We start from the raw sequence: 144,179 nt of genomic DNA, 5'->3' as shown, positions 1-144,179 counted from the left end.
ATAACCATGTCATAATATGTCATAACAGCGTCATAATATGTTATAACAGCTGATATATCTTGTCATAACCTGTCATAATATGGTCATAACACTGTCATGACCCATGTATTTACACCTGTTGCGACATATATTGTGTTAAATCTGTTGTTGTAATTAATAATTTACAATCATGTTCTTTCATGATTTTAAATAACTTGTAGAAAATACACTTTATGACACTGTCATGAAGCGCTATGACCATCATAATCAGACCTATCACGTACAGGCCCTTATACCAGTCAAAGAGGGTGTTTTGTCCTGCTCCTGGAATCTGCTCCTGCATTCATCCCAGTCATCAGCAGCAGTGCAATGGGGTAGGTGCATGTCTAACATCCATGTGTGCACAATTACAATGCTAATTTAATATGGCCAATATATTTTTTTATTATACTATGGTATTTTATTAAGGCTATTGTTGTGTCTTTGGCTATGCCTGGTTAAGTGATATGACATGCTATTCTATAAAATAATTTATATATATAAATATATTATTACCTGATTGAGCTAATCATGTAAATGTAATTAACTAGAGAGTCGGGGCACCACAAAATAATATTTATAGAGCTGTTATCTTCCGAATAAACTCTTAAAGACCTAGTAATATTTTACATCAATAGCAGTCAATATTAATCGTCACCTTAATTCAGTCTCATCTGAAAGTTGTAAATTCTTGGTTATCTGCACGAACCCTGGCTAACAAGTTGAATCAGCAATACGAAATTGGGTTTAATTATTTATTTACTAAATACCTAACTAATCACACAGAATTACATATACACAAAATTAATCAACTTGATTACAAATTACGTCATAAAGGAAAACGACCCTCGCGGGCGGAACAGATATGACAGCTTGTTACACAAAAGAAAAGTGGCTGGGCTTGAGTGAAAGAGCGGGAAGACTGAGGAACAAAGGGTGAAGCTGTGCTATTGTAAATACAGTATCTTAATGCAATCTAAATTACTTCCCATTTGGAAAAGGAAAATGCAATAAATATTTACTCTGAGCTGCGCTTCGGTAGGTTGGTGGTAGATGGAAGGCCGTGTTACCCAACTGAGTCCTTTGAAAAATGTCTCTGCTGGTAAATTGAATACGCTGTAGTAACGTCGTTGTGTGGTAGACTGGATACTTCCTAACCTGCGTTTGCAGCTGCTGTTGCTAACTCAACGGCTAGGAGGTATCACTTCTGTAGTGAATAAGAGTTCAAAGTTCATAACATTCGCAACCGAAGCTCACGCTGATGTTGGCTTCGTTCTGTAGTTATTATCTGAACCATTCTGACATCGGACCGTCGTCCTCACATCCTCATCCTCATATTGTCGTCAAGACTTTATATAGGAAGGGTGAGGAGGGCGTGTTTGAAAAGTTTTATAGCCCGTGTCCCTTCACAGGGGCGGGCACTGATTGAGAAGAGCCCTACCTTATGAAAACCCAAATCTCACATTTTAGAAGCTAAAATCACATTTCATCCCATCTCGAATAATTTAATATTCAAACATTTAAATTGAACAAAAATCCCATGTGAATCTGATAACTCTGATGTGTAGACTTTCCAATGTAGAGTTTGTCATCTTATCATTGATGAGAATGTCTCAGATGACATCATATTCATTAAGTACCACCGCATATGTTCCATCGGTCGGATTACCAGAATATAGTTAATTTCCCCCCATCTTCTGATGTTCCCAGAATCTCTATGTTAACCAAGGGTTCTGCAAATGTAACATCAGTAGGGTAGAGTGAGGAAAAGGGGGGAAGATGTATTTATGACTGTCATAAACCTACCACCAGGCCAATGTCATGACAGTCCCCCCCCCATGTTGGGTTCAATCTTGTGAATAACCTGCATCTTGCAAACCAACATAAAAATGATCGTGGGTTGTCCTGGTTGTGGACCACCGTTGTGGTCCCCATCTGGTGGTCGACCTGGGTAGGGTTTCTGCAAATGAAGAAGTCCGCTCCATGGCTGGGCAGCAGATATCCAGTTGGTGATCGCTGTTGCAGTCCCCCCTCTAGTGTGGTTGACCCGGGTAGGGTGTCTGCAAATGAAGAAGTCCGCTCCATGGCTCGGCAGCGGATGTCCAGATTGGGATCGCCGTTGCAGTCCCCCCTCTGGTGGTCGACCCGGGTAGGGTGTCTGCAAATGAAGAAGTCCGCTCCATGGCTGGGCAGCGATGTTTGGATTGGGTTCGCCGTTCTGGACCCGTCGTCTGGTCGTCCAGACTGGAAGATCTGGGCAGTAACTTAGGCAGATGTTAACAACGCACACACACTCGTGAAATATATCATTGGTGGTCCTTCTGTGGCTCAGTTGGTAGAGCATGGCGCTTGTAACGCCAGGATAGTGGGTTCGATTCCCGGGACCACCCATACGTAGAATGTATGCACACATGACTGTAAGTCGCTTTGGATAAAAGCGTCTGCTAAATGGCATATATTATTACATTTCCTCCCAAATGAGCGGCGTTGTGGCACTATCTGATGGTTGTATGGGGAAGTTGTTTATGGCTCTATCACTTTCTACGTGCTGAAGAAAATGAAACAAAATTAATGAAAACATAAACAAAACAAATATAGTTATGCCCCCTTAATCATCTAATGGGACTGTATTCTATCTACATCCATGGTCTTGGCAAAATGACCCTATCCTGGCATTGTCTGATGTCATATCTATGGCTTTCTTAATTTGCGGGGTGTTGCTTAGGTTACTATCCTAAGTTGATAACTATATCATAAGTCTACAGCTGTAAGGCACTAGTTTTGGGCAGTCTACAGGGATGACCTATGGACTTCTGGGAAGAAAACTGGTGAGTTCTATAGCTGTAGATTTATAGGCCTCAAAATAAATGTTCAACTTTACTAAGGCTGGAATTTTGCTTTGACTCTTAAGTGATCCTAGCATAAATCCTAATTGGATGTTCCATTGAGCATGTGCGTTTATGCTTACGCAAGCTCACATGACAAGGGAAGGAAACCAAGTATCCTGGCAGATTACAACTCGTTCAGAATGAGTCTGACGTCGTCAGGTAATTTTCAGGTCAATGCCTGGAGGTCATTCAGAATTGGTGTTGAGAGAGTCTGTAGTGGTTTTACCACCAGTTACTGTTTTCCACTATTGTAGTGGTGGTAGGTATTCAGAAGTCTACTTCATAGCTATGTGATCCACGGAGGAGCTAACCGCAAGATGGAAGTCGTCTTTAAGTATTAGACCAGTCGTGCGTGGTGTGATCGTGGTTCATGACTTGTAATAACTTTTCTCCTGAACGGAGAGTTCTATTTATTAGTGGCGTGTGTTAACCATTGGAAGAATGTAATGGAGATTCCCTTCCCCATGTTGCACTCTGAGTGACTCCTATGTTGCTATTATCAATAGCAATTTAACTTGTGGGGTTACTAATCCTCTTACTGAGTGTTGCTGGACTGACTGTGGTACTGGTACTCAAGGGGTCCAGTTGTCCTACTGATTTATTCTGAAATGTTATCCTACAGGAATACATGATTAGAGCATTTTACTAGTTGTCTTGTAGTGACTACTACACATGACAAGGAATGATTATTGTTGCCATTTGTTTTGGAGGTGGACAAGTCCACTGGACTTCCTTTATGACCAGTACTACCTTAGATGTGTTCTAAGATAATCCCCGTCTAGGGGCCTGTCTGCTTCTCATTGTTCTTAAATGGGAGTTTACAACTAGATTTGATTTATGTTCTGGTGGCCTCTTACGGTGTTGTCCGTAGTCTCGACCCCCCCACCGGCCTCGATAAGGCTCATCATGGGTCTGGGCTACTATTCCCCCCTTTGTGTCTCGGGACCCCTCCACCAGTGGGTGGTGTTTGTATCCGAGGCCCAAGCGAAAAGTTCTGACCCTATGTACGAGTTGTACATACCTTTCAAACAAATCTCCTGGTGTTTGTGCTTCAACACCCTCAGTGGCTGTAAAGGTCTGTCAGTCACCACCGCGTCCGCGTGTGGCAACCACTTCAGTACCTCCGAACTGAGACGAGGATATCGCTCTGTGATATCGCAAAGTGTTTCACCAGTGGGAGTCATCAGGTCAGTTGCTGGACTGACTCCATTAGTGTCATTGTCAGGGTTGACAGTCCCTCACAGAGCGTGTGTCATCGGAAGCAGAGTATACTCTGCACATCGATGTTTTTCTTGCTGAGACGGCCGCAGTGCTTGCGGAAGTGTCCGAAGGGCAAGAGAAGTCCATCTCAACTACCGTATTGCACGACTGCAAGGAGGAGGGAAGTTGCTCATTCACAGAGACAGCTGGCTCGAAATCATGACAAGGATGGTCAATCAGGTTGGCTGATGGAATGTGTCGAGATATCGTAATATCTCCTTGGATCGGATTAGGCCCCAAGAGGTTTCTAAACGTCTTTTTCCCAAGGGTGCATTCGACAGATACCCCTCGTGAATGACTGCGTTGCAGCTAGCGTTAGGGGAAGACAGTGTGGTCGGTGGAGAAAGAACGGTGGCCTGTGACCATAACTGGATGGTTTTCCAATCCATCAATAGGCGTAACCGATCCATCAAGTCTGCTTCAAGTAGCAGGGGTACAGTTTTGAGGCTGGTAACATACACAGGGTAGATGAGCGATATGTCCTTGAAGTGTAGTTTCAGCATGACTCTCAATGTGAGAGGCGAGGTAGTCTGAGTGACCCCTCGAAGTGTAGTGTCGCATCGTTCCACTTTTGACCTCTTAAGACTCTAGGGGCAGTATTTCATTTTTGGATAAAAAGACGTGCCCGTTTTAAGCTCAATATTTTGTCAGGAAAAGATGCTCGACTATGCATGGAATTGATAGCTTTGGAAAGAAAACACTCTGACGTTTCCAGAACTGCAAAGATTTTCACTGTGAGTGCCCTAGAACAAAAGCTTCAGGCAAAACCAAGATGTTTCTGCAACCAGGAAATGAACAGGATTTCTGAGGCTACGTTTTGCATTATCTCCTTATATGGCTGTGAATGCGACAGGAATGAGCCTACCCTTTCTATCGTTTCCCAAAGGGGTCTGGAGCATTGTGACGTATTTGCAGGCATATCATTGGAAGATTGACCATAAGAGACTACATTTGCCAAGTGTCCGCACGGTGTCCTGCGTGGAAATTGGTGCGCAAAACTCAGCTGCTGGTATGTTTCCATGGGATTCTGAGAAAAACCATGCTTCCACGAACGGCATATCAATGAAGAGATATTTGACAAAACACCTTGAGGATTGATTCAAACAACATTTGCCATGTTTCGGTCGATATTATGGAGTTAATTCGGAAAAAAGTTAGACGTTTAGGTGACTGATCTTTCGGTTCGTTTCGGTAGCCAAATGTGTAGTAACAAAACGGAGCGATTTGTCCTACACAAAGAATCTTTCAGGAAACTGGACATCTGCTATGTAACTGAGAGTCTCCTCATTGAAACATCTGAAGTTCTTCAAAGGTAAATTATTTTATTTGATTCCTTTGCTGTTTTTTGTGAATATGTTGCGTGCTAAATGCTACGCTAAATGCTAAGCTAGCCATCAACACTCTTACACAAATGATTGATTTTCTATGGTTCAAAAGCATATTTTGAAAATCTGAGATGACAGTGTTGTTAAGAAAAGGCTAAGCTTGAGAGCAGGCATATTTATTTCATTTCATTTGCGATTTTTAGAAATCGTTAATGTTGCGTTATGGTAATGAGCTTGAGGCTGTCACGATACCGGATCCGGGATGGCTCGGCGCAAGAGGTTAATTAAACAACGTTTAGTTGGCTTCAAAGCCCTTTTTAGATCATCAAACAATGTTTGAGAGATGAGTGATATTGTCGCACATGACAAGTTAACCTGTTACTCCTACCCCCTACTTTTTCGAACATTCTGTTAAAAATCGCGCAACATTTCAGCGCCCTGCTGCTCATGCCAGGAATATAGTATATGTATATGATTAGTATGTGTGGATAGAAAACACTCAGACGTTTATAAAACTGGTTAAATCACGGCTGTGACTATAACAGAACGTGCGTTTCATCGAAAAGCGCAGGAAAATCTGATCACTGAAAATGGAAATATATATCCATCCGCCACTTCAACCCATTGATAAAGGCGAACCACAATAAATGGGGCTGAGGTTGCAATACCTACAGCTTCCACACGATGTCAACATTCTTGTCATTTGCCTAGGCTTTGTTTCTTGGTCAAACGAAGAAGAGACAAGCCATTTGTTCAAGTCTCCGACCGGATATTTTGGTTGAGATTTACCCGGACATTATTTCCAGACGGACAGCTAAAGAATATACATCGCCTCGTGATCAATTTGGTCGCTTATTAACGTGTACTAATACCTAAAGTTGCATTACAAAAGTATTTCGAAGTGTTTTGTGAAAGTTTATTGTCGACTTTTTTAATTTTAAAAAATGACGTTACGTTATAAGACGCTATTTTTTTCGTTTATCACACAGTCTTCATAGATCGATATCTAGGCTATATATGGACCGATTTAATCGGAAAAAAAAGACCCAATAGTGATTATGGGACATCTAGGAGTGCCAACAAAGAAGATGGTCAAAGGTAATGAATGTTTTATATTTTATTTGTGCGGTTTGTGTAGCGACGACTATGCTAATTATTTTGTTTACGTCCCCTGCGGGTCTTTTGGGGTGTTACATGCTATCAGATAATAGCTTCTCATGCTTTCGCCGAAAAGCATTTTAAAAATCTGACTTGTTGCCTGGATTCACAACGAGTGTAGCTTTAATTCAATACCCTGCATGTGTATTTTAATGAACGTTTGAGTTTTAACTAGTACTATTAGCATTTAGCATAGCGCATTTGCATTTCCAGATGTCTAGATGGGACGCCTGCGTGTCAGGTAGGAGCAAGAGGTTAAGCAGTCCTCCAGGACTGTTTCCAGGTATGGTCGTTTCGATTCGTGTTTAGTGGACATATGGAGTGATCGTTCGCAACAACGTGATGTGTCAATTCTGTTCAAGGTGGAAGCAGATCGACTTTTCAGAATTTGAGTGGGCTTGGCTTTAACGCAGCATTTGACCTTTTTCTTCGTAACCTTTGTATCAGAGTCTATAGACAAAGCCTGTGGGCTTGTTTCTTGATCAATCGGACCCTGGATAGGGTCTTGAATGAGAGCGGGAGAGAGTTTTAACGTCCTTGCTATGGGTGTCCTGCGGACCTGGTGTCCGGTAATTCCCCGTCTAGTCCTTGTGACTTATCTTTTACCCTTTTCTCAAATGTTTCTCACTTTAGTTCTTCATGTAGTGGAACTTCCGGAGAACATTGGTCTAAGTTTGATCATCCTTCAACCCTTTGTTACTCTTGTGCTCTGACACTTTGTGTGGGTTGGGTGCAGGAAAGTAGTGAACAGGTCGATTGTAGCGGTAGTCGTTTTGATGGCGACGTACTTTACAGTTATTTTGACCGTGGAGGTTATTGGAATCATGGTTTCCTGGTAGAGAAACTGTTGTTGTGCGATAATGCACCCTCTAACTGGAGTGAGTGCTCCTGGTCAAACTTCAAAACCGAGTGGTCAGGGCTCTTAGCGTTGCGAGCTTTTGATGCCTCAAAAGCTGTGCTTGCAAACTCTCTGAGTTGTAAGATAGGCAAGCCAACGTGGGCTGCAGGGCCCAAGTAGGTAATGAAGGTGGAATACATGTTTGACAGGAACATTTGTTTAAATGGTAACAGGTCTTCCATACCTGTTTCAGTGAGTAGGCCAAAGTAAGCTGAACGAAGCCAATGATAGTAAGCTTGTGGGTGTTCATTCCGAGCTTGTTTGACCGTGTTATCCAGTGAGCTATCGTGTTTACGAGTTGCAGAACCACTGAATTCTAATTTCAAAGCTGTGGCAAGTTTAGCATAGTCATTTAGCACGTGTAGCTGTTGTAGGCGAATGAACCTTGTCACGTGTCTATTCGGCGTTCGCTTCAACAGGTAAACACTGTCAGAACCCATAGCGTTCAGGTAGCCATCCAACACGTCCTCTATGTCAGCTAGGAACGTCTCAGTATCGTTTGGCTGACCTGGAACGGGGTCAAAGGTGGGGAAATTCTTGACGAGTTTGTCAAGGTATTCCGCGTCAAGCGGGCGGAGAGGGTTGGCTTCATCCTGTGGGGAAAGTGGGGCCGAAAGGCCAAGAGGAGAAGCCAAGCTTTTGCTTTGTTGGCCAAGAGGCGCCATATTACTCAGTGCCGAATGGCCGAGAGGAGAAGACTGAGGGACACTTAATTGTGACTCCCAAACCCGCATGCGGGAGCATAATCATCGGCTGAAACTAATTAGCATAACGCAACGGACATAAATATCCCTAGAAAATATTCCTATTCATGAAAATCACAAATAACATATATTGAGACACAGCTTAGCCTTTTATTAATCACCCTGTCATCTCAGATTTTCTAAATATGCTTTACAGCCAAAGCTAGACAAGCATTTGTTTACGTTTATCGATAGCCTAGCATAGCATTATACCTTGCTAGCAGCAGGCAACCTTGTCACGAAAATCAGAAAAGCAATCAAATTAAATTGTTTACCTTTGATGAACTTCGGATGTTTTCACTCACGAGACTCCCAGGTAGATAGCCAAAGTATTATTTTTGTAGCCAAAATAGCTCTGTTTGTTCTTCACTTTTGGCTGAGGAATCGCCCGGAAATAGCAGTCACGAAAACGGCGAAAAATATTCACAATTAGCTCCATACTATCGACAGAAACATGGCAAACGTTGTTTATAATCAATCCTCGGGACAATTCGTTTTTCAGTAGGACCGATTGGAGTAATGGCTACCTCTGTATTTTACGCGACAATCTCTCTCGGAGCCACCCTGTGACCACTTACGCAATGTAGCCGCCTACGGCTATTCTTCAACATAAATGCGTAAAACTATGTCACAATGCTGTAGACACCTTGGGGAATACGTAGAAAGCGTAAGCTCGTTGATGGCACATTCACAGCTCAACAGGGACTCATTGGAACGCAGCGCTTTCAAAACCTGGGGCACTTCCGGATTGGATTTTTCTCAGGCTTTCGCCTGCAACATCAGTTCTGTTATAGTCACAGACAATATATTTACAGTTTTGGAAACGTTGTTTTCTATCCAAAGCTGTCAATTATATGCATATTCTAGCATCTTGTCCTGACAAAATATCCCGTTTAAAACGGGAACATTTTTTTTCCAGAAATGAAAATACTGCCCCTAGAGTCGCAACAGGTTAATGGAGGCAATGTCTGAAACCTATCATCTTCACTCCTTTGAGTGCAGGGCTCCGGTTGCTTGAATGGGTAGTCACGCTCCCGGATTTCCTCCAGATGGTACCTAAGGGTGGTATTCTGCTGCATTGCAGAGTCCACTTGAGCGCTTAGAGCACTGATTTTGGACACCTGAGTTTTTCGGTCTCAAACTTATCTGTCATGGTTTGCAGATAGAGGTCTTGAGTACGGAGTGAGAGATTCAGTGATAAGATTTCTTCCTCTTGCTTAGAAATCAAGATTTCCATCTTCATCACCCGAGTTCTCTCATCATTCATTTGGTCAGCGACTTCAATGAGTTCTGCTGATTTGTCATCCAACTTAGTCATTGTGTTCATCAATTGATTGTCTTTGGTCTGCAGAATTTTGAGTAGAACCGTGTTACTCTGAGTAACGTTCAACAAAACTGCCTGCACTTTATCAAATTACGCGCACCTGTATTTATCTAGTTTGGAGTGGACTACATCGTATTTAGTTTTGGCTAAATCGAGTTGTTCCTGGAGAGTTTGTGCTCGTTCATCGTCATAAGTATTTGCAATTACTTTTAATTGGTCAGATTTCAAACGCAGTTCCAAAAGCAGAATGTTTTCATTTCCTGCTTTTGTCAATAGTTGCTCTCCACCTGTCCCTTCATGTTAGCCATGTCTGGCATGTGCTTCAGCTGTGCACTGTGGTATTGGACCGATGTCACATTTGTATGGCGATACGTCAATGCAAAAGTGGGGAGAACCGTCACAAAGCCTGTGTTTGATGGTTGATTTTGGAGAGCGTTCGCAATTTCGGCTGTTTTTCGCTAATGGCATAATTAGGGTTGGTATTGCTGCTGAGGTCAGAGATCAATCATTTTATGGGTGGAGGTTCACTCATTAGCGGAGGAGTGGTGACCACCTCCTTTGATTGCTTGCACATTATTAGAAAAATTTACAGAAATTTTTCCTATTTTTCTTTTCAAAGTTTGGGTTTGGAATTCATTGGAAGCTACAAAGACAAGTTTAATCTATTTATAGACGTTGACAAACGATCAGTACCGTACCAGTGATGTGGAAGTTGGACGTGAATTAATTTGCAAAAGCAAATTGAATTAATTAATCAATGCCAATGATTAATCCTACCTGGGTAGACTATCTGGGTATTAAACTTTAATTAACCTGAGAAGTTCCTTCATCTAGGTTAATATGAGAAGCTTAAAAGTGTCTCATTTGATTGGAAGAACATTAAGTTATGTTCAACAATTTAACTTATTAAATTGAATGAGACGATAATCCATACAATCTCCATTGATTGGATATTATAAGTGTAAACAGTAGATCAAATGTTGGGAACATTCAACACTGTGGTACACTTCACCCTAAAACCGAAACCACATGGGATTCCCGCTGGGGCGGGGCTTCTGTCAGTACTGGATTACTGAATGGTTTTGCAAAAAAACAAATCTTACTGATTGATCCATTTAATGATAAATCAGATCTGTATAGGCTATTTTGGAATTAAACTTGAATTAACCTGAGAAGTTGCTTCATCTAGGTTAGTTTGGAAAAAGTTTACAACGTCTTATTTAGAAAACTCATCAATTTGGATATAATTTAAAATATCTATTTCAGAATGTAAATTGCCAGATTTACACTTATTAGTTCAATTGGATAAGACATTGATATCCATCTGGATATCATAAGGAATGACTTGAGTGTGACCTGAATAATTCTTCATAAACGAATATACTGGGCACAGCGGTCAATGATTTCACACACTGAATTCAAACGGAACTACCCGGGGCGGGACTTCCGTTCCGCAAGGCGGGGGAATTTCAACGTAGCACAAGAAAACAAAATGGCTATTTTCCCTCGTTAGTTTTAGCATGCAAGCAAAACCCTCATTTGTGGCTGAAAATGCAGCACATGGGATTCCCTTGGCAAGGGAAAGGTTGTACTTAACGTATTATGTACAAACCCTTTTCGGCGTTTTATGACGATGTTTTAACCGGAACACGCGGCAACAACGCAATGTGCTGTGGTCTACTCGCGAGGAAGCGCAAGAGAGATATATATATATTGCTGGTCAAGCTTATATCTCCTGAATTTCAATCGGCTTGTTCTTTGTCCTCACTCGAGAAATGAATAATGACCGAGCCAACCCGCGTCTGAAACGCGCCAGGCCCTGCGTTTGGCCAAACGCTCTATTTCTCAGATTTCTGTAATTGGCTTTCTCAGCCCTCATACAGAAATGTATTCGTTTACGTTACTCACTGATTACGTCAGCGAACAACACGGAGGAGGGGAATTTTCAGCACCCACACACCCAAAAATGCTTGTCATTAACACTCCAAAAATGTATACCATAACTTGGTATATTATGTAATCTGTTTTTCAATTTTATACAGGCTGAATCAATCAATGTCACACATTTATCTTCATTCAGGCAATGAATACAGTAGCGTAGTGGGAGAGTTATGATTGGATATTGCAAGTGATGGTTGAACACATTGTTAGAAATCCACCTCTTGAACTGTGTTTCAAAACATTTCAGAACATTACAATCCCACTAATACTAGGATAAAAGTGAAGGAGCATTATCCCGTTTCTTCTGCCCAATATGACAAATGAGCATGTTTGTGGTGGTGTGCTGTAAGTAACCCATGCCATCTGCCATCCCCACAGTCTCCTGTGGAGAGATCATTAATTACCCCCTCCTCTCAGTAGGGAGGTGGGAGGTAAACACTTACTTAAATAGCTTAAATGCTCGCCAAGATATCAAGAGTTATTTAATTAATTCACTCATTAATTATTATCAAAAGTATTGTTACAGTACTGAATTAAGTCCACATCCAAAATAAGGCTATGCCCCATACTTAAATGTCATTTACATACTGAATGAGACATTTACAATGTCTTGTCTTCTTTCATAATGCATTACAACTATTGCATTATAAGGCACTGTCTGTCTCGCCCCAAAAAACACACAAGGTAAAACTGCCATACCATTCTGTCTGGTGGATCCTCTGTGACCCTGTTCTCCTCAGTAAAAAAGTAGGCTATGCATATACCATTAACTGGTTCATGTTGAACTGTGGAGACACAGTCCCAGTCAATGACAGCTACCAGTCTGTGGTTGAGTTCTACTCGGATCTGTTCCATGAGCATATTGTAATCTTATTGCCTGGAACGCTGGCTGAGGCTGATGGGAGTGTAATACATTGCATACCTCTGCACTCTGCAGTTCATTGTCTTAATTAGAGGCAGAGTTAGTGTCTCTATAACACAGCTCATCTTTCTTTCCAACACTTTTTTTTTTCTTCATCTCTTTCTCTCTTTTTCTCCCAGAGAGGGGGGCCGGGCAGTGATGTCAGAGCAGGGCTGTTTCCGTGGCAATGAGTTGTCAGGGATATGAAGCAGGGCGCTCTTTTTTTCCTCCACATATCCCTGCTTCCTAAATAAGAGCCGGAGACCAGAGAGAGCTTCTCTGGCACTAGTGTCTGGGGAGACAGTGCCCTGGGGACTCCGGAGTCACAGATCCAGTGTAAAACCCAGTGAGTGGAGAGGTTCTCCCTAACTGCAGGCTGGGGGACTGGCGTAATTAGCCCTTTAGATGTCGTCTGTTGAATAAGAATGGGGCTCCGATGCGCTCAGAAGGCACTGGTCTGAAGGGTTTATTTAATTTGCCAGGCACTAACGAGAAAAATAAATGCTCAACTCTCTGCTTTTGTGGGTGTGCCGATTTGTTTCCCTCTGATTGCTGTGTGCAGTTTAATACCCTCTTTCATCATGCATTTCAGCAGGCCACAAAGCGGCTCTCTCTTTCTCCAGTAATGTGCAACGCTATTGAGCTTTTCCTACCAAGATCTCCCAGTTGTTTTACCTCTAATCAAATACATTTTCTAAAAACAAGAGTAGATATAAGTCATAATTAGCCTTTCTGATGCTTTTTTTCTCTCTCTCTCTCTCTCTCTCTCTCTCTCTCTTTCTCTCTCTCTCTCTCACCCACGCACACTTACTTTCTGTCAGGCGTACACACCTCTTTGCTGCCCATGCTTTATGAACTCTATGAAGGTTTGTCTGCTGTTCTTTGTGCGGAATTGAAGAGTAGTTCAAAGTAGCTCTCCATGGTGCTGAACTAACTGCTTGTATTGACCAAGGAGCTATTTTAGTGTTCATTAAATTATGGTTGCTACTTGTATGTTAAAGAAACATCGCAATGCATCCATTGTGCATCAACAAAACATCCATAATCTAACATTGGTGAAAGAGACTTCTACTTCTGTATTTTTGCCTGAACTACAGTAATACCAATTAAATGAATTTAAATAGCTAATGTTATCTATTGTCCCTGAATTTGTAAAAAAGGACAAAGCTGAGATATTTGTCATTTTGTTCCCCTGCTGTTAATTATGAACTGAAAATGTCACATTTTGTTTCTATTGATTTACGAAGAGTTTAATTGGTTTCTGTTCTAATTATCTGCTTCCATGTTGTGTTATTTCAGAAGCTAATTTACAGATAAGCCTAGGTTTGGGTGGGGAAAGGAGAATGTACCTGACTTAAGGAAAGAGAAGCTAATTACCAGTATTGTGTTAAGACTCTAACCCTTCTCCCACACAAGTCTTCCTAGCCGCCCTATCAGCCTGTCTCACAGCCCTTTCTCATTACCCCCAACCCCCCTTTCCCCCAGCCCTTACCTCCACCCCATCTCACTGCATTGTTTTCCCATTTAGACACCAAATCCGACTCATCAGACAGGTTTTTACTGCCCAGTGCTGTAAAAACAGCAAATCAGCTCTTCACAAAGGAACCCAACATGTTCCATTTGAGTTCTCTATCACTCTTAGCTAAAAAAAAATAAAACGGCAATATAATTATTAGGGGGGGTCAGCTATATTGCTTTTACTCTCCAAGGTTGACTGCATGATTTCCCTTTTGGAGCTCTGGAGATGCACCACTTGCCATTTCCTACATAATGGCTTTAAAAAAAAATCAAAATGCAGCTTAAACAACGGATTCTGTCATTGTGTCATGATTTCATGCCTCCTCTGACAGGAGAAATGGCTCTTTGATGGTGTCTGTGCTCTCATGTGAGCATAATTGTTGGGATTATAGAGGCCTGTATATGTCACATGCAAAGTACACTCTACAGCCTGGGAGACGTGCAGCCTTTTTTCAGCTGGGAAGCAATATTGATTGTGCCAGATATCTGGGTAAAGAAAATTATATTCAACCCACCTATGAATTACATAAGAAATGTGGCTAATAAACGTGCATGCGTGTTGACAGGCCTCATTTTGACATTCATGTGGAATGAAAACTAAAAGCTGAAAACCTTCATCCACAGACTGCGGAATACTATCAAAGACTTTAACATGTACACAACACAGGAATGAACTTTTCTCTCTGTTAATGTGTGTGTGTGTTTGTGTGTGTGGGTGTTGTCTCTCTTTCGTGCACACACATGCACGCAAACAAACAAAAGCACAGACACACAAGCACGATACAACAACCCACTCACCCACAAATTGTCATGAATCTCCATAGACACCCATGTTTGCAGATATTATACATTTAATTAAATGGCTCTTTTGCAGCGGAGATTAATTTAATGATCTGTTCATGTTTATTATAGGCGACTAATGGACCCTCATCCCACACACTTTAAATTAGATTCAATTGTTGGTTATACTTTCAAATGAATTCTGTGGTCAGTGTGGCTCTAATGATGTGTTTTTACAGCTCTCCATAGTGCCACAGTGTTTTGACAAAACTGCACTAGATAAAGGCGGCATACTCTGTAAGTGGGACTGTTCATCCCTACGGATACAGTCAATCTTTCCCGTATTGGTTAACAGTGAGTGCTGACAAACAACCCCGAATGGGCAGTCCTACATCAAACCTTACACAGGCAGCACAAACAGACAGATAAGGGAAGGTGTACCGTTTCATCCCAGAAATTGGGCAGTCCTGGCATTGCGATCATGAATATTGACAGAAAATACAGAAAATGTTCCTGCTGCTCATTTTACGATGTCCGTCTGCATTGGAAATCTAATTCATTCCTCCACCCTGGATGAACATCTCACCAGCCTGACAAGAGTGATGGATTGCACTTGATATTCATTTTCCCTCATGTTATGCAATCTTCTATTCCTTTGAAAATATATTTCTACTTTCTTTTTGGGCACATTCTGTCGACCTTATAGTGTCACCACAAGGTCAGAAACATACACTGAACAAAAATATAAACGCAACATCCAACAATTTCAAAAGTTTTACTGAGTTACAGTTCATAACGTGTAAGGTAATCAGTCAATTGAAATAAATAAATTAGGCCCTAATATATGGAAAAGGTGAAGAAGCCAGATATGGAGGTCCTGGGCTGGCATGGTTACACATGGTCTGTGGTTGTGAGGCCGGTTGGATGTACCCTGCACTCCTGCCCAGCCATGTAAAATGGCCAAATTCTCGAAACTACGTTGGAGGCATCTTATGGTAGAGAAATGAACACTCAATTATCTGGCAACAGCTCTGGTGGACATTCCTGCAGTCAGCATGCCAATTGCACACTCCCTCAAAACTTGAGACATCTGTGTCATTGTGTTGCGTTACACAACTGCACATTTTAGAGTGGCCTTTTATTGTCCCCAGCACAAGATGTAACAATCATGGTCTTTAATCAGCTATTGGATATCCCACACCTGTCAGGTGGCTAGATTATCTTGGCAAAGGACAAATGTTCACTAACAGGGATGTAAACAAATGTGTGCACAAAATTTGAGATAAATACAATTTTGTACATATGGAAAAATAATTTGATATTTAATTTCAGCTCATGAAACATGGGACCAATGCTTTACATGTTGCGTTTATATTTTTATTCAGTATAGTTATCAGTATAGTCAGTATAACCATTCTCATTTACACAGAGACTAGATGTCGTATGTCATTCCTTATATTTTATTATTGTAATTTTTAAAATCCTTTTTCTCCCCAATTTCATGAAATCAATTGGTAGTTACAGTCTTGTCACATCCCTGCAACTCCAATACAGACTTGGGAGAGGCGAATGTCGAGAGCCATGCGTCGTCCGAAACACGACCCTGTCACGACCTGAACTGTTTCACCTGTCCGTGTGCTTGTCTCCACCCCCCACCAGATGTCGCCCATCTTCCCCACTCTGGGTATTTATACCTGTGTTTTCTGACTGTCTGTGCCAGTTCGTCTTGTTTGTCAAGCTTAGCCGCGTTTGTCCTGTGAGCGCATGTCTTTTCCCTGCCTCTCTTTTCTCGTTCTCCTGGTTTTTGACCCTTGCCTGTCCTGACCCTGTACTCGCCCGCCTGACCACTCTGCCTGTCCCTGAGCCTGAGCCTGCCATCCTGTACCTTTGCTCCACCTCTGGATTACTGAACTCTGCCTGACCCTGACCCTGAGCCTGCCTGACGTCCTGTACCTTTGCTCCACCTCTGGATTATCAACCCCTGCCTGCCTTGACCTGTCATTTGCCTGCCTCTGGTGTTACAATAACCATTGTTACTTCACACAGTCTGCACTTGGGTCGTACCTTGATTCCTGATAGACCCTGCCAAGCTGCACTGCTTCTTGCCACTCTGCTCGCTTAACCCGGAAGCCAGCCGCACCAATGTGCGTCTGAAACAACGTCCAACTGGCGACTGTGTCAGCGTGCATGAGCCTGGCCCACCACAGGAGTCGCTAGAGCACGATCGGACAAGGACATCCCGGCCGGCCAAACCCTCCTTTAACCCGGATGACGCTGGGCCAATTACACGCCGCCTCATGGGTCTCCTGGTCGCGGCCGGCTACGACACAGCCCAGGATGAGTCCCCGTATCTGTAGTGATGCCTCTAGCACTGCGTTAGACCGCTGCCACACTCGGGAGGCCCTAACTTTTTTTAATGACTGGGAACCAAACTCATATATTTTATGTGATGATTTATTTGATGATAAATGTCTCTACATATTTAATTGACATTGATTTTAGTTGGAAGGAGAGAGAGAGAGCAAGAGAGAGGCAGACAGACATGTAGACAGACCCACGCACTCCTAGGTGAAGACGGGGTGTATTCTTCTGCAGGTGGAGTTTAGCAGGGTCAGGGCTACATTAAGCTAGCTAATATACCCTTGGCTGGCTGTTGGTGAGTGCTGTGTTTATGCTGACCAAACAAATTTCACCCCAGCCTGGAGAGAGGCAATCAGCAGTGAGGTCGACAGCACTAATCGATTACTAGACCCGAGTGGTTTGGGTGATTATATATAATTTGTATGTATTGTGTTTACTTACTTAAGTGTATGAGACTCTAATCAAAGCCATTCTACTGATACACAATGCAGATGCTGCTGAGCTGAATGCTATGCCTTTTTTCCCCGAGTCACTGATTTTATGATCACAGATAACACTTCATCATTATTCTGACAAAACACTGACAGAACCGAAATGACTGGAGTGGAAACTTGATTCAATCTTGATATCATTTAGACTAGTTGTCATATCAATCAAATGAAAGGGGTAATTTCATTCACTGTGCTCAGCTAACCGTCAGAAACATTATGAGTTCTAAGGGAAACAAAAGCAAATTCATTTCAGTTTAACTGAAAGCAGAATCCAATTCCAAACCCTGCAACTTTTTATTGATTTATAAACAATGTGATATACAAAAACATATTTTCCTATTTCCCATTCTCAGAGAGCATGAAAGACACGCCCACGTGTCCAGACAACAGTCTCACCCTGTAGGAGCTTTGTGTGAATGTTGGGGTCTGAGGTGTATCTGTTTGTGGGTAAGGGTGTGTGGATGTCGGGGTCTGAGGTGAGTCTGTATGTGGGTAAGGGTGTGTGGATGTTGGGGTCTGAGGTGAGTCTGTATGTGGGTAAGAGTGTGTGAGGGCATGGTGAAAAGATGGTGTAATGGTGGTAAATACACTGAGTGAATAAAACATTAAGAACATTGTTCTTTCCGTGACATACACTTTTGACACTTTGTAGAGTCCATGCCCTGATGAATTGAGGTTGTTCTGAGGGCAAAAAGTGTTGGGGTAGGGGGGTCTTCCTAATGTTTGGTATCCTCAGTGTGTATAGACATTCACACTTGTCTAACACTGTTTGAGGGCGTGAAGGATTAATGCTACCCATGTACCAACTCTGTTCTGGTGGTTTTTAGTTAAAGGATCATACATTTATTTACTTGGCTTGCTCAGCTAGATGAGTGCCATCCATTGATTCAACCATTAAGTCTTGGGGATATTCAAAGGGGATATTCAAAGGCATATATGGCTATCATGAGTTGATGCATGCATGCATGCTTATGTATAGAAATGAGGTACTCCGAGCGTCAGTAGTGTTATGGACGTTAACGGAAACTCCTTTCTGTGAATTCTATGTCTCGCTGTCGCTCATTGTCCCTGTGCCTTCATGCAGATTAATGTTAGGGTGAAATCAAGGTACAAAAGACTGAAAGAAGTGCGCTGCAGGCAGGTACTTGACTGTTCAACACTTGAGTCATTTTCCTCTAAAGTGGTGTTCCTGTTCATGGAGAGTCGCGGGGGAATGGAGATGGTCTTGTTTAGGATTATGGGAAAACGTGTAAATGAATTAAACAGCTGCCTAATGCATCTCTCATCTCTCTCCCTAATGGAGATGTATTGCATCTTAGTGGAGAGAATATCAGCGGGGCCGGGGCTCGGCGGTAGGAGACTGGGGTGTTTGGGCTGGTGTTGCTGTAAGGCATGTGGCTGTGAAGTGGGCAAGCAGAGCTGTCAGGTCAGCTGAGTTGGGATGTATGTACTGGGTGGATGAAATGTCAGGGAAGTGGCATCTAATGGGTGTTTCAACCTTAAGGCTGTGAAGTTTTCTCATGACGTGTTGGTGTGGAGGTGTTAGAGGTTTTGGATGATGTCCGTGTGTGAAGTGTTGCTGAAGGTCCAGGAAGGGGTACGAGATTGTGGCTGGTTGATTGGTATTCTTCACATGGATGATTAACTCAAGAGAACCTGCAAATAACAACAACAGCACCCTTGAAAAAGGACACTGTGTGTTGACTTCAGGAATTAGGCTGTCATGGACACAAATATGTGGCAAAACGAAGGCACAATATATCATTACCCTATTGTGGTAATTGAATGCAGTGTTGGTATCATATGTTGGTATCCCAATAAAAAAAATTGCCCACTGCAAATGTAGTCCATGCACTCATAAATAAATCTATGCATAATGTGGAAAAATAGCCTTGCTTTTCAGCCAATTCCTTTCTTAATTAGCTGTATTACACTACTGTTTCTCTGCTTGAGGGTGTCCTGTTGTTATCAAAGCATGGAATTATTTCTTCACACATAACTAACACCTCTGTTTATTTTTAAGCTCCTCACTGAGAGACTCTAATTATCAAAGGATAAACTCTCCTTTCCCAGAATGCCTCAAAAATGGGGATAAATAGTGGACCTATTATTTTGTGATGTATGGAAATAATTATTTTCTGGTAAGGTCAGAATCATCTTTGAGGTTTAACACTTCATAAAAAAAGGCTATATTTTGTGGTAAAAAGTAATGCAGTTACAAATTCGTTAGGATATAAAGGTTCAATGAGTTTTCTACATTTTGTTATTATAAGCTCCCCTGATATTCTGTGAGTTTTCTCCATACAAAATGTTGAATTCCTCTGTCTTTTAATAATTCCTGAAGATCTGATCATATTTTGTAAAATAGTCTGGTTTTGAAGAGACCACAGCTCTTCTGGCTGTGACACTGTTTGATGGGATATACATTATTACACATTATAAAACATTTTTAGTGACAAAGACAGCTCACTTCACTTCGATGTGGTAGGTGATTTTGTGGCTGCTTTACATGATCTGAGATGGAGATAGATGTCAATGAATATAGGAATGATAAATGCTGTGCTATACTTCATAGGTATGGCGTAGAGGAGAGTAAGTCATGGAGAGACTGGAGGAGAGGATGATTGATACATCTTTGAGCGAGCGAGGGACACACTGGCAGAGAAAGACAGTGATTAAGATAGTCTTTGAGTGTTAGAGCACGCAGTGGAAAGTGAAACGGAGTGATTTAAATTGAGTTAGAGTGTTGTTCCTAATGACGGCAAGACAAGTCAAGTGAGAGAGAGTGTACCAGAGAGATAGTATAGCTGCACCCCTAAACTAATCCTAACACTGGCCCTATCACCAGACTTAGTTCAGGTAGCGCCCTACCTCTTGTTGACGCTCTGACTGTAAGCCACGGGTAGGTAATCCTGAAAGGAGAGATACAGTATAATTAATGCTATTTAATTATGCATGCAAATCATTTTATTGGATGGATTCAAGGACCTGGGCACATTTGAAAGCTGTTTGCACTTTACATTACTGCATGCTTCATAAAAGTGCATTTGAGAGTAAAATAACTGCTGTTGAATATCTTAAATTATTCTCGTACAGTACTAAATCAAACATGGAAATATATGTACTGTATGACGAATATGTAAATAGCACCTCACTGTGCACTAGTCTTTCTCAAATAGGTTTACAACTTACTATGTACGAGAAGGAGGTTCCATTTGACAGAGGTTAATGGTCTGTAATGACCAGACGCTGGAATACTGTAGGTATGTCAGATCATTTGCGAATCCATCTGTCTTTACCTCGTGCGTCACGAGAAGAATGTTCCGTCATTAAGTTCGACAACTCTAATCAACGATGTGCTTGACAATAAACAGGGAGCCAAAGTGGAAAACATTCATGTGGTTGTTGATGCGATAGAGCCCGTTGATTAAGATGGAAACACACATCTCAGCAGTCAGACCGCTCAGTGTAGAACTTTCTTCTCACCTCCCTCGCATCTCCCCAAAGGCGCCCTCTCAGCACCAAGAGTAAGCCATCAACACACAGATCACTACAGACCTAGAGACTCTCTGTACTCTTAGTGAACACTAGACAGCCACATAACGACACATACGCTCGACAGTGCCATAACATCGAAATGCTTATAAACTCAATCTTTCATTTCCCATGTTCTTCAATTCCAAGTAACAGAAGTATACCCTGTGTGATGCAATGAAAGCAGCTCTGTTCACAGCCCGTGTCTCTACAGGCTGCTGCTTATTGTGAAGTCTGAGAGGTCAATAGCATGGAGAGGATGAATGGGCCTGTATGTTGACATAGCTTATGCAGAGGCATTGTCTTTTTCCCCAAGTAGAGTGTATCAGAATATCTGTTGGCTGAAAATGAAAGCAGGTTGTGTTGCTTTATTCTGCATCCAAATACATCTCTCACTGACTGAGAATCTTTAGGCTGCCAAGGGGGAGGCATTTGGGAAACGACACAGAGAAGGCAAAACATCTGGCCTCCACATTTTAATTAGAGCTGGCTCACCTTTGGGATCTCTTGTCCTTGAGGACCACCTGACAACAATGTGTTAAAATAACTGCTAATGTGTGCGTGTGTGTTTGAATATTTTGTGTAAAACTGCTTGACTCCTTTGCAAGAGTTTCATTCTGAAAGGTCAATTTGTGTTAAGTCATAAAAAATGCAAATCCCAGCCAGCAGCAAGCCTATTGACATTTTACACACTGAAGTTTGCTGATCAATTTAAACATTCTTTGAAATTTCAACCAACCAGTATGGTGTGAGTTGTCATTTCCGAGCTCCTCAGATCCAACAAATGTCTCAAGAATGCTGCATAGGGCTCATGTGATGATCGGCTCAGAGCAGCAAGCTGGTTTGGTAGACGACAGGAATGGGAAATGCCAACGCACATCCCAGGCAGGGAGAGCAAGTACTGTAGATGGCAAAGATGCACAATATATATTTTTTTCACTTAGTCCTGTCCGGTTCAAAGATGAGGCCTGAGATGTCTGTATCAGCACTGACATCAGCTGGCCCAAGTCAAGCCAACTTGCAACTTCTAGAAGACAAATCAAATCCAAGTGCCAGGCTATACTGCCAAGTGCCAGGCTATACTGCCAAGTACCAGACTACAGTGTTCTCCCTCAGTGTGCCGAACTGGTTCAACACTTCTATATGCTTCACAAGTTACAGAAAAGTGGAATTAGAGAGGCTTTATTGAGATTGGATGAGGATGATGGCACTTCACAATTTGACTGAAAGTGAATAATTGTGGATTTCAGAGCTGTCCTCAGTAAACCCTTGGGCTATAAACCAGCACTCCTTTGACTGCCAGTCTTTTGTGATTCACTGCTGGAGTCCCAGACCACCTATTGGGATATTTTGTTGGTGGATGTTGTACAGTTAGAGTTTAAAATGGTTGCTCCCAATCTAACGTTGCCTTGATTATACTGACAATGGGAGTCAAACTGTTAAATAGTTATAGCTAAATTCGTTTTTTTGATCAATTCACAACTCCATGTAGTCTTTGAGGCATGATAACATGCCTTGTTTGAGGGTGACTTTCAACGGTGCTCCAGTGAGAGCTGTCACTCAGTGCCGTTCTGAAGCAGACATAGACGTAGAGGGGGAATGAGGAACTTTTCATGTTTAATTAATAATGCTAATGAAACTTAATTAGCACAGCTTATGAAAAATGCATTCAAATGAGAGATGCGCTTTATCCTTAAATAACAAGCCTCCTGTGCTGGATTTGGTGTCCTATTTCATGCTAATTAGACTGCACTAGGGACCGTTAATTTAACGAGCGAAGATCATTTTAATCTCTGGCACAGTGGAGGGGCCTAAGACCTGTGATTGTGCTTGTGTGTCAATGTCTCTGTGCATGTGTGTGAATGTCGCTGTTCATGTGTGTATGTCTCTGTGCGTGTGTGTGAAGGTGTGGGTAAGTGGTCGTGTTTATGTATTATGTGTGAGTAGTTTGGCAGGGAGCTGTATTTGCAGATATCATGATTCACACGGCCACAATTCTGACACTAACTTGGCACAATTCCGGCTATTTCTAGAAGGTCTAGAATATTTTCAATGACAGCCAATGTCTTTTACTCCAGTTGATTATGGACTATTTATGAAGTCAACGAAAGAAGCATATATCAGAATCATTACAAAACAATCGTATATGTGTGCATAGATGTCTGGCATTTGCTTTACTCTACTAAGCATGTACAAGTGGAATCATCTGCAAAATTATTATTTTTGTTTCACACTCCAATTAGTATTTTCATTAGTGAGCTAGGTCATCGGAGAGCTCTTTCAATGTGTGAATGAGACAAAAGCTGTCTTGAGCTCAAGTGAATTGGAAAACTGCTAAAATGGACCCGGAAGGCATTATATGCCCTAATGCTGCATAAATACTGTGGCTGTATTCAATTGTTCATATTTAAAAAAAAATCTTTCTAGATGCAACTGCTACTACTGCCATCATCAGTCTAATTATGGCAAATTACTGTCACACATGAAAAACTTTATTTTGCAACTTAATCTACCCAGAAATTATAATTGATAGTCACCGACATTTTCACTTTCTAAGCATCCGTTGTGCAGAATCTTTATGCAGGGGCCATTTGAACATCTCCTAAGAAGTGGTTGGCAGGCAGGATGGCAGTTCACAATTTGTAGACCTACTGCAGAAGGTGGTAGACTGTCACATAGAGTGTGTCGTTGTCTCAAGTTTCCTAAAAGCGCAGCGACAGCCCAGTTCATCCGTGGAAAATGCCGTTACGCCCCGTAGGGAAGGGCTTGTGATCGGCTTCCTCTCTGTGTGATCCTACCCCCAAGGCCTGATTCTATCTCAACATAAAGCCATTAGCCAGATCTGCATCGCAAGATGTGCATTGCCTACGGCCATTTACGTCTCTAGAATTATTGCAAATTAGCCCTGGTTTATGAATATAGCAAATACTGGCTTTATTACAAATATATGACAAATCCCAAAGCTGATGTGCTATCACTAAAATAACTTCACATAAAACTGCACAATTAAAGACATCAACTATCGATCGACAACACGACTATATGAGGGTGTGTGTACATGTGTGGGTGTGTGCATGGTGCACGCAAGTGTGTGCGTGTGTACTTCTGTGTGTGTGTGTGGGTGGATGGGTTGGTGGGTGAATTGGTGTGTGTGCGCTCTCTGTTACATGGACTGTCAGTTTGGCAGACGCCTGCAGGGGTTGGTGTGTTGCCATGGTGACATGAGGAAGGCATGAAAGAGCAGCAAGGTTTGCCCAACAGGACCAATTTCTATTGGACTGAAGAAATGAGAGGCTTTTCATTTACATCTCCTCAACTTCTTTGTTAATAATAATCCTCAGCTTTAGAGAAACTCTGCAGGATTTAAAAACAAGCGGTAGACACGATACAGTACAATGGAATATAGCCTACCTTTGCTGGAAGAAGTCATTAAAATGGCTTTACGGACCAGGATAACACATTACTCTGTTGATGAATTATTCAATAACATCTTTATGTTACTGATGGACTTGCCCCTACCATGTTGCATAACATTGAGTAGATTCTCGCTCACGGGTGTAACAAATAGCCTCTTGCAAGGCACATACCATGCACCCACTAGTGGTCAAAACGTTTTTGGCGCTACAAAGATACGGCACTGTATTTTGTGGAGTGTAAATACTCTGTCCAGTGTCTGTGTTCTTTTGCCCATCTTAATCTTTTTTTTTTTAATCGGCCAGTCTGAGATATGGCTTTTTCTTTGCAACTCTGCCTAGAAGGGGACAGCATCCCGGAGTTGGCTCTTCACAGTTGACATTGAGACTGGTGTTTTGCAGCTACTATTTAATGAAGCTGCCAGTTGAGGACTTGTGAGGCATCTGTTTCTCAAACTAGACACTCTAATTGACTTGTCCTCTTGCTCAGTTGTGCACCGGGGCCTCCCATTCTTCTTTCTATCCTGGTTAGAGCCAGTTTTCGTACTGTGAAGGGAGTAGTACACAGCGTTGTATGAGATCTTAAGTTTCTTGGCAATTTCTCACATGGAATAGCCTTAAATTCTCAGAACAAGAATAGACTGATGAGTTTCAGAAGAAAGCTCTTTGTTTCTGGCCATTTTGAGCCTGTAATTGAACCCACAAATGCTGATGCTCCAGATACTCAACTAGTCTAAAGAAGGCCAGTTTCATTGCTTCTTTAATCAGAACAACAGTTTTCAGCTGGGCTAACATGATTGCAAAAGCGTTTTCTAATGATCAATTAGCCTTTTAAAATGATCAACTTAGATTAGCTAACACAACGTGCCATTGGAACACATTAGTAATGTTTGCAGATAATGGGCTCTGCCTCTGGCCTCCGTTTCCAGCTACAATAGTCATTTACAATGTCTACACTGTATTTCTGATCAATTTGATGTTATTTTAATGGAAAGAAATTGCTTTTCTTTCAAAAACAAGGACATTTCTAAGTGACCCCAAACTTTTGAATGGTTGTGTAAGTTTACTGTTGATGATACCTCAAATTACCATATACATTACAGTTTTCGGGTTACAGTGTATGTGAAAAATTGCATTTGACTTTTATTGTCATTTAGCAGATGCTCTTATGCAGAATGACTTACAGTAAATGCATCCATCTTAAGATAGCAAGGTGAGACAACCACATATCACAGTCAAATATACAGGATACAAACATTCCAGTCCAGCTAAACAATGTATATATAGCATTTTGCAAAAAAAATATGTTTTCATACACATCTAAAATCTATGAATAAAACATTTGAAGGTCCCGCACCCGCCCACTTAAGTAATTATTTCATATGAAAACAAATAGTCGATATATTGTTTTAGAATAATCTTTTTTTTTCATTTACAGGGAGAAGCCATCCTGTGTGACAAATTCAAAAATTGGTTTGCCATTTTGAATTTCTTGGGTAGGTGTCTGAAAGTGAGATTCATAATCAGGATGAATTAGGACGACAGGGAAAAAAGCAACACTTTTCTACCCTGTGTTGTTTTTTGTTCTTCCTGACAGGTCTCAGCTGTCTTTTCACAGCACCGCTGCACTTTTCTTTCTCTACCTAGCACTTACCCAGCAGGCAGTACCATGGCCCTCGGTCTGGGGGCCGCAATTCCACATGCTTTTTAATAGGTATTCTGATCTAAACTATGGAGAAAGTACAGTATCACAATGATGCTTCCGAGAAGTCCTACCATGCCATTACTTGGTCACCTTATTTAACTTATTTTTTTTTTCATGTAAGGATGGTGATGACAAGGTTTTACATTAACATTACATACGACATTTTAGTCATTTAGCAGACGCTCTTATCCGGAGCCACTTAAAATTAGTGCAGTTATGGGAGCGTCGTGAGAGTTATTTAAGATACTCCTATATTCTAGAGGTTATCATATGACTCCTCTGTGCCTCCTAATCAACAGGATATCCTTAAACGTGGCTTTTCAGGACTTGATAAGGATGCCCATTGTCTACAGGGCTTGGGTAAGGAGCAGGCACGGAGGAAGAAGAACAGTCAGGGTTATTTATAGTCTTCCAAGACGATACATGAATAAAGGCTGCATGGTCTGATATAAATAAGACATAAATACTTGCAAAACCGAGACTTTCTCTTAGTGGATGTGGATGTGATGTCTGCGACAAGTAAGCATTCATACTTTATAATGCTTTTATTGACATATGCATTTGGTCACAGTGTGATTGGCGGCTAAAACTCATTTTTAGTAAGCCGGTAGCCAGGTGCCGGTCTGTGGATGGTGCTTCGGCACAGATCCTTGTGCAATTGCATCATTTCCTTGTTGCGGCCCCTTGCGGCTATGCAGACACACACACACAGCACCCCTCCTCTCCCCACCTCTATCCCCACCACTCCATTGCTATAGGGCAGCCATGTGTGTCTGGACAGGGGGTAGCGAGGGCCCAGCACATCTGGCCATCTTCTCCATCAGCTGCCATGTTTACGGAAAAGTGAGAATAAGGACATTATCTCACATGACGTGACTACATTTATCACAATTACTGGAGTGGAATTTGATAGCTTTGACCCTTTTCTCATTTTACAGTGGAAATGAAGGCCTAAGAGACAACTTTGGATGTGTTTGTGTATTCATTGACCTGTACGTGTAAGGATGACTTTCTTTAGTCTGACAGGGGATTGCTTTTAGGTAAACAACCGTTTTTAAAATAGGAGTGGTCTTGTTTAGATTGATACTCTCTCTGTTAGTGTGTATGAGGTACATCCCTAAGCAGTAGGTAATACACTGACAGCCCGCTCCAGACTGTTCACATTATGAGATCAAAGCGGTATTGCGCAGAGCACACAACATCAAAGCAGTAGCTTCCATGTACTTTACCCCCGTTATCGCCAAGCACGCATTACCCTTCTGTGTTCACACCTCTTTATTTCACACACAAATATCTGGGTCTGCCGTACCAATCTTTCCAACGACACATTGTAAGTGAAGGGTTATCGGTCTGAAATTAGACATGGCAACATATTGGTATTCTCATAGGCAAAATCAACATGCACAGAGGGGTATATGTTATGAACCAGGGTACACCAGGGGTACACCAGGCAAGCTATTGTGTACCCCAAAAATGGGTTATTATGGCATTGTGATCTTGTTATTGTTGATGTGCCACAGAGACCACTTGACGGCCAGAAAAGTTTACAGTTGAACAAAGTTCTCCGTCCTGAGTCACTGCATTCAGGAGATTAACAGCGAAGCATAGAAGTTCATAGATGTATGTGGTGGCTGTAAAGCTTTCCGCAAGCTTAGGAGTGATAATGCAGAAGCAGGCTGGCATGATGCTATTTTGGAATCTGTCAGTGATAAGGTGTGGGATATGTCAGAGACAGGGATGTGTGGGAAAATGATAGACCCCTGCTGATGCGGAAATACACATAGGTGAGATATTAATTGTTAGACTTTCATCTGTGCCTAGCTTATGGTTGTTGTTTTTTTGCCAAGTTTATACTGCATGGAGTTTAGTTCACTTGTAAAACGCCACAAGAGGACATTTCCCAGTATTCAATACAGAGACCTATTTGTTTCTCTGCAGTTAGCCATCTACAGTATTTATCAATATATAACTACCAGCACCCAAGGATGATACATACTCCATAAATTAATAGGGTTTCCAGGGGGCAGTATTAATCCAAGGCAAAAAATAGGCTTAGTAAGACTAATGATATCCAGAACTACAAGAATGTTAGGAAAGACACTGTATTTACTAATCCATTCAAATCTGTGCTATTGATATAAGGCCTCTGCTGGCAAACCATTTTGAAAAGGAGGACCAAAACGTTAAGCGGCTTAATTTGCTGTTCCTTTTTCTCTGGGTTTGCGCAATGTTTGGCGTATGAGAGTAAATGAGTGCAGGAAACAAAAGAGCCCCCACTGGTTCACTATCAGTCATGTTTCTCCTTTCGCTGTGCATCAGTTGCTGTGGGGATCATGGAGATTTAATCCTACTAAACAGCCCGGTGGCAGATAGCCCGGCAGCTAAAGAACAAACGTCTGTGAGACGAGTAAACACATAGCAAAAAAAGGAAGGGGAGAATTAGCTTGCAGCATGTTCACACACTTACAATACATTATTGCACAACGCTAACCCGAAAAGAGAGTTATGTATGCATTATATATAGTAGGCAGCACAGAGGCCTTATAGACAAAATTAAAGTTGGTGAGAGCAGAGAAGAATACGAGAGGAGAGAGGAGAGGGGAGGCATCACACAAAGGTTTCAGGGGCTGTAAAGTGCGGCCTTAACATCTCCCATGTCTTTGGGTTTTAAGTAGCATTTTTCCGATCACTGAAGGACATACCTGATGGAAATGTGTCTTCTGCATTAATCCAATACACACACACACACTGAACTAAACGCTGTGCGTGTGTGTGTTTCCCCTCTTTGGGTGTTCTGTTTAGCATAAGGTCTCTGAAAAACCCACTGATCACAATAGGACTGCTGTTTTGTGTCTCTCAGAGATGCCTTGTGTTATGTCCTATGTACATATTTATTTTTTGGGCTCCCGAGTGACGCAGTCTAAGACACTGCGTCTCAGTGCAAGAGGCGTCACTGCAGTACCTGGTTCAAATCCAGGCTGCATCACATCCGGCCGTGATTGGGCGTCCTCCGGGTTTGGCCGGGGTAGGTCGTCATTGTAAGTAAGAATTTGTTCTTAAATATATTTTTTTATTTTTTACGTTCAGATCCTTTCCATAAGCCTCAGGACTTCATTCTCTGTGCCCCCCCCTCCAGTTTCTTATCGACATTCAACCCTGTTTAGTAATATGTGGTATTAGTGGTCTAATGCTCCTCTCACACCCTTTTAATGAGCTACTTATCTGACTACCCAAAGTGGCATTCCACCGAGCCTTTATAGGTGTCTTCGATTGGTCTACGATCTCCCCCTACTCTCCACCAACATGGTCCTATTAAACCACTCCTCTTCCTGTTCAAACTCCTTCCAACATCAAGTCCACATTAACTAGGCTATTTTTCATCAATTCTGATGTTCTTCCCAGATTCTCCAGATTCTCTCCTGTTCCTGGCAGAGGAAATGCCCAGTGCTCATTAAAGCTTAATACATTTTTAAATACTCAATCAGAGGTTGGGTGGAGGAGCGGCACAGTGTTTTATCCATTCCAGTGTCCTTGTGCCTATGTTAGTACCACAGCATCACACTCCTGATTAAAGTCCCGTAGATCACTGCATTGTTCCCTTTTTTGTTTTCAAAGCTCGACAACACAAGGTTCCACCTTACCTAACTGTTAACCCCCTAGAGTCAATGTCCGCGCCCCGCTGAACTCTAATCAGCATACTAATACAAATCCCTATAAACATCTGTCAGTTTAAGCAAGAGATATCTGCATTGGATGTGTCTCAATCCACCGCATCCACCGATGTCGCACCTCCGCATCTGCAGTGAAAGGTGACAGAGCTGGAGTGGTGTTTGGCAGACCATGAGACATCCAGACAATCGGTCTTCTCACAAAATCGCCTGTAGAAAAACATGAAAACTCGTTCACGAGGTTGGTTAACTCTTGAGGTTCCTCGGGTCTCCACCAAACTAGGTATCTCCGCTTTTAGTTTTGAAGTACCTCATTGCTGGAACAAATGACAAAAAAACATTACATTTGGATGTTATGGTGTTGCTCAGGCGATTTAAAAATATTGATTGGGGATCTACTTATTGAGGAAGGTAACAGTTTTTCTTGAATATTTGTGTTGTGCTGTATTTTACTGGTTTATATTGTATTACATTTTTTATGTTGTGTATGCAAGGCTCTCTTGTGAAAGAGATCCCTGGTCTCAATGGTGACTCCCTGCTTAAATAAAGGTGAAATATAAATAAATAAACTGGCCCCACCACGACAAGGCCAAAGCTGCCCCCCTGTTTTGATCAAGTTTATATTCTGGCCCCATAAAGGAAAGCAGCCGGAAGCAGAAGCCGTAAATAAAATAAATGGCTATAGGATGCCATAACACGAGGCCATTTGAAATAGAGGAGGACGTGACAGTCATTTAAAACCTCATCTGGCTGCCCTGACATGACATTTCTCAGCAAGAGTAATTGTCAGGGGATGCTGCCTGCTGGTAAAGGTATCACCCCTGTCTAGGGAAACCTGTTTCAGATATTAGAGGAAAAATCCCATACACATCTATCTCCCTGCTATAGACTAACACACGCTCATTGAGTCTGTTGGCGCCTCCTCCTTTTTGTTTTCCACCCCTGTCTTCTCCCATCCTTCCTCCATTCTTTGTCCAATTGTCTTTTATTCACTACCAAGCTTCTCTCACCAAGGCTCTGTGCTTTTCTCTGGAAAAAGGGAGGCACATGTGTGAGTGGGCAGGCGTATGTGAGGAAAGGTGATTACTGATCGACAGCTACTGAACAGATTAGAGGGTAGCCTAAATCCTTCAACCCTTGAAGCTGTCAATCAGGGATTTCCCTGCCAAGACCCCATCTGTAGCTCTGCCTAAGCTTGATCTGGCCAAAGAATCTCTGCATCTAATCAGATAATAAGGTGTCATATGAGGAAATAAATCTATAGAACATTTACACATTGCATTTGTTTCTTCATGACATCACAGGGTGTATGATTACCAGGGTGTATGATTACCTTGATAATCAACCTGGTATTGTCGTGCATGATCCAAAAGGAGGATTGGCATGCAAGACATTTAATCAGTGTGCTGAGTGCTGACAGCCCGCTCATGTAATGATGCTATTGATTTTTACAGACCCTCCATGGTTGGCTGCTTGTAAATCATCTCTTATAAATCATCTTGTACATTTGCACAAAAATGAAAGCAATATAATCATCACTAAGAAACATCTGCTGTTTCTGTTTCCTATTCTTATTATGCCGGATGACAATGAAGGGTTTGTTTTCTAATTGATCAGACTATAAACAATATAGCTTGTAGTCATCCAAACACAATGTAGTTGTTGTCTGATGTCTCTCCCTGCCAAAACCAATGAGCATTATAGACTGGCATGTGTACTAGATGTAATAAAGAGTGCCATTTTCAGTGATAATCAACGGGTGCCCTCTCTCCTCTTTCTCTCCTGTTTCAACAATAACGTTGTTTTCTTTTACCCGGGCTGTTCGACACTACTTGGAGCACAACAACATGATTGTTTGGACATGAGACATAACACAACATTACGCCAGTCGTCCTGAGGTTAACAGAAACGCCAACAATAACACAGAGCTCTACTGACTCCTACCATACGTACCTTGACACAAGACAACCCCTGCATCCCATCTCCAGGGCCTGTACAGATTATTTCCCTCTAACCAGGAAGCAGGAATCAAGGATAGTCTTTCTTTGCATTTAAACTACACAGGTATTTAAGCAAACAGATTTGTGAAGGCTATTCGTTGGCTTACATACAGTGCTTTTGGAAAGTATCCTGGCCCTTTGACCTTTTCCACATTTTGTTACAGCCTTATTCTAAAATTGATTAAAGAAAACATGTTCCTCGTCAACCTACACACAATACCGCATAATGACAAAGCAAAAACAGGTTTTTATAAATGTTTCCTAGAAGCGAACTACCTTGTTTGCATAAGTATTCAGACCCTTTGAAATGGAGCTCAAGTGGATCCTGTTTCCATTGATCATCCTTGAGTTATTACTACAATTTGATTGGAGTCCAGCTGTTGTAAATTCAATTGATTGGACATGATTTGGCAAGGCACACACCTGTCTATATAAGGTCCCACAGTTGACAGTGCATGTCAGAGCAAAAACCAAGCCATAAGGTTGAAGGAATTGTCCGTAGAGCTCAGAGACAGGATTGGATTGGATTGTGTAAATTATCTCTATCTAGATATGTATTTCTAGAACTACAACCCTAAACCTAAATGCTTGTTCTAAGGCAACTTATTACAATTCTCTTTCTCACAAACATGAGCAAGCTCACAAATGCATTTCAGGACAGGATTGTGCCACAGATCTGGGGAAGGGTACCAAAACATTTCTGCAGAATTGAAGGTCCCCAACACAGTGGCCTCCATCATTCTTAAATGGAAGAACCAAGACCACGACTTGTCTGCCTAGAGCTGGCCGGCGGCCAAACTGAGCAATAGGGGAGAAGGACCTTGGTCAGGGAGGTGACCAAGAACCCGATGGTCACTCTGACAGAGCTCCAGAGATTCTCTGTGGAGATGGGTGAACCTTCCAGAAGGACAACCATATCTGCAGCACTCCACCAATCAGGCCTTTATGGTAGAGTGTACAGACAGAAGCCACTGCTCAGTAAAAGGCATATGGCAGCCCACTTGGAATTTTCCAAAAGGCATCTAAAGGACTCTCAGACCATGAGACACACGATTCTCTGGTCTGATGAAACCAAGATTGAACTCTTTGGCCTGAATGCCAAACGCCACATCTGGAGGAAACCTGGGACCATCCCTACGGTGAAGCATGGTGGTGGTAGCATCATGCTGTTTTTTAGTGGCAGGGAATGGTAGACTAGTCAGGATCGAGGCAAAGATGAATGGTAAAGTACAGCGAGTTCCCAGATGAAAACCTGCTCCAGAGCGTTCAGGACCTCAGACTGGGGCAAAGCTTCACCTTCCAACAGGACAACGACCCTAAGAAGACAGTGCAGGAGTGGCTTCAGGACAAGACCCTGAATGTCATTGAGTGGCCCAGTCAGAGCCCGAACTTGAACCCAATCGAACATCTCTGGAGAGGCCTGAAAATAGCTGCAGCGACGCTCCCCATCGAACCTGACAGAGCTTGAGAGGATCTGCAGAGAAGAATGTGAAAAACTCTCCAAATACAGGTGTATTGTAGCGTCATTCCCAAGAACACTCGATGCTGTAATCACTGCCAAAGGTGCGTCAACAAAGTACTGAGTAAAGTGTCTGAATACTTATGTAAATGTGATATTTCAGTTATTTAAATAAAATACATTTGCAAAAAATTATAAAAACCCGGTTTTGCTGTTTAATTATGGTGTTTTGTGTTGTGTGTAGATTGATGAGGGGAAAATAACTATTTATCTGTTTGAGAATAAGGCTGTAGAAAATGTAGAAAAGGTCAATGGGTCTGAATCATTTCCGAATGCATCGTAGCTCTGGTGAGTGTATGCTGGTTGAATGCTGAGGGCAAACTCATCTGGAAAATCACAATTTCTGTTTTAATGTGTTGCCCTCTTCCTTTCCTTTGGGCCTTCTCTTATAATATGCAGATACTGTTTGGTCCGTCAGGAGAGCTGTGTGGAGAATCAAACAGCACTGTAGTCTTTCAGCTGGCTAATCAAGAGATCAAACCAGCCACTGTCTCATCCCACGTCCTGTCAGACCCAATTCTGCCTGGACCGTCGGCTTTGGTTTCCATTTCTGCACTCATCTCTCTCCACCTCCTTTTGTCAATCCAAAACAATATCTTAATTTCAGTTGTGATCCCTAATGCCAAGAGGGATTGCACAAATTGACGTTGAATGACTAGAATCAGCAAAAAGTACACTTTCAAATCAAATCCAATTTTATTTGTCACATACATGTGTTAAGCAGATTTGATTACAGGCATAGCATAATGCTTGTGTTTCTAGCTCTAGTAAAGGAATGGAATTAAGAATATATACATATTTGGGCGAGCTCAAAGGCGGTCAAAACATGCAGACGAATACATCCTAATAGTACCGGTAAGGTTTGTCAAAACATGTCAAAACATGTCAAACGATGTTTATAATTAATCCTCAGGTTGTCAATTGTCTAAATAATCAATAATATTTCAACCTGGACAATAGTGTATTCAATAGAAAGGAAAAACAATGAAGGGTGTGCACTCGGTCACACGCGCAAACCAGCACTGCATGATTCTACAGTCCACTGACAGAAAGGTCTCATTCTTCTTATTTTTTCAGAAAACAAGCCTGAAACAATGTAAAGACTGTTGACATCTAGCGGAAGCCATAGGAACTGCAATCTGGGTCCTAACCCATTAGATACTCTATAGGCATTCAATTAAAAATACATTTAAAAAAATCCCACTTCCTGGATGGATTTTCCTCAGGTTTTCGCCTGCCATATCAGTTCTGTTATGATCACAGACATTATTTTAACAGTTTTGGAATCTTTAGAATGCCTTCTATCCGGATCTACCAATTATATGCATATCCTAGCTTCTGGGACTGAGTAACAGGCAGTTTACTTTGGGCACGCTTCTCATCCAGACGTCGAAATACTGCCCCCAAGCCATAAGAAGTTAAACAAATCATGAAATAGCCCTTTGTGATAAAGACACATTGCAGAAGACCATCAGACATTTTGTCATGCAGAAAATCCATCCTCCTTTTCTATAGTACATTGTTAGTGTGCTGAAATGGCAAAGGCATAATCAAACACCTTTGTTTGTGATTTACAGAATACAATGTTCCCCTCCTCTCTTCCTCATGCACACGAGGAATGTTTCCCCTCCCCCATACACACCCACACATGCGTGCACACACACACGCAGACACACACACACGCAGACACACAGACACACACACTTTACAGTACATCATTAGAAAGTATTTTTAAGTAATAAGCCCCGAGGGGTTGTGGTATTTGGCCACGGCTAAGGGTTGTTCTTATGCACAACGTGGTATATTGGCCATATACCACGAATCCCTGAGGTGCCTTATTGCTATTATAAACTGGTTACCAACGTAATTAGAGCAGTAAAAATAAATGTTTTGTCATGCCAGTGGTATACGGTCTGATATGCCACTGCTTTAAGCCATTCAGTATTCAGATTTTGAACCACCCATTTTATAATTACATTTAAAGGCTTAACTATAGGTGATTGACAGTGGGGTTGGCTGCCATTACCACACATTGTACTGAGAATGAGTCACCAGTGAAGCACAATCAGGAAACAACAATTTCCTGATTCTTAGAAAGTGTCACGCGGTGGAGTAATTTGTGTTCAAACATTATCACAACCATTAATTCATCTGTTAAGTGGCTGCTCTAAACCAAAGAGACGTCCACTACAGTAGATCTTGAAAAAAAATCAACACCTGGCCAAAGAGTGGGATTGTATATTTTACATATGTAGGAGCTCAAAATCTTTGAACGTCTCGGGGCTGTAATCAGTGAGCATTGTCACTAAATGATTGTACATACTGTGCCTTCAGAAAGTATTCATACCACTTGACTTATTCCACATTTTGTTGTGTTGCAGACTGAATTCAAAATGTCTTAGAACTATTTGTCTTTCACCCACACACACTACGCTATACGGGCAAAGTGAAAACAGGTTTTTAGAATATTTTTTGAAAATGAAATACAGAAATATCAGATTTACACAAGAGTTCACACCCTTGAGTCAATGCATGTTGGCAGCTATTACAGCTTTGCGTCTTTCTGGGTAAGTCTCTGAAACCTTTGCACACCTGGATTGTACAATATTTGCCCATTTATTTTTTTCACAATTCTTCCAGCTCTGTCAAATTCGTTGTCGATCATTGCTAAATGATCAAGCAGATTTAAGGCAAAACTGTAACTCAGCCACTCAAGAACATTCAGTGTCTTCTTGGTTATTTAGGTTATGGTCCTGCTGAAAGGTGAATTAATCTCCTAGTGTCTGGTTGAATGCAGACTAAACTAGGTTTTCCTCGAGGATTTTGCCTGTGCCATTCCATTTATTTTTTATCCTGAAAAACTCCCCATTACTTAACGATTATAAGCATACCCATAGCATGATGTCGCCATCACTATTCTTGAAAATATGGAGAGTGGTACTCAGAGAGATTTGGTACGTTTTTCAGTAATGTGTTCTGATGGATGTTTTGGAATAGTTTTATTTTGCCCCAAATTTAACTATTTAACTAAATTTAACTAGGCAAGTCAGTTAAGAACAAATTCTTATTTATCAACTGCAACTTGCTCAAAGGGATATTTTGTTTCCTACCCTAGACAACGCTGGGCCAATTGCGCACCACCCTATGGGACTCCCAATCACAGCCGGATGTAATGCAGCCTGGATTCAAACAAGGGACTGTAGTGACGCCTCTTGCACTGAAATGCAGTGCCTTAGACTGCTGCACCAAATCTAATTAAACAATAGTATTGCACACAGAGATAATCCAATTCAATTTATGTGACTTGTTAAGCACATTTTTGCTGAATTTATTTAGGCTTGCCATGGCTTTTCAGCTTTTCATATTTTATTAAACAAAAATATTGAAAAACATAATTCCACTTTGACATTATGGGGTATTGTGTGCCAAAAATCTAAATGTAATCAATTTTAAATTCAGGCTGTAAAACAAAAAAATGTAGAAAAAGTAGCGGGGTGTGAATACTTTCTGAAGGCACTGTAAATGTGCCTTCATAACCATAAAACTTCCATTAAAAGCCCAGGCATTTAATTGCTTTAACACTGAACACAACCGGCACAGAACCAGTTGTCTATTTCCTTAATATGGATGGAAACTATTGTGAAGTACTTGGGAAAGTGAGAGATCGCCAGGCAGGACCTACTGTATCATGTCCACACACAGGTCTTCCTGCTCATCAACGCAGTCTACATTACTTTCGGAAAGTATTCAGACCTTGACTTTTGCCACATTTGGTTTCTTTACAGCCTAATTCAAAAATGTATCCATTTTTTTTCCAGAAATCTACACACAACACCCCATAATAACAAATCACAAACTGTGTTTTAGACATTTTTGATCATTTATAAATATATATATATATATATATACAGTATATCACAAAAGTGAGTACACCCCTCAAATTTTTGTTAATATTGGAGTATATCTTTTCATGTGACAACACTGAAGAAATGACACTTTGCTACAATGTAAAGTAGTGAGTGTACAGCTTGTATAACAGTGTAAATTTGCTGTCCCCTCAAAATAACTCAACACACAGCCATGTCTAAAAAGCTGGCAGCAAAAGTGAGTACACCCCTAAGTGAAAATGTCCAAATTGGGCCCAATTACCCATTTTCCCTCCCCGGTGTCATGTGACTCGTTAGTGTTACAAGGTCTCAGGTGTGAATGGGAAGCAGGTGTGTTAAATTTGGTGTCATCGCTCTCACACTCCCTCATACTGACTGGTCACTGGAAGTTCAACATGGCACCTCATGGCAAAGAACTCTCGGAGGATCTGAAAAACATTATTGTTGCTCTACATAAAGATGGCCTGGGCTATAAGAAGATTGCCAAGACCCTGAAACTGAGCTGCAGCACGGTGGCCAAGACCATACAGCGGTTTAACTGGACAGGTTCCACTCAGAACAGGCCTTGCCATGGTCGACCAAAGAAGTTGAGTGCACGTGCTCAGCGTCATATCCAGAGGTTGTCTTTGGGAAATACATATCAGTGCTGCCAGGTTATGCAGAGGTTGAAGGGGTGGGGGTCCTCAATCAGTGTCACCATTGCCCTTGACACTGCATCAAATTGGTCTGCATGGCTGTCGTCCCATTTTGAAGGAAGCCATTCCATTCTTGTAAAGATGATGCACAAGGGGTCTTTGGCCTGGTTTGCAAACAGTTTGCTGCAGAAAGTGCAGAAAAGGACATGGATTACTGGAACCATGTCCTGTGGTCTGATGAGACCAAGCTCAAAAACTTATTTGGTTCAGATGGTCTCAAGCGTGTTGGCTCAACCAGGTGAGGAGTACAAAGACAAGTGTGTCTTGCCTACAGTCAAGCATGGGGATGGGAGTGTCATGGTCTGGGGCTGCATTTATATGCAGATGAGTCTTTTGCCGGCACTGGGGAGCAACAGTTCATTGAGGGAACCATGAATGACAACATGTCATGTGACATTTGAAGCAGAGCATGATCCCCACCCTTCGGAGACTGGGCCTCTGATGGTTTCCAACATGATAACGACCCCAAACACACCTCCAAGACTGACCACTGCCTTTCTAAAGAAGCTGAGGGTAAAGGTGATGGACTTGGTTTCCTCTATGTCTCAGACCTAAACCCTATTGAGCATCTGCTGGGGCATCCTCAACCCGGAGGGTGGAGGAGTGCAAGATCTCTAACATCCACCAGCTAATTGATGTCGGCATGGAAGAGTGCTCCAGTGGCAAGATGTTCTTGAATTTGGTGAACTCCATGCCCAAGAGGGTTAAGGCAGTGCTGTAAAATGATGGTGGCCTCACAAAATATTGTCACTTTGGGCCCAATTTGGACATTTTCACTTAGGGATGTACTTACTTTTGTTGCCCGGTTTAGACATGAATGGCTGTGTTGAGTTATTTTGAGGGGACAGCAAATGTACACTGTTATCACATTCTGTACACTCACTACTTTACATTGTAGCAAAGTGTCTTTTCTTCAGTGAAAAGATATACTCAGATATTAACAAAAATGTCAGACTGGACAGTTTTGTGATATACTTTTATATACAACACACTGAAGTTGGAAGTTTACATGACACCTTAGCTGCAAATACATTTAAACTTTTTTTCACAATTCCTGACATTTAATCTGTTGTCTTCCCTGTCTTAGGTCAGTTTTGATCAACACTTCATTTTAAGAATGTGAAATGTCAGAATAATAGTCATGTGAGAATGATTCATTTGATGTTTTATTTCTTTCATCGTGTTTTTCCCAGTTGGGTTGGAAGTTTACATACACTAGCCAAATAAATTTTTAGCATTGCCTTTAAATTGTTTAACTTGGGTCAAATGTTTCAGTTAGGATCACAAGCTTCCTGCAATAAGTTGGCCTGATTTTTGTCCCATTCCTCCGAGAAGGCTGGTGTAGCCCAGTCAGGTTTGTAGGCCTCCTTGCTCGCACACACTTTTTCAGTTCTGGCCACAGATTTTCTTTAGGCTTGAGGTCAGGGCTTTGTGATTGCCACTCCAATACCTTGACTTTGTTGTCCTTAAGCAATTTTGCCACAACTTTGGAAGCATGCTTGGGGTCATTGTCCATTTGGAAGACCCATTTGCGACCAAGCTTTAACTTCCTGACTGATGTCTTGAGATGCTGCTTCAATATATCCAAATATTTTTCCTACCTCATGACGCCATCTATTTTGTGAAGTGCACCAGTCCGTCCTGCAGCAAAGCACCCCCACAACATGATGCTGCCATCCCCGTGCTTCACGGTTGGGATGGTGTTCTTCAGCTTGCAAGCCTCCCCCTTTTCCCTCCAAACAAAACAATGGTCATTATGGCCAAACAATTATATTTTTGTTTCATCAGACCAGAGGACATTTCTCCAAAAAGTACGATATTTGTCCCCATGTGTAGTTCCAAACCATAGTCTGGCTTTTTTTATGCCGGTTTTGGAGGAATGGCTTATTCCTTTTCTGAGCGGCCTTTCAGGTTATGTCGATTATAGGACTTGTTTTACTGTGGACATACATACTTTTGTACCTGTTTTCTCCAGCATCTTCACAAGGTCCTTTGCTGTTGTTCTGCGATTGATTTGAACTTTTCACACCAAAGTACTTTCATCTCTAGGAGAAAGAACACGTCTCCTTCCTGGGCGGTATGATGGCTGTGTGGTCCCATGGTGTTTATACTTGCATACTGTTGTTTGTACAGATGAACATGGTACCTTCTGGCTTTTGGAAATTGCTCCCAAGGATGAGCCAGACTTGTGGAGGTCTGCAATTTTTTTTCTGAGGTCTTGGCTGATTTATTTTAGTTTCCCATGATGTCAAGCAAAGAGGTGTTGAGTTTTGAAGGTAGGCCTTGAAATACATCCACAGGTACACCTCCAATTGACTCAAATGATGTCAATTAACCTATCAATAGCTTCTAAAGCCATGACATACATTTCAGGAATATTCCAAGCTGTTTAAAGGCACAGTCAACTTAGTGTATGTAAACTGCTGACCCAGTGGAATTGTGATACAGTGAATTATAAGTGAACTAATGTCACGTCCTGATCCTTTTTTATGTCTCTATTTTGGTTTGGTCAGGGCGTGAGTTGGGGTGGGCATTCTATGTTTTGTTCTGTGTGTTGTATTTCTACGTGTTTGGCCTGGTATGGTTCCCAATCAGAGGCAGCTGTCAATTGTTGCCTCTGATTGAGAACCATACTTAGGTAGACTGTTCCCACCAGTGTTTGTGGGTAGTTGTTTTCTGTTTTTGTATTCTGTACCAGACAGAACTGTTTCGGTTTCGTTCATTCTCTTTTGTTGTCTTTCATTCAGTGTTCAATTCATAAATAAAGATGAACACGTTCAACGCTGCACCTTGGTCCTCACGTTCTTCCACCAACAGCCGTTACAACTAATCTGTCTGTAAACAATTGGAGAAATTACTTGTGTTATGCACAAAGTAGATGTCCTAACCGACTTGCCAAATCTGTGGTTTGTTAACAAGGAATTTGTGGAGTGTTTGAAAAACAAGTTTTAATGACTCCAAACATCTAACTTCAACTGTGTATATATCACATTTACATAAATATTCAGACCCTTTACTCAGTACTTTGTTGAAGCCCATTTGGCAGCGGTTACAGACTGGAGTCTTCTTGGGTATGACTCTAAAAGCTTGGCACACCTGTATTTGGGGAGGTTCTCCCATTCTTCTCTGCAGATTCTCTCAAGCTCTGTCAGGTTGAGTGGGGAGCATTGCTGCAAAGCTATTTCCAGGTCTTTCCAGAGATGTTCAATCTGGTTCAAGTCCGGGCTCTGGCTGGGCCACTCAAGGACATTCAGAGACTTGTCCCAAAGCTACTCCTGCATTGTCTTGGCTGAGTGTTTAGGGTCGTTGTCCTGTTGTAAGGTGAACCTTCACCCCAATTTGAGGTCCAGAGCTCTCTGGAGCAGGTTTCCATCATGGATTACCATCTTTGCCTCGATCCTGACTAGTCTCATAGTCCCTGCCGCTGAAAAATATCCCCACAGCATGATGCTGCCACCACCATGTTTCACCGTAGGGATGGTTCCAGGTTTCCTCCAGATGTGATGCTTGGCATTCAGACCAAAGTGTTCAACCTTGATTTGATCAGACCAGAAATTCTTGATTCTCATGGTCAGAGCCTTTAGTTGGCTTTTGGCAAAATCCAAGAGGGCTGTCTTTTACTGAGCAGTGGCTTCCATCTGGCCACTCTACCATAAAGACCTGGTTGGTGGAGTGCTGCTGAGATGGCTGTCATTCTGGAAGGTTCTTCCATCTCCACAGAGGAACTCTAAAGCTCTATTAGAGTGACCATCAGGTTCTTGGTCACCTCCCTGACCAAGGTTCTTCTCCCCCGATTGCTTAGTTTGTCCGGACTGCCAGCTCTAGGAAACGTCTTGGTGGTTCAAAACTTTGATGGAGATTGATGGAGGCCACTGTGTTCTTGGGAACATTCAATGCTTCAGATATGTGTTGGTACCCTTCCCCAGATCTGTGCCTCGACACAATTCTGTCTCAGAGCTCTACAAACAATTGCTTCCAGCTCATGGCTTGGTTTTTGCTCTGACATGCACTGTCAACTGTGGGACCTTATGTAGACAGGCGTGAGCCTTTCCAAATCATGTTCAATCAATTTAATTTACCACAGATGGACCCCAATCAAATTGTAGAAACATCTGAAGGATGATCAATGGAAACAGGATGCATCTGAGCTCAATTTCGAGTCTCATAGCAAAGGGTCTAAATACTTAGGTAAATAAGGTATTTCTGTTTTTAAATGTTAATACATTTGCAAACATTTCTAAAAAAAACAGTTTTCACTTTGTCATTACTTCACCACCAGCCAATCATTAGAGGCTTGGAGTAACACATGCAAATGTTTAAAGAAGAATAGTGTGAGAGCCACAGGCATTGTTGAAGACCTGCATCTTGGCGACGTGTCACTTTTGACCCCTCAGGTGTGTGTGGGCGGGAGCTCCGCCATGATTGGCTACGGGCTGCTTTGCGTTTGAGTGGCAGCCCCTAATGAGAACCCTGGAGAGGTAACCCGACAGCTGTTTGTTTGCAGCTAATGAGAGACTGGAGGAGGAGTGTGGATCAGAGATGGGAACTCTCTGATAAAGGCTACCTTTACCAGGGCTGGAAAGAGGGGAAATAATGTTTCCTCTAGAGGAAGATGTTCGGGGTTCTCCTTTGTGTCAGAGCAGTATGTTTGAGTCATTGCTCCTGGGCCATTGCTTATGCTCAGCAGCTGCTGTCGGGGTTGGGGGGTGGGACACGGAGGCTGGTTCGTGGAGAGGGACATGGTGTTCCCAGTTGGGTAATGATGATGTATAGCCCAAAGCTATGCCATGTTATATAACTAAACCCACCTGCATCTTCTAATTGATGACACACATTATTAGGAGTTTGTGAGGTGCAGCACTGCAATGCCTTGGTCAATAAACTGTTGCTAGATGCCTGTTCACAGAGGCCACTGATGTCCACCCCCATAATCAAATGGGGAATAGGATACACGTGAGTAGGCAACTATAGATATACTTCGCCAACAAATCATCACATCAAATAAAGATTTCACGTTTACAGTAGCCTACAGTACAGTAGCCTAGCCTATTATTTCAGACGAGATGTCAGACTGGTTTATTCATTTTTTTTTTTACAGTGACAGAGATGTTTCCCCCTGTAATCTAGTCGCCTGAGGGTGGCGCCAAAAAAGCAAATAGTGCCACTTGTGCTTTCCTCTGTTGAATTGGATTCCATTACAATCAAACTAATGCCAAAATATGATACATTGAATATATCAACAACTAAATAATCACCTATGTGAGTAGATGGTTTTAGAAGTTTGAGAGAGAAAAAAATATCATGAGGTTAGGGTACTGACACATAAAACCACACCTGAAACCTCTCCATAGAAACTCCCATCGGGAGATCGACTAACACGTTTGTGTATGAGCTCAAGTAGCCTAAAATCAATATTAATTTCAGTCACCCTCGGTTTTAACATAAATTGTCTAAGTCCCGCCGTTATGATTTAGGTAGTAAATCCGTGTTTACGTCTCGAGTGTTCAGCTTGTGGCATCCAGTGATGTGGATGAGAAGTTGACAGAGAGCGGAGTTCGGTGGAGCCCCACCTCCTACCATGCTCTTGTGCGCGGTCTGGGGAGCAGAGCAAGTGCTGAAAAATTATCCTCACTTGATTTCTCATAACAAATACGTGGTTCGTTTACTCTACGCGGTGACATATTCCGTTTTGTGATTAAGACACGTGTGACATTTTAAATACTTTTTAAAATATCGTTCAATCTGTATTTCGTGGTGTGTGGGTTTTACGCACGACATTCGCATAGCTTGAGAAACTTGGACTACAGGGATAGATAGATGGGTTGAAGATGAGTGCATATCTTCGCTAAGGTGCAGTTGCAACAGGATTTTAGAGTAGAGAAAAGCAATTGAACGTCGTGGCCAGAAGCATAGAGTTCATAACTACTGGTTATTATCTGTAAAAACGAAATCAATTCATTCTAGCTTGATTTGTGTTATTTTTCGTGGTCAGAAAAATAGCGTTTTTTTTGACAGCGGTAGAATGGAAGGCTGCACAATGACATGGGAATGGATTCATCGAATTTGAGGGTAAAGTTATCAATGGTACTAATGGATTTGCTCTCAACTGGTGATTTTTTTTCGTCGTCGTGATACAGTATTTGGATTGAGTCATTGATACTGAGGTTTGAGGGTTATATACCTGCCTCTGGGACGACAGAAGGGGAAAAAAACGAGACAATCGCACCCTAAGAAGTCTTTGGCAAAGGTAAATTAATTATATTGACATACAACCAGAATAGTGCTTTCCAAGATAAACGCATGTGCAGTATGTCATGTTTAAAAGTCAAACGTTTCTTAGTAAAGGTTAATTGCCTCTTTCTAAATAGGAAAGTATGTCTGATATTATATGTTGTTGCTGTATGTATAATTTATAATACAATATACACTCATTCATTAAATAGCCTTGTGTACATTTAAACACGTTTAAAATATGGGTAATTCAAACCACTCCCCAAGAGTTCGTTTTCCTGCGAATCCGATTAACCAGGTGCAATAGCTTGAATCGGACACTTGTTTGACTAAAAGCCCTTAAACGTCTGGAGTCGTCACTCTCTCTTTCTCTCTCCCTCCCCGCAGTGAAAGCAAGAGGTGCTCTTATCGACCAACTATGCATACTGACCAGCCATACAGGCTATATTAGTTTAGCATCGTCTATCAATATTTCGTTCCCACTTCCCACATATTAAACGTCAGTTTGACAGTCTACATGACTCCAGACGTAGCTCTTTTCAGTGTATATTTACATTTTTCAGAGATTGAGCGCATTTCTTTAGTGATACACGCCTATGCTTTGTCTATACCCTCCCAAATATTGACAAGCAGTACACATGGGCAGAGTATGGATAAATATTGCTCCTCATGGTGATTAGTATTATTGTTGTCTTGTCATAAAAAGTAACTATGCATCTAACTTCATATAGATTATTAGAGATTACTGAGAGGCAAGGGAGCAGTATGTTATGCAGTCTATTGCCTTGCTACTCAAATCAATGTGAAGTGTATAGACTAGCTCTTCTGGAGATAGTTTAGTCTGAGAATCTATGACAGGGTTCCCTTTTCAAGAATTGTGTTTTAATAATTATATTTGTGTTTATTGGTGAGCTGCTTCTTGTATGTTTTAGAGTCGGCATAAAGTGATGTATTTCTGCACATATTAGATATTAAGCATGGGTATGGCTTGAAGCTAAAGCCAGTGCTAGGGAAAGGATTTTCATCTTGGGCCATTCACACACATTGACTCAATCAGACCGCCATGTCTCTGATGTGCAATCTTCAGACATTGATTTATCAAATTACTTAGAATTTCCATCCATTCCCAAAAACATCACTCAACTACAATGCATACTTCTACATTAGACAGTTAACGTATGTTTGAAACACTTTGCGGGATGAAGGCCTACTGTACGTACACATGCTTATTCATGACTTAACTCAAAGCTTTCAATGCATGATATACACAAGCCTTTGAGCTACACTCACATTCCTCAAATTCAGCTCTGTGTGTTTGTGACAAAGTGATTTCAACCCTTATACTCCTACGGTAACAAGGTGATTTAAAGAGACATGTGTTGCCATATGGCAAGAACCCAAGGAATGAAACCATTAGTGGCATAGCAATATAGGCCTACTGTACTGTGTTTGAAATGGAATCATTGTGAGACGGAGGAATGATGAGTCAGTTAATGATGAATTGCTGCTGAGGCTTATCCCAGAACCTGTTGCAGTCTGATGACCATGATCTGTCAGTGACCAGGCTGTGGGGAAGAGAAAAGGTCACTGCCACACGGAAGGCAGATGTCACCAGGATGCCTTGTAAAAGCTGTTGATAAAAGCTGCTTGTGCTGCAGCTGATAATGACAATGGCAGACAAACATCAGGATTAGATCATTCTTATGTCTATAATTGTTCAATGCATGCCAAAGGTTATATTCTCTATGGCATTTTGATGAATGGAGAGCCATGATCCTAGGGCACTTCAACATACAGAATCCCTGGGCTGCAATTATGACCCAGTAATGGCCTGTGCTATGGTTCTTCATACATCTGGACTGGGTTCTTCATACATCTAGGAATTAGAATACTAGAATGGACATTAACCTTCTTATGATGGTTCAAAGGTCAGCCATGTTGGTCTGGGAGTTGGTCAACCATGGGTTGCCAGTGCTGTAGTAAGATATTGTGTAAAACAATGAATGTACATGTATGTTAGCTAGCCAGACAGTTTTAGAGGAATGATTCCAGAATGTAAGAAAAAAATACTGCCAATATTCCATTCAAATAATGCAGTCAATCCACAGCCATATACTGGCTCAAATCAGTTCATGTAAAGACAAGTTGTAAATGCAACAACAAGTACTGATATTGTATCATATAATAGCACTCACAGCTTTCCAAGAAAACACAATCTGAGACATTTATGGTCTTTTTGTAAATATTTTAGAAGCTATTTGTACAGAAAATGTGTATAAAAACCCATATTAACTGTATTTATAGTTAAATGGCTATGTTAGGTGCACAATAATTCAATTAGACAATTTCTGATACATCACATGCCTTACTTTTATGTAATGCAGGAAATGCATCAGCTATGCCTCTACTGCCATTAATTTCAATAAAACGACTTTTGGACTTGTCACTGACCATGATGGCTGCTATTTCGCCCCATTGTGGAACTTTGAGGGTTTTTGATGTATCCCCTCTAGTAACTTAATAGGATCTCTATGGAGTACTTGATATTCTTCTTCACATATTTTGTCTCACTCAATACGATAGCAATCCAATGTTATGCAAATTCTGAACTCTTGGATTATGTTTTATTAATGTTTACTTAGAAATATGCTGGAACTGCATGAGTAATTTAATATCACAATTACATCAGAATTATTATTATTATATTATTTCTTTGGGTGAAAATAACACAAGCCATTGACCTCATTACTCGTTCTGGCTTTTCTAAAATCCCAGTGCTGTTGAACTCACCCTCTGTTGAGGAGATACACACAACTTGCAGTGCTGCAGCCCTCAAAAGCACACGTTATTACAGTCCAGGTTGAGTTGTAATTGTGTATCTGCTCTTATCCGTTACCTGAAAGTATACGGACTCTTATCTCAAATGGAAACTGGGCTTAGACTCTTCAGTGGAGTAGTCCACTCATAGGTATGAATAAGCTATGTATGTTACTCTGTATATTGCTTCTGTTATTGAGGCTTCCATAGACTGTTATCTGACGAAGAACGTGTGGCTATAATCCGAGTTGTGTATGTGTGTACCTGATCTGGAGACTGTTGAAAGAATATTGTTGCAATTATCTCCTTGGAAGTGATTATGTGATCACTTCTAATGAGTGTTTGGAGTCTCTTATCTAGAGGAAAGTGTGGTTATGGCTTTATTAAGGAGACATTTTAAAGAACCTCTGAGAGACATTCATTCACTGTATGCAGACTCCTGAAGGGCCATATGGCACTTATTGCGAGTGAGTTTTATATGATTAGCCTGACTGGGTGAGTGGTATCTTTTTTCCCTTTAGTATTTAGGATCTCTTGGGATCTGTTTTAGATACTGTATGTCACCTGAGAAGCGTTTGAATTGTTTTCATGCAAGTCAATATAGTACTGCAGTCCAATGCTGCTTTCATCATGCTCCTTTGTAAAGCAACACTTTCAAAGGAGATAATGTTATGGGTCATTGCTGTTGAACTTGATGACTGTCTTCCTCAGCAATGGTGGACATGGAGGATGAGGGTGATAATGTGCTCTGGGTTAACTAGTTGTCATTGAGTTTATTTGTCTCCATATGTTTGTCACCACAAGCTCATCACATTAACAGGACTATAGGCTGGAAAAGTGATGCATTCTCTGATCTCCTCCAATTTAGTTTATTTATAAAATCTTAATAGATGGCAACATGTTTAGTTTCTATGTAACTGTAGTGCTTTACGATGTACTCTTTAAACATGCTTTTACTTCATGTGCTGTCATTCAAGCCACATCGACTGGAGGCTGCCCTGCAAATGTAAAAAGGACACATCAATAACTAAGCAATTAGTGCATCAATAACGTGCACTTCCAATCTTAACGGATTCAAAGGAATTGGATTTCTAATTGGTATTCTAGACATGCTCATGTTTTGCTGTTTAGTTTTAACATGTATTTGCTTTGCAACATTGTTGCATGCAAAGAGGGGCAGAAAAATACTGGCTTACGGCCAAAAATATATGCAGCTATAGGATCGCTAAGTTTGTTCACGGATGCTTTTTGACACACACACGCACACACTCACCCACATACTGTACACACAGTTTTTCTATTCTTGTTGGGTCACAGAGTAACATTTATTTCCATTCAAAATCATATGTTAACCCTATCCTTGTCCCCTACACCTAACCCAAACCCCTAATTCTAACTCTAACCCAACCGCTAAGCTTAAAGCCTTGTCCTCGTGGGGACATGGGAAATGTCTCCATGAGGAAGAATTTTACTTGTTTTACTATCCTTATGGGAACTTTTGGGGATTTCAGGGCCAGACCACACACACACACACACACACACACACACACACACATAAACTCACAAGAAACGTCCTCTCACTGTCAACTGCGTTTATTTTCAGCAAACTTAACGTGTAAATATTTGTATGAATATAACAAGATTCAACATCTGAGACATAAACCGAACACGTTTCACAGACATGTGACAAACAGAAATGGAATAATGTGAACAAAGGGGGGCCAAAATCAAAAGTAACAGTCAGTATCTGGTGTGGCCACCAGCTGCATTAAGTACTGCAGTGCATCTCCTCATGGACTGCACCAGATTTGCCAGTTCTTGCTGTGAGATGTTACCTCACTCTTCCAAGGCACCTACAAGTTCCCGGACATGTCTGGGGGGAATGGCCCTCGGCCTCACCCTCCGATCCAACAGGTCCCAGACGTGCTCAATGGGATTGAGATCCGGGCTCTTCGCTGGCTATGGCAAAACACTGACATTCCTGTCTTGCAGGAAATCACGCACAGAACGAGAAGTATGGTTGGTGGCATTGTCATGCTGGAGGGTCATGTCAGGATGAGCCTGCAGGAAGGCTACCACATGAGGGAGGAGGATGTCTTCCCTGAAATGCACAGTGTTGAGATTGCCTGCAATGGCAACAAGCTCAGTCGGATGATGCTGTGACACACCGCCCCAGACCATGACGGATCCTCCACCTCCAAATCAATCCCGTTCTAGATTACAGGCCTCTGTGTAATGCTCATTCCTTCGACGATAAACGTGAATCCGACCATCACCACTGGTGAGACAAAACCGCCACTCGTCAATGAAGAGCACTTTTTGCCAGTCCTGTCTGGTCCAGCGATGGTGGGTTTGTGCCCATAGGCAACGTTGTTGCCGGTGATGTCTGGTGAGGACCTGCCTTACAACAGGCCTACAAGCCCTCAGTCCAGCCTCTCTCAGCCTATTGCGGACAGTCTGAGCACTGATGGAGGGATTGTGCATTCCTGGTGTAACTCAGACAGTTGTTGTTGCCATCCTATACCTGTACTACAGGTGTGATGTCCAGATGTACCAATCCTGTGCAGGTGTTGTTACACATGGTCTGCCACTGCGAGGACGATCAGCTGTCCGTCCTGTCTCCCTGTAGCGCTGTCTTAGGCACTCACAGTACGGACATTGCAATTTATTGCCCTGGCCACATCTGCAGTCCTCATGCCTTCTTGCAGCATGCCTAGGCACGTTCACGCAGATGAGCACGGACCCTGGGCATCTTTCTTTTGATATTTTTCATAGTCAGTAGAAAGGTTTTCATAACTGTGACCTTAATTGCCTACTGTCTGTAAGCTGTTAGTGTCTTAACGACTGTTACACAGGTCGTTCCACATTGAACAAGCATGGGAAACAGTGTTTAAACCCTTTACAATGAAGATCTGTGAAGTTATTTGGATTTTACGAATTATCTTTGAAAGACAGGGTACTGAAAAAGGGATGTTTATCTTTTTTGCTGAGTTTACATACTAACATACAATAGCAGTCAAACGTTTGGACACACCTACTCATTCAGGGGTTTTTTCTTTATTTTTTTCTATTTTCTACATTGTAGAATAATAGTGAAGACATCAAAACTATGAAATAACACATGGAATCATGTAGTAATCCAACAAAAATCGATTTTAGATTCTTCAAAGTAGCCACCCTTTGCTTTGATGACAGCTTTGCATTCTCTCAACCAGCTTCACCTGGAATGCTTTTCCAACAGTCTTGTTGGAGTTCCCACATATGCTGAGCACTTGTTGGCTGCGTTTCCTTCACCCTGCGGGTCCAACTCATCCCAAACCATCTCCATTGGGTTGAGGTCGGGTGATTGTGGCGGCTAAGTCATCTGATGCAGCACTCCATCACTCTCATTCTTGGTCAAATAACCCATAGGCTGTTGCCTGGAGGTGTGTTTAGGGTCATTGTCCTGTTGAAAAACAAATGATTAGTCCCAATAAACACAAACCAGATGGGTTGGCATATCGCTGCAGAATGCTGTGGTAGCCAAGCTGGTTATGTGTGTCTTGAATTCTAAATAAATCACACGCAGTGTCACCAGCAAAGCACCCCCACACCATAACACCTCTTCCTCCATGCATCACGGTGGAATCCACACAAGCGGAGATAATACGTTCACCTGCTCTGCATCTCACAAAGGCACGGCGGTTGGAACTAAAAATGTCAAATTTGGACTCATTTGACCGAAGGGCAGATTTCCACCGGTCTAATGTCCATTGCTTGTGTTTCTTGACCCAAACAAGTCTCTTTTTCTTATTGGTTTCCTTTAGTAATGGTTTCTTTGCAGCAATTCGACCATAAAGGCCTGATTCACGCAGTCTCCTCTGAACAGTTGATGTTGAGATGTGTCTGTTACTTGAACTCTGTGAAGCATTTATTTGGGCAGCAATCTAAGGTGCAGTTAAATTTAATGAACTTATCCTCTGCAGCAGAGGCAGCTCTGTCTTCCTTTCCTGTGTCGGTCCTTATGAGAGCCAGTTTTCATCATGGCGCTTAATGTTTTTTTTGACTGCACTTGAAGAAACATTCAAAGTTCTTTACATTTCCCAGAATGACTGACTTTCATGTCTTACAGTAATGCTGGACTGTCGTTTCTCTTTGCTTATTTGAGCTGTTCTTGCCATAATCTGGACTTGGTCTTTTACCGAATTGGGCTATCTTCTGTATACCAACCCTACCTTGTCACAACACAGCTGATTGGCTCAAATGCATTAAGAAGGAAAGACATTCCACAGATGAACTTTTAACAAGGAACACCTGTTAATTGAAATGCATTCCATGTGACCACCTCATGAAGCTGGTTGAGAGAATGCCAAGAGTGTGCAAAGCTGTCATCAAGGCAAAGGGTGGCTACTTTGAAGAATCTAAAATCTATTTGAATTTGTTGAACACTTTCTTTGGTTACTACATGTATTATTTAATCGTGTTGATGTCTTCACCATTATTCTACAATGTAGAACATTGTAAAAAATTAAGAAAAACCCTTGAATGAGTAAGTGTGTTCCAACTTTTGACTGGTGCTGTACATACATACATACATACATACATACATACATACATACATACATACATACATACATACATACATACAGTGCCTTGCGAAAGTATTCGGCCCCCTTGAACTTTGCGACCTTTTGCCACATTTCAGGCTTCAAACATAAAGATATAAAACTGTATTTTATTTGTGTAGAATCAACAACAAGTGGGACACAATCACGAAGTGGAACGACATTTTTTGGATATTTCAAAATTTTTTAACAAATCAAAAACTGAAAAATTGGGCGTGCAAAATTATTCAGCCCCTTTACTTTCAGTGCAGCAAACTCTCTCCAGAAGTTCAGTGAGGATCTCTGAATGATCCAATGTTGACCTAAATGACTAATGATGATAAATACAATCCACCTGTGTGTAATCAAGTCTCCGTATAAATGCACCTGCACTGTGATAGTCTCAGAGGTCCGTTAAAAGCGCAGAGAGCACCATGAAGAACAAGGAACATACCAGGCAGGTCCGAGATACTGTTGTGAAGAAGTTTAAAGCCGGATTTGGATACAAAAAGATTTCCCAAGCTTTAAACATCCCAAGGAGCACTGTGCAAGCGATAGTATTGAAATGGAAGGAGTATCAGACCACTGCAAATCTACCAAGACCTGGCCATCCCTCTAAACTTTCAGCTCATACAAGGAGAAGACTGATCAGAGATGCAGCCAAGAGGCCCATGATCACTCTGGATGAACTGCAGAGATCTACAGCTGAGGTGGGAGACTCTGTCCATAGGACAACAATCAGTCGTATATTGCACAAATCTGGCCTTTATGGAAGAGTGGCAAGAAGAAAGCCATTTCTTAAAGATATCCATAAAAAGTGTTGTTTAAAGTTTGCCACAAGCCACCTGGGAGACACACCAAACATGTGGAAGAAGGTGCTCTGGTCAGATGAAACCAAAATTTAACTTTTTGGCCACAACGCAAAACGTTATGTTTGCCGTAAAAGCAACACAGCTCATCACCCTGAACACACCATCCCCACTGTCAAACATGGTGGTGGCAGCATCATGGTTTGGGCCTGCTTTTCTTCAGCAGGGACAGGGAAGATGGTTCAAATTGATGGGAAGATGGATGGAGCCAAATACAGGACTATTCTGGAAGAAAACCTGATGGAGTCTGCAAAAGACCTGAGACTGGGACGGAGATTTGTCTTCCAACAAGACAATGATCCAAAACATAAAGCAAAATCTACAATGGAAAAATAAACATATCCAGGTGTTAGAATGGCCAAGTCAAAGTCCAGACCTGAATCCAATCGAGAATCTGTGGAAAGAACTGAAAACTGCTGTTCACAAATGCTCTCCATCCAACCTCACTGAGCTCGAGCTGTTTTGCAAGGAGGAATGGGAAAAAATGTCAGTCTCTCGATGTGCAAAACTGATAGAGACATACCCCAAGTGACTTACAGCTGTCATCGCAGCAAAAGGTGGCGCTACAAAGTATTAACTTAAGGGGGCGGAATAATTTTGCACCCCCAATTTTTCAGTTTTTGATTTGTTAAAAAAGTTTGAAATATCCAATAAATGTTGTTCCACTTCATGATTGTGTCCCACTTGTTGTTGATTCTTCACAAAAAAATACAGTTTTATATCTTTATGTTTGAAGCCTGAAATGTGGCAAAAGGTCGCAAAGTTCAAGGGGGCCGAATACTTTCGCAAGGCACTGTACATGCATACATACATACATACATACATACATACATACATACATACATACATACATACATACATACATACATACATACATACATACATCAGCATGCAAAGGCTATAAGGACCTGTGCTGGAGCACTACAACTATATGAACCACCCCAATGAACTGTCTCATCCTCTTTCAAGTTACAGCGAGAACTCTTCTCACACATGAAATAATTCAAGCCTAAAATCATTTGCAGTCTGAAAAATAGTGTATTCTTTAGCTTGCGGAATATGGATCAAAGCAGAAGCTAAACTAGCGGGGTAGTGATTAATGGGGTGGCATAGCAGGTTAGAAATCAAACATGAACATTACAGTGTGTAAATTAGCCCATAACAGCAGAGTAGGATGGAGATCTCATCTGCTCAAAAGTAAAGCTGCATTTTGTGATAAGGCGCAGGCCAGGTTACAGATCAGCAACATGTTCCACATGAAGCCAAACACTGATGTGCTGCTGCCTCTGGGTGCTGCAGCTGGAGCCTTAGGTGGGTCAGACCTGTCTCGTATTAGATCAGTCAGATTATGCATTTTCAGTCTTGTCTTTTATATCATATCGTCAAGGTTTCGTAAACATACTGTATGGTTTGTTCAACAGTGTTGTTTTTTTTGTGGCGTTGCATTCACAAGCTGCTTCTATACACATTTAATGATGTCTAGGAGGCTCAACCTTGAACCGTGGCACTGTACCCTGTCTTTGAGGCTCTGCATTAGATTATACAGCTACCGTAATGCACACTGGGCCGCTCTCACTTTATCTTCTGTGTAAATTCTGTCTGGAAATCAATTCTTTAAAAAATATATATATATATTTATGTAGCACTTAAACAAGTTTTCAATACTGGCTGTTGCCGTTTTCAATATCCTCAGCACTGTGCTGAATATCTGATTTAGTGAATGAAAACAGTTACAAACTGTCTGCAAAAGCTCAATTTGGTTTAATGTGGCAAAAATAAGGAGGAGAAATCATCCAACATGCCAAACTGTTGTTACACGATTCCGCATTTAGATGAATGACATCATCCCTATTTGTTAAATTGTTCCTTTCAAATAGAAGATTGAAGCTCATTGCTTTATAAATTCCATGTAAGTCACTGGAGAAAATCTCCAACATCTGAACCATTATTTTTCAAGCAAAAATGGTCCTTAAAACATGTTATGCTCATTGTTCATGTTTCCTGGGTTTTGTCCTGTTGACAGGGGAAAGATAATCCTTGCTCTCTTAACAAGGATATTATCTATTCCAATGTGGAGAGCTTGTTTTTGGTAAATATGCCATATATGATGAATCGTTCCTTGTATTGTCATTGCAGAAGAAACATTATTTTCACAACCTGGGAGAATACATTTCTTTCACTAACGTTAAAACCCCTAGAATTATAAATTAAACCCCAATGAAGATCCTATATATATAGTATCAACAGTTTCCCGTGTGTATCAAGAATAGTCCACCACCCAAAGGACACCCAGCCAACTTGACACAACTGTGGGAAGCATTGGAGTTTAAATGGGCCAGCATCACTGTGGAATGCTTTCGACACCTGGTAGAGTCCATGCCATGATTAATTGAGGCTGTTCTGAGGGCAAAAGGGCGGGGAGTGCAACACAATATTACAAAAATGTTCTTAATGTTTTGTACACTCAGTGTATATACATACCATATGTATAACTATGGCTGTTGATTAACTATGTTGTTTCAGAGCACATTCAACATAACCAATAAACCTTAAGCCCAAGTATAGTTTTTCATCTTTAATGTGTTATTTTTATTTTTTTGCTGGCAGGTAATCTGGTGACGGACTTCATGGAACTGCACTTGGAAGCAGTTCTGTTGTGGGTCCTGGTGTTGGACTGCTGTGGTTGGGCTGAGGCTGGTATCCTCTACCGGGTCCAGGAGGAGCAGCCCCCCAGCACGCTGATTGGCAGCCTGGCATCAGACCAGGGCCTGCCAGACTCTGGTCACTTGTACAAGTTGGAGGTGGGCTCTCCGTACCTGCGAGTGGATGGGAAGACAGGGGACATCTTCACCACAGAGATCCCCATAGACAGGGAGACATTGAGGGACTGCCGCAGTATTGTCAGGGGCAAGCCCTGCTTCCTGGAGTTTGAAGTGTCCGTCACAGACCTAATCCACAACCAGAGCCCCAGGCTCATTGAGGGCCGCATCGAGGTCCAGGACATCAACGACAACACGCCACAGTTTCCCTCCCCCGTGCTCACCATCTCTGTCCCAGAAAACACCCACTTGGGAGCTCTGTTCTCCATTCCCCTGGCCACAGACAAGGACTCTGAGAGGAACGGGGTGGCCGACTACGCCCTCACCGCTGGGCCAGACGCGGTGACGCTCTTCGGCCTGCAGGTGGCGGAAGACAGGGGGGAGAAGCTACCCCAGCTCATCGTCCTGGGCAGTCTGGACCGGGAGCTCAAGGACTCCTACGACCTGACAATCAAAGCTGTGGACGGAGGTAACCCCCAGCGCTATAGCAGTGCCTTGCTGAGAGTGGTGGTTGCTGATGCTAACGACAATGCTCCGAAGTTTGAGAAGGCCACGTACGAGGCAGAGGTTTCAGAAAACAGCCCTGTGGGACACTCAATTTTGCAGGTAAAACATTATTTTAATATTGCAGAGTGATCAAGGTGTTGTGTACGCTACCGTATAGATTGGATACAACTTTGACTGTGAGAAGACTAAGTGTTTTATATCCACAACTCATTAGGGTCCAACATGCGGTGCTGGGTTTCTAGGTTTTTACCATGATGAAATGCCTGAATGAAGTTACTGAATTTGCAATTTCACCGTGTAGTCTTATTGAACTGCTGCCAGAAGCAGCAAAGCTTATCCAATTTATTGAACGTTTTTTTGAACAATTAGCCCACTCAATAAAGTTTCTTCCCGAGCGGGTATTTTGGTTGACAGTTTCTAAGTCAAATAAACCCTCGGTGTACATTTATTTTCATTACACATGCGTCTCTCTGAAGCTAGGATGGTGTGTTTTCATATTATTGCAAGATATGTTTATAATATGCACATTTAGACTCCCTTGCTTATCGCCCTCTTGATGTAAACTAACTTCAATGACATTTGGGCTGTAAACCTAACCCCCTTACCCATATGCTAACATAATCCCTGAATTCCTACCCTGATTCCAACCTCTAACCTAATCCCTTGTCTCTGATTGCAGGTGAAAGCCAATGACTCTGACATGGGCCCCAATGGAGAGATAGAATACACACTACACCAGGCATTAGACCCAGTGCCAAAACTCCTGCGAATTGATCGCTCCACTGGCATCATCTATGTCAAAGGGCCCTTGGATCGGGAAGAAATCAGCGATTTGACATTCTACGTAGTGGCCAGGGACAAAGGTCCCCAACCCAAAAGCTCCAAGACCTTTGTGACAATCCAGGTGACTGACCAGAACGACAATTCCCCTGCTGTGGAGATCCGTGGGATCGGCCTGGTGACCCACAGTGACGGGGTGGCCAACATATCAGAGGACATGCCAGTGGGCACAGCGGTGGCCCTTGTCCAGGTGTCTGACAGGGATGAGGGGGAGAATGCAGTGGTCACCTGTGTGGTGGCGGGGGACGTGCCGTTCCAGCTGCGCCCGGCCAGTGACTCGTCCACTAACAAGAGGAAGTATTTTCTGCAGACTACAACCCCCTTGGACTATGAGAGGGTCAGGGAATACCGTGTGGAGATTGTGGCTGTTGACTCTGGCAACCCAGCTCTTTCTAGTACTAACTCATTGAAGGTGCAGGTGACTGATGTTAATGACAACTCCCCAGTGTTTTCCCCAAACCTGTTTGAGGTTGCCTTTGCAGAGGAGAACCAGCCAGGGGACAAGGTTGTGGACGTGGTTGCCACGGACGCTGATAGCGGAACTAACGCCGAGCTGGTCTACAGCATCGTAGCAGACACATCTACCAGGGGCCTGTTTGAGATTGACCCCGATTCAGGGGAGGTGAGGGCACGGAGCTCACTGGACAGAGAGCATAAAGAACGCTATGAGTTCCGGGTCACTGCGTCTGATAAAGGTTCGCCCAGTCACAGAGGAACAGCCACGGTCGTGGTCAAGGTGCTGGACCGCAATGACAACGACCCCAAGTTCATGCTAAGTGGCTACAGCTTCTCTGTTCTGGAGAACATGCCCCCACTCAGCGCCGTTGGCATGGTGACTGTGCTGGACATGGACCAGGGAGAGAATGCCAGAGTGCAGCTCTCTGTGGAGCCAGACGTAGGGAAGTTTGTGATTCAGAATGGAACAGGAACCATCCTGTCCAGCATCTCCTTTGACCGGGAGAAGGAGAGCAGCTACACCTTCCGTCTGAAGGCCGTAGACGGGGGAGAGCCTCCCAGGTCCTCCTATGTAGGCGTTACCATCAATGTCCTGGATGAAAACGACAATGATCCTGTGGTCACCAAGCCCTCCAACTCCTCCTTCAGACTCCTGTCCCCTCTAGCTGCCCCAGAAAGCCCTGTGGAGCTAGTGGAGGCTGAAGACCTGGACACTGGGCCCAATGCAGAGCTGGTCTTCAGCATCACTGGAGGAAACCCTTATGACCTCTTCAGCATCTCCTCCACTACTGGGGAGATCACCCTGGCCAAGGAGCTGACCCGGAAACATGGTGGGCTCCATCGCCTGGTGGTGAGGGTGAGTGATGCGGGCAAACCCGCACGCCACGCCACTGCCATGGTGCACATCTACGTCAATGAGACCATTGCTAACGTCACCCTGGTGGAAGCACTGGTGGGACACAGTCTCTACACCCCTCTGGAGACAGACATTGCTGGTGACCCTGACTACGGCCTGGCGGCCCAGCGCAGTAACATTGTGTATGGAAGCCTGGCGGGAGTGGCAGGCGTTGTCATGGTGATCGTAGTGGTGGTGTTTATCCGCCACCGCATTCAGCGGGAGACGAAGAGCGGCTACCAGGCTGGCAAGAAGGAGACCAAGGACCTTTACGCCCCTAAGCAGGGGCCAAAGAATGGCAAAGGCAAGAGGGGAAGGAAAGGAAAGCCCTCCAAGTCCCCCAAGCCCTTGGGAGAGGAGGAGGAGGTCAGTCTCCAGAAGAGTCTCAAGTTCAACCTGGATGGGGTCAACGACAGCCCCAGGATCCACCTGCCCCTGACATATCCCCCAGGCAGCCCTGACCTTGGCAGACACTACCGCTCCAACTCTCCCCTACCATCCATCCAGCTGCAGGCCCAGTCTCCGTCGGCCTCCCAGAAGCACCAGGCAGTCCAGGACCTCCCTGCAACCAACACCTTCGTAGGGACTGGAGGAGATGACAATTCAACAGGCTCAGACCAGTACTCGGATTATAGCTACAAGGCCAGCCAGCCAAAGTACAACAGCAAGCAGGTAAGAGCCAGAGCTTCGAAAGCAAAACAATAACTTGTTTAAATTGCCTGTGACAAAGGTAGGAGGTGGTGTGTTATTAGTGGAGTGGCTGTGATATTTAAGGCTATGTTGGAAATTCCACCCCAAAAACAATCAAGCAGCCGTTTCAGAATGCTGTTGGCTACCTGCTTTTCATCGCCTGATTTAAACACACAATCAGTAACTAAAAAAGGCTTTAGTAATTAGGAAAACTTCCATCCACTTGGAGGGAGAAAGGGCACATGGGAGTAATAAGAAACTGCTTTTGGTCTCCTCTTTTACCGGGGTGGAGACGAGTCTCCTTCCCCTTCTCCCCCCCCCACTTCCCCCTCTTCCCATGGGTTCATTAATCTAGCTGGTGAACGGAGGAGGTGAGGTATATGGCAAGGTTCATGTCTGAGTGACTTACTCTTACACTTCTGCTTGACCTCACGCCCTGTGGTCCATACAGGTCACATGCTCTTATCTTCTCACTGCACTGCACTCCACTTCACTTGGCTTGGCTCTAACCCTTCTACCATTGCCATGGAAACAGAAATATTAATAGGCTCAGAGAGGATTAGAATGCAAAAATAAATTAGGGAGAGTATGTCTGTATGTCTCTGTGCATATATGCGTGCTTGCTTGAATGACTGATTGTGTGCCCGTGTGTGTGTGTGTATCTACAAGTGTCTATTAGCTTAACCTGACCTGCGCGGTACAATATGTTCATGAAATTATCCTATTATTCAAGGAAATTGTGTGACTGGGCTCTGAATATGTGTGGGACACTTTGAGGATAAGGAAGCTTATCTCCAGAACCCAGTCAGTCACCACTGGTTGGCTAGTGGCTGGTGGGTAATTTCACCAGATGTTGCCTGACAGCTTGGACAATTGCGAGCCCCTGTGGGTTCAGAGAGTCAGTAGTGTGTACAGTCACCACTGTCTCAGTGATGGACAGCATATACGAGCAAAGTGACAATGAACTGTAGCCCTGCAGTGGGTTTGCATGTTTGGGTCTATGTGAGTAAGTCTGTGTTTCCAGGTGGGCTTTGTGCTTGGGTTGTATTTGAGGACATACATGTCTAATCTAGCTATATGCTACTGCTAGTGTCTGTGCTGTGTGCACCTGTGCATCAAGCTAGCCTCCTCACCTCTCTCTGTTTGCGTTTCTCTGCATGAGTGTGTAAAGTGTTTCAAAACATGTGTGAATTGATGGAAAGGTGCCGCAAAAACACGGACAGATGTTAAAACTCATGTGACATACCTCAGCAGATGTTACCTCATGTATGGCATCCCCCCTCACATCAGGAAGAACAGATTGACCAAAATAAATAATAAAGTTGCTGCCTATTGGAGTGACAGATGTGGAGTGGAGAGCTTACTCTAGTCAACCATGCTGGTCGAAACAATGACTCACATTTTCAGTGGGGATGTGCTCAGGTGTCTGTGACTAGAACTGAGCTTCTCAATGATTCTTGGCAGTGCTGAATGTAAACACACTGGTGCTACCATTCGCTGTCAGCACATATTCATATCTCTGGCAGTTTCACCTCTTTTCTTTATAGACCTAGCTCCAATAACTGGATGTGGGAGTGTGTTTCTCAATATGCATACTACCATGCTCTGAGCATGAAAATTGGAGCACGGGAGTGTCGTAGTATGTCCAAATCAAGGTACAGTATGCTAAACGGAGCACGACTAGCACTTCTCTAATGCGTACTCCGTTTCTACATATTTTGCAGCATGCATCAATTCAAGCTTCAACAGAAAGTATGCACAGAAAAATTACGCAACCAAGTAAAAAAGGCCGGACATTATTTGAGCTGAAGTGAGAGACTTCGGAATGAAATGTTGCCTATTCACATCTCATATGATGCCTGACACATTATCTTGATACCTGCCTACAATAGCTATGGACTTGTGTAAATTGCAAGCCCATAGTAAGTCAATAGGGCTAACTGACTAGCTACTACTGTTAGCTAGCCAAATAGCCACAAAGAATTATTAGCTAGCTAGCTACCCATGAAGAATCTACCCATTCATTTTAGGTCCTGTTTGCCTGTTAAACTATATTAGCTACATTAGTTAGCTACATTATTATGATTCACATATAGCTAGCTGATAGTTAAACTTTTGCTTTGTGTATATCTTGTTTAGTCTCTATTGCGATTGTCCTGGCTGGAAGAAGGTTCAGTGAATGGGTAAGTCCATAGTAAATCAATAGGGCTAGCTAGCTAGCCACTAAGAATTGGCAGCGAGCTACCCACAAATAATGTACATCTAACTTGCATAACATACGTTTTAGGTAATCTGTGACGGTTTAACTAGCTGGCTAGCTAGATTATTACGATTCACATAGAGCTAGCAGATAATTATGGAGTAAAATATTTGCTTTGTGATATGTTGTTTTTTCCCTATTGTTGCCATTGTCCTGGCTGGAAGAAGGTTCAGTGAATGGGGAGATGCAGCGAGAGTGTGAGTGCTTTACAAATGTAATGTTTTATGCATTCTCCACACTCTTATCCTCACAAGAACGTACTCAAGAGAACATCCTTGGAGAATGCACTTACAGCATGAGAATGTGGAGTAGGGTAGTATGCATATTGAAAAACACCGGTAGTGCACAAAACATTAGGAATGTAGACTGACCAGGTGAAAGCTATCATCCCTTATTGATGTCACTTGTTAAATCCACTTCAATCAATGTAGATGAAGGGGAGGAGACAGGTTAAAGAGGGATTTTGAAGCCTTAAGAGAATTGAGACAGTTTCCCGTGTGTATGAGGAATGGTCCACCACCCAAAGGACATCCAGCCAACTTGACACACCTGTGGGAAGCATTGGAGTCAACATGGGCAAGCATCTCTGTGGAACGCTTCCAGCACTGTGTAGAGTCCATGCCCCAACAAATTGAGGCTGTTCTGAGGGCAAAAGGGGGTGCAACTCAATATTAGGAAGGTATTCTTAATGTTTGTACAATCAGTGATCAAGTAAACAACCACTTAATTTCCCAGTGGCGTGATCTGGTCTGGACAGAGCTGTATGAAGCCTATGGCTATGTCCCCAATCCAAAGGCAGCTGCCTGATTCCTACCTGCCTCACCTACCTTTGTAGGTAGCACTTTTCCAGTAGGCAACTGCTGATTGGGATGGGATTCTAAGGCAGCATCCGCTAGACATTTAGTTACATTGTAGTCACTGTAGCACCGTGAGCAACTAGTGCTAGCAATTCAGTGAACAACTATCCCAAAATGGAAATATCTGACACAAATTAAAAAGTAAACAAGTTACAAAATGTATCTCCTCAGTGCCAGTTCATGAATTAAGTTGACACCAACCAGAATACTTAGCCTACAGTATAGGGTCCTCCTCTAGCATATTGCTTGGTCTGCAGCTCCATCTTTGTGGAATGTGGACATGACAGGTAAGCTTGCATGCATGATACAAACTACAGTTTTTTGAGATAGCTAAGCTATTTTACTGACTGTTTAAGAATGATTAATAGCCAGAATAGTAATGTTTCACTGTGAAGCTATTACTGCGTTAGAGCTGCTAATGTTTTATTCTAATGAGTAGGCTTGCATTGTGATTCCTAAACTATCACACCCGCACATATTGTTAAATGACTCTGATCTCAAGAACAAATGATTTTATATTTGTTGATAACTAATATTGAAAGGTGATATGATGCAATCTAACTAGATTAGAAAGCTACTTCATCCGAAGGTTAGCTAAATGCATTGGATACCCAAAAAATATAATGGCATGTGATAAAGGATAACATGTCCAATATAATTATATAAATGCATATCAAACAGGAATATACAGTGCATTTGGAAAGTATTCAGACCTCTTGACTTTTTCCACCTTTTGTTAGATTACAGCCTTATTGGAACATTGATTAAATTGTTTTTTCCCCCTCACCAATCTACAAAACATACCCCATAATAACAAAGCAAAAACTGTTTTTTAGAAATGCTTGCAAATATATTACAAATAAAAAACTGAAGTATCACATTTACATAAGTTTTCAGACCCTTTACTCAGTACTTTGTTGAAGCACCTTTGGCAGCGATTACAGCCTCGAGTCTTCTTGGGTATGATACCACAAAGCTTGACACACCTGTATTTGGGGAGTTTCTTCCATTCTTCTCTGCAGATCCTCGCAAGCTCTGTCAGGTTGGATGGGGACCGTCGCTGCACGTTCGGAGCCTTGTCCCGAAGCCACTCCTGCATTGTCATGGCTGTGTGCTTCGGGTCGTTGTCCTGTTGGAAGGTGAACCGTCGCCCCAGTCTGAGTTCCTGAGCGCTCTGGTTCAGGTTTTCATCAAGGATCTCTATACTTTGCTCTATTCATCTTTCCCTCGATCCTGACTAGTCTCCCAGTCCTTGCCGCTGAAAAACATCCCCACAGCATTGTGCTGCAACCACCATGCTTCACTGTAGGGATGGTGCCAGGTTTCCTCCAGACGTGGCGCTTGGCATTCAGGCCAAAGAGTTCAATCTTGGTTTCATCAGACCAGACAATGTTGTTTCTCATGGTCTGAGAGTCTTTAGGTGCCTTTTGACAACTCCAAGCGGGCTGTCGTTCCTTTTACTGATGAGTGGCTTCCATCTGGCCACTCTACCATAAAGGCCTGATTGGTGGAGTGCTGCAGAGATGGTTCTCCCATCTCCACAGAGGAACTCTGGAGCTCTGTCAGAGTGACTGTCATGTTCTTGGTCACCTCCCTGACCAAGGCCCTTCTGCGCTGATTGCTCAGTTTGGCCGGGAGGCCAGCTCTAGGAAGAGTCTTGCGGTTCAAAACGTTTTCTGTTTTTAAGAATTATGGAGTTAAATGTGTTCTTGGGACCTTCAATGCTTCAGAAATGTTTTGGTACTCTTCCCCAGATCTGTGCCTCCAACACGATCCTCAGAGCTCAGAGTCTCAGAGCTCTATGCACAATTCCTTCGACCTCATGGCTTGGTTTTTGCTCTGACATGCATTGTCAACTGTGGGGACCTTATATAGACAGGTGTGTGCCTTTCCAAATCATGTCCAATCAATTGAATTTACAACAGCTGGACTCCAATCAAATTGTAGTAATAACTCAAGGATGATCAATGGAAACAGGATCCACTTGAGCTCCATTTCAAAGGGTCTGAATACTTATGCAAACAAGGTAGTTCGCTTCTAGGAAACATTTATAAAAACCTGTTTTTGCTTTGTCATTATGCGGTATTGTGTGTAGGTTGACAAGGAACATGTTTTCTTTAATCAATTTTAGAATAAGGCAATCAATTGAATTTACCCCAGGTAAACCCCAATCAAGTTAAATGTGAACAGTGTAACGTAAACAGGATGCACCTGAGCTCAATTTCAATTCTCATAGTAAAGAGTCTGAATACTTATGTAAATAAAGTATATCTGTATAATGTTTAATACATTTGGAAAATTTTCAAAATACTTATTTTCACTTTGTCGTTATTAGGTATCGTGTGTAGATTGATGAGGATTTTTTATTTATTTAATCAGTTTTAGAATAAGTTTGTAACGTAAAGAAAATATGGAAAAAGTACTTTCCAAATGCACAGTATATTCAATTAAATGAATGCAGCATTGTAATATTATGGATGTCTTTCTCTTGCAGAGGATTAGTCAGATGAACTGCAGTCACCAGATGCCCAAGACTCCAAACATGTGGAGACATCAGCACTTGTCATTTTCAATAAATGTTTACATTTGCATTGGTTTTCCTGTATCTGTGGATGAGTCCTTAAAACACATGCCATTGTACAAAAGAAGCAATTCCCAAGTGAGGGACATCAATGAGATGAACTTCCAACATACATAAGCTTGTTCAATACATGAGGGCACATTTTGTCACGACAACCATAGGTTTTTGTTTTTATAGACAGGCCAGGAGTTTACAGTTTTTTTTGTTTTTATATACAGACGAGGAGTTTTCAGGTTTTTGTTCCCTAGCCCTTCACTAACCTATGTCAACTAATTGTGGTCTACATTGGAAACTTGCACACGGTGCATACCCCTGGGACAGAACATCACATCTGTATTTTAGAATGAGCTTCAAAAGTTTCAATTTCCTGACAAATCTGCATGCTAAACCATAACATGGGTGAATCTATTTATCTCTAACATTGTGATGGTGCACACTCCTGAATAAAATCCTGGAATATGGTGATTATCCTGTTTGCTGAGAGGTTCCAGACAAATTATTTACATCTGTAGGGTGTCAGGGCGGGATGTCCTTCAAACCCGGAACAAGCAGAGACAAGGGGGGAGAAAATAACCTCACGGCTCAGATTTCAGTGCTGGTTCAAGTTGCTGAAGCAACAACTACCGTTATTAATGTGCAATAGTTTTGTTAACAGTTTTGCATATTTTTTAAGCTTGATCAAGTTGTTTACACTAAGAGTAGAATAACTTAGCCTCTAGTGTAAACTAGTAACACCAACCCAATGGGGCAACAAAATAGGGGAAGGGAAAGTGACGAGAAAAAGTTAGCTAACGTTAGGTAAACAGACACTGTATGCAGCTTGCTAGCAAAACAGAGTCATCAACGGAATGCACAAATGATTTGGCTGGCTAACAAGCATAGTTTGAACAGAACACAGCTGGCTGCATTTCCTATCGTTTTCATCAGATGTTGTTAATAAAATGTCTTATCTCCAAACAAGTCCAGAAACGTTTTCTCCTGCCAAGCCATTGCAATGTGGTGCCCACTTTAGTCCCTGAAAACAGATGGGAAAACATTATTTGCTGCATGTCTTCAGCTGGCTAGAAAGTTCACCAATTCATTATTTAAAAACTGGGTCTTCACAATTGACGCAATGCTCAATCTATGATTAGGCCTAGTTAGTTTACATGTTCACCTCTAAACAACCGATAAACAGGACGAAATCAACTACTAGCTAGCCATTGCTTCCGGCGTGTTGGCAATGGGCTGATAAACACCAGTTGATAAACATCATATGAAAGTGATCTGTTGATCATTTTAACAACATGTTGATGTTAAATAAACATTATACTTACATTAAGTTATTCCTTATTCTTCTGAGAAATGTTTTCCCAAGTGGGGACAACATTTGGGGAATTTTGGGATGCTGCCTTCAAAATCACCCCAATGAAGGCACCTTAGAAGGCAGCATTTTAAGTTACTTTCGGATTGGTACATGCCAATTTTGATGTCCTGCCTAGAAATTCTGCCTCAAAGGGCAGCATTCTTGTCGATTGGGACACAACCTATACAGCTTACGTGTGTTTGTGTAAGTGATTGAGCTTGACGTTAAGGCAAGGAGGGGTCACGAGGTTGGGTTCAGGGATGCATTTATAGGTTTTCCCAACGGGTTCTCCCTCACTCTGAATGTGTGAAATTATATGATGGTTGCCGGGGAGACCATTAGCTTACGTTGAGCCCAGTGTTGATAATTAGCCCATTCAGGCCAAAGATTGGACACCTTTTTACATAGCATTTTAATGATGTGTCCCTCCTCCTTAGGAGAGAAAGAACCAGTGTGAGAGATATTAGCACACAGTGAAAGATCAAGGGAAAGGCCTTCCCAGTTCATTTTTAAGTGGGCGTGATGAGCGCTTGTGAAGCCGTAAATCTGTACTTAAATTAAATCCACACAATTAAAATGCCTTATTAGTCAGAGATAGCTGAGTGTTGTCCCCCTGTGGGGCTCCGCCTTCATCTCGGCACTGCAGTGGGCAGCTAGCTAACTCCATCTCCAGCCAACCTGAAGGATTCTCACAGAGGATTCAGGGCTAGCCTTAATTAACCCTACTTCATTGTTCAACTGGCCATACACTGGATGAACTCTAGGCATCCCTGTGAGCTGGGATTAACCCAATTTGGGTTCGCTATCTGAGAGGTGCAGAGATGCATTTCAGGGGGCGAGGCCACAAGCAGAATCTCCTCATCTCCACAGATGGTTTACAACACGGTCATGCCTAATACTCTGTTTCTTGCTGTCTTCCTGAGACCTCAGAAATCCTCAGATCAGAGCACATCCATGATGTATTTAATTGCAGTCGTTCTCTCACTCTCTTCTGCTTATTCTCTCTCTGCTTTTCTCTCCTCTAACTATTTCTCTCTTGATCCATCCATCTGGAAGTCACCCTTATCAGACACATAGTCACACACCCACGCTCAGACACATGGTGCAGATTCATCTTCTACTATCTGATTCAGAACACTCCAGACACTTCCCACTCACATCCTCTGTAGCAGAACTTAGTCAGGGAACAACGTAGAATTAGGAGGAAGTATTTGGTAGCAGACGAAGACCCGCCTTCACCCTGAGGGGAACAACCGCAATTATCTGCAAATATTTTGTTCGTAGATACTGGAGAGACATGTCCCACTGAGGGAAATCCACCATGTAATGACTAATTCTAATACACCTGGAGCTACAGCAAGCCTCCCACTGGGGTGATAGAGTCAACACAGTGAGGACAAGGAAGACAGCCGAGAAGCAAACAACTTCAATTAGCACACTGGCTCTAATGAAAGTGGGGGTCTTTGAACCAGGACAAAGGGATTGATTTCATTGGCATAGGATTTTTAGACAGTAGTCTAGGTTTTCCATCTGAGATTGCCTGGCCTGGCCTTGCATTAAGGGATTAGCAAGTGTGCAACCTCTCTGAGATGGACTTGTCTGGGCTGGGTGGACTCTGAGACGGTATGTTGGGTGTGAATGGTGAGAATGTAAAGTGAAATCACAGTGCACTCTGCGCTGCCGCTGTGTTGAAGTGGGCAATTTAAAGCTAACTTTCCCTTGATTACCTGTTAAAAGAGATTACAGCTGGAGACCAAGTGAGACACTCGGGGCACATTCAATCCAAACCAAACCCACAGGCTAGCTAGAGCAAACCTACAGATGGGTTGCCATATAACATATACAGTGGGGCAAAAAAGTATTTAGTCAGCTGCCAATTGTGCAAGTTCTCCCACTTAAAAAGATGAGAGAGGCCTGTAAGTTCCATCATAGGTACACTTCAACCATAACAGACAAAATTAGAAAAAAAATCCAGAAAATCACATTGTAGGATTTTTTATGAATTTATTTGCAAATTATGGTGGAAAATAAGTATTTGGTCAATAACAAAAGTTTAGCTCAATACTTAGTTATATATGCTTTGTTGGCAATGACTGAGGTCAAACGTGTTCTGCAAGTCTTCACAAGGTTTTCACACACTGTTTCTGGTATTTTGGCCCATTCCTCCATGCAGATCTCCTCTAGAGCAGTGATGTTTTGGGGCTGTTGCTGGGCAACACGGACTTTCAACTCCCTCCAAAGATTTTCTATGGGGTTGAGATCTGGAGACTGGCTAGGCCACTCCAGGACCTTGAAATGCTTCTTACGAAGCCACTCCTTCATTGCCCGGGCGGTGTGTTTGGGATCATTGTCATGCTGAAAGACCCAGCCACGTTTCATCTTCAATGCCCTTGCTGATGGAAGGAGGTTTTCACTCAAAATCTCACGATACATGGCCCCATTCTTTCCTTTACACGGATCAGTCGTCCTGGTCCCTTTGCAGAAAAACAGCCCCAAAGCATGATGTTTCCACCCCCATGCTTCACAGTAGGTATGGTGTTCTTTGTCCTCCAAACACGACGAGTTGAGTTTTTACCAAAAAGTTATATTTTGGTTTCATCTGACCATATGACATTCTCCCAATCTTCTTCTGGATCATCCAAATGCTCTCTAGCAAACTTTAGACGGGCCTGGACATGTACTGGCTTAAGCAGGGGGACACGTCTGGCACTGCAGGATTTGAGTCCCTGGCGGCGTAGTGTGTTACTGATGGTAGACTTTGTTACTTTGGCCCCAGCTCTCTGCAGGTCATTCACTAGGTCCCCCCCGTGTGATTCTGGGATTTTTGCTCACCGTTCTTGTGATCATTTTGACCCCACGGGGTGAGATCTTGCGTGGAGCCCCATATCGAGGGAGATTATCAGTGGTCTTGTATGTCTTCCATTTCCTAATAATTGCTCCCACAGTTGATTTCTTCAAACCAAGCTGCTTACCTATTGCAGATTCAGTCTTCCCAGCCTGGTGCAGGTCTACAATTTTGTTTCTGGTGTCCTTTGACAGCTCTTTGGTCTTGGCCATAGTGGAGTTTGGAGTGTGACTGTTTGAGGTTGTGGACAGGTGTCTTTTATACTGATAACAAGTTCAAACAGGTGCCATTAATACAGGTACTGAGTGGAGGACAGAGGAGCCTCTTAAAGAAGAAGTTACAGGTCTGTGAGAGCCAGACATCTTGCTTGTTTGTAGGTGACCAAATACTTATTTTCCACCATAATTTGCAAATAAATTCATAAAAAATCCTACAATGTGATTTTCTGGATTTCCTTTCTCATTTTGTCTGTCATAGTTGAAGTGTACCTATGATGAAAATTACAGGCCTCTCTCATCTTTTTAAGTGGGACAACTTGCACAATTGGTGGCTGACTAAATACTGTTTTGCCCCACAATATGGCACCTGTACACAGAAAAACATGATTCTGGCAATACCACTAATGTATTCATATCTGTGACGCAATGTAATTCTTTTCCCTTTTCCCCCAACCATAACCTCTGTTGATTTTATCAAATTACCTGACTTGCTTGTTGATGCAATTGGAAAATAATATTAGAAAGCGACACTCCCAGCATCTATCTGAACCCAATGGAAAGCTGAGCCTTTGGTTCCCTATGTTCTCTGCTCACTTCTCTGCAGACAACGATGCTTTCTGCAGGCTGCCCATGGTCAGATTCCCACTTTTATGTAAACATTTAATGAGAAGCTCCTTTAGGTAAAGCTGTGTGGAGGCTCAGCTCCCTGATGGCATTGCCTTTAGCTCAGATATTTTATCACCACACATCCCAGCCTCCTTACCTTCTGCCAGGCAGATTAGTGCTTTTATCAATAAGCAGCTTACCGCCAAAGCGTCCCTCAATAATGTGCCATGGTATTTTCTCTCCTGCTGCTATAACTCTGAGGCTCCTCTCTCTTCCCCAGTTCCCTCTATGTCTTCCCCTCTCTCTCTTGCACTCTCTCCTCTCTCTCACTTTCTCTCTAACTCTGACTATTGTTAACTATCCTCTCATCTGTAAGTGTGAGCAGTGTGAAATCTCCCTGTGTGTAGTTAAGCAGGGTTTGGCTAATTGTGAAAAGATTGTCGTTTTCTGAATGCCAAATCACTATCATGTTTATTTATAGGGTGGCGCACAATTGGCCCAGCGTCATCCGAGTTTGGCCTGGGTAGGCCATCATTGTAAATAAGAAGTTGTTCTTGACTGACTTACCTAGTTGAATAAAGATTAAATAAAAACATTAAATAAAAAATGTAGTCAGGGTAATCGCTCCCACCTATCCAGTGTGGGACTTGATTAAGATAAAAACCCAGACTAGGCTGTCACTAACCAAGCATTGGGATGGTCAAACCAATAGAAATGTACAGAACCTCCAGAATGTTTAACATTGTAGAGGTTTTTATATATATATATATATATATATATATATATATATATATATAGAGAGAGAGAGAGAGAGAGAGAGAGAGAGAGAGAGAGAGAGAGAGAGAGAGAGAGAGAGAGAGAGAGAGAGAGAGAGAGAGAGAGAGAGAGAGAGAGAGAGAGAGAGAGAGAGAGAGAGAGAGAGAGAGAGAGAGAGAGAGAGAGAGAGAGAGAGAGAGAGAGAGAGATATACTTCACTTGCTTTGGAAATGTTAACATACGTTTCCCATGCCAATAAAGCCCCTTGAATTGAGATAGTCTACAGGTCAGATAAGAAACCCAGACAGAGCCTGGGAGAGACACTAGGAGAACAACAGCAGACTCATCAACATACAACAGACCCATAACCCCATTAGAGGTCCTGTATAGAGCACCAAAAAATACATTAGGAAAGTGTACACCTTTAATGCTACTTAGCCACAGTGGTGCCCAGTTACACAGATTCAATCAAGTTTATTTATTTAATTGTAGATTAAAATGTCATGTTTTGCATAATACCCACGTCAGCCAAAGGCCACATTTCATTGGAAATCTTTAGACCCAATAGATTTTTATCCATTCTGCTGTGGTTACACGAGGCTCATTTCGATACATCATTATTAGTATGATAATTCCAATTTACACAATGTTTCAGTAGGTTAACAGAGACATGGATGTCAGCGATACTTGTTGTGAAGTTGATTTTATCGGTAACCGTTATGCACTGATTCATTTTTTCATGTGTTTACGGTGTTTCTATCTCTGAATGTTTAAGATGGCACCGGAGCAGAAGGCAGACGGCAGACTTTTTATGTGCCCCCAACCGATTGTGTTTTTTTGTTTGTTTATCTGCGTTGTTTGTACCTTCTTTTTGACCAAAAATAACTTCTAGACATCAAGACTGCGATTACTCACCACCGACTAGCAGATCCTTTTTCTTCTTTCACTACTCTGATAAGCCCGAGGCGGAGGATATATGGCTCCCTCGTGAACAAGCCCCGACCCCAGTGATCTGCGTGAAGAGGAGACGGAGAAAGAGAGGCCGGAGAGCGGGCTACCTTCTGTGAAGTGGGAGGCCATCCAATAAACCCCCACTTCCCTCAATTCTACTAGTAAACATGCAATCTTCGGACAATAAAATGGATGAGTTACTGGGAAGATTAACTACAAACGGGATATTAAAAACTGTAACATCTTATGCTTCACGGAGTCATGACTGAAAGACGACAATATCAACATACAGCTGACTGGCTATACAATGTACCTTTAGGATAGAACAGCGGCGTCTGGTAAGATAAGGGGCGGCGGTCTATGTATTTTTGTAAACAACAGCCGGTGCACAAAATCTAAGAAAGTCCCGAGCTATTGCTCGCCCGAGGTAGAGTTTTGCATGATAAGCTGCTGGCCACACTACCTACTGAGAAAATGTTCATCTATATTCTTTGTAGCTGTTTACATACCACCACAGTCAGAGGCTGGCACTAAGTTAGCATTGAATGAGCTGTATTCCGCCATGAGCAAACAAGAAAACGCTCACCAAGAGCCGGCGCTCGTAGTAGCTGGGGACTTCAATGCAGGGAAACTTAAATCAGTTTTACCTAATTTCTATCAGCATGTTAAATGTGCAACCAGAGGGAAAATAACTCTGGATCACCTATACTCCACACACAGAGATGCATACAAAGCTCTCCCTCGCAACTCCATTTGGCAAATCTGACCATAATTCCATCCTCCTGATTCCTGCTTACAAGCAGCAAAAATTAAAGCAGGAAGCACCAGTGACTAGATCAATAAAAAAGTGGTCAGATGAAGCAGATGCTAAGCTACATGACTGTTTTGAAGAGTACACCACATCTGTCATTGGTTTCATCAATCAGTGCATCAATGATGTCGTCGATTACGTACATATTCCAACCAGAAGTCATGGATTACAGGCAGCATCCGCACTGAAGGCTAGAGGCTAGAGTGTCTGCTTTAGTGGGACTCTAACCCAGAAGCTTATAAGAAATCCTGCTATGCCCTCCGACTAACCATCAAAACATAACGATGGTCATTATGGCCAAACAGTTCTATTTTTGTTTCATCAGACCAGAGGACATTTCTCCAAAAAGTACAATATTTTTCCCCATGTGCAGTTGCAAACCGTAGTCTGTTTTTTTATGGAGGTTTGGGAGCAGTGGCCTCTTGCTTGCTGAGCGGCCTTTTAGGTTATGTCGATATAGGACTTGTTTTACTGTGGATATACATACTTTTGTACCTGTTTACCCCAGTATCTTCACAAGGTCCTTTGCTGTTGTTCTGGATTTGATTTGCACCTTTTGCACCAAAGTACGTTCATCTCTAGGAGACAGAACGCGTCTCCTTCCTGAGCGGTATGGCGGCTGCGTGGTCCCAGTGTCACGCCGAGGCCTTAGTTATCTTTGTTTTCTTTATTATTTTGGTTAGGTCAGGGTGTGACATGGGGGATTTATATGTTTTGTATGGTCTAGGGGTTTTGTATGTTTATGAGGTGTTTTCTAGTCTAGGTGTTTATTGAAGTCTATGGTTGCCTAGATTGGTTCTCAATTAGAGGCAGGTGTTTATCGTTGTCTCTGATTGGGAACCATATTTAGGCAGCCATCTTCTTTGGGTATTTGTCTTCTGTCTTTGTGTCATTGCACCAGATAGGAGGACTGTTTCGGTTTTCACATTTGTTGTTTTGTATTTTGTAGTGTTCTCGGTTATCGTCTATGTTAAAGATGTTGAACACTAACCACGCTGCATTTTGGTCCTCCTCTCCTTCAGCGGAAGAAAACCGTTACAGAATCACCCACCAAAACAGGACCAAGCAGCGTGGTTACAGAAAGCGGCAGGAGGAGCAGCGCAATCAGGACTATTGGGCTTGGGAGGAGATACTGGATGGAGATGGACTCTGGACGCAGCCGGAGGAATATTGCCGCCCCAAGGCAGAGCTGGAGGCAACCAAAGCGGAGAGGCAGCGGTTTGAAGAGGCAGCACGAAAGCAGGGCTGGAAGCCCGAGAGTCAGCCCCAAAAATGTATTGGGGGAGGCATACAGGGAGTATGGCGAAGCCAGGTAGGAGACCTGCGCCAACTTCTTGTGCTTGCCGGAGAGCGAGAGGGACCGGGCAGGCACCGTGTTATGCTGTGGAGCACATGGTGTCTCCAGTGAGGGTGCATAGCCCAGTGCGGTACATACCAGCTCCTCGTATCGGCCGGGCTTGAGTGGGCATCGAGCCAGGTAAGGTTGGGCAGGCTCGGTGCTCAAGACCTCCAGTGCACCTGCACGGTCCGGTCTATCCAGTGCCACCTACACGCACCAGCTCTCCGGTGGCAGCCCACCGCACCAGGCTTCCTGTGCGTTTCCAGAGCCCAGTACTCCCTGTTTCTCCTCCCCGGCCCAGTACCAACAGTGCCGGCACCACGTACCAGGCCTACATTGTGCCTCGCCTGTCCAGAGCTGCTAGAGTCTCCCGCCTGTCCAGAGCTGCCAGAGTCTCCCGCCTGTCCAGAGCCACCAGTCTGTACTGAGCCGCCAGAGCCGCCAGTCTGCAAAGAGCCACCAGTCTGCAAGGATGGCAGGGTAGCCTGGTGGTTAGATTGTTGGACTAATAACTGAAAGGTTGCAAGTTCAAATCCCCGAGCTGACAAGGTACAAATCTGTCGTTCCGCCCCTGAACAAGCAGTTAACCCACTGTTCCTAGGCCGTCATTGAAAATAATGTTCTTAACTGACTTGCCTAGTTAAATAAAGGTAAAATAAATTAAAAATTAAGAAAGGAGCCGCCAGTCAGCCAGGATCCCCCAGAGCCGCCATTGACAGGATCCGCCAGAGACGCCATTCAGACAGGATCCGCCAGAGCCGTCAGTCAGCCAGAAGCCGCCAGAGCCGTCAGTCCGGAGGAGTTTGTTTAGTGGAGTGGGGCCCTTTAGTAGGGTTGCCAATCCTAGGTCAGCGGCGAGGGTCGCCGTTCCTAGGAAGAGACTAAAGCGGACAAAGACTATGGTGGAGTGGGGTCCACGTCCCGCGCCAGAGCCGCCACCGTGGACAGACGTCCACCCAGACCCTCCCCTATGGATTTAGGTGTGTGGCAGGGAGTCCGCACCTTGGGGGGGGGGGGGCTGTCACCCCCGGCCTTAGTTATCTTTGTTTTCTTTATTATTTTGGTTAGGTCAGGGTGTGACATGGGGGATTTATGTGTTTTTGTCTGGTCTAGGGGTTTTGTATGTTCATGGGGTGTTTCTAGTCTAGGTGTTTATGGAAGTCTATTGGGTCTCAATTGGAGGCAGGTGTTTATCGTTGTCTCTGATTGGGAACCATATTTAGGCAGCCATGTTCTTTGGGTATTTGGTGGGTGTTTGTCTTCTGTCTTTGTGTCATTGCACCAGATAGGACTGTTTCAGTTTTCACATTTGTTGTTTTGTATTTTGTAGTGTTCTCGGGTATCGTCTATGTTGAACACTAACCACGCTGCATTTTGGTCCTCCTCTCCTTCAGTGGAAGAAAACCGTTACACCCGCATGCTATTGTTTGTACAGATGAACGTGGTATCTTCAGGTATTTGGAAATTGCTCCCAAGGATGAACCAGACTTGGAGGTATACAAATTGGCTGATTTCTTTTGATTTTCCCATTATGTCAAGTAAAGAGGCAGTGAGTTTGAAGGTAGGCTTTGAAATACGTCAGGTACACCTGCAATTGACTCAAATTATGTCAATTAGCCTATCAGAAGCTTCTGAAGCCATGACATCATTTTCTGGAATTTTCCAAGCTGTTTAAAGGCACGGTCAACTTAGTGTATGTAAACTTCTGACCCACTGGAATTGTGATACAGTGAAATAATCTGTCTGTAAACAATTGTTGGAAAAATGACTTATGTTATGCACAAAGTAGATGTCCTAACCGACTTGCCAAAACTATATTTCGTTAACAAGGAATTTGTGGAGTGGTTGAAAAACAAGTTTTAATGACTTCTACCTAAGTGTATGGTTATTTTTTTTACTGCTGCTCTTTAATTACTTGTTGTGTTTATCTCTTATTCTTATCCGTGTTTTTTGAAACTGCACTGTTGGTTAGGGGCTCGTATGTAAGCATTTCGGTGTAAGGTTTACCTGTTCTATTCGGCACATGTGACTAATACAATTTGGTTTGACTTGATTTAATGTTGATGACATGTTCTTCATTAAGGCTGATTGTCTTACGTGAGGTCTAGGCTTTTTAAGGTTTATATTGTTACTGTAGTAAAACATGTATCCAAGAAAAAGTCTCAAACATTTCCCAACATAAAAATTTCATGACATGAATAATGTAGAACAGAATGGAGTATAAATAGTGTATTGTGTGCCTGTCCTGAAGTTTATCCCACTAAACTGCACTCCAACACACAGTATCCCCTCTAGCACCTCCTCTATAGCATCATTTCTAGGGAACACTGTAAGTGAGGGTTCTGCACACTTAAAAGTGTTCTACCTGGAACCAAAAAGGGTTCTCGTATGGGGACATTCGAAGAACCCTTTTGTGATTAGTGCAATTGTAACGGCTGTCATGGGTTGAAGAAGGTGAGAACCAAGGTGCAGCGTGGTACTTGTTCATCTTTTATTATGAATTGAACACTGAATGGGAAAAGCAACAAAAGAGAATGACCGAAACAGTTTTGTCTGGTACAGAATACAAAAACAGAGAACTACCCACAACAGGCTGCCTAAGTATGGTTCTCAATTAGAGACAACGATTGACAGCTGCCTCTGATTGGGAACCATACCAGGCCAAACACAGAAATCTAACACACAGAACAAAACATAGAATGCTCACGCCCTGACCAAACTAAAATAGAGACATAAAGTCAGGACGTGACAGCAATGCTGATTACGTTTTTATGTGTTTGACCCAAATCTTTAATAAGAGGCCGACGTGTTTAGAGAGTGGGAATTTCTTAAATCCAAAATAAAGTCACAGCTGATTCCCCCGACTTGGCCGTCAATTATTGTTTCCTAGTGTATTGCTGTGGGTAATAATCCACTTTTCAAAATCCCCTAAAAGCCCTGGAAAAAACACTCTGAAATAAGTTATTGCATAATTCCATTTCCCCTGCTGACCAACGCTAGCTGACATGAGAAGTGATCATTACTCTCTGTGTCTTCACCACACTAGAGACCAAGGATATTAGAATATTTCATGAATATTGAACCCTGCTGGCTCTTGGGTTGCTCCAAAAAGATGTTCACTGCTGTTTCATGTTGGCACTGTAGAAGAACATGGCTTAATTGCATAAATCTCTGAAAATGGGATGAGGGAAGAACTCAGCATCTATGACAATGGGAATTGTTCTGATGGCTCGGCCTGCCAGTATCAGAGTTATACACAGCTTTGTTGAACTCAATATGTTCCAGCATAACAGATGAAAAGAAGCCTTGGAATAAATGAAGACTAAACCTTGCATTCTCAGCTTTAATGGCCTATGTGACCAGGCTTTTAATTGTGTTTTTTAGTCAAAAGGAGAGTTTATTGTGCATACCGAATAGTTCTTTGAGCCATGTTAATGTACTGCGATCTCTTTAGGTTTACGATGCAGGACTGTGGATCTGAATGTACTTAATGGTTTAGCCTATGGTGAAAAATAATGATCAGCTCATGCTGATGTTGGCCTGTAGAGCATGCAGGTGTCATCAGGGTGTTTCAACTCTTTCCTTATGAAGCTTTTGAAGATAACTGTCTTGATTAATTGGTATGCAGCAGAATTATGATTTTTATTGGGGAATACTGATTTACTGTAGGTGTGATAGATAGTACCTGAAATCTGTAACATTTCTCAATGTTAAAGATTTTCCCCAATGTTAGTACTTATGTGTCTTACTTGTGTTATTAATATATTCCTTCTGTCCACCAAATGGAGGACTTTCCACTGTATTGACATTCCAAACCATTGCCTGCTCAGAAGTTTGTGCTTTTCCTTTTTCTTAGAAGAGATTTGTGCGTCAGTGAACCAAAGCCTACTCAGAGATTATTATTTTCATAGTGGTTTTACAAGATTATCTCCAACATTAAGGGTGTTTAAACACATAGGGCAAATGGAGAGGGATGAAAACAGAGATGGTGTGGGTTTGTGTATGTGAGAGAGGTGGACGAAGCACCAGTGATAATTATCTGTCTAAAAGCACTTGTCCGAAATTCCAATTAAAGTGCTTTAAAACAAGCGAGAAATGTTGATAAATTGTATGTGAGGCGATAAGGAGGTTAAGTGAGTGAATGGGAGAGAGAGGCATGATAGGGGTATAATTTGCCATAGTGTCTTTGTGTGTTGGTGGTGAAATACTCCCCCTCTCCCACTGTAGGACTAGCTCTAGACTGCAGGAGGCTGACCACTATGGAAGACCCAACCATGAGACATCACAGACACATAACCTCTGATAATACTCATACTATAAATCATAATAAAAATACTACCGTAGTTGTTTACTTTCTCAGCAGATGTCTTTATCAAGAGTGGCTGGATAACATATCTATGGGTTTTTCATATTACACAGTTGAGTGCATTCCGCCAGGGCCGGTTCCAGGCATAAGCAGTCGCTTAGGGCCCCCGGCCACTAGGGGCCCCAGTCCCCCAAAAATGATAAATTAGGATATACTGTATAGATTTTTAGGTACTCAGTCAGGGTCTCAACTTACTATTTTGAGTAAGAATAGTAGAATAGCCCAGGGGCCCTGACCTCCAGTGGGCACCCTTTGCTTTTGTTAGTCATTCTCACTCATATATCATATGAACATGGCGTAAGTCATTCATTGCAAAATGGAAGGATTGCAGGGAATTAGCCGTACAACGTTAAACATTTTTTTATCTCTGCCCCATGGCAAAATTAGTAGAATGACGGGAGGCATTTTTCTCTCCACCGTCAAGAAGGGTGCCACAAAAAATGATTTTCCGTGAGGTGGGGGACCCCCAACCAAATCTCGCTTAGGGCTCCCAAAGGCTTGAGCCGGCCCTGCACTCCACAGACAATTAAGGTTAATTACCCTCGCTGACGAATACACAGCAGTGTCCCCAACTGGGGATTAAACCTGCAGCCCACAGGTCATAAGTCTACTTGCCACAACTCAATGCTTCCTGAGCCATGTAAGGTTTTTCTTTCTGCTTTGAAAGAGAGGTTTTCACTGAGGAGGCAGACTGCACCATTCATTACATGGAGGTGGTCGCAGTGGACACACAGCCAATAAATGAGTTTGTCCAATTCTGCCTGCGATGCATCCAGGAGTGCTACATCAGCGTCCACTCTGCTCCCGGACCAGGGATACATACAGGGAGGAGGGGTCCAGGGGTGCAATGGGCAAGCACAACTGCTGTGTGTTTCCAGCATATTAGCTACCGCTTCACCAAATCAAAATGTCCACTCATCCTCTCCAACCGCCGTTGTAAGAATTAATATGATTATATGAATGTACTTTGTTAACCTAGCACATAACACACTCCATTATGATAATTCTGCAAATTATCTCTTTACATTTGTATTCTAAATAAGATTTCAATAGCATTAACATCCTTTCATCTATTAGCTGTAGTGTTTTATACAGACTAGGGCTTTATACATGGAACGAGGCTAAACAGACTAGGGCTTTATACATGGAACGAGGCTAAACAGACTAGGGCTTTATACATGGAACCAGGCTAAACAGACTAGGGCTTTATACATGGAACGAGGCTAAACAGACTAGGGCTTTATACATGGAACGAGGCTAAACAGACTAGGGCTTTATGCATGGATCGAGGCCCAACAGACTAGGGCTTTATACATGGATCGAGGCTAAACAGACTAGGGCTTTACACATGGAACAATAAACAGGAACATATATTGAGGCTAAACAGACTAGGGCTTTAACAGAGGCTAAACAGACTAGGGCTTTATACATAAACAGACTAGGCTTTATACATTCGAGGCTAAACAGACTAGGGCTTTATACATGGATCGAGGCTAAACAGACTAGGGCTTTATGCATGGATCGAGGCTAAACAGACTAGGGCTTTATACATGGATCGAGGCTAAACAGACTAGGGCTTTATACATGGAACGAGGCTAAACAGACTAGGGCTTTATACATGGATCGAGGCTAAACAGACTAGGGCTTTATACATGGATCGAGGCTAAACAGACTAGGGCTTTATGCATGGATCGAGGCCCAACAGACTAGGGCTTTATACATGGATCGAGGCTAAACAGACTAGGGCTTTACACATGGAACAAGGCTAAACAGATTAGGGCTTTATACTTTGATTGAGGCTAAACAGACTAGGGCTTTATACATAGAACGAGGCTAAACAGACTAGGGCTTTATACATGGATCGAGGCTAAACAGACTAGGGCTTTATACATGGATCGAGGCTAAACACACTAGGGCTTTATACATGGATCGAGGCTAAACACACTAGGGCTTTATACATGGAACGAGTTGGCAGAAGGATGAGTGGGGGAGGTGGGTGGTGGGGGGATGGGTGAATGAAGTGGGGGTGGAGGGTGGATGTAGGGGGGGTCATGGGGAAGGCCCTGTCCTCGCTCTTATGAAGGAGAAGCAAACCGATCTGACAGTGACAAATGAACCATCTCCTCTCCCCCCAGCCTCATCCCTCTCAAACTCCCCCATATCACCCTTACACTCTTTCTTTCTTTCTCTTTCTTTCTTTCTTTCTTTCTTTCTCTTTCTTTCTTTTCCTCTCCCTCTCTCAGTCCCCTCCTGCCTTACATCCACCTGTCCTACATTTTCTCCCTTCTTTCCACTTTTCTCTTGCTTTTGCTTCTGCTCTTACCCTCTATCTCTCTTTCTTTTAGCTTCTCTCTCTTCTCTAGCTTGCTCACATTCTCCCTTGTCTTTCCTTGCTGTCTAAGCACAGGAAGCTATTACCATAGAAAAGGTCTCTGTGCATAATAATATTTTGTTGACGTTAATTTCTGCACAGAAAAAAAGCTTATGATTCAAGCTTGCCTAATATCAGAGCCACTAATACGACATTTAAATACCATAGAATGCCTAGGGATGTATCAACATTTTTATTGCTTTTGAACACTATGGTCACAGTCTAGTGTTATTTAACTGAAGTGATGATGAAGCGATACACTGAGTGTACAAAACATTAGGAACACCTGCTCATGATGTAGACTGACTAGGTAAATCCAGGTGAAAGCTATGATCCCTTATTGGTGTGTAGGGGAGAAGACAGGTAAAAACAATGTTTTAAGACTTGAGGCAAATGTGTGCCATCCAGAGGGTGAATGGGCAAGACAAAAGATTACAGTGCCATTGAACGGGGTATGGTAGTAGGTGCCAGGCGCACCGGTTTGAGTATGTCAAGAACTGGAACACGGCTAGCTTTTTCACACTCAACAGTTTCCCTTGTGAATCAAGAATGGTCAACCACCCTAAGGACATCCAGCCAACTTCACACAACTGTTGGAAACATTGGAGTCAACATGGGCCAACATCCCTGTGGAACACTTTTGACACCTTGTAGAGTCCATGCACCGTCGAATGAAATCTGTTCTGAGGGCAAACAGGGATGCAATTCAATATTAGGAAGGTGTTCCTAATGTTTTGTACACACAGTGGTTTGTTGAGCTTTAATCATCATCCTGCTTCTCTAATATACTTTCTTTGCATGAGTGTTTAAATGGGATGCCAGGCAAAGATAATTCATTGCTTGGCTTCCTTTGTTGTTGTTATTTCCCCAGTCCTGTTTAAAGGTCAACCGATTAATCGACATGGCCGATTAATTAGGGCCGATTTCAAGTTTTCATAACAATAGGTAATCGGCTTTTTTGGACTCCGATTATGGCCGATTACATTGAATCGTGGCAGGCTGACCACCTGTTACGCGAGTGCAGCATCAAAAGGACCTTGTGGCTGCAACGAGCCAAGGTAAGTTGCTAGCTAGCATTAAACGTATCTTATAAAAAACAATCAATCTTCACATAATCACTAGTTAACTACACGTGGTTGATGATATTACTAGGTTAACTAGCTTGTTCTGCGTTGCATATAATCAATGCGGTGCCTGTTAATTTATCATCGAATCACAGCCTACTTCAACTTCGCCAAATGGGTGATGATTTAATAAAAGCACAATCGTTGCAGTAATGTACCTAGCCATGAACATCAATGCCTTTCTTAAAATCAATACATAAGTATATATTTTTAAACCTACATATGTAGTTAAAATAAATTAATGTTAGCAGGCAATATTAACTAGGAATATTGTGTCAGTTCTCTTGCGTTCAGTGCAAGTAGAGTCAGGGTATATGCAGCAGTTTAGTCCGCCTGAAAGGCCATTTATTCCTAACAAAGACAGTAATTAATTTGCCATAATTTTACAAAACTATGACATAACATTAAAGGTTATGCAATGTAACAGTAATATTTAGACTTAGGTTTGCCACCCGTTCTTTAAAATACGGAACGGTTCCATATTTCACTGAAAGAATAGTTTCCGGATTTTCCCATATTAATGACCAAAGGCATCTATTTCTGTGTGTTTATTATATTATAATTAAGTATATGATTTGATATTTGATAGAGCAGTGTGACTGAGCGGTGGTAGGCAGCAGCAGGCTCATAAGCATTCATGCAAACAGCAGCTCTTAGCAATGCTTAAAGCACTGTTTATGACTTCAAGCCTATAAACTCCCGAGTTTAGGCTGGCAATACTATAGTGCCTATAAGAACATCCAATAGTCAAAGGTATATGCAATACAAGTGGTATATAGAGACAGTCCTATAATAACTACAACCTAAAACTTCTTACTTGGGAATATTGAAGACTCTGGTTAAAGGAACCACCAGCTTTTATATGTTCTCATGTTCTGAGCAAGGAACTTAAACGATAGCTTTTTTACATGGTACATAATTGCAATTTTACTTTCTTCTCCAATACTGTGTTTTTGCATTATTTAAACCATATTGTACACATTTCATTATTTATTTGAGAGTAAATTGATTTTATTTATGTATTGTATTAAGTTCAAATAAGTGTTAATTTTTCATTCAGTACTGTTGTAATTGTCATTTATTGCATTTTTTTGCCTATATATATATATATATATATATATATATATATATATATATATATATATATATATATATAAATCGGCCGATTAATCGGCATCAGCTTTTTTTTGGAGGGGTCCTCAAATAATCGGTATCGGCGTTGAAAAATCATAATCGGTCGACCTCTAGTCCTGTTATTCTATGTATTGGCCTGAAACCTGATAAGAGAGAGAGAGGAGCAAAGCCACCCTGATACCCTTCCCAGACCCATCATGTCCATGCTAATACAGTAGCCCCACTCTGCTGAAGACTACCCATTGTTATGCACTAGTAAGAGGACTATAAAAGGCAATACTCAACATTAGCAACACAGTAGAGCAGTTACGGTACAGCCTGCACAAAGCCTACACATTCTTGTTCATAAATGGAATACAGCCCACAGGCAACTGACAGTATATTATATTGCAAATTGTAGGGCCTATACAGCAGTAGTATACAGTGCAGTCCATACAAGATGAATGCAAATCTATCAGAATCGCCAGAGAAAATATTGAATATATATAAAGAAATTGGAATAGAAAATTGTGTATATAAATCAACATATGGTCAAGACCACATCGATTATACATACGGATTCAGACAAATATGTAGCTTTATCAGCCCATTTCCTCTCTGCTGGCACACTATGGAGTGCCATTAAGAGAATGGTCCGCTGTGAGTAATGGGAGGCATGATAAATAACACAAAGATCACACAAGTATTGTTAATCAATTTTGGGGCAATTTAGCATTGCACAAATGTCTTATTGCAGGGCTGATACATTATTTTGTTCATACCTAAAGAAGTAGAAAATAAACCATATTTGCTTCCTACTTTCTACATTGCACAGTCAATATTGCACAGCGCTAAATTGATTTATTTCTTGTGTTTTTAGTATTTGCAACCGTTTCCATATAAACCAACATTATATTGACATGCCTACCGATTTAGACAATCTGATTGTCTCTCTCGCCTATCCTTTTTTGATAAATGTCAACGTAAACAAAGCACTCCCGCGGGATTTTTTTTCTCGCAACAAAATGATTATCAGAACTGCAGGAGCTCTCCCCGGGACGGATTTTCTCTGATTTACAGCCATATGAAATGGCACCTGGGATTTGACAAGTATTATATGAAGCAGCCAATCCCCTTTGGAGATTTCCACTGAGCCGCAACATTTGTCTGCTATTGTTCTACTGATAGAATTATGCCCTTCCGGGTGACCCGTGTCATTGTGTGATAAAGCTAATTATTATCCACGGAGATGATTGTCGCCCTCTGTTGATACATGACTGGAGGCCTCATTATGCTGTTTAGCTGTTGGCACAAAAATTGTGTTACAAGTCAACAGGGTTCATATCTCTCATTCATACAGATCACAGGACGGTTCAATTGTCGTTTTTTCACCTTGGCAGAGTTTCACCCTGGGTTTAGTCACACTGTTCGCTTACCCCTCCCTCCGGATTTGACTAGGGGAAAGTTAAATTGCCATGTTGTGTGAATGGAGTAATCAGTGAAGGTAGTTTCCACAGCTGCATGAAGTACGGGTTATCAAAACTATTGTCATCAGAAATGTACCAACTGTGTTGGACAGCCAAATAGGCACACATTCATATTGAAGCTATTGCACATGAGTTTAGAAAGATAAGAGTGTGCTATTGAATTTTACAACACATGGTTAGGTCACGGTAGAACTTCGAAGCGTTCCATCTGTACGTCAATAATGGTATCAACAGGGAATCCCAGCTGGGGCGGAATGCACTTCTAGTTCCTTAATTCCGCCATTGTCTTGGCAGCACAGCCGGGGGGGTTCAAATGCATGTGTACTTCCCATGTCCTGCATTCTGCCATCGCCATGGCAGCACAGCTGGAGATCAAATGGGTCTGCTGGGCTCCTGTCCTGGGTTCCAGCTGCTCCGAGGTTTACTAAGACAGTTGGAGTGTGGACTGTATCTACTGTAAGGCCTGCGGTCCTGCACCCTGGCATCTCCATGGCTGCACAGCAGGAGCACTAAGGCATCTTATGCTAGGATGCACTGCTTCCATTATTCTACTATTATCACAGTCTTCTGTGCTCATACAACAGCATCATTGTCAAGTAAGAGACATTTGAAAAACCATCTCAGAAATGTACTGTGTGCCCATAGAGTCAGTCTTGGTTCTGTTCCCAATCAATGTGTATCTGAGACTATAACTAGAAACACTTACCATACACCTTACCTACTGACCTAGAATAAGTGGCGATTTTAGCATGTCAATATTGGTGGGGAAAACTCCCAAAAAATGTTTAGATGCATGCATGCCAGCCAAGCCACTACATAACACAATACTAAACAATACATTAATTGCACTATAACTGTGACGAGCAGTTAAGACGTTAATGAGCGATTTTTGGAGACGTAGTCAATATAACAGAATTCAGAACATGGGCCATACTGACAGTATTCTCCCTGTACACAAAGACAGAACCAAAGGATAAATAAAGGGGGCATATAAGCAGACAATGAAAACTCTTAAAACATTTGATGATTACTGTAATGAACATGAGGGGAGACATAGCAGGGCGAAGCAGGTGTTTATTGCAAAGGACCACAGGAGGAGGCAGGTAGCTGGGTCCAGGGGTAGGCAGAAGATCATACACAGGGGGTCCAAAAGAACAACAGTACAGGCAGGGAAAAGGCTGGTAACGTAGTCTGGGATCTCAGGCAATAGGTAGATAACAGGAAATCCTGTTAAAGTACAGGCATTGAATAGCCAAAAGGTGTCATTAGTGAGGCAGACAAAAACTATCACACAGGGGAGGAGTAAATCACAGGAATACCCAGAGCTCTGAAAGCCGTGTGTCACAAAACGAACAATACCTCACAGTGATGGGGTGCAAATAATTGAACTAAATAGTGTGTGATAATGACATACAGTTTGAACAGGTGATTAGAATCCAGGTGATTGGGATCTGGAGAGTGAGCTGCGTTCAGGGGATCTACGTGTTTGAGCATGTGAGTTGGAAGCAGACATTACAATGACATTTACCTCAAACTGTCTGTAGGCTACATGTGCACCACCAAGTCAGAACAGTAGACTAAGTTATGAGGGGGCAAGGAGAAAATTATTTATTCCAGCTTTTATTTCTTTCATCACATTCCCAGTGGGTCAGAAGTTTACATACACTCAATTAGTATTTGGTAGCATTGCCTTCAAATTGCTTAACTTGGGTCAAACGTTTTTTTTTGTAGCCTTCCACAAGCTTCCCACAATAAGTTGGGTGAATTTTTGGCCCATTCCTCCTGACAGAGCTGGTGTAACTGAGTCAGGTTTGTAGGCCTCCTTGCTCGCACATGCTTTTTCAGTTCTGCCCATAGATTTTCTATGGGATTGAGGTCAGGGCTTTGTGATGGCCACTCCAAGACCTTGACTTTGTTATCCTTAAGCCATTTTCCATTTGGAAGACCCATTTGCGACCAAGCTTTAACTTCCTGACTGAGATGTTGCTTCAATATATCCACATAATTGTCCTCCCTCATAATGCCATCTATTTTGTGAAGTGCACCAGTCCCCCCCGCAGCAAAGCACCCCCACAGCATGATACTGCCACCCCGTACTTCATGGTTGGGATGGTCTTCTTCGGCTTGCAAGCTTCCCCCTTTTTCCTCCAAACATTATGGCCAAACAGTTCTATTTTTGTTTCATCAGACCAGAGCACATTTCTCCCAAAAAGTATGATCTTTGTCCCCATGTGCAGTTGCAAACCGTAGTCTGTTTTCTTTATGGGGGTTTGGGAGCAGTGGCTTCTTCCTTGTTGAGCGGCCTTTGAGGTTATGTCGATATAGGACTCGTTTTACTGTGGATATACATACTTTTGTACCTGTTTCCTCCAGCATCTTCACAAGTTCCTTTGCTGTTGTTCTGGGATTGATTTGCACTTTTTGCAGCAAAGTACGTTCATCTCTAGTAGACAGAACACGTCTCCTTCCTGAGCGGTATGGCGGCTGCGTGGTCCCATGGTGTTTATACTTGTGTGCTATTGTTTGTACAGATGAATGTGGTACCTTCAGGCGTTTGGAAATTGCTCCCAAGGATGAACCAGACTTGTGGAGGTCTACAATTGTTTTTTCTGAGATCTTGGCTGATTTCTTTTGATTTTACCATGATGCCAAGCGAAAAGGCACTGAGTTTGAAGGTAGCCTTGAAATACATCCCCAGGTACACCTCCAATTAACTCAAATGATGTAAATTAGGCTATCAGAAGCTTCTATAGCCATGACATCGTGTTCTGCAATTTTCCAAGCTGTTTAAAGGCAGAGTCAACTTAGCGTATTTAAACTTCTGACCCACTGGAATTGTGATACAGTGAGTTATAAGTCAAATAATCTGTCTGTAAACAATTGTTTGAAAAATTACTTGTCATGCACAAAGTAGTGTCCTAACCGACTTGCCAAAACATTTGTGGAGCGGTTGAAAAACGTGATTTAATGACTCCAACCTAACTGTATGTAAACTTCCGACGTCAACTGTATCTCCCTGGCATATTACATAATTTATGCAACAGCATACAATACATTTTTGAACTCACCTTTTTGTGCTGTGCTCACTTGAACAGGAAGGTGGGGCGGTGCTCCTTCTTGTGGGCAAATCATGTCATCAAACTTTGCCAAGTCTGACATTCTCTGGATTTATGGTGCTTTCAAGACAACTAGGAAGTCGGAAGAAAACAAGGTTGAATCATAACGTCAGTGATCTTCAGGTTGGAGCTCTGGAAAGAATTCCTGACTTGGAATTCTGAGTTGAATGACCTTTCAAATGGTATTTTCCCATTTGAAGCAATTTTTTTTCAGAGTTCCCAGTTGTCTCTAACTCATTGAAGTCTGAGATTTCCCTGTTCTGAGTTTCCAGTTGATTTGAATGCGGCAAAGGTCATGCTGGATTGACAGCATGGCCAATGTTCTTAACCTTTTATGTCCCATGGCATGTGAATGTTTATCCTTTTATACTTGGAAAAGAAACCCTTATTCCCAGACTTGGACCACAAACCACTCCATTGAATAGCAGGCTAGTGATTGCTTTGCAACGCTTGCATTTAGCCACTGATTCCTTCCAAACCATTCATTGTTGTATTTGCGATTTCCAACTTGTTGTGCAATGTTTTATCTATAATTTATGACAAGGATTGAAAAAGATTTGCCAGTAGATTGTCGACATGATTCATGATAATGACTGCTTGTCTAGCTTGCTAACTAAGATTTTGATGTTGATTTTGATGTATGATGTTGACATGATCAGTCCAATCAAAGCTATGTTAGATTTGTGATTTGACAATTTTATCTGTGGCCAATGACCTTGAGCCTTATTGGATGGGCACTTTGAATGTAAATATATGGCAATTGTTTAGCTCTCCCCATAGATTTTGCAGTGATGTAGTGTCCACATAAGTGATAGAACACTGAGCCAATCACAGCGCAACTAGATAACATTACCAACCCCTATGCTACGTATTTTCGGCTGGCTGCCCCACCACCACCACCACCACCACCACCACCACCACCACCACCACCACCACCACCACAGAAAGCACTGAGCTAGGCTGAAACACCTGCATTTTGGAGCTGCCTCGGCAGCATTTCAATTAAGAGGTGTTGCCTTGATAAAGGTTAATTTGTGGAATTTCTTTCCTGTTTGATCCAATCAGTTGTGTTGTGGCAAGGTAGCCCTAGTGGGTGAAATACCAAGTCCATATTATGGCAAGAACAGCTCAAATAAGCAAAGAGAAATGACAGTCTATCATTACTTTAAGACACGAAGGTCAGTCAATCCGGAAAATGTCAAGAACTTTGAAAGTTTCTTCAAGTGCGGTCGCAAAAACCATCAAGAGGTATGATGAATTTGGCTCTCACGAGGACCGTCACAGAAAAGGAAGATCCAGAGTTTCCTCTGCTGCAGAGGATACATTCTTTAGAGTTAACTGCACCCCAGAAATTGCAGCCCAAATAAATGTAACAGACACATCTCAACATCAACTACTCAGAGGAGACTGTGTGGATCGGGCCTTCATGGTCGAATTGCTGCTAAGAAACCAATACTAAAGGATAGCAATAAGAAGAGACTTGCTTGGGCCAAGAAACATGAGCAACGGACAATAGACTGATGAAAATTTGAGATTCGTGGTTCTAACTGCTGTCTTTATGAGATGTGGAGTAGGTGGGGGAATGATCTCCGCATGTGTGGTTCCCACCGTGAAGCATGGAGGAGGAGGTGTGATGGTATGGGGGTGCTTTTCTGGTGACATTGTCTGTGATTGATTTAGATTTCAAGACATACCACATTTCATCTGGTTTGTGCTTAGAGGAACTATCATTTGTTTTTCAACAGGACAATGACCCAATACACACCTCCAGGCTGTGTAAGGGCTATTTGACCAAGATGGAGATTGATGTAGTGCAGATGACTTGGCTTCCATAATCAATAAACCTCAACCCAGTTGAGATGGTTTGGGATGAGTTGGACCACAGAGTGAAGGAAAAGCAGCCAACAAGTGCTCAGCATGTGAGAACTCCTTCAAAACGGTTGGAAAAGCAAACCTCATGAAGCTGGTTGAGAAAATGCCAACAGTGTGCAAAGCTGTCATCAAGGCAAACGGTGGCCACTTTGAAGAATCTCAAATCTAATATATATTTTGATTAGTTTAACACTTCTTTGGTTACTACATGATTCCAAATGTGTTATTTCATCATTTTGATGTCTTTCAATATTATTCTACAATGTAGAAAATAGTAAAAATTAAGAAGCCCTTAAATGAGTAGATGTTTTCAAACTTTTGACTGGTATATATTTATTTTATCTAAACAGGTGGGTTCTGCCCCACCTGCCCTGAATGACGGGTCGCCACTGCCTATAACTTTTCAGGAAGAATGTGGGAACTGCCCATAAAAGCAACTTATTTCCAGAAAAGAAGTAGCATTATCAGAAAACGTCTCTGACTTAACACCAGATAATGGATACGGCGTCAATGAGCTTCAATATATCAGTGTTGTCCCACATTCAGTCATTTCTGTCAACAAGCCCAACAGCTACTCCCAACAGGTTATCTGTGTATTTTCAGGCTATCTTGAAACCATGTCCCCCTGATATCGATCAATCAGCTTAATCAAATGTTGTTTTTGTAGAGATCGTTAACACACTAATTTGTCACAGAGAAGAAGCCTTAATAGAAAGATTCAGAGCCATGATCAACCACATGCCTGCCTGTGGTTTCTTTGACTGCTTCTGAAGCGTCTTATTCATCACAGTCAATCTCATTGTTTGCTGTCACTTCTTCCGGTGGCAAAAACGACTGTGCTAACAATGACTGTTAACTTAAGTGATTTAATATTGATGTTGGCCTTTATCCATGAAGGCAAATAGGAGATACACTACTATTCAAAAGTTTGGGGTCCCTTAGAAATGTCCTTGTTTTTGAAAGAAAAGCACATTTTCTGTCCATTAAAATAACATAAAATTGATCAGAAATACAGTGTAGACTTTGATAATGTTGTAAATTACTATTGTAGCTCGAAACAGCAGATATTTTATGGAATATCTACAGAGACGTACAGAGGCCCATTATCAGCAATCATCACGCCTGTGTTCCAATGGCACTTTGGTTAGATAATCCAAGTTTGTCATTTTAAAAGACTAATTGATCATTAGAAAATACTTATGCAATTATGTTAGCACAGCTGAAAACTGTTGTGCTAATTAAAGAAGCAATAAAACCGGCCTTCTTTTGACTAGTTGAGTATCTGAATCATCAGAATTTGTGGGTTTGATTCCAGGCTCAAAATGGCCAGAAACAAAGGACTTTCTTCTGAAACTCGTCAGTCTATTCTTGTTCTGAGAAAATAAGGCTATTCCATGTGAGAAATTGCCAAGAAACTGAAGATCTCATACAACGCTGTGTACTACTCCCTTCAAAGAACAGCTCAAACTGGCTCTAACCAGAATAGAAAGAGGAGTGGGAGGCCCCAGTGCACAACTGAGGAAGAGGACAAGTACATTAGTGTGTCTAGTTTGAGAAACAGACACCTCACAAGTCCTAAACTGACAGCTTCATTAAATAGTACCTGCAAAACACCCGTCTCAACGTCAACAGTGAAGAGACGACTCCAGGATGCTGGCCTTCTAGACCTCACTACACCTATGTAGATATTCCATAAAAAAGCTGCTGTTTCCAGCTACGATAGTCATTTATAACATTACCAATATCTACACCGTATTTCTGATCAATTTGATGTTATTTTAATGGACAAAAATGTGCTTTTCTTTCAAAAACAAGGAAATTCTAAGTGACACCAGGGTTTTGTCATTTCGGAACAATTCCAGAGTCAAATAATGACATTTTTTCCAGAGAGTTTATTCTGTACTTATTATATAACATGAACTGTGTGTAGAAATCCAAATCTGACAGATTAGTATTGCACACACAGATTTGTGTGTGTTTAAGGGAGCCTATGTATTTGACAGGGTGGGTCCCAGAGTGTGTTTGGCAGAGTGTGTGTGTGTTTGATAAGGTTTCTGTGTGAGTTTGATAAGCCCGTGTTTTTAATCGCAGCCCTGTGAGAGTGTGATAAGCCAGTGCTTTTGATTATTGCTCTTCATAAAGTGTGTGTCTTTGATCAAGGTTCTCTGTGAACTGGTTAAAACGGTATATTTGATCCTCACTCTGTTTAATTGTCTTAAAGCCTATGTACTGTATTAGGCCACCTCCCTGCCTGTAGTGTATCTGTAATCATGGCATTGTGCGTGTGCGTGTTGGTTTAGCCTGTTCATTTAGCTCATGTTCTTTGCGTTTGTATTTGACAAAGCCACAATCCGACTGCCTGCGCGAGCACACATGACCCGTGAATCTGATAATGGCTTTTGTCATTAAATTTTTTGTTTTGATACAATCTGTGTATCTGATAGCGTCTCAGTGTGTGTCTTGGACTCTGTGCACATTCGATACAGCCTACATATTTGATTATAGCTATTTATGCACTGCTTGATTATGGTTCTGTGACTATGTGCCATTTATTTTTCCAGCTGAGGGCTTGTTTGTGTCTCTCAGCCTGTGTGATCTGCTGTTGGCCACGGTCACTGACTCAGAAACAATTACCTACGAGGGACCCCGATGACTTGAACATAATTCAATTAATTCTCCTTGATTTCACTGGTAATAATGCTTACCAGACAGTAGGGGTTAAGGCTGCTTGGAAAGCTACCTCCAGAGAGCCCCAGTGGATGCTACAACTTTTCCCTTTAAAGGGCAACTTCACCTCTAGCTCACCTGCGGCAGAGCATTCCAAGAGAGACCGAGATGGGAATGTGTGGTATTACTTGATCGATAGAGACTGGCATGTACAGTATTTGATAATGAGACTTTAATACACTGCTCAAAAAAATTAAGGGAACACTAAAATAACACATCCTAGATCTGAATGAATGAAATATTCTTATTACATACTTTTTTCTTTACATAGTTGATTGTGCTGACAACAAAATCACACAAAACTTATCAATGGAAATCAAATGTATCAACCCATGGAGGTCTGGATTTGTAGTCACACTCAAAATTAAAGTGGAAAACCACACTACAGGCTGATCCAATTTTGATGTAATGTCCTTAAAACAAGTCAAAATGAGGCTCAGTAGTGTGTGTGGCCTCCACGTGCCTGTATGACCTCCCTACAACGCCTGGGCATGCTCCTGATGAGGTGGCGGATGGTCTCCTGAGGGATCTCCTCCCAGACCTGGACTAAAGCATCCGCCAACTCCTGGACAGTCTGTGGTGCAACGTGGCATTGGTGGATGGAGCGAGACATGATGTCCCAGATGTGCTCAATTGGATTCAGGTCTGGGGAACGGGCGGGCCAGTCCATAGCATCAATGCCTTCCTCTTGCAGGAACTGCTGACACACTCCAGCCACATGAGGTCTAGCATTGTCTTGCATTCGGAGGAACCCAGGGCCAACCGCACCAACATATGTTCTCACAAGGGGTCTGAGGATCTCATCTCGGTACCTAATGGCAGTCAGGCTACCTCCGGCGAGCACATGGAGGGCTGTGCGGCCCCCCAAAGAAATGCCACCCCACACTATGACTGACCCTCCGCCAAACCAGTCATGCTGGAGTATGTTGCAGGCAGCAGAACGTTCTCCATGGCGTCTCCAGACTCTGTCACGTCTGTCACATGTGCTCAGTGTGAACCTGCTTTCATCTGTGAAGAGCACAGGGCGCCAGTGGCGAATTTGCCAATCTTGGTGTTCTCTGGCAAATGCCAAACGTCCTGCACGGTGTTGGGCTGTAAGCACAACCCCCACCTGTGGACGTCGGGCCCTCATACCACTCTCATGGAGTCTGTTTCTGACAGTTTGAGCACACACATGCACATTTGTGGCCTGCTAGAGGTCATTTGGCAGGGCTCTGGCAGTGCTCCTCCTGCTCCTCCTTGCACAAAGGTGGAGGTAGCGGTCCTGCTGTTGGGTTGTTGCCCTCCTACAGCCTCCTCCACGTCTCCTGATGTACTTTGCCTTTCTCCTGGTAGCGCCTCCATGCTCTGGACACTACGCTGACAGACACAGCAAACCTTCTTGCCACAGCTCGCATTGATGTGCCATCCTGGATGATCTGCACTTCCTGAGCCACTTGTGTGGGTTGTAGACTCCGTCTCATGCTACCACTAGACTGAAAGCACAGCCAGCATTCAAAGTGACCAAAACACCAGCCAGGAAGCATAGGAACTGAGAAGTGGTCTGTGGTTATCACCTGCAGAACCACTCCTTTATTGGGGGTGTCTTGCTAATTGCCTATAATTTCCACCTGTTGTCTATTCCATTTGCACAACAGCATGTGAAATTTATTGTCAATCAGTGTTGCTTCCTAAGTGGACAGTTTGATTTCACAGAAGTGTGATTGACTTGGAGTTACATTGTGTTGTAAGCACAATGTTCCCTTCATTTTTTTGAGCAGTGTATATTTTTTAAGGGTATTCATGGCTCTAGACTTTTTCAACTAGTGGCACTGGTGCTACCAATTTTTTTTGTTCAGTTGATAGCACCAGCACATGTTTTGGTCTCACCCATATTTTACAGCAGCGCGGCGAGAATGACCTGCCTGTGTCCCATAATGTACCTGCATTCCATACAGAACCAGGCTAATAATGACTAGCCATCTTTTACATTAGCATGCCCTTGTGTTCTAACATTGATTTGGATAGATTTACTCAGGGTTCAATGTTAACTTTTTATCTTACTGGCAGTTTATAAATTGGGGTGTATGTTTTCTTTCTATATTCAGCTAGTAATAGGCTACATTTGATTATTTAATTATGTCCAAAAAAGCGGTTTGATATATATATATATTTTTTTTTAAATGTACCCTTTGTTTAACTAGGCAAGTCAGTTAAGAACTAATTCTTATTTACAATGATGGCCTAGGAACAGTGCCTTACTGACTTGTTCAGGGGCAGAACGACAGATTATTGTCAGCTCTGGGATTTGATCTAGCAACCATTCCGTGACTGGTCCAACATCCTAACCACTAGGCTACCTGGGTAGAGGTGTGATACAGAGTAATGGGTAAAGATATGCAACAGGGTAATGGGTAGAGATGTGTAACAAGGTTTGATTTGTTCATTTTTTTATTGAACTAGGCAAGTCAGTTCACAACAAAGTCTTATTTACAATGATGGTCTACGCTGGCCAAACCCAGATGACGCTGGGACAATTATGAGCCAACCTATGGGATTCCCAATCACAGGCAGATGTGATACAGCCTGGATTTGAACCAGGGACTGTAGTGATGCCGCTTGCACTGAGATGTAGTGCCTTAGACCGCTGCGTTACTCTGGAAACAAGTTGATTCAGCAATGTAAGACTACTCTGTTCTTTAAAATTACATTGCATTAATTGGATACATTTTTGTTTCTGAAGTAGGCCTGTCAATTAAATATGTTTTTTACATTTCAGAATTGGACGTTGCCCCTTTGAGACAGACTGCTTTTCAAAAGAGATATTGAAATGCTAGAGTTGCAACATCACCAGACTTCCCGTGAACGCTTGCGAAGCAGACCAAGCAGACCAGACCGGGGTTTAAGAGAAGACAAAGAGACAACCGTTAGACCTGATGACGTGTTTCTGCACATGAGCTTAGCTAGCCAACATCATCATGACATCGCCTACAATCGAGATCGGGGATTTCTATTGGTGAAGCAGTTTCTGCCTATCTTCACACTGTACTGTTTTTGTCGATATGTCTACAGTAGACTAGCCAAGACTTTTGCTAGGTGTCTTTTTGTTGACTATCTATAGTAGCCACTATACCTTTTTTCCAGTGACATGTAAGACACATGAGATGGAGATTAAAAAAGAAAGCTATTTCATCTAACATCCCTGCTGAAAATACTCCAGTATAGACCAGTATAAATGTCTATGCTGGTTAGTGCTGGTCGGATGTTGGTCAAGCTGGTTTGACCAGCATGGTATAGCTGGTCTGACCAATATGGTCTAGCTCGTTATGCTGGCAGACTAGCCTTCGTTATGTTTTTGCTGGTGACCAGCCTTCGCTGTGTTTTGGACACCGGCGGCCAGCATAAGTTAAAACAAAACCAGCATCAAGTCACATTATTCTAGCATGCAAAGTGATGTTTAAATCCATCCAGAGTAGACTCCCACAATCTGCATTCAGAATTACTGACAGGGTTATTCTGATGTGCAGTCTGTCAATGATTCATCCTTTTTGAACAACTCTTTTTACTGACTCGAGTGTCATAGTTCTTTTTTTTTTTTGAGGGACTCGTTCAAAATAGTTAGTCGTTTGACCTGCTGGTGTTGGCCGCAAGTCCAGCAGCAAGATTAATACATACTCCTCTGGCTCAACGGCTTCAGAGACGTCCACCAACCACTAACTGTCTGTCATATGCAGACAGAAAAATAGACCATGACATTAGAGAAGAGAAAGACGTGTTTAGATTTGATAATTGATCGCATGGTGCAAGAATTGATGCAATTTAATTGCTTATTGAATGTTATTATGAATACAGCTTTGTATAACCGAAACATACACAGCATCTTTTCAACAAAGTCGAATCGTTTGAGGGGCTGCAGTTCGCGAATGACTGTGATTATAAATCTCATGGCAGTCAAGCAATGCATTCTGCCAAGAGTCATAACCATACCTTGTTTCAAGAAATAAGAATATTTTTATGCCTAGCAATCAACACACATTTTCAAGCACATATTTATATGTATCAGTCACAAATGACAGCTACAATAATCCCCAGTGAATGGCTTGAACAAGAGGCTCGTATAATCATGACTCTTTCAAGTTTTAAGTTCATTGTTCACCGGAGGGGGTCCTGGGTGCTCTGGGCGTTACTGACTCAAATGTACGAAATGAGTCGAAAGATTTGTATTTTAAATTTAAAGATGGAGTGTCAAGTGGAGATGAGAGTGAGAAGACTTGGATTACAGTGTACAATGCAGAAGGAAATAAGAAAGGTAAAGTGGTAGTGGAATCGAGTAAATCGAAGCCTATTTCAGATTTTTCGGGTGGTCAAAGTAAGGGTTTTGGATCGATGTTGTTGCCTGGGAGGTCCAATTTAAGTTTCTATTAAATTGGTGAATGTGTTAGATTAGCTGCCATCGATGAGAGTAACGATAAATGGACTTATTTTAGATTTTTGGGGTATCTATGTGCCTCAAGAAGAAGGATATATGACTGAAGGAATGGGATGCTTTTTGTATTTATTTTTCGTATTTTGTATGATGTCGGGTTCCCTCCCCTCTTCCCAATTTGTTATTTTTTATTTTTCAATCTCCCGCACAGTAGGTGGCAGCAATACACCAATAGGTGTAGTCTGCCATAAAACCTCAAAGAAGAAGAAGAAGGTGGAGCCAGCAGATCTGTTGGTTGGTGGCCTTTACACTGGTGATAGTGACCACACTTCCTCATTCTATTGAGAGTACTTTTCCTGAAACCAACCAGGTTTCAATATAAACATAACATGCAACAATTTCAACGATTTACAGTTCATATAAGGAAATCAGTCATTGAATCTATGGATTTCACATGACTAGGCAGGGGTGCAGCCATGGGTGTGCCTGTGAGGGCATAGGATCCAGGCCCACCCACTGGAGAGCCAGGCCCAGCCAATCAGTTTTCTCCCACAAAAGGGCTTTACTACAGACAGAAATTCTCCTCAGTTTCATCAGCTGTTAGGGTGGCTGGTCTCAGACTATCCCACAGGTGAAGAAGCCAGATGTGGAGGTCCTGGGCTGGCGTGGTTGGACGTACTGCCAAATCCTCGAAAAAGACACTGGAAGAGGCTTATGGTAGAGAAATGAACATTACATTCTCTGGCAACAGTTTTGGTGTGCATTCCTGCAGTCATGTCAATTGCACACTCCTTTAAAACTTAATCAGCTTCTTGATATGCCAAACCTGTCAGGTGGATGGATTATCTAGACAATGGAGAAATGCTCACTAACAGGGTTGTAAACAAATTAGTGCCCAACATTTGGGGGAAGTAAGCTTTTTGTGCGTATGGAACATTTCTGGAATCTTTTCCCACACACTGTTAAAGCTCCCAATTCACAAATGTATTGACAATGTTTCGATCCGAAACGGATCTTCATCAGATTAAACAAACTGAGTGCTCACATCCCAAAATATACACATTTCCCCTCACATGATTATTGTTGATATGATGCATGGTAGGTACACAAATAGTTTTTGCATCTCTAATAATTGAATAACAATGAGATGGATATATGTATTAGTCCCAGAAAATAATATATATTTACAAAATGACCAGGTGGGTAACCTGGAAGACAGGTCAAAGTGACATATTCATATAAGAAATGGTCTGATATCAAACTCTCGGTTCAGACCTCATGGTGCACAAACGGTGAATCCAATACAATTCTCTCCTCAAAAATCTATTTTATTTCAGCTCATTAAACATGGGACCAGCACTTCACATGTTGCGTTTATATTGTTGTTCAGTAACTGCCCGTCCCCCACTGAAATGCTTGAACCCCAGCTTGGCTAGTTGCTCTTCAGCGAGTGGACTTGTTTTGGTGGAAGACTCATTCGAGCAAGCGAGGAATGGCCTTAACTACGCATTTAAGCGAGCAAGGGATTCTGCTCGACATTACTTGAAGTATCAACATAGGATATTTGTATTGATTATTGACATGGCTAGAATATGTAGTTATTGCTATAATGTTAGTTACATACTGCGTTCAGGTTTTATAGAACACCACTGTAGCCTGTGTAGCTAGCAGTTTAGCCTAAAGAAAGGGCTGAAGTGGTAATGTAAGGCACATTATAATGTGAAAAAAAATGTTCTGATTGAAATACACTCACCAGACAGTTTATTAGGTACGTCATCTCTTCCACGAAAATGGATCGCTCCTGTGGACATGGTTTGCTATATAAAGCAGGCATACAGGCATCAAGGCATTCAATTACTGACACATTTGTGACCTGAGCAACTTTGAGTGTGGTATGATCATCGGTTCCAGGTGCGCAGGTGCATCTCAGAATTGGCTGCCTTCCTGGGCTTTTCATGCACAACACTGTCTAGGGTTTACCGAGAATGGTGAGACAAACAGAAAACATCCAGTCAGCGCCTGTGGGCGAAAACAGCTCATTGATGAGAGAGGTTGAAGGAGAAGAATCGTGCAAGCTAAATGCCGGGCCACAAACAGACAAATAGTGGTGTGCAGAAGTACGTCTTGGAACACACAACTTGTTGATCCTTGTCATGGATTGGCTATTGCAGCAGACCACCACACCGAGTTCCACTCCTATCAGCTAAAAACACGAAGAAGTGGCTGGTGTGGGCACACAAAAACCAACACTGGACGATTGAGGAGGGGATAAACATTGCCTGGAACATGTTAGTGAGTTCAGTTTACTTGAGTGGCCTGCGCAGTCCCCAGACCTCAACCTAGTTGAGCATATTTCATATGAGATTGAACGGGCTGTTCACAACATGAATGACCTGCCGTTCGATCTGCAGCAACTGTGTGATGCCACCGAGTCAGCATGGACCAACATTCCTGTGGAATGTTTCCGACACCTTGTAGAGGTGCCCCAAAGAATGCAGGCTGATCTGGAGGCAAGGGGGGGTCCGGACCGGTACTAGATGGGTGTACCTAATAAACTGGTCGGTGAATGTATATTATAGGACACTATGCGTCTGTTTATGATATGTCTTTGTCATTGAAACTTTTGTCGCCAGAGAAACTTGAGTCAGAGATGCTAGTCCACCCAGGGACTCAACTAGTGATGCCATTACTTCCTGTGATTTGCGTGTGCGGAAGGAAGGTTCAGACAGTCAACGGAAAATTGTCACGTTCTAAGCTACAGGTAGTAATTGAATTTTGAGTCAAATGTGGGTATCATGTTTTTCTATTTAGCTTAGCTTGCACAAGTTGAGGCTCCTTCTATCGACTCTTTTCCATTTCATGCTCCGTTAATAAGTGATAAACAAAGTAAATCACTAAAGAACACGTTTTTGAAGTTATTTATTAGTATTTTGGCCTGTTCAATGTGGATTCTTCAATAGCATAACCAGTTTTGAAACGTATTTTATTGGGAACATGTTGTTGTTATGATAATGTTACAGTATATGTCTTAGCTGTCGCTTTCATGGCGTAGGAAACGAATCCAGACGATTATAAGAAATCCCTCTATGCTCTCAGACAAATCATCAAACAAGCAAAGCGTCAATACAGGATTAAGATTGAATCCTGCTACACTGGCTCTGATGCTCGTTGGATGTGGCAGGGCTTGAAAACTATTATGGACTACAAAGGGAAACATTTACATTTAAGTCATTTAGCAGATGCTCTTATCCAGAGCGACTTACAAATTGGTGCATTCACCTTATGACATCCAGATAAACCCATAAACCCATACACGAGCTGCCCAGTGACGCAAGACTACCAGACGAGCGAAATGCATTTTATGCTCACTTCGAGGCAAACAACACTGAAGCATGCACGAGAACACCAGCTGTTCTGGATGACTGTGTATTAACACTCTCGGTAGCCGATGTGAACCAGACCTTTAAATAGGTCCACATTCACAAAGCTGCGGTGTCAGGTGGGTTACCAGGATGTGTACTCAAATCATGCACCGACCAGCTGGTAAGTGTCTTCACTGACATGTTCAATCTCTCCCTGACAAAGTCTACAATACCTACATGTCTCAAGCAGACCACCATAGTCCCTGTGCCCAAGGAAGCAAAGGTAACCTGCCTAAATGACTACCGACCCGTAGCACTCACGTCGGTAGCCATGAAGTGCTTTGAAAGGCTGGTCATGGCTCACAACAACAGCATCCTCCCGGATACCCTAGACCCATTCCAATTTGCATACCGCCCCAACAGATCCACAGAAGATGCAATCTCGATCGCACTCCACACTGCCCTTTCCCACCTGGACAAAAGGAACACCTATGTGAGAATGCTGTTCATTGACGACAGCTTAGCGTTCAACAACAACAGTACCCATGAAGCGCATCACTAAGCTATGGACCCTGGCTCTAAACACCTCCCTCTGCAACTGGATGCTGGACTTCCTGACAGGCCGCCCCCAGGCGGTAAGGGTTGGCAACAACATGTCTGCCACGCTGATCCGCAACACTGGGGCACCTTAGGTGGGTACCTAGTCCCCTCCTGTTTTCCCTGTTCACCCACGACTCTAACACCATCATTAAGTTTGCTGACGACACAACGGTGGTAGGCCTGATCACCGACAACGATGAGACAGCCTATAGGGAGGAGGTCAGAGAACTGGCATTGTCAATGTGAGCAAGACAAAGGAGTTAATCGTGGACTACATGAAAAGGCAGGCCGAACAGGCCCCCATTAACATTGACGGGGCTGTAGTGGAGCGGGTCGAGAGTTTCAAGTTCCTTGGTGTCCACATCACCGACAAACTATTATGGTCCAAACACACCAAGACAGTCGTGAAGAGGGCACAACAAAACATTTTCCCCATTAGGAGACTGAAAATATTTGGCATGGGTCCTCAGATCCTCAAAGTTCTACAACATCCCCACCGAGAGCATCCTCACCGGTTGCATCACCGCCTGGTATGACAACTGCTCAGCATCTGACCGTAAGGTGCTACAGACTCTAGTCACTCAAATCATGGACTGTTTTCTCTGCTACTGCACAGCAAGCGCTACTGGAGCGCCAAATCTAGGACCAAAAGGCTCCTTAACAGCTTCTACCCCCAAGCCATAAGACTGCTGAACAACTAATCAAATGGCCACCAGATTATTTACATTGACACCCCCCTCCATTTGTTTTGTACAGTGTTGCTACTCGCTGTTTATTATCTATGCATAGTCACTTCACCCCTACCTACATGTACAAATGACCTCAACTAACCTGTTCCCCTGCACACTATAGACTGTGTATAGCCTCGTTATTGTTATTTTGTTTGACTTTATTATAATTTTTTACTTTAGTTTATTTAGTAAATATTTTCTTAACTCCTCTTGAACTGCACGGTTGGTTAAGGGCTTGTAAGTAAGCATTTCACGGTAAGGTCTACACTTATTGTATTCTGCGCATGTGACACATTTGATTTTATTAGGGCTGGATAAAGCTACCACACATTAATGAATGTGTTTATGGCTATTTTTGATCTTTTGAATATTATTACTTTTTTTCTATTTTACTTCAGGAATGATGTTGATCCCTGCTCTGATGTAACATTTCTCCTGTATGAAACAATTGGTCAGTCACTCTCCCCCATCCTCACCTTCAGATACTCCTGGCTGGCTGAATTAGTGTTATATAGCCTGTAGTTGTATTACCTATTTGAGCCAATGCAAACATAGCACTATTTAGGATATTTAGTTTATTCAAATGATATACTGACTCGCGTTTGAACAAAATCCTGAACATGGTGCACAGAAAGCCTGTTTATAGTGTCTGTATGCCATCTATAAGCTTTAAAAGAAATACATTCTGAATGCACATTGTGAGTGAATAAAAGATCACATTTTGGAATATCCCCAGTCAGGCTGGATTCCAATAGGAATTAGACATCACTTTGCAAGCCAGCATAATGTGACTTGATGCTGGTTTAGTGGGTGACCAGCATACTGGTCACCCACTTTTGGATACATACAGCATATGTATCCAAAACACAGCGAAGGCTGGGTCACTAGGGCTGTTGCAGTAACCGCATTACCGGCAGTCATGAGTCATGACCACAGTAAAATTCTATGTGACCGGTGAGTCACAGTAATCTCCTTTTATGCACTCAGGACTTGCGTTGGTAGCTAGTATCCAACTCGCTAATGGCCTGGTACTCAAGGCTCTATCTGTCCTTCTTACCACTCTGACATCAATGCAATCGAAAATCACATCAAACACTCAAACACAGTATTGTGTTTTTTAAAACTCACCTCACTGTGATTGATCAATTTGAAGAAAGAAGTTCAACAACAGGTTGAAACTGAGTGGAAAACATGGTCCTTGTTGATGTTGTTTCAAAGCCTAGCAACGAAATGGACAGTACTTTATAAGGTGATGATTAACACATATTAGAGCTTATGCATAGGCCTATTTATGAGCCCAAGTCCCTCCAAAAAAACAACATTAGAATAATGATTGTGCCATTCGTTATACGATACATATCCTACCGCATATTACACAACGTAGAAAAAAAACATTTTAAAAATGATTTAAGATGTCTTTAATTGGTCTAGCCTATATTTCAAAATGAACTAATTCTAGTAATCCCCTTTTGAGTGTGGACCGTATTATGATGCATACTGGATGGACTGGTTACCTTATGCTATGCTCCAGACTTTCTATCCATGGGTCTGGAAGAGAACGTATTGGCCTAGGTGATGTTGTTGGTTCATTGATTGTGCAGGGTGGCTTACAGAGTTAGCCTACAATAGAGAATTCATATTTGATTTTGAATAGCCTAGTCTTAGTGAATTTGTTTATCATTTCCTAATTAACAGGGAGACACATTAGGCTACCTGTGGCTACAGAATATCTCACCACTGTGCGTTTCCATCTCCTCCCCTCTCTCCATGACTTTCTCAAGCACACAGAGAGTGGAGCTGTCAACTGTTTAATTACATAGGCTCCATGTGAAATCCTTTTTCGTTCGATGTTCCCAAACAGATTTCACAAAATCAAGCACTTGGTAGCTTCAGGAACAGGGTTGGGGAGACCATGGCATACAGAGTATCACCGGTTCCACATCGAGAGGCTGAATGCTCCTCAAACACTGATTGGTGTGTGGAGTGAAACAAACAGAGTAGCCTTCCACTCGCTATTCCAATGCATATAACCTGTATTTTTGTCCCCTGCCCGTTTGATATTGGCCCGTTCTAAATCTAAACTATTTTAACATATAAGTAAAGAAAATATTAAATTGAGAATAGTCTGATGAGAGAACAGTATGTGTAGCCTGAGGCTTTGTGTGCAACTTTCTCAAATCATCAATAGTGTAAGGGTTTTCTTGTGGTGAAGGAGAGGCGGACCAAAACGCAGCGTGGTGGTTATTCATGTTTAATTTATAAAGACACTATACATGAATAAACTAACAAAACAAAGAAATGTGAAAAAACCAAAACAGCCCTACCTGGTGCAAACACAGAGACAAGAACAATCACCCACAAACACACAGTGAAACCCAGGCTACCTAAGTATGATTCTCAATCAGAGACAACTAATGACACCTGCCTCTGATTGAGAACCATACTAGGCCGAAACATAGAAATACCCAAATCATAGAAAAACAAAACATAGACTGCACACCCCAACTCACGCCCTGTCCATACTAAATAATGACAAAACAAAGGAAATAAAGGTCAGAACGTGACAGTACCCCCAAAGGTGCGGACTCCGGCCGCAAAACCTTAACCTATAGGGGAGGGTCTGGGTGGGCGTCTGTCTGCGGTGGCAGCTCTGGCGCGGGACGCGGACCCCACTTCACCATTGTCTTAGTCCGCCTTATTGTCCGCCTCCGTGGCTTTCTAACCATGGCCACCCTTCTCAATGACCCCACTGGACAGAGGGGCAGCTCGGGACAGAGGGGCGGACGCTCTGGACAGAGGGGCAGCTCGGGACAGAGGGGCGGACGCTCTGGCGCCTCTGGGCTGAGGGGCTCCGGCAGCAGCGGCAGACAGGCGGGAGGCTCCGGAGGGAGGAAGGCTCTAGCAGCGCCGGAGAGGTGGGAGACTCCGGCAGCGCTGGAGAGGAGGAAGGCTCCGGCAGCGTTGGACAGGTGGGAGACTCCAGCAGCAGCGCCGGACAGGCGGGAGGCTCCGGAGGGAGGAAGGCTCTAGCAGCGCCGGAGAGGTGGGAGACTCCGGCAGCGCTGGAGAGGAGGAAGGCTCCGGCAGCGCTGGACAGGTGGGAGACTCCGGCAGCGCTGGACAGGCGGGAGACTCCGGCAGCGCCGGACAGGCGGGAGCACCTGTAAGGATGAGCCGGAGAGACAGCCTGGTGCGGGGGGCTGCCACCGGAGGGCTGGTGCGTGGAGGTGGTGACGGATAGACCAGACCGTGCAGGCGCACTGGAGCTCTTGAGCACCGAGCCTGCCCAACTCTACCTGGTTGCATACTCCCGGTCGCCCGGCCAGTGCAGCGAGGTGGAATAGCCCGCACTGGGCTATGCAGGCGAACCGGGGACACCATGCGCAAGGCTGATGCCATGTAATCCGGCCCAAGGAGACGCACTGGAGACCAGATGCGTAGAGCCGGCTTCATGGCACTTGGCTCGATGCCCACTCTAGCCCGGCCGATACGCGGAGCTGGAATGTACCGCACCGGGCTATGCACCCGCACTGGGGACACCGTGCGCTTCACAGCATAACACGGTGCCTGCCCGGTCTCTCCAGCCCCCCGGTAAGCACAGGAAGTTGAGGCAGGTCTCCTACCTGGCTTCGCCACACTTCCTGTGTGCCCCCCCCAAGACATTTTTGGGGCTGACTCTCGGGCTTCCATCCACGCCGCCGTGCTGCCTCCTCATACCAGCGCCTCTCTGCCTTCAGCTCTTCTTTGGGGCAGCGATATTCTCCAGGCTGTTCCCAGGGTCCTTTCCCGTCAAGGATCTCCTCCCAAGTCCATTTATCCAAATAGTGCAGCCTCTCCCACTGCTGCTGTTGCCTCTGTTGCTTCTCCTGCTGCTGCTGTTGCTCCTGCTGCCTTTCACCACGCCGCTTGGTCCTGTTGTGGTGGGTGATTCTGTAAGGGTTTTCACGTTTCTTGTTTTTGTATTCAGTTGTTCATGTGTACATTTACGTATTAAAAGAACCATGGACACTTACCACGCCACATATTGGTCCTCTGATCCTTTTCGCCTCTCCTCTTCGGAAGAGGAGGAGGAAATCCCTTACAAATAGCCTGTAGTTGGATCACGCAGCCCATGTATGTCTTGATTTCTAAGACTTGTTTCATTCACAACTAAAGTTTCCAAATAACTCAAAATCTAGCGTAGCCTATAGGACCTGTTTCTTATGATCACTTTTACGCTCAACATAGCTTTCATATGCACACTCACTCCGGAATGGAAAAAATCAAGTTCAATTATATTCTTCTTACTGTAAAAAAATAAATAAAATGATTACCTTCATTTAACAAGGCAATTCAGTCAGAACAAATTCTTATTTTCAATGACAGACAACAGTGGGTTAACTGCCTTATTCAGGGGCAGGATGACAGATGTAGCCTAGTGGTTAGAGCGTTGGACTTGTAACTTAAAGGTTGCAAGATTGAATCCCCAAGCTGACAAGGTAAAAATCTATCATTCTGACCCTGTTCCAAGGCTGTCATTGACAATTAGAACTTGTTCTTAACTGACTTGCCTAGTTAAATAAAGGTAAAAAAAATTCAATTAACGGTCAATTAAATTGCGACCGGCACTCTTTTGCATGAAAACAACCAGCTGACAAAATGTAATGACCGCCACAGCCCTAATGGTCACCAGCAAAAACATAATGAAAGATGGTCACCAGCGAAAACACAATGAAGGATGGTCACCAGCGAAAGCTGGTCGCCAGTGAAACACAAAACTAAGGCTGGCCACCAGCCTATTCTGGTCTATGTTATTTTTTTTCAGCAGTGATATCAAGGGAATACATATCAAAATATATTCCGAATTATCCAGACATTTTTGTGCATTGGCTATATTATTCACCACCTGAGGATAGTGGGAACTCAAAACACTGAACTAGATTGCTAACTCTAAATGTGATCATGATGCTACATAGACATGCAGACTTAATTGATTACTCTAAAGTCCCACAACAACTTTCCAGCTATAGGCCTATAAAGGCTACTTGATGTAGGCCTGTTCATTCAAAATGGTGCACTCCGCTTGGCTCCGCTCTGCTGGCGCATCAAAACCATACTACATAGCCTACTCTGGTTGTAAAGTGGTGCTTTGAACTCAATATTGAGATGTAAGAAGTACATTATACAGTATATACACAGAACACTGTGACTATTCTCTCTGTAACTAGAGCAACAGTAATTTAAGAACTATTTTTCACGCAATTGCATTTTGAGCAACGATCATGTGGTTGTGTTTATTAGAATGCACCTCTCTCTCCTCCGTGGGCACAGTAGGGAGAGGGAGTGGCTCGCTCACACAGCAGCCGACAGCGAAACAGGGACAGGCAGATACTTTCATGTGGTTTATTTTCGGTCAATTGCACATTACTGTTTGAATAAATCATGATAATAAAAAAAAAAGCAAATTGTGAACAAAAAACTAACGTGACCAGCTACATATTTTTTCCATTGGTACACTAGCGGCCAATAAAACATTGGTGTCGCACTGCCATGTCCAAGTGTTGTAAATTAAAGTGTTTTGGTTGCAGTTTTGAGACCTGGATTGTGTGAAATTATTGAGAAGAACCGCCATGCAGAGTGGGGGGAAGATGGAGACAGACACGGCCATGTCTAGCAGTGGACCTACTGTACTTTTTCACCCGAGGGTTGAGGTCAGCTAAAGGTAGAAGGATGGAAGTCAGAGGACAGCGAGAGGAGGCGAGAAGCATCGTGACTGGGAAGGTGCAGAAGTGCATCCCTTGTGTCTGAAATGGAGGGGTTGCTAGGATACAGGGGAACAAGAGAGGGGGGTGCTTTCTCAGAGCATACAGAGAGACTGTGAATTTTATGTTAGGCAGACTAGGGCAAATGATTGCCGAATACTTTAGCCTAGGATTGTATCAGTGGAGACTCCTCGGAGGAGGAAGGGGAGGACCATCCTCCTCAGTGTATTTCATAAAAATATAAATCGTGAAACGTTAAAAAGTTATAATTTTTATATAATACTATGCTACATATATTCACATCACCAAATAACTTTTTAAAACACACTGTTTTGCATTAAAGGTATACAGTAGCCTCAGCAGCAATCTGTAGGGTAGAACCATGGTGTAGCCGGAGGACAGCTAGCTTCTGTCCTCCTTTGGGTATATTGACTTAACTATAAAACCTAGGAGGCTAATGGTTCTCACCTCCTTACATAGACTTTCACAGTAATTATGACAACTTCTGGAGGACGTCCTCTAACCTATCAGAGCTCTTGCAGCATGAACTGACATGTTGCCCACCCATTCAAAGAATCAGAGAAAGAATCTAGTACTGAAAGCATAAGATACAGCTAGCTAGCAGAGTGAAAGACAATAGTTTAACAGTTTTGAACATTAAGCAGAAGCAAAAGGGAGAGAGAGAGAGAGCTAGCTAGCTAGCTAAATTTGTTTGTATTTATTTTAAACTTCCACTTTTTTTAGCTGCAAATGCAGCTAGCTAGTTTAGCCTATTCAAACCCCCAACTCAAACAGAGAGGGATGTTATGTTAGCTAGCTGGCTATTGCTATCTAACACTGGAACTCTTCCAAGTCAAAGTAAGCTTTTGGTTTTATTAATTTATTGCCAGCGGTGCCCGCAGGTGTAACTGCTAAACTGTTTTCTGACTACACTGTACTGCATGATTGTAGCGTGTTTACTAAAGCATTAGTTCAGCTGATGTGTTGTGCACTAAAGTCCACAAGCGAAGGGAAAAGGTGACAGGAGGAGAGCTCGTAGATAGTTGTGAGAAGGAAGGATATATACAGCGAGCAAAGTGATCATGCTGTTTTTATGTGTCTGCTTTGAAAGTGCGTGTGATCTGCGTGTGATCAGGGGTGTATTCATTCTGCCGATTCTGTTGAAAAGCATTTGTTAAACGGAAGAAAACAGAACGAAACGGGGATAAACGTACCAGAATTTGGAACTGTTATATCAGCTAGGTGCAGGCAAGGCACTGTCTATCACCTTGTTTACTAAAACGTATCTCGACCTGTGCATCTACATTGTAAACTTTAATTCATAGGCTCGGATGTATCAACCTCATGATGGGTACATGGAGAATTTGAGTATCATGTAGTAGCCTAAACTTATTGATGTTACATTGAGCTGGGTGAATGGAATATGAATGACAGTCATCCAATATGCTGTAATAGAAATAAGGCCATGCTCATTAAAAAAATATGCCTAGAGTAACACACAGGGTTTTGGGCTATATAGTACTGGTGCATCATGGGAGCTGAAACAGACATCAGATTTCCATGAGCCTCTCCCTATCTCACGGGCGAATTGAACCCGACACACTAGAACACACTAGGATGGTATCAAAAGGAGAAAATCATTACACACCACCTTAGCAGCTCTGTGTATGCATAATTTAAAGGGAAGATGTATCAGTAATTGGCAGGGCTTAAACATCTTGAGCTGAGGTAATTGAACAGTCTCCCCTCTAATGGAAGTGTGTCAGACATGGTCTTCCACCCATCAGACAGTGAGTGACAGAGAGCCAAGGAGAGAGGAAGTAGGGGGGTGAGAGAGGGAAAGGAGAATAAATACAATTCCCTCTTATTATTCACTGGTCCTTGTAGCTGTGTATATGAAAATGTCATGATGAGCAGGAGCTGGGTCATGTTGCTCGACTGTCTAGCTACTGTGGCTTATTTCACTCCTTTTTCTTCAGTATTCATCTTAATGATAAACCCGCTGTTAAAAGCTCCCGAGCAGTATTATTGGGTTTTCTGCTATGATCTTAACCCCCTTGACTATTCCAGCAGCACCGTTAGTTCTAGTATTTCATGCATCCTCCCATCTTCTTTTCTGCCCTAAAAGTGTAACCGTGCCGTCCTGCCTCAGCCGAGCAGTCATGTATTAACACTAGATGGGCGCTGTGCATTTCCAGTGAGGAATAATAAACAAAAAATTGCTTCCAAGATACACCAAAGTGGGGTAGTGTCTCGAAGACAATCTTATGGCGTTGCTACCCTTTTCAACCACTCAGAAACGCTGTTGATTGGAGTCACATGGAGAGTTAAAGGGGAATAGGAGAGAGTCGTTGTTGGTCCCTTATTCATAATTTGATGGGTGCTTATATTTGTCCTATTTGTGTATTGACAATGTTTATTTTGCAGATCCCAACACTCCAGTGGGGTCACGACCAGGGTCTGCCATTATTAATGATGATCCTAGAACAATTAGGAGTATGTGCCTTGCTGAAGTGAACATAAACATATATTTCATCCTTGTCAGCTCGGGGATTGGGAACTAGCGACCTTTTGGTTATTGGCCCAACGGTTTGACTACTAGGCTACCTGCTACCCTTGTTGAGGATGGTCCCATTGCACCTCTACTCTAATGCAGGCCGGGGCTGTCCAGTCCATTCATGAATCACTGGGGCAGGGAGGGAAGCGCAGGAGAAAACCACCAGCTCTCTCATAAATAAAGCAGGAAGCTGCTAGCGCCTGCCACTGAGTCACCCAGTCCAGCACTGCTCCGTCTCCCTTACATAACCGGGGGAAAAATAAAGCCTGCAAACCTACCGCAGAGACCAGAGAGAACCTGCCACCACTGCATTCAGTCCAAAAATGAACCACTCTCCCACTGTTTCTGTCCACCTGGGAGTAACCCGCTCTATATCCGCCAAATGCTGCACAATGAGGAGAAATGCTCACTTTATTCATGAAAGGATGGGGGAGTTAATATAATGAAATGTTAAAGTACATTTCATTTCTTCCTATTGATTTAAGATGGTCATCTGGATTTGGGTTTAGCTATTGATTTGAGATGTTAGGGATGGGATGGTTATCTAGTGCAGGGAAATCGTTATATGTAATGTCTATATTGGATTTCAGCACACCCTCCTGGGGACACTCCAGACACCCTCACATCAAAATGCCACTAAAATGCCAGCAGGGAAATGGAGGCATTTTTCACAGACTCTACACTCTTAGAAAGAATGGTTCCTAAAGGGTTCTTAGGCTGTCCCCATAGGAGAACCCTTTAGGGAAAAAAAGGTTGTTCAAATGGTTATCCTATGGGAACAGCTGAAGAACTATTTTAGGTTCTAGATATCACCTTTAAAAAAATAATTGGCTCGAGTGGTTCTTCATTATCGCCAGCAAATATCACCGTTCTCCGCTCAGCCACACCGGTAGATCTGCTTTCACTCTTAGAATGTCAGCTAGCAGTACAATGGCAGGAAAACAAATGTAGATTAAAATGAAATGATTTAAAACAAGCTGATTGTTTGTGCAGTTTTTTTTATAGTATTGTCACACGTAGTGGAGTTGGAGCAGAAACTTTATTTCAATAGTGGGAACAACATCCTCTATATTTGATAGTATATCAAAGCACTGCCACACTAGCTGACTTGGGATGTGTTCCTCTCTTTCTTTTCATTATTTATTTCCATCCTGACAAGTTAATGTGGGGCCCTTTGATATGAACTCTTGCAGCGTGTTAGGAGTCTTCTCGTATGTCTGCCTTATGTGTTTATGGTGAAGGCAGATGTCAGGCTGGTACGCAGAAAACACTTCTAGAAATGTCACACTGACTGGTTTCATCCTTAAGTAGGATTCTTCTGGAAGAGAAGATTGTGGTCTATGAAAAAGTTGTGTAGTTTTAATGAAAACAGAAGAATCTTGTCAATAAACCCAACCGACCTTCCTCTAGTGAAACCTTAGTTGCACTCTCTGTGTGCGCGTGTGCGCGTGCGTGCGTGTGTGTGTGTGTTCGTGTGTGTGTGTGCGCACACGTGTGTGGATGTCTTCGTCTTCTTTCTGTTTCTACCAATAAAAGTGGAGCTCTGTCACTTTTAATACCACTGATGTGCATTGTTCACATTATACTGGTATTGTACTGTACATCCACATCCTACTTCCCTATGTCCTCACAGTGTAGCCTGACATAGCTGTAACAGACAATATAATACTTTATGACATGGCAACAATCCATACAATTAATACAGAACTGAAATCACACATGGACTCTTGCAAACAAACGCGCACACACTATCACTTCCAGAAATCCATATCATCCTCACATATTGAGGCACTTTTGTGTCAGTTGGGTGGATTCCAAAGAGTCCCAGAGTGATATCCGAGCTTCTATTTCCATCTCCATAAAAATGCAATGGCAGCCTAAATGACTGAGGAGATTTATGAAGAATCCAAGCAGCCGTAGTTCAGTTAAATTGGCCCTTGTTGTTCTACGGGTATCAAAACTGGTGCTGTTATTGAGAGTGAGTGCAGTGCAGGCCCGTGAATCAGGCCCTGTTAGTTTGCACTGACACCCACCCTGTAGTCTGTGACTGACTGACATAGGAAACACATCAATCTATACTGAACAAAAATATAAACGCAACATGCAACTATTTCAAAGATTTTACTGAGGCACAGTTCATAGAAGGAAATCAGTAATTTGAAATACATTTATTATGCCCTAATTTATGGATTGCACATGACGAGGCATGGGTGCAGCCATGGGTAGGCCTGGCTCCCAAGTGGGTGGGCCTACGCCCTCCCAGGCCCACCCATGGCTGAACCCATGCCTAGTCGACCGGCGAGCCAGGCCCAGCCAATCAGAACACATTTATCCCCACAAAAGGGCTTTTTTACAGACATGCATCCTGGGCTCTTTTGTTTCAGCTCATGAAACACTGGACCAACACTTTCCATGTTGCGTTGATATTTTTGTTCAGTATACATGGCTGCAGTGGACAGTTAAGAAATCAGGTCCTGTCAATGTGCTGATGGACAGGGTCTAACACCATGGTCTTTATTTACGTGACTCCTCTGCTCTGCTGTGGTTGGCTGGCTGCATGATGCTCCTGGAAATGTGATTTTTAAAGCCTCTTCTATCCGCTTTTTAGGATTTGCAGTATAGCGGATCACATCCATTTGAGTCTCGCCACGCTTAAGCTATCAGCAGCCCAATGGGATGCCCCTAACACAGACAGCCCTCCCCTTTTCACTCTGACATCATTTAGACTGGCGTAATACTCCCCGGATACCTTTCAAACACCTAAATCCATCTGCTAAGTGTCTTACTGTCGAAACGTCTGAACTGCTGGTTTAAGTTAATGAAATGTCCTAGTGTAAAAAAGATGAGACAGACGTTGCATCTCTGTCCTTGCAGCCTAACAGGCTATTTCACGGATTACCTGCTCACTCTGAAAATGATCAGGTAATTGGAGATAACACCACTCCAGTCTCCAGATAGTAGCATGTCAATGCTAATATTAAGTTGGCATAATAATTGGGCTTCAGATTGTCAAGGCACATTTAGGACTTCATAGCATCCAAGTTGTATTTTGTAATGCACATGAGAAAATGTAACCAAATGGAGACTTGGGAGAATAGGACTTTTTAAATAAATCCATTTGATGTGAAAAACAGCTCATAGACATTGATGATGTTTGAACGGTGTGAGGCAGGGACAAGATTATAGTTCCTGTGTGGTTGATAGGCATCAAAGTGAAGGCTAAAGACAGCGTCTTTTTGTTGCTTAATTCATGCGGCCACAGCAAGCATACAACACCCTGTTTAAAATCCAATAGTTAAATCCAATAGCATAATAAAAGCATTGTAAATGTGAAGGGGGAAGGGGGCACTTAAGCCCAGTATTTATAGGGTAACAGGCCATGGAGTTGCCATGGTAATTATAAAGCATTTCAATGCTGTTGATATACTAATGAGTGTCCATTTCATTAGGGTTGGATCCAATAGGCCACCTGCTCTCTCCATTCACTGGCCTGTTTTCAGAAGAGGCCTTGTTCACTGCTGCTTTACAAATGGTTAAAAGAAAAGCAGCCTAATTGCACAGGGCACACTGTAATTTAACTCATTCAGTGTATGTTGATTTGAACGTTTTGATGGATGGTGAAATTGCCTTTCCAAGAACTGATTACAGATATACCACTAGTGCAGGGTATACCACTATACAAATAGGATGTAGCATTCCTACAATAAGGAGGTGTTGATCAATGCATGTGCTTATTGATTGTTATGTCTCTGGTGTCTACATAAAGCCCTTCGCCACTGTCATCCTGTTGTATGGTTTGCTTTCTAACTTCACATTATACAAGCTTACAAAAGCGAAGGTAATACGTAAGTGAATCTAGTTTGGCAGCATGTTCTGTAACCACCCATATACAGTAGACTTCATAGGGAATAAAGAAGCTGGTGAAGCTGGAGGGGGAGGCAGCAGCGACTGAGGAATCATGGGCTGTCAGAACCGTGTCTGTCTAAGCTTTAGGAATCCAGGAAGCTAATGCTGTTTGATGTATTAACCATGAGGGAGGGGGCAGTGTGTGTGTGTGTCCATGTTCATACTTGTGTGTATGTGGGTACTGTGTGTGTGCGTGCGTGTGTATCTGTGTGTGTGCGTGCGTCTGTGTGTGTGTGTGTGCGTGTACAAATAAAGGGAGGGGAGCTGATACTGTTTGATGTATTAATCATGCATTTGTGTGATTGAGAGGCTCTGTGTTGGGTTGGTTGGGCACTGAATACATCTTCAATCAATGTCTTATTTGGGTCCCTTTGCGTAAACACTTAGCATTATTCAGTGTGAAATAACATGGCTTATTTGTGAGCAGCATAGAATGAGACAGGTGTGGGTGTGCTTGGGTGGGTACACACGTGCGTGTGTGTGTGTGTGTCCATTACTTGTCAGCTTGTCAGTTCTATCTTCATTTTATAGACAACAGCCTCATTGACAGACATACAGTTGTGTTTTCTGATGCAGCCATGTTTTGATGTGTAATTGATGGGCTAGTTATTCGGAGACACATATAGAATGAAAATACAAATTAGTTTTAACTCTAGAGCTCTGATCAATTATTTAAAAGAATGGAGGGGCAACAGCCATTCATCCTACCCTGCCTATCACTTTCCACTATCTCTCATCCCCCCCGGATCATATTCGTTATCTCACGCTATATAATCCTGTGTGATGACAAAAACGGTAACCCTGCAGGCCTAGGTGCACAATAGGTAGCAATTACAGCCAGCTACTGAAAGCCAATTATTTCTGTTGCTGCGTTGCTTTGCCACCTACAACAGCAAAGGCAATATTGCTTTGCTCCCATTATTAATAAGCATGCAGAGAATAGAGGATTCTCTTTTTTGAAGTCTTTGCCCACCTTAGCTAATAGTTTAAAGGCTTCAGTCTAAGGAATTCCCACTGTTTAACAGTAAATCAATGTTGTAGCCTGTGGGTTACAGGGACGTGTTTATAGTTTGGCACTTTAATTCACTGTAAAGGAATTGGATTTATGAGCGCTGTGATAACTTGTACCTCTAGAGACCCTAATGCATCCAACGTTGTTCATTAAAAGTAAAGGTAAACTTGACATGCTGGTTATATCAACTTCAATGTGATATCGAATCAAATTGTATTTGTCACGTGCACCGAATACAACAGGTGCACAAGCCCTTAACCAATAATGCAGTTTTAAGAAAATAGAGTTAAGAAAATATTTACTAAATAGGCTTAAGTTTTTAAAAAAGTAACACAATAAAATAACATTTACGAGGCTATATAAAAGGGGTACCGGTACCCGGTCACAGGTTAGTTGAGGTCATTTATACATGTAGGTAGAGGTAAAGAGACAATGCATAGATAATGAGCAGCGAGTAGCAGCAGTGCGCTGGGTTGTTCATACACAGTGAACTCGGATAACAACCTTCCCCCCTTATAAAACAGTACGTTTTGACATCTCTACATTGGCTTTGTCTTATGATCCTTTAAACTACAACCCTTATACACCATAGACCATAGACAGTACAACATGTTTTAACCTTTCAGGACTACAGTCCCTGTCCTACTTGACCCTACTAACCACTAAATCCACAGCGATGAAGTTAGCTTCTCACGCGTGCAGTAGTCTGATCATCAGACACTCAAGTTGTTCCAGAAGCATCAGCAGTGTTTTTCTAACAGGAGATGACAGAATGGCCCTCAGTAATTATAGGGTTCATCGTTCTTTGTCCTCTGATGACCAGAATTTGACACGATGAGCCATGAATATGTCACATAGGTTTCAAATGAGCTGTGAAGGGACATTGGGATATTGTGCTTAGGGACTTCCACCAACAGTGTTATTAGTTCAGCCATCATTTAATCAGATCTGTCATCAATCTTATGCTGGACCTATTTCAACAATAACACATTATCCGACGGCCTAGCCTGGGCACTGTTATTAGTTATTGTATCCAACTCAATACTACTCTCTTTAAGACAAACTGTGTTTCATTTTGAAGACCGTAGCAATGCTCTCAGCAATCTTTTTAAAAAGACAGTATTACTGCATGTCTCTCCAGTTAGGTTGCTTGTGGCTTTGTGGCCAGATGATAAACCATTGGTGTGTTGGTGTGAGTTTATTTAACATACTCTGGGCACATCACTAGAGAAAAAAAGCTTATGTGATTTATGTTTTAGAGAGAGATATTCAAAATCCTGCCTTATTTACCAAGCCCCCATCAGAGCTTTACTGCTAACACGACTGCGAGTGAGCACTTCTCCAAACATTTCACCCCAACATCCATTCCCACTTAATTGGAAATGCTGGATCAATGCTTTCTGATTACAAGGCTTCATTGGATAGTTTGTTTATTGTTTACGACAGTGCTTTTCAACCGTTGGTTTTCCTCACAAAACCTCTTCTTCTATGATGTGGCCTAGCACCCTTTCCCCCAACAGCCAACCCTGTCCCTATTGATCACTAATCAGCTTTTAATTCATTAAGTGGAGAAAGTTGCAGATTCATCAGCCTGGCATCTATCTGAGCCTGGCCTCTTCACAGCGTGCTGGATAAACACTAGTGATGCGCGGGTTGACTCATAACCCACAGTCCCCGCGGCTATATCCACGGGTGGGTTTAGTGTCATGAAATATTGTGTTGATGAAAGAAGGGTGGGTGGCGGCGGATTGAACAAAGAGAAAACAATGCCTTAAAAAAGACATACAGGTATAATTCTTGTGCAATTTATATCCATAGGCTACATTTAAGTTTTTTCTTTCATTGTCTTAGTGTGTCTGCCTGAGATTCAGGGCCTAACATTTTGTGCTCTAAATATCCTACACATCCAATCACCAAATGCTTTTGGGAACGGGCAGAAAAAGTTAACATCGATCCAAAAAGGACAATGTCTGAATTTAATTCAATAAAAGAAAAGCTGTGAATTGGAGAGTTGGAAAGAAAGAGAAGGGAGGGCCAGAAAAGTCATGTTTGAGAAAGATTTGGTGAAGTTGTAAAAGAGGATGATAGCAGGCTATGTTATGTGTGATGATTGTGAGGCGCTATACAAATTCCACAGTCACAAGACGGGGACTTCAAATAGGCCTATGGCATCTCAAGGGAACTGTAGCCTACTGTTCAGATGGGTTCAACGGAAAGAAATCTGGACAATGACAATAGGTCTATATTCTCTCACATAGCCTTAATATGAACTCCTGCAGAATTAAGCATTTCTTGTTTAAATATGCTGAACTGAAATCTTATCAAAACATGTCGTCTTTAGAGCTTTCTATTTCATTACAACCAGTCAAACTAATGTCGTAAGTATTTTTCTCCCCAAACACTAAACACGAAAGATGTGCCACAAAAGATGACAGAGAACTTTACTGATGTCAGCTAGATTGAAGCCTTCATTTGATCGATTTATGACATTATTCTGCTGAGCAAAGGGTTTATGTAGTCTTCTAGGGCAACATACTGTATCATGACAGAAGTGAAGATGCATGTATCTAATTATGGACAAGTTGACTAACAAATAGCCTACCAAAATGTTGGAAATTATAAGTGGAAACATATCTAAGTCAGGCAAAAGAAAATCATGCACCCTCTGTCAAATAAATCATTACGTGGTCTGTGACTGTAGCCAACAGCTCATTTTATATTTGCCAGTTAGGGTTGGGTGCGGGCCTCAGATTTTCACTTTATCACATATAGTTCGGGGTTGCAGATAGGTTGGGATGTTTGCAATTGCGGTCAGATGTGGGTGAACAAACAGCTAACCCTCACACCACTAATAAACACTGCTACAGTATGCATTTACCACGGGATCATTTGGACTGTTTGTTTCCTAGGCTTTGATGCTTCTCAGCCTTTGATACCTTTAGATTTTTTCCCGACTACATTCTAGCTAGCCTGCCAAGCAATGTGATTGAGAGGCAATAGAGGACACACAGCACATCTCGCTAGCTCAGATGGAATAATCTCTTGATCTGATGATTTTTGGTACGTCGTTTTTTTCCCCTGCCTCGTTTCACAGTGTTAGGGCCCTGCTGAATCCCCTGGTCTGCTGAGAGAGATCAATGGAGGGAACATGTCCCACTGCTTTGGCAGTGGCAGGGTGCTTGTAGCCAGAGATGAAAAAGGCAGCTCCGGATCTAATTAAGCATGATTTTTTAATGTCACCAGTTCCTTGATTTGATCAGATGAAGGGACACATGGAATGCCCGTCAAGTTGTCTCCAACGGATTACTTAGAGCGCAGGAATGAGATGCAGATGCATTTCCAAGATCCTCTTCCTCATAAAATGACTTGTCAATCAGAACTTCCATCTCCTATGTAGGCTAACAAATGAAGACGATCACCAAGGATATGAGACGCTATTAATAGACATTCCGGGAAAAAAGACTAAGGGGGGAGCCCAGAAAAAAGTTTTAAGCATGCTTGAAGGCTTTGTCATCTCACTTCACAACCCCATTATGTTCCACTTCTTTTAAGCAATTGGAGCTCCATGCATGCCTCCCAGCGCAGGGATAGAGATATTCACCCTGAAAAAGAGAACTTTGAGGGGGACTAAGGTACCCACTAGGGAGTGGATATTGCGGATTAATTTCTCTGGTGTCTGGCTTTCTCCATCTCTCCTCTCCTCCACACCCTCTTTCTGGCCTGATTGACAAAGCCTTGTGTGACTATATTTCATATTCTACAGGGAGTTTTTTTTAAAAACATTTCTCATTACTTGGAATGGGTGAGGTATTGTAAATGATGACAATTACTGTCATTTTCTCATTATGTTAATGTAGGCAGCATTTTCTCATCTTCTGTAAAAGCCTACCTTGTTTGTCAATTCAGCACTAGGTCTCTTAAAACAAAAGGATTGGAGATTGAATGAGACCCATTTCCTCTTTATTTGTACACAGTACAGTGTAATATAGAAAAAAAAACACAGAAAGCCTCACATGCCCAAGGGAGAGGCAGAGACAACACGAGTGGGAGAGAGAGAGAGAGAGAGAGAGAGAGAGAGAGAGAGAGAGAGAGAGAGAGAGGTGAGGTTAGGAATAAGACACTCAGCTCCACTAAGGTTTGAATGAAGTGCTCCAAATGGGTTGTGAAGGCAAACATATACAAATCATAGTACTGGTATGCTTTTACCTTTTCAAGTTGCAGAGATCTATGCTGCCCTTTGTTATCATTCAGTGTTGAGGAATACATACACTGCTGTTGGATGTAGAACTTTTCCCCATTGAATCACAGTTTGTGCCTTTCGGATGTTATGAAATGGGTTTTGCTGCCCATCTTAAAGGAAATGGCAGATGTCTCCGTGGCCTTGTGATATGAAAAATTCAATTTAAAAGGATGAGAGAATTGTGCACGGCCTATTTTCATTCTCCCACACCGAGAGATATGAGAATGATGTTTTATTGTGAGGGGGGAAATTATGCCAATCGTACTGCAGAGAAATTCCTTCATAATTCAATTCAATTTCCTCTAAATCCCAATGGCAAGCTACTCTGCCAAAGAGAGGGAGAGTGACAGAGAGACAGAAAAGGATGGATAGAGGAAGATGGAGGGAGAGAGATTGAGACTGAGACAATGGGGAGAGTATGGTGGGAGAGTAGGATTTTTCCAGGGATGTAGAGAGAATTGCAGGGAGCATTGAACAGACAGCAGAGAAAGAGAGAGAAAAGGGGATAGGAAGGGGTAATGGTCTAGCTAGGACAATCAGAGCCATGGTAGCGATTTAGAAGGAAGTGGGGGTAAATGGGCTTGTAACAACTACCAATTGCAGTAAGAGGAGTTTTTTTTAGAGATGGGGAGTTTAGCAATTTACCTCTTTTCTAACTGATCAAAGTCAGATGCTTTACTGCAAGGCTAGTTCTAGTATGGGAGATGCCTCTTGTGATCTATTTTGGTTCACAGTATGTGTAAGGGAGTCAAGGATTTTTCTTGAAAGTTAATCTGGAGGTTCATTACATAATCATTTGACCTAGTTTTGCCAAGATCAATTAAATCCTAGCATAACAAAATGCAATGCATGTGTGTCTGTAACTCTCTATCCAATACCGTCGTATAGGTTTATAGCAGTATAAACAGTGCCTTGTTCAACTCAAGCTCTGGCGTTATTTGGAGTCCCTGTATGTTTTGTAAACTCTTGACAGTTTATTAGCCGCCCTGCATGTAAATCCTAGCAGCATTCCCAGTTAGTTACAGTGTGTTGTGAGTACGCTGTGGCTCTGGCAGTCTGGGCGTGTACGCGGGGATCAATGAGCCGTGTTCTCTGAAGGTGTGGAGGAGAGCACAGGAAAGATGAGCTGCACGAACAAATATGACAATGAAGGAGTGCACCTCTGAAGAGATGCAGCAAGCATAAAATCATAGAAAGTGAAGCAGAAGTGAAAGAATTGCATTCAGATCTGTTTTTATTTTTTCGATTTCACTCCGTCTCCTCTGTTGCTGACCGAATCCCCTCTTGTTTTCTCTCTTGCTCTCTCTCTCTATCATATAGTTGTTTTTGTATTGTAGGTGCAATAGCTTGGAGGCAAGTAGTCTGGAACTGGAGTCTTCAAAACTGCAGGCTTATCAAAGAGACACAGCTACCAGAAAACTAGAGGACAAGAGACAGGGGGGGAGGGAGGGGAGGGGGACAGGGGCAAGAGGCAGGGACAAGAGGGAGACACTATACGGGGGTCAACATGAATTAGGGAAGAGGGAGATGAGACTAGATAGGATGGAGAACAGAGGATAAGGATGAAGGAGAAAACATTATTTTTTATAAAGAAGGGGATAGGGACAGAGAGGAGAGAGGGAGCACATAGATGGCTAGATTAACAAACCCTTATATATTGCCATTTGGTGAGTTGTATTCATGCTCTTCACTGTCTCCGAGACTACCTTTCCCTCCATGGGAAAACCTTTCTATACCCAGGAAATCATGCACTTAACAATGAGTGCAGTGGCCTTGAAATGCCGTAATGTTGTCACAGTGAAGCCCTGCATTATTGTAGCCAGCATCAGCCAGTGTGAATGTAGCTGCCACTAATGACGAATCTCACTGTTCACACCGTTTCAAATGACAGGATGCAGGAGTAATGGTGTGAATGAATCACTCACAGACAACAACAAAAACGCGCTCCCACTGGCCTCAACAGGACCATGCTGAACTGAGAATGTCTCTCCTTCCATTAGAGCAACACTTCTCACCAGACCACACCTACTGTGAGAAGAACAGCCAGCTCCATCAGCCAGCTACAGGGCATAATTTACGCTCTACTGTGCCAGGCCAGACGAATCCTCAGTCTGGGCATCAAACTCTCTGATTCAGACAAATCCCATCTGTATATTCTTTTGCACTCATATCATAATCAAACCATGTGACATTGCGCAAGGAAGGATACTTCTATGTGACACTGATCAGATTGATTAGATATTCACATTTACATACAGTCCTCTCGGATTTTGCTTTAGCCCCACCCCCAGCTCTAAGTCTTTCTGAGTTTCCAGCCTCCAGTCCTCTAGAATCTCCTCCAAGTCGCCTCTAGCCCCAAGTGTTGATCCCGCTACTGCTCCCCCTCCCACCCCCCCTCTGTCTCCTCTTTGTAACTCCTCCAGGCTTGATGGAGTAGTTGTGTTCAGACTAAAAGGGAGAATCTTATTTCCCATCTGCGTAGCCCCAGCCTCTCGGCCTCCCAGCCTACCAAAATGCTGACTCTGTAGCTATGCCTGGAGGAGCAGTTTAAGCAAGAATCCATATTTAAACAACTAAATGCCCCCTTACATTTAAATAGTAATGTGTCTGCCTTGGAGACCTTTAATCACAGTCTGAGAGTTCTCCTTGAGAATACCATTACCTCGGTTCGTCCTAGTAAAGCAAACCAGCAAAGAGGGGTTGTCCTAAGGACATTAGACGACATTTTGATTAGGTCCCATTAAGTCTTGGCCAGACGTTGTCCCACTGAAGTTCTGAGAACGTTTTGATGTCAATTAGACAATGTTGCGAAAAGGTTCCTATTTGGTACCAACAGGACGTTATGTGGGACATTCGATGACCACAAGGGGGCGTTTCATGATTGTCGAGGGGACGTTGCATGATGGTCCCAAGGGAACATTCTCTGGGGAACCTTTGTCTCGTTACCTGTAAGTTTCCAGGTTGTCACTGAAGACCATGTCCTTTTTAGGTCGTTCTCAGGACTTTAATTTTACTAGTCTTCAGGACATTGCGTGAATGTCCCAAAGGAACGTCCCTGCAAACAAAATTTGCTGTTAAGATGTCCCTAGAACGTCACAACATGGTCACCTAAAGTAGTCAGGACGTTATGTTATGGTTGGGCCAGTAACCGATAGGTTGCTAGATTGAATCCCCAAGCTGACAAGGTAAAGTCTGTCGTTCTGCCCTTGAACAAGTCAGTAAGGCACTGTTCCTAGGCCGTCATTGTAAATAATAATTTGTTCTTAACTGACTTGCCTGGTTAAATAAATCAAAATAAATGGTCCCCTGGAGCTTTTGTCTAGTTCCTGGATCATTTTTAGGATGCCAGGGGACCATGACACAACATTCCGAGAATGTCATAAAATGTCCTTGGGACATCCCTGTAACAAAACTGGGAACTAGACAAAACCTCCAGGGGACCATGACACAACATCCCAAGAACATCCTAAAAACATTATTGCGGACATCTCCGGGACAAACTGGGAACTAGACAAAACCTACAGGGGACCATGACACAACATCCTGACCACTTTAGGCAACAATTTTGTGATGCTCCAGGGATGTCCTAACGATACATTTTTGTTTGCAGGGTGGGACATCACGTAATGGTCCCAAGGGAATGTTCTCTGGTGGACCTTTGTGTAGTTCCCTGTCAGTTACCAGGAAGTCGTTAAGAAGCATGTTAGGATGTTTGTAAGAGGTTCTCAAGACATTTATTTTACCAGTCATCAAGACGTCACATTATGGTCCTAATTTCAAATCAAATAATGTAATTAAGGGAGGAAACACATAAAAGATTATATGCTCTAAGACACACTCACAAACACATACATTACACACACAAACACAGTGAGAGAGAGAGATTTTAGAAGTAGTAAACATCTCGTTCAGTAAGGCTTAAATTGATGGATAAAGCTCACTAACTTTTCCCGTGCAAATGTTAACGATGGGCTTTTTGTATGGCCATGACCATTTGCACTGGGGCATGTGGGAGGAGGAAGTTTACACACAGCATATGTTGGCCAGCACTTCAGAACACAGATAGGAAGTACTGATTGTGAGTGAAAGAAAGAATGAATGAATGAATGAATGAATGAATGAATGAATGAATGAATGAAACAGAGGAGAGAGTCAATTAAAAGTTGCTAGATTATAAATGATTGATAATAGCAAAACCATCGTGGCAGCATTAGTGGTCTGGTAGGCCTGATTAACAACTCTTAAAGCTGGTTCCTGTACAGTATACATGCTAAAATAACTGTCCAAATGCTTACAATCACTGCTAAAATGGATCTGTTTAGTTTGCCTGAAATAAGAGGGGAGGATGGAGAAGGGGAGAGTGGAGTACAGACCTGGGTTATTGATCTCCACCACAGACTCTTAGCAGCACAGAATAGGCAATAAGGCATTTTCTGCTGTATCAGTGGTTTCCTCAGTTTTACGAGGGGTGTGCGTGGTCGAGGGAGTGTGCTTGTGTTTGTGCCATGAGAAGTCATCTTTCCATTGTTGAAGATGGCAACTGGCCATTTAGTAAACGTATCTCTGTAAGAGGGAGATTCCCCCTGCAGTCAACTCCATTACAGCTAATAGAGTTGAGTCTATGCTTTTATATAACGTCTTCTGTCGTTTATCATTATGCTCCTCTATTAAGAAAGTTTCTGTTCGACTTTTATGTTGATGGAGCTCTATTCTGGTTTCAGCTCCCCCATCGCAGAGTGACATTCTCCACAGCCAATCCGGTGCAGGATCTGCAGGATGCATCTCAGCACAGTTACTATGACAGTGGCCTGGAGGAATCCGAAACGCCCAGCAGTAAGTCATCATCAGGCCCCCGCATCGGGCCACTGACCCTGCCTGAGGACCACTACGAGAGGACCACCCCGGATGGCAGCATCGGGGAAATGGAGCACCCTGAAAACGGTACGATCCTGAATTCTCTGTGAGTTGCAGTGTGTGTGTTGTATCTAATAGTAGTTTGTAGTCTGGTGTTTTGTGTTTGCAAAGTGTTTTATGTTTGTAAAATGAGTGACTCAGGGTTGTGAACTAAGGCAGGGATTTGTTTGGGCTATTTGTGTGTTTTTTAGAGGGTAGACATGTGCAGACAGTGTTGGTGACAAATCAAGTGAAAATCTAATTGTATTAGTCACATGCGCCGAATACAACAGGTGTAGATCTTACCGTGAAATGCTTACTTACGAGCCCCTAACCAACAATGCAGTTTAGAAAAAAATAGCAAAAGCGAGACTATATACAGGGGGGTACCAGTACAGAGTCAATGTGCAAGGGCACAGATTAGTCGAGGTAATATGTACATGTAGGTGGAGTTATTAAAGTGACTATGCATAGATGATAACAACAGAGAGTAGCAGCGGTGTAAAAGATTAGATGTTCAGGAGTCTTATGGCTTGGGGGTAGAAGCTGTTTAGAAACCTCTTGGACCAAGAGCTCCGGTACCGCTTGCCGTGCCGTAGCATATAGAGAACAGTCTATGACTTGGGTGGCTGGAGTCTTTGACCATTTTTAGGGCCTTCCTCTGACACCGCCTGGTATAGAGGTCCTGGATGGCAGGAAGCTTGGCCCCAGGGATGTACTGGGCCGTACGCACTACATTCTGTAGTGCATTGCCATACCAGGCAGTGATGCAACTAGTCAGGATGCTCTCAATGGTGCAGCTGTAGAACCTTTTGAGGATCTGAGGACCCATGCCACATCTTTTCTGTCTCCTGAGGGGGAATAGGTTTTGTCGTGCCCTTTTCACGACTGTCTTGGTTTGCTTGGACGATGTTAGTTTGTTGGTGATGTGGACACCAAGGAACTTGAAGCTCTCAACCTGCTACACTACAGCCCCGTCGATGACAATGTGGGTGTGCTAGATCCTCTTTTTCCTGTAGTCCTTAATCGTCTCCTTTGTCTTGATCATGTTGAGGGAGAGGTTGTTGTCCTGGCACCACATGGCCAGGTCTCTGACCTCCTCCCTATAGGCAGTCTTGTCATTGTCGGTTATCAGGCCCACCACTGTCGTGTCATCGGCAACCTTAATAATGGTGTTGGAGTCGTGCCTGGCCTTGCAGTTATGAGTGAACAGGGAGCACAGGAGGGGACTGAGCACGCACCCCTGAGGGGCCCCTGTTTCCAGGATCAGCGTGGCGAATGTGTTGTTACCTACCCTTACCACCTAGGGGCGGACCGTCAGGAAGTCCAGGATCCAGTTGCAGAGGGAGGTGTTTAGTCCCACCTTATTGATTGATGAGCTTTTAGGGCACTATGGTGTTGAAAGCTGAGCTGTAGTCAATGAATAGCATTCTCACATAGGTGTTACTTTTGTCCATGTGGGAAAGGGCAATGTGAGGTGCAATAGAGATTGCATCATCTGTGGATCTGTTGGGGTGATATGCAAATTGGAGTGGGTCTAGGGTTTCTGGGATGATGGTGTTGATATGATCAGCGTTTCAAAGCACTTCATGGCTTCAGACGTGAGTGCTACGGGTCAGTAGTCATTTGGGCAGGTTACCTTAGTGTTCTTGGGCACAGGGACTATTGTTGTCTGCCCTAAACATGTTGGTATTATAGAGTCAGATAGGGAGAGTTGAAAATGTCAGTGAAGACACTTGCCAGTTGGTCAACGCATCATTGCAGTACACGTCCTGATAATCCGTCTGGCCCTGCGGCCTTGTGAATGCTGACCTGTTTAGTGTCCCGCTAGCGGGTCAACTTCCGTTGAAACTGGAGGGCCCGTATATTCAAATAAATTCTCAGAGTTATTATAGCGGTTAAACATTCAGGTACATATAAGTGTCTTATATCACCCGAAAGATTAAAATCTTGTTAATCTAATTGCACTGTCCAATTTACAGTAGCTATTACAGCGAAAACATGCCATTTGATTGTTTGAGGACTGCGCCCCACATCCAAATATTTTTCCACCTGCACAGGTTTCATACATAAAGATTAAATATTTTTGAAAATCTTCCTCTGATTTGTCATCCAAAGGGTGCCAGAGATAACATGTAGTGTCAAGTCTGTATATCTATTTGAGTAATCCACTCATTCAACTTGCAGAGAAAGGAATCCGAAAATCTACCCCTAAACTTTGTTTCAACAAGTCACAATACATTTGTATTTACTCTAAACCCTAAAATGTAATCAAAATATGATATATCCTTCGGAAAGAAGTATGTTCAATAGGAAACCGATTTTAGCAGGAGCTCAACAGATTTTCAAGACTGTGTCCTCATACAAAAACGTTTAATTCATATTCGTGTTTTACAAGCCTGAAACTTTGAACATACACCGCTGACACCCAGGGAGCTATTTTACATTATGAACTTTCTCTTGCATTTTCATAAGAGGATGGTCTCTTAAAAAAAGAAACCAGTTGTTTTTTCTTTGGATATTCTCCTTCCATATCTATTGTGTTATATTTTCCTACATTATTTAAAAAATGTTACAAACTTCAAAGTGTTTTCTTTCTAATGGTACCAATAATATGGATATCCTGGCTTCAGGTCCTGAGCGACAGGCAGTTTGCTTTGGGCACATCATTCAGGCGGAAATGGAGAAAAACGGGCCTGATCCCTAAGAAGTATTAAAGGTCTTACTTACATCTGCTGCGGAGAGCGTGATCACACAGTCTTCCAGAACAGCTGGGGTTCTCATGCATGTTTCAGTGTTATTTGCCTTGAAGTGAGCATAGAAGTAGTTTAGCTCATCTGGTAGTCTCGTGTCACTGGGCAGTTCTCGGCTGTACTCCCCTTTGTAGTCTGTAATGGTTTGCAAGCCCTGCTACATCCGACAAGTGTCAGAGCCGGTGTAGTACGTTTCGATCTTAGTCCAGTATTAACGCTTTGCCTGTTTGATGGTTCATCAGAGGGCATAGCGAGATTTCTTATAAGCTTCCAGGTTGGAGTCCCACTCCTTGAAAGCGGCCGCTCTAGCCTTTAGCTCAGTGCGGATGTTGCCTATAATCCATTGCTTCTGGTTGGGGTATGTACGTACGGTCTCTGTGGGGACGACGTCATCGATGCACTTATTGATGAAGCCAATGACTTATGTGGTGTACGCCTCAATGCCATTGGAGAAATCTCGGAACATATTCCAGTCTGTGCTAGGAAAACAGTCAAAACAGTAGTTTAGCATCTGCTTCATCTGACCACTTTTTTTATTGATCAAGTCAATGGTGCTTCCTGCTTTAATTTTTGCTTGTAAGCAGGAATCAGGGGATAGAATTATGGTCAGATTTGCCAAATGGAGGGCGAGGGAGAGCTTTGTATGTGTCTCTGTGTGTGGAGTAAAGGTGGTCCAGACTTTTTCCCTCTGTTTGCAGATTTAACATGCTGTTAGAAATTTGGTAAGACAGATTTCAGTTTCTCTGCATTAAAGTCCCTGGCCGCCAGGCGCGCCACCTCTGGATGAGCATTTTCCTGTTTGCTTATGGCGGAATACAGCTCATCGAGTGCGGTCTTAGTGCCAGCTTCAGTCTGTGGTGGTATGTAGACAGCTATGATAAAAACAGATGAAAAATCTCTAGGTAGATAGTGTGGTCTACAGCTTATCATGAGATACTCTTCCTCAGGTGAGCAAAACCTTGAGACTTCCTTAGATATCATTCACCAGCTGTTGTTTACAAAAATACATAGTCTGCCGCTTCTTGTCTTACCAGACACCACTGTTCTATCCTGCCGATACAGTATATAACCAGCCAGCTGGATGTTGATAATGTCGTTGTTCAGCCACGACTCCGTGAAGTATAAGATATTACAGTTATTAATGTCCCGTTGGTAGTTTAATCTTCCGCGTAGGTCATTGATTTTATTTTTTGCTAGCAGAATGGAAAGCATTGGGGGTTTATTCGATCGCCTTTCAATTCTCAGCCTTCTCTTCACACAAATGACCTGTATCTGGCCCTGTTCCCGGGAAAGCAGTATGTCATACACGTCGAGCTCGTTTAAAGGAAAAAAAGGATTCTGCCCGTTCGTGGTGAGTAATTGCAGTTCTGATGCCGACAAGTTATTTTCAGACATAAGAGACGGTAGCGGCAACATTATGTACAAAATAAGTAAAAACATAATCGATTAGGGACACGTAAACCGTCAGCCTTCGTTTGCACAGCGTTGTATTGACATTTTTGCTGTTGTTTTGGCTGGTGGCACAGATGGATAGAAGGATAGATAGATACCCACTGGGCACACACTGGTTGAATCAACGTTGTTTCCAGGTCATTTCAATGAAATTACATTGAACCAACGTGGAATAGACTGGTCTGTGACCAGTGGGTAGATAGATCTTTGTGTTGATGTGTCAGAGGTGGAGTCAGCAGTGTTTCTGTCTTTTCCCTTAGCAGGCCCTCTCATCCCTCTCTCAGAGCTGTAAGTCATTCCTAATGACCCTCCCTCACAAGTGTGCTAATTAAAAACCCCAACTAATGGAGCGTTTGGCCTCCAAATAAATCTGCCCTGTGATATCTGTGTAGACAACAGTGTGTTTGCCGTAAACATTTTCCCCTCCTTATGCCAAGCATTCTCTCTGCAGCCAAGTGTACTTAGGTGTGCCAGTTACAGAGATATGCGTTTCCCTTTGCTGTGTATAGAGTGCTCAAACCACAATACTACATCCATATATGCTGTGCACCAGTAGAGGCTGATGACGGGAGGACGGCTCATAATAGTGGCTGGAACGGCGCAAATGGAAAGGCATCAAACACATGGAAACCTTGTGTTTGATGTGTTTGATACCATTCCACCTATCCTGCTCCAGCCATTACCGTGAGCCCGTCCTCCCCAATTAAGGTGCCATCAACCTCCTGTGCTGTGCACTATGCCTAATACACACAGACATCTCGGTCCATGGAAAAGCCTTTACCCATAGCAAAGAGCAATAACCCTATTAAGATTATCCATGCCTGCACTGACAGTAAGAACCAGGTCCTTAAGGCTCAGCGTAGTGCATTGATAGTCCTGTACCACAATGCACTAAATCATACACTGGATGCAAGCACCAGCCAGAAGGGCACTGCTTCAACTCTGTTTGCTTGCCAATAGTTTACTGTTCCACAACATGTCCTCATTGGTTTCGTCTCCAATATTAAGCCTTTTACCTATTCCACTGCTTTTACTCCAAAGCATGGCTTCGTCTTTGTTTCCTTTTTGTCTGGGTAAAACATGGCTTCCTGTGGCTTTCTCCCAGAGCCTCAGTCGCCCCATGTGGGGAGTGGCTGTCAGCCGCCCAGCAGCAGACAGGGAAGAGAAAGGAAACGTTAGGGAGAGAAATGTCAGCTCCACCCGGGAACGATGTGTGTTGGGGGAGAGGATGAGTGACACGCTAACAGGTGGGGCCAGTCCCCTGCTCTGTGCGTTCACAGCCACTTCCCTCACATATGATATATTATGCATGCCTTATTTTCTGCCTCTGTTGTTGTGTTGTATTCTTTCCAAGGAAGCATATTGGCTGAGCAAAAAAACAAAACTCCATTTAAAGAACAGAGGACTTTGTTGTCTAGTTTGTTGTTGGTGGCAGGAGGACAAGATTGTGATCGGAGCTGGAGCGGTTAAAGAATGAAAAGACAGAGAGAGATGAGGGAGATGTTGGATGCTGACAGGGAGCTGGGACTGTGTCGTCTTTGACAGAGATGCAAAGCCAACAGGGTGAGCACGTAGCAGCATGTAGGGACTGGGAGCTGGGAGATGAACCGCTAACAATGGATAGACCTAATTAAAATGCTATTCTCACTTCAGGGAGATTACAGAGAAGGCCCACAGAAAATGATGGATGTGAAAGGAATGGAGCGAGACAGAGGGATTCCTCCCTCCCCATCTCCACCTGGTCTTTTTCCTGCTCTGTTAGAACGAAGTTGAGCGACAGGGTGACCGACTGTACCAATGCTGGGATTTATTCACGGCTCCTGAGATGATTGACAGGTGGAAAGCAGGGAGGTGAGCACTCTGTGTGTCACTGCATTTAAGCTGGATGAAAAGCAATATGTGAACTCGAAACATTCAACGTCTGCGTCGTTGGCCCCGCAGATGGAATGACGTGGATGTGGTTTACGATGCAGGCTGGCCTTTTGTTATGGGAAATCTACATTTTAAACGTGTGTATATGGCCCACAGCAGGAGGAACTGTGGTTTATGATTCACTCTGGCCTTCTGTTCTATGAGCTCTGGATTTCCTGTATCTGTCTGTATCAGTGCTGCTGCCTTCTGTAATGGTTGATGCCCTGCTCTGTCCTTCGCTGGGTGGACTGATAGTCTGTCTGTATCAGCAGATTGAAGTCAGGATGACTCAGTGATGTTATGGTTCACTGTTGTCTTTTGTAACACTTCCCCCTTTGTTCATGTTGTTCAGGATGCCTTGAAGGTCGGATGAAGTTAATCTTTCTGGGGGAATAAACTGAAACTAGACCTTCAATTAACTTTGCTAACCCACACTACAACAATCACAAATCTGTTTGAGTGCCAACGTGAATCCCAAACTACTCTGGTAGAGTTCTCAACACCCTTCGATATCATATCTTATACAGAAATATCTCTCCTGCTCACCATATGTGAGAAAATGTAATGCAAAAAACACATTTCCTAGGTTTCCCTGTCTAGTCTGATTGACCTAAGAAACTGTGTGGTAGTTTCTTGTGGCTTTTTAATTAACCACTATATTAACGCTAGTTTTGAGAAAGCAATTTGGGTTGATACTGTGTAATGGAATGTGTTCTCTTGCTCGGGTGGTATAAGCCTGTGTGGTGTGGGTGGGAGTGTGTGGTCTTTGACTCAGGCTCTGGATCACTGATAGAGATGGAAGCATGCACTTCCCTGGCGCTAAGCCTCTTGTCTTCAGAGAGCAGGTTCAGACAGCGTTCGGAAGATCTGTGATATTTGATTTGTATGCTACATGATCTGCAGCTATTGATTTCTCCAGTTCCTTTCTTTGTAGGCCTCCTCTGTATTTCCATTCTTGACTCCAGGCTGTGTTGGAGTGCTCTACATTAGGTTTCGTTCTCCCATGTGCATTCTCCACTGTGGGGTATACATGTACATGAATTCTGCTTTATTCAAATGCCTTTGTCACCCTTTTACACTTCAGCACATCTGCAACAAGCGTCTAAAGCAGTGGGTGTGACTGTTTGAGTGTGCATGTGCACACACGTGTGTATTAGGACTATGTGGGTGGGTGGGGGTGTTCACAAGCTAAGTCTTTGCAGATGTAAAATAGTATCTTAATATTTAGATTTCTGAATATTCTGATAGGCTTCCTAATCCTAAAGCCAAACATCATCACTGATCTACCATTGTCCAATTGTGACTTTTCTCAGTTATCATTAGTCATATTAGACATCTTATTTCTGTCAAAACAAAATGCGTGATGAAAGTTGAAAAAACAGCGTCCAGCTACTCTGAGTGACAGCAGCCCATTGCCACTTCCTTGAAGCTTAGTTGAGTCGTTTTGATTCTGCTTCATATGAGTTCGGAAATGCCGCCGGTCTTTCTGTCATGACTATGAGAAGCTACGCTCGTCGCAGCTTCGATTAGCTCATTTCCATCATATCTAAACCAATGAGGCAGTAACCCAGACCAGTAACGAGCCCCAGCGCAGCCATTGCATCACATTATCAATGACCTCAAGTGTTTGACACTCCACTGTCCCCATTACATCCCCTCTGTCCGGGTCACTGGGGACCCTGGATGGGCCCACAGCCCCCACTCATAGATGATACACTCTAGGTCAGTGACTGCTGCAGCATACTCTGGGTCAGTGGTGACCAGCAGTATAATTAGGATGCTCATAAACTCTGGTTCAGTGAAAACATTACTCCCAGTGTTCTAGTCATGTCCTCTTTCCCCCGGGTTGGTGATGATTCCCACTAGGATCAGTGCTCAGCCCCCTGGCTGTGGTGGCGTGGGCACTGGCACAGTTGGGACCCCTTGTGTATTGGAGACCGGTACCAGGGCATGCTCACACACACTGACACACACAGTCTCTCTGGGCACCCAGATGGAGTTATTTCCATGTGGCTAGGTGCTCAGCATGGAGCCTCACTCTGTCTGCCTCTGTGCGGACTCACTGCATATATGGGCCAGTGAGAGAAAGGGATAAAATTGAATAAAATGGCATTTGCATAATAATGAGGACCATTAGCGATGCTGTGTGATTTTTCTCCCTCAGATGTCTCCGATGATGCATGTAGCCTTGTATTTCTGTTCTTTTGAACTCCTAGCAGAGATTGTTTTGTTCTGTGGTTGTTTCAAAAGCTCTGCACCCACCTTCTGCCCAACAGACTACATGTAACTAATTAATGTCACACTATGGTGCCATAGATGGATGCCGCTGAACACCTGTATGTGTGGCTGTGCGTGGGTGGGTGGGTGGGTGCGTGGGTGGGTGGGTGCGTGGGTGGGTGGGTAGGTGGATGCATGTTTTTCTGTCTGTGCGTATGTCCATGTTCATACTTGTGTGTGTGTATGTGAGTGCAGTGTGTGCATGTGCGCATGTGTGTGTGTGTGTGTACTGCACTGATTTTTGTTGTGTTTGAGGGAGAAAGAAGGAGAATGAGGGAGAGAGAGGGGGACATGGAGAAAGAGAATGAGACAGACTGAGAGACAGTGTGAGTCTGAGGGGGCTTGTTTGTCTTGCGGGTGCCAGTTTGGGCTGCTGCCCGGGTGCCAGTGTGGCGTGGCGATGCGGGGGCATGGTTTTGCCCAGACAGATGGTGCTGGGCCTTGTCAGAGTCCCTGCCTGTTAGTAGAATTGATTGCAGAGGCCTGTGCCAGCCTCTCCCAGGACAGTGGCCTATGCAGGCATATCATGGGACTGCCACCACCTTTGAGGCGATAGGTCATGTGACTCACAGCTTATTTTGGGCCTGGTTGAAAATGTGTGAACAATGCAGTCCCATGCAAAGGGTCCCCCTGAGGCAAGTTGTCATGAGCAATCTGGCCTTAATACAGAGCACATTCTGGCACAGCTATTGTGCTCAGTTCCAATCAGCTGCTGCTGTTTGTTGCCCCCAATTCTTGTAGTTGTTGTTGGTATCTTTACTGCAGAGCAAGCAGGTCAGTGGTAGAGACGTTTCTTACTGTAGTAGAATTGCATTCTTTAACCTGCCACGAGCTTTGACACTGTGGACAATGTTTCACAATATCCCTTTTGGTGAGGCGTTTATGAGGCAATGGAGCTGAAGACAAAAGGCTAGTGTTGTGATGATGTTTTAGGGTGTCATAGGTGTCTCTAGAGGCCCCTCGGCTCCCGAGGGGCACAGTGGTCCAAGTCACTGCATGTCAGCGCAAGAGCTTGTCACTATAGTCCCTGGTTCGAATCCAGGCTGTATCACGTCCGGCCATGATTGGGAGTCCCATAGGGTGGCGCACAATTGGCCCAAGTAGGCCGTCATTGTAAATAAGAATTTGTTCTTAACTGACTTGCCTAGTTAAATAAAGGTTAAATAAAATATCAATCTGGAAAACTCCTATCTGTCTGTGATCACTGGCAACATGGGCTATTCCACAACACAGTCAATGCATCGACCCACTCACTGCAATGGCTGTAAAATGATACCCCTAAAGAGAAGAGAGACCATTGGGATGGACTTAAGTGAGGACAGGGTATCAAGGACCAAACCATTGACCGTATCATATAGGAGATTGGCTCATTGTCCTTCCTGGAGAATTGGCATGGAAGCTTATAAAACAGATTGCAGCCACAACATGCAGTAGCATCCACATTACGACGCTGTCCTTATTATTCTACAACCCAAATTCTACCCATTGCCGGCAATTTCACAAATGTTTTCTTCCAGTTAAAAAGATTTCCCCAAAGTTTCATCATTCAGTGAGGCCAGTCCAGTTCGCTGTAAGGCTTTGATAATACTGTTGATAACAGCGCTGCTTTGACAGAAACTTAAATTCATTTTGTCTATATTCCATGTCGCATTTGAAATGGATGTCAGGGAGATTGTTCTGTATTTCCATTTCTTCACTGTTGTGTTCATCAAAGTCACTTTTGGGGTTTTAGCCACAGTATTATGAGAGGAGCGTAAATCACAAGGGACGTGATTGAATCAAACAGTGCTTATTAACATACTCATATTATTCACATTTTTGACATTCTTTCTGTTTCTATTGACAAAATCCCCAAATCCTTTTCACTTGAAATTAAAACTGGGTGAATGAATAAGCCTCTTTAAAGCCATGCCAGTGCTGTGAAACATAGATGATCACTATGAATTAGTGTAGCTATTTGTCAGAGTCAGAGCACACGGATATGAATACACATTAGGTCCCTTAAATAATCTTTCTAACTACACTCTCCAAGTATTAAATGACTGCTCTTAATACCACGCACTCACCGTAAATGTACGGTTTTACGGCTAAGCTTGCAAAGTGGACGAGTGTGCCAGTATCCCGAAGCTCTATTGACAATGTGTGTGTGCATGTATTACTTTAATAGAAATATATCATTCTCTGTCCATAGAGAAATCTCGGATAGGATTGCGCCTGCTCGCACCTTATCAGCAGGAACCGGCGAGCTGAAGCTGCAGATTTGGAAGTGATGATATCTGTGAGAGCTGGGTCCTGAGAGTATGTGGTTATAAAGAGAAAGGCAGAACAATGTCTCCATTAGCCTATCTCTGCTCTCAGCCACTGGAGAGGGCCCATTCGGCTGGGGGTCCCACCGCAGCAACAGGGGGTCCAGGGCAGACAGGGGTAGGCATGGGGGGGGGTCATTAGAGGATCAGATATAGAAAGTTGTGATGGAGTTCTGTGGGCCTTAGAGGCGTTGGTTTGCCCAGTCTCACCATCCCTGGGTTCATAGAGCAGGTAACACACAGTAATTTGGGGAGGGGAGCTGGCTTGGGGCCACATCGTCTTCCGCCCCAGTTGGGCTGCTCAGATGGGCATTAGAGAGAGGCCTCGGGGGTCATCTCTCCATCACAGTGCGACGGGGACCGAAAGCCGCTTAACAGCTCTCGAACTAGTGCACTGCCCTTCCATGATGGATAGCACTTGAGGGACTGGAACTGTGTGGGTCTGACATGTACTTCCTTATTTCCAGCGTGTCACTGTGGAATGGAGCCGCTGTGGCCTTTAAGGCTTTCTCACAGCCAGTGGAGTGTGTCCCACAATTCACTGGGGTTCATGGCCACTGCCTCCTCAACAAGGAACAGCGCAGAATTGCAGTCACACAGAAGATCTCCCCAATTGCTCTCCAAACACGCTCAAACAAAGCTCTCACCAAACTGACAAATATTACTGGAGCATCATAAAACCAAAACATAGGCTACTATCATAGCCAAATGTAAGTAGCATTGATCTCAAAGATCCCAAGATACCATATTAAGCCAATATCAGTGTGATAAGCCTCAAGTTAGAGCCAGTGTCCTTACTCAGCCAAAGCACATACAAATGTATTCGGACAAAACAAACCATTCCAAACATCCTGCTAGTGTAATAAGGCCAATGTCATGCCAATACTAAAAATAGCATGCAGCATTGAATGTAGGCCTATATTAAACTACACTCTATAGTGCATGATTTCTTGCAGCAGTAGACAGCTGATCCCACAAAACCATCAGTGAAGGGCAGTTGGGAGCTCTGTTATGCACTTTAAAGGTCATTTAACCAAAACATTTGGCCTCACAGAAACACCTGAGCCTTTGTGTCTCTCCTCTCTTGCCCATTCTGCCACATCTGAGCCACTCTTAGATCTGCTGTGGTTTTGTACATTGGTTATGTCCATCTAAGGATTCCAAGGCTTTCTTCAAAGGGCCTTTGCGCTGACCTTTCTTCCTCATAGGTAAAAGTTGGTCAGAAACACAGGAAGCTGAATGAAAGGGATTAGTCCACAGACAGGAACTACTGGGGAGGGTGGGAGGGATAGGCCGGGGCCGACTGGCCTTCAGAGAAGCTCTACTGACGCTTTCTCTCTTCAAGGAGATCGTTATCGGTGAGAAAGTAAACCAAACACAGGTTCAATAATTAATCAAATATTCTCTTGAAATGTACCCACTTCTGATTTTTTTGGTGTAAAAAATTCAGAAGCTGAGATTTGCTTCCTTAGCCTGAGGAAAGGCTCCACAGAGCAGCTAAAGACTGGAGGATGGGCAGGGATGATCACTGGGAGGATATGCTGTTTGCCTCTCCTTTCACTCGAGTGTCAGCCTCTCAAAGAGAATCCCCACAATTCCCATGACAATTTGACTGTTATATAATGAGTGCGTATGCAGAATGTATATGCTAAATGATCCCAAACACGTCAAAACAATATTTCTAGAAAACAAGGAAAAGTCCCAATTTGATTCGTGAAAATGGTGTATTCCTTGTGTACATGTGATATATTTAGTGTTTTGTTGCGTTTCTGTTTAGCCACATATATTTTATTTCCCTCTTGTTTTCTCACTCCCTCTTTTTGAGGGAGACAAAGTGTCAGGTATCACTGCTTACCGAAGGGAACTGTTGTGAATGCTTTAGGAAACACGCTCAATATGTCACTGGAAAACAAACACGACCCCGGAATTGTATTTATCCTACTATGCATGAACAGATCACTATCTAATCACAGCCTCTTTTGATAGCACGCTCCATCTCTATTGAGAAGGCCTCGAGTATGTAAAGATACATGAATACGTTGGGTGTTGTTTCCACTGTCCGTCGGGTGCCTTGAATAAATGTTTCATTCATAAATTAACATTTTAGCATTAACCACAATCATATAATTATAAGACCACACAGTCAATTTCCAGCTATGATGACTTTATTTTGTTCTCCTCCATCTTTCTATGAACTGCGGGTCTCTAATGTCTGTTCCCCATCGATCACAAGCGCTGTGGCACACACTGGAAAGCAGCCGGTGGGGAGAGGGAGGATTTGCAATCAAACAGAGAGGAGCAGTGTGAAATCTCAGGAAGAGCAGCTTCCCCCCCATGCCCATGGGCAGGGGATCAGACGGAGAGGAAGCCTGGCTCAGACAGCCAACACCTCCCACTGGCACCCTGATGCAAGCAGCATGCAAACCCACCCCTCACATGTGTATCAGCTGGGGGGGTTGAATTCTGCACGTACTCCCCTTCTCCTCTCCTCCGTGGTCGTGCATGGTAGAGTGTGTATTACAAATATGTGAAGGAAGTGCATTTGAAATCAATGATGAAGTTCACTGGGAATCAAAAAGTGAGAGGTGGATGGGATATTGAATGTTGCTCGGCAGGGTTTCCTGTTGTTCAGGGCTAAGTGTGTCTGATGTAATGAATGGAATATATGAAATAGATATGGTTAAAAATGAAACCGACTGTAAGTGAATGAGCGATAGCTACATGGGCTGCACTGGGCTGTCTCCAGATCTGGAGAGTTCAGGACTTGCTGTGTAGGGAGAAAAATGGCATTGAGTCACCTTTCTTCAAAACCCAATCACCCGCTCTCTAAATCCAATCACCTCCCTGTTAAAGCCAGTGCCCTGCCAGTGCTGTGGCTCACCCATCCACTCTCTGGGCTGCCCGCTCTCTTCCTGCTCCCGGCCTTTTGGAGCCGCACTCTCCTTCCGTGACACATGAGACTGTGAACTCTTAAAGGGTTTGTTTCAGGCCTAGAGCTTGATTTATTCCAGGCTCCACTCCAGGAGAAAAAAATCTTCCTTTTCCCTCACCTTTCTTTGGCTGCTCCTTTAACCTACTGTGCAACTTCTTTGATGTATCTTCCATGTCCACTGTGTGTTTGGGGTCTGTTTATTTCAGCAGTGTGAGCTGTGCTGAGCTGAATGTGCACAGTAGGTAAAAGGGTCAATACTGTGGCTTGGTGTTGTGCAGGTGGAACAGCCCAGAAGTCCTACATAATGGCTGTATTAGAGCTAGCTGTGTGTACAGACACAGAGAGACCAGTGGGGAACAGGTCCCCTGGGCTGCTAAGCAGGCCTACAGGCTGCCGCCTCCAATTTCCAGGCAAACACGTGTAAGGGTTGCTCTGCATGCTTGTTTCCCTGTGAACTGCACAGAAAGCTGAACTGACAGAATATCTCTGTTGTTTGTGTTTTGAGATTCATAGGTGCTATCAAGTTACTGTACATATTGACCGAGAGGGTGTTCCCTGTGACCCAATCACCATACCTTGTATTTTCTGTGACTGCCCAAGAAGGGCGTAGGTATGCAGTCCAGCTATTGATTTGGATCTGTGCTGTTTGGAATGAGGTCAGTAGGTCGTGGACCTATTTAATTAATTAGGAACGGTAGAATGGAAAATGTATAACAATCAAGGACATGGACTCATTTCAGACCTGCCAGTCAATAACAACCATACCACGATGGGTTTACCCTGGGGCCCTGCAGGGATCCCTGTGGAGCCACATGCAGCATTGTGTGTGGGTGTGTTGTCTGATCATGCATGCGTGTTTGTGTGTTAAACTTTTTTTCTCTCCCTGGAAACACATTCGGGGCGCCATTTACACCCACTGCATACTAGATGGCAACCTACATACAACACAATACAGCCACGGGGCAGCACAGAACATGGCAACAACAGGAAAATTATGGCAACTATCAATCACCACTAGACACACGGTCGTAACCTTTGCTCAATGCTTAGCAATGATTGCCCAAATCAGTGAAAGGACTTCATAGAACACACCACTGGACTGCAACTACTGTAGCATCAATGGCACAGTGCATAGCAACAGCTACATAGCAACAGCTGTACTGTGCATAGCAACAACTACAAGGGAAATAGCAGACAGAGCAGGAAGGTTTTCACAGACTGGGCGTTGTTATATCAGCAGTGAAACTCCCTCTATTGTCTTTCTTGTCTGTTAACATTTGAACCTCTCTGAACATGGGTGTTCTTCTCTCCTTGCAGATATACGATCCATTCCTGATGTGGCAATGACGGGGAACTGTACTCAAGAGTGCAGCGAGCTGGGCCACTCTGACGCCTGCTGGATGCCTGGGCAGCCCTCCCCAGTGCGCAAGACCAGAAACCCCCCTAAACTCTCCACCTTCGTGCCTTACCAGGAGAGAGGCAGCCTGGGCCGCTTGGCCAACGGGAGTGCCAGGCTGGGTGGAGAGGAGCACCGAGCCCACCTTCCACCTTCCCGGAGTGCCTATTCCAACAGCGGCCACACCCCAAGTCAGGACTTTCCCCTGGAGGAGGTGCCCCTGAGCGTGGCCACCGAGTTCCCGTCCACCTCCCCTCCGAGCCACACCCCCAAACGAGAGATCTACCTGTGAGAAAGCCCCATCTCCCATGTCTGATTGGTGCACAGATAGAGGAGCCACAGAGACACACCCACTTTATAAAAAGAAACATGCTCTTATGCTGCATTCATAACAAAGTGGGAAGGTGGTAATTACCTCATAAGATTGGTAAAAAATAGTCTTGAACGCCCCTCCACTGGTAATTACTAGTGGGAAACACATCTATCATCCCTAAACTCTGACTTCTCCCACATGCTCACCTCTGTCACTTACTAAGGAAATTACCTTGATAACAGCATTTTCGGCAGTTAAATGCAACAACACAATAGTATTTATCAAAAGCAATCTATTCATATGGTTTTTTAACACTATAGTTTGTTTACAAGCATGATAGCTGTACTTTGAGTTTATGGTTGAAGCAGCTTGTTGGCCTTTAGCCAATCTGCATTTTTCAAAAGATTTAAAGCATGTGAATGCATCCAACTGGTATTTACAACTTCACAACTGGTAATTAGCACCTTCCCATTTTGTTAAGGACTCAGCATGAGGCTCTGAAATGTCCATTTATTTAAATAAATATCCGTTCTGTAGGAAAAATGGTCTGTAATTCGTGGAACCATTGGTGTGTGCAATAGGAGTTTTTCAGTTTATTTATTTTATTTATTTACATATTTATTGGTTCAATAATGTATTAATTAGTTAATGTATTCATTTATTGATGAAAGCATTGGTTGAACACTTGTGGTAATATCACACAAAAAAATATACAATCAATCCCTCAAACGCTACTGATTTACTTAGCTTAGCCCCAGCCTGTGGAATGTTCTCTGGAACTTTTAATGTGTGATCAGTGCTTTAGTGCCATAACCAGATAACATTCAACTGACAGGCAATACATCCCTAGGGTAGACTTAATGCTTTTGATTACAAATCAAATTGAATGGTCTTTCTTAATGTACAGTGCTGTAAATACATTTGAATGGTGTACACTGTATCCTGTATATATTTCTGTCTGGCTCAAGCTGATAACAATAGCCTCAGAATTTTTGCAGTTGAGCTTTTCTTTCATTTGAGCTGCTGCTGTTTAAAACCTGATTGAAATGTTTCCCTAAAGCTTGGACGGACTGTGTGGACAAGCTCTTGATTGAATTCTACACATACACACCCGTGACCCCCAATCATGATAGAACCATGGCCTTGTACCTCATGCTCTCTGGAGAGCTCTTCAGCCAGTGAAGAGAGCTGTGTGGCAGCATTTAATCGGACAATGTGTGTTCCACTGAGTCTCAGCACTGTGACTTGTCTCTTTTCCTGGAAACAGTACACTTAGAGGCCACCGCACCTGGTCGCACTGACCATTCCCAATCCTTTCCCAATCCTTTATCCAATCCTTAATACTTTAGTTCCTTTAGAACCTGTGGTTCTCCACCTAGATGAGACTATATTCTCTGTCATGTGTGAAAAACTCCTCTCCAATGCTAGGCCTCCCTATGCCGAAACAACACTATGCTAATCAGTGGCTCTCCACGTAGAGGTCACCATTAACTTCAACCCTGTGTCTCCAGCCTCGTTAGGGCTTCTCTTCACGATCCGCATGAATTTCAATGGTTCTGATGAATGCATGAGGAGTTATTCACACGAGTTTCAGCACAGAACTCTTCAGTCCTGAGAACCACTGAAGTGACTGAGAGTGCTGTGACTGAACTCCCCTGTCTCACAGAAACTAAGCTTTTTACATTCCCAGGCTGACTCCTGAACGGCTTCAGTAATCTGGGACTAAGAGACATTTCAATTTGCAAAGAAGGGAAGCGCTTGTCAATGCCTTAGAAAACACTCTGGTCACCATTTTGTTTGAATAGACCTGTTGCATCCATTGGTGCATGTTATAAACAATGGTGAAATGGTGCCATTTCAAATAAAGTTAAATATTGGTAGCAGGAGTGTATTTCCTGTCCCATATTTCCAGTCCATTTCCAGTTGACTTTCATTGAGGCCAACAGGTTATATTAGCTTGTTAGCTGTTGTTCCTCACTCTTCAATTGAGTATGATGTAGACAGAGGACATTCCTGTAGGCTGCAGCAGCTATCTTTTACAAATACACAATTTCAAAGTCATTTAAAATCAGACGTCTGGAGGACACAGGAATATTAGTATGTAATTGGATGATGATTATGCCACCAGCCCGCCTCGCAGCACAGTAGCATTACTCATAGCGTTTTGATTTGTACACTGATTCAATTAGATTTGTACCTTAGTTTTGACCTCAGTGTATTTCTATAGAGAGAGAAACCGTGGGTATGGTCTGAGTAAGGGTGGAAGGGCCTAGAATTGATGCTCCGCTCCCCTAATTACTGTGAGTAATGAGTCCTGAGTCAGGGCATATGTGAGCACTGAGCACACACACCCTGAGGACAACACAGCAGCCAGATAATCCAAATCCATCCGCAAAATCAGTTAAAAAGGGGTATTTTTATCTGCACTTACCTCATCGCACTGCCGTCGGCAGCACATATAATTAAACTCAGAACATATGGAATTTACTGGACATGGCAATGACTAAATAAGGTGGGTGATTATCCTAGCCTTGAGGGAAAAAATCACATTCTGCTGTTTTCAAAGCCATTCCCTTACGACATAAAAAACGGAGAAAAAAAATTCCATGTGGAAAAAAACGTGTTTTCGGACACGTGTGATTAAATCACATACAACATGTGGATGCGAAGCTGCAACTTGTATATGTTTTTATTTTGCAAGGGTTTAGCCGCTGAAATAAAATACAGCGAGTCATGATACACTGTGATTAAGCCCTTTCTGGGCCCCCCAAACCCCTTCTCAGTGTGGAACAGAGCAGCTTTACAGAGCTACAGCTGCGGGTGAGTTCACTGACCTGGAATTACTGATAAGTGTGAAAGATGGCGATGAGTGATAAAGCCAACGTCACACAGACTCAATCACTGGCTTTGGCTCCTACGCTATGTCTGACTCCTTTCAGATTCACTGGCGTTGACTCGTCTGACTTACTGCGATTCACCGACTCCTCTGACTCGAGCTTGAATCTCCTGGGTGATCTGGCATGAATCACCAGTTCTCTCTTTACTAATGAGAGTCTGAATCACTTCTCTCTGGCTTGACTGAATCACTGGTTTTATCTCTTTACTAATGAGAGTCTGAATCACTTCTCTCTGGCTTGACTGAATCACTGGTTTTATCTCTTTACTAATGAGAGTCTGAATCACTTCTCTCTGGCTTGACTGAATCACTGGTTTTATCTCTTTACTAATGAGAGTCTGAATCACTTCTCTCTGGCTTGACTGAATCACTGGTTTTATCTCTTTACTAATGAGAGTCTGAATCACTTCTCTCTAGCTTGACTGAATCACTGGTTTTGACTCAAGACCATATTAAAATCAAACCACTGAGTTTGAGTCCTTACCACCATCGGTCTTCGCATCCATTCTCTTGTCTTTTTTTCAGCCTGAATAACTGTGTTCTACTCCTTTTCTCCAGCCTATATCAATTGTTCTGAGTCGTTGAATATACTGAATCAGATGGTTTTACCTGTCGTTTGAACTCATGCTGAATTTATTATTTGTGTTGACTGCTCTCTAGAGAAAGCAGGGGTTGTTGTCCTTTATCAAAGTAGAGGACAGCATGAAAACCTTTGATACACTCCACAGTATGTCCAGTCATGTTTAGTTTGTATTTTTGATATTTTATTTCATGTGAAGTTTACCTGAGTATCCTCTGCCTCTCTGTAGTGGTATTATATGGTGATTGTGGCTATAGATTGTTGGGACATTATGAAACACTGGAGAATGGGCAAGGGATTTTTCTTGCAGGTGTTACATAAGACTAAGCCTCCTGACATAGTAAATCAAAGTGAGCTGTATGTGACAAATCTCTCCTGAAGGTGAACTGTACATATGTAGATCTACACGTCCCCGTGTGTTCTGTCAGGCAGGCTATGAGTTTAGCATGAATTCCAAAGATAATTGGTAGAAATTGTTTACTGTTTTTGCTGGGGTGTTAGTGCTGGTTTCTGTTCAAGACCCCTCTCCCCAAATGAGCTGATATTCACTTCACTGCACATTTCATCACTGTCACAGACAGTTCACACTAAAATAAAGACAGCTACCTTGAAAGTATGTCTTAGCAGGAGAGTACCAAGTTGTTATCCTAATTGTTGGTTATATTTATATAGGACAAAATGCTTGTGATGCCATGTTTTTGTACAGTTTTATGTACATGCAAGTGAAGCTTTTTAAAACGTATGACAAAAGCCGATGGCATATAAACATTGTAATGTGTTTCTTGAGATGTGCACATCTTGCCTTGGTTGGATTGATCTTTGCTGAGTCAGTGTGAATGTGGCCGTTCTATGCCTGCACCGTAGTCCTTCACTGGCTCCCTGCTCCCGAGGGCTTTATCAGAACTTCTGTTTATCGTGAACAGTGGATTGTCGGATCCTACCTGTTTGTTCAATTCCCATGTGTTCCGTTTCGTTCTGTTTTCGCATGTTAAGGAAAAATCCCTTGTAATAAGTCCTCAAGAACTTTGTAATAAAATGAGTCCTGTAAAAACGATGGTTTCAGTGACTTATTGAGTGTTGAGTGTGGTTATTGGTAGAATATTGGAGTAATTGTTTCTACTGGTACATAATTTAAAACAACATCACATGTAGCTTGGAGCTGTTTAGTATTCTTATAGCGTCGATAGGTGATGACACATACCCTTTGCTCTTGCAGTTCGCCATATTTTGATTTTTCGGAACATTTTCTCCGAAAAGCACATTCTCTGACTGCTAGTGTCTATTGCTTTTTTGGACATGGTAGGTAATGCATTTCAGCCTTGGGTGAAAGATTTATCTGACACCTCTAGGACCTATCGTGCTGCAATGTGGCTCATGTATGAGGGCAAACCATCGCATTTCAGAACTACACTGTAGTGCTGACTGTCTATCAATCAATTATTAATGTGTCTGCACTCTGCAAATATGAAGGAGACCCTCTCACTTGAGGGAATGTGCTGGCTCAATGGCAAGGATATTACCTGATTTTAGGACTCATGGAAGTGTCTACATTGCTAGTCAGAGAAGTCACTCACTGTTTTGTCAGCTAACCAGATAGAGGGACAGACCTAAAACCATACAATAAAGCCATGGCTATGAAGATGGCACTAAAACATTAGTTAATAAGTGAATGCATATTACATGTGCAGCATTTTAGGCAGTGGTTCCAATACTTTTTAGTAAGTCAATTATTACCTAGTCTTAAGTTATGGTGTAAATTGTTTACACCAACTCATGAGTAGGAAAGTGTAAATTCAAACTGGTCAGAGATTTTAAACAGCAATGGTCAGAAAAGCACAATGCAGCCTCACAGGAAACACTCTATTACTGCACTTCGCTACCAAAGTGACTTTTTCATAACAGGTTATTACAGGTAACTTACGCAGCAGGTTTGCAGAATTACCGTTGCAGGTTCAGAGACTGAGGTTAAGGTTAGGAATATGGATAGGGTTAGCGAAAATGCTAAACCTGCTACAAAATCACTTGACACAATGCAAGTCGAGGCAGACCAAACTGACCCCTTCTGGATGCTGAAGAAACTGCACAGGGAACTGTTGGACAAAAACTATGAGGATATGGAGGAAAGATACAGTCATTCCAATCTTGGGACTCCCAGGTTTTACTGAGACATATTGCATTCATTTCTCTCTCTCTACTCATCCTTATCCATTAGGTTTCTCAGATTGAAGATAGAGTTTGAACACCATTATTAGATGACTAGTTATGGGGATGCAATGACAAGACTTTGATGCATGCAGGGACAGTCAGTACTGTGATTCAACAGCTCCGGTTGGGAAAAAACACTGTGCTCCTGTAGCCATTTCCTCAAGATGAAACTACGCCTTGGCTACTGCTGCTGTAGATCTGCCGTTGCCGTGGAAACCTGGCCGCTCTCTCT

The 144,179-nt window shown here is 42.8% G+C and overlaps 1 protein-coding gene across 4 annotated transcripts; it reads left to right on the top strand.

The window, feature by feature from the left end:
- Positions 1 to 43,541: 43,541 nt before the first annotated feature.
- Positions 43,542 to 142,787, top strand: LOC118390302 (protocadherin-1-like). 4 transcript variants are annotated; one of them, XR_008060592.1, is made up of 5 exons: positions 43,542 to 44,274; positions 55,135 to 55,952; positions 56,533 to 58,716; positions 60,282 to 60,389; positions 60,874 to 60,900. XR_008060592.1 is itself a non-coding variant. In XM_035780738.2 (5 exons), exons 2-5 carry the CDS (start codon positions 55,155 to 55,157, stop codon positions 138,243 to 138,245), a joined length of 3,573 nt encoding a protein of 1,190 aa, XP_035636631.1. In that variant the 5' UTR covers positions 43,542 to 44,274; positions 55,135 to 55,154; the 3' UTR covers positions 138,246 to 142,787. The 4 variants fall into 4 exon arrangements, 3 of the variants coding, with proteins under 3 accessions (XP_035636631.1, XP_035636632.1, XP_052313224.1); XM_035780738.2 differs by lacking the exons at positions 60,282 to 60,389; positions 60,874 to 60,900 and adding exons at positions 122,755 to 122,974; positions 137,875 to 142,787; XM_035780739.2 differs by lacking the exons at positions 60,282 to 60,389; positions 60,874 to 60,900 and adding an exon at positions 64,346 to 64,736.
- The last annotated feature ends 1,392 nt before the right edge of the window (positions 142,788 to 144,179 follow it).

This window comes from Oncorhynchus keta, chromosome 11, assembly GCF_023373465.1.
Source record: "Oncorhynchus keta strain PuntledgeMale-10-30-2019 chromosome 11, Oket_V2, whole genome shotgun sequence".
Lineage (NCBI taxonomy): Eukaryota > Metazoa > Chordata > Actinopteri > Salmoniformes > Salmonidae > Oncorhynchus > Oncorhynchus keta.
This window is presented reverse-complemented; position numbering and strand designations above follow the sequence as displayed.

What these genes read in the sequence shown, in the direction of transcription:
- LOC118390302 (XM_035780738.2), top strand. Translation starts at nt 55,155, where the DNA reads ATGGAACTGCACTTGGAAGCAGTTCTGTTGTGGGTCCTGGTGTTGGAC. An exon ending in CAAAGTACAACAGCAAGCAG is followed by an intron (nt 58,717 to 122,754) that starts GTAAGAGCCAGA and finishes TTCTGGTTTCAG; the next exon opens with CTCCCCCATCGCAGAGTGAC. An exon ending in AATGGAGCACCCTGAAAACG is followed by an intron (nt 122,975 to 137,874) that starts GTACGATCCTGA and finishes CTCTCCTTGCAG; the next exon opens with ATATACGATCCATTCCTGAT.